This window comes from Chiloscyllium plagiosum, unplaced genomic scaffold (assembly GCF_037043375.1).
Source record: "Chiloscyllium plagiosum isolate Xiang-an unplaced genomic scaffold, Cpla_swu_hap1 HiC_scaffold_14, whole genome shotgun sequence".
Lineage (NCBI taxonomy): Eukaryota > Metazoa > Chordata > Chondrichthyes > Orectolobiformes > Hemiscylliidae > Chiloscyllium > Chiloscyllium plagiosum.
In genome coordinates, this window is record NW_028270152.1 from 27,587,924 (window position 1) to 27,728,099 (window position 140,176).

Below are 140,176 nucleotides of genomic sequence, written 5' to 3' on the forward strand. Positions count from 1 at the left end.
GGGCAGGGGGAATGAAAGGGTGAAAGGTTTATCAGGGGTAGGGGGAATGAAGGGGTGAATAGTTTATCAGGGGCTGGGGGAATGAAGGTATGAATGGGTTATCAGGAGCAGGTGGGAATGGAGGTGTGTATGGGTTATCAATGGCAGGGTGAATGGAGGAGTAAATGGGTTATCAGGAGCAGGTAGGAATGGAGGTGTGTATGGGTTATCAGTGGCAGGGTGAATGGAGGAGTAAATGGGTTATCAGGAGCAGGTAGGAATGAAGGGATGAGTGGGCTATCAGGGGCAGGTAGGAATGAAGGGGTGAGTGGATTGAGAGGGGCAGGAGGAATAAAGGGGTGAATGAGTTATCAGGGCAGGTGAGAATGAAGGGGTGAATGGGTTATCAGGGATGGGGGAATGCAGATTGGAGGTTACCATCAGACCAATTATGATCTTATTGAATGGTGGAGCAGGCTTGAGAGATTGAACTTCAATGACATAATCCTGCCCATTATTTATATGATTCCTGAAGAAGGGTTACACCTGAAATGTAGACATCTTCACCTCCTGAAGCTGCCTGGCTTGCTGTGTTCTTCCAGCCTCCTGATTGTCTACCTTGTTTCTATGAAGCAAAGCTTTGGGTAACTTTAACCTTAGAACATAGAACATAGAACATAGAACATAGAACATAGAAGAATACAGCGCAGTACAGGCCCTTGGGCCCTCGATGTTGCGCCGATCCAAGCCCACCTAAACTACACTAACCCACTATCCTCCATATACCTATCCAATGCCCTCTTAAATGCCCATAAAGAGGGAGAGTCCACCACTGTTACTGGCAGGGCATTCCATGAACTAACGACTCACTGAGTGAAGAACCTACCCCTAACATCAGTCCTATATCTACCCCCCCTTAATTTAAAGCTATGCCCCCTTGTAATACCCGACTCCATACGCGGGAAAAGGTTCATACTGTCTACCCTATCTAACCCCCTAATCATCTTGTACACCTCAATCAAGTCACCCCTAAACCTTCTTTTCTCTAGTGAAAACAGCCCCAAGTGCCTCAGTCTTTCCTCATACGATTTTCCTTCCATACCAGGCAACATCCTGGTAAACCTCCTCTGCACCCGTTCCAATGCCTCCACATCCTTCCTATAGTATGGCGACCAAAACTGCACACAATATTCCAGATGCGGCCGTACCAGAGTCTTATACAACTGCATCATGACCTCAGGACTCCGGAACTCAATTCCTCTACCAATAAAAGCCAGTACGCCATATGCCTTCCTCACCGCACTATTTACCTGGGTGGCAACTTTCAGAGATCTGTGTACATGGACACCAAGATCCCTCTGTTCATCCACACTACCAAGTATCCGACCATTAGCCCAGTACCCCATCTTTTTGTTATTCTTCCCAAAGTGAATCACCTCGCACTTAGCTACATTGAATTCCATCTGCCACCTTTCTGCCCAGCTCTGCAGCTTCTCTATATCCTGCTGTAACCTGCCACATGCTTCCTCACTGTCAACAACTCCTCCGACTTTCGTATCATCCGCAAACTTGCTCACCCAACCTTCTAACCCCTCTTCCAGGTCATTTATAAAAATGACAAACAGCAATGGTCCCAAAACAGATCCTTGCGGAACACCGCTAGTGACGGCACTCCATGAAGAAACTTTGCCATCAACTACTACCCTCTGTCTTCTTCCATCCAGCCAATTCCTAATCCAAACCTCCAATTCACCCTCAATGCCATATCTCCGTATTTTCTGCAGTAGCCTACCATGGGGAACCTTATCAAACGCCTTACTAAAATCCATATATACCACATCTACCGCTTTCCCCTCATCAACCTCCTTCGTCACCTTTTCAAAGAATTCAATAAGGTTTGTGAGGCACGACTTGCCCTTCACAAAACCATGCTGACTATCCTTGATCACATTATTCCTATCCAGATGTGCATAAATCCTATCCCTTACAATTCTCTCTAAGACTTTGCCCACAACAGAAGTGAGACTCACCGGCCTATAGTTACTAGGGCTATCCCTACTCCCCTTTTTGAACAAGGGAACCACATTTGCTATCCTCCAGTCTTCTGGGACTACTCCTGTAGACAAAGAGGACATAAAAATCAAGGCCAATGGCTCTGCAATCTCCTCCCTTGCTTCCCAGAGAATCCTAGGATAAATGCCATCAGGCCCAGGGGACTTATCAATTTTCACCTTTTCCAGGATTTCCAACACCTCTTCTCTACATACCTCAAAGCCATCCATTCTACTTATTTGTGACTCAGTATTCTCATCTACAACAATGCCCTGTTCCTGAGTAAATACTGAAGAAAAGTATTCATTCAGTGTCTCCCCAATCTCTTCCGCCTCCACACGCAACTTCCCACTACTATCCTTGACTGGACCTATTCCTACCCTAGTCATTCTTTTATTCCTAACATACCTATAGAAAGCCTTAGGGTTTTCCCTAATCCTATCGACTAAGGACCTTTCATGTCCCCTCCTTGCTGCTTTTAGCTCTCTCTTCAGGTCCTTCCTGGCTACCCTATAACTCTCAATCGCCCCAATTGAACCTTCACGTCTCATCTTGAGATAGGCCGCCCTCTTCCATTTAACAAGGGATTCCAATTCCTTATTAAACCACGGCTCCCTCGCACGACCCTTACCTTCCTGCCTGACAGGTACATAATTATCAAGGACACTCAATAGTTGCCCCTTGAACAAGTTCCACATATCCTTTACACTCTTGCCTTGGAGTCTACTTTTCCAAGCCACACATCCTAAGTCATGCCTCACCGCATCATAATTTCCCTTACCCCAACTGTAACTCTTGCCCTGTAGTACACACTTATCCCTCTCCATCACGAGTGTAAAAATCACCGAATTATGGTCACTATCCCCAAAGTGCTCACCTACCTTTAATTCTAACACCTGGCCTGGTTCGTTACCCAGAACCAAATCCAGTATGGCCTCACCTCTTGTTGGCCTGTCTACATATTGTGTCAGGAAACTCTCCTGCACACATTGAACAAACACTGACCCATCTAACGAACTTGAGCTATAGCTTTCCCAATCAATATCAGGAAAGTTAAAGTCCCCCATAACAACCACCCTATTACTGTCACTCATCTCCTGAATCACCTTCCCAATCCTTTCTTCAATGATTCTAGGACTATTAGGAGGCCTGTAAAAGACTCCTAACAGGGTGACCTCACCTTTCCTATTCCTAACCTCAGCCCAAACTACCTCAGATGGCAAGTCCTCATCCATCGTCCTTTCCACCGCTGTAATACTATCTTTGACAAGCAATGCCACACCTCCCCCTCTTTTACCCCCACCTCTGACCCTACTAAAACATTTAAATCCCGGAACCTGCAACAGCCAATCCTGTCCCTGTTCTAGCCATGTCTAGTAGTTGTGGGGAAGTGAAAGAATGTTCTCAGGGGTCAGCAAGAAGGGCACCCAAGAACAAGCTCTGGAAAGTATGCCAACCTTTCTCCACCCCACATGCCACTGAGCTTTCCCCATATCACAGACACTGAATGACGTGAAGAATGTTGAATGTTTATACAGCCTTACTGTATAAATTTCCCCTTGTAAGTGGGAAATTTATACAGTAAAGTTTAATAGCATTGCTTGTGTTATTTATTGTCTCAATGTCAACAAAATGCACTTTGAGACAAAAAAGTTAGTCAAATGGTTGCCTCTTCAATTTGATGGTCCAAAACAAACAAACCAAAAATGATGTAAAAGCGATAGGATTGTGAAAATTGCTCGTTGAAAATGGACTGATATCCATTTAGTTCATCTTCTACCATCCTGGCAGTTGCATGATGCAGTAATAATGAAGGAAGTGTGGGAATCAATTTCAATTAATGTATCGACAACAAAACCAGACAGGATGTGAGTAAAAACTCATTGGTGAGAACCATATATCTTATTCTTCCCAAGCACGCTACACTTGCCGCAAGTCCTCTCAAATTACTCACATACATTGTAATGGTGCCATGTAACACTGCTTCAGGATAATAGGATGCAGGCTCTCATTCAACATTCTTCACGTCATTCAGTGTCTGTGATATGGGGAAAGCTCAGTGGCATGTGGGGTGGAGAAAGGTTGGCATACTTTCCAGAGCTTGTTCTTGGGTGCCCTTCTTGCTGACCCCTGAGAACATTCTTTCACTTCCCCACAACTACTAATATCAAAACAACCCGAAAAGTAAGCAAGAAAGAAATCCACAATTTCAAACAATGGGGATTGCTGCCTGAAAGAAAAAAAGAGATCAAAGCAATTTATCAGGGTATTCACTGTGATTTCCTTCTCATCAGTTAAATCATGCTCTGTGTGTTATTTGTTTGTAACAGAAAGGAGTCTGGTATTAAGAATCACCCTCTGATGTTGCTTCTCTCAAGAAAATAGCTGCTGAAGTGAAAGGACAGTACTTGTAATCTCCATTCTTAACTCCACACATTGCTTCACCTGTGCAGAACATATCTTGTGAATGAAGAGTGTGTGCTCATTCACAGCACTCAGACAGAATGCATGAATAATTGATCAACTCATGAAGCAGCCTCTCCTGAATAGCTGTGGAATTTTGCCTGAGCTCTGACTCTATGACTCACTGTAATATGATGCTAAAGCAATGCAAATTGTACAGTCCTTTCCTAAAGACATAGGAGAACACCTGGGTGTCACAGCAACAGTCAAAATCATGTCAAAATAAGTCAAGTCGTCGTGCTCCAAAAATGAATGCTGGCTTGTTTATAAGCACTTATTCCAGTGACAGGAGTGTAATTAGTTGACTCGCAGAATAGGGTAGAATTCTTAATATGTTTTGAAAGGAGAGACATTGCTGAGCTTCTCGTAATGTGTTCTCAAAGGCTTTATGGCCTGAATGTTCCTATATCCTATAGCAAATCTGAGAACGATTTATTTTCCAGCATTGGTTGTAACAATGATATTTTTTGAAAAATATAAAGTGACTCTTCAGCCAAGAAGCAAATTCACCGTGAACAGAGATGAGAAGATCAGAAATCTGACTCTTGGTATGTATGAGACTATGTTACAAGAGGCCTCTCTGTCCCATGAGGACAAGCTTCTTTGTTGCAATGTTATTTCGCATGGTATTTGAACACATTAGCTGGAGCGCGACCCCACTGAGAACAGGTGCCTCCGCATACCTCAAAGAGAAGGCAAACATCATTTCAACCAGAAATAATCTTAATGGTGTGGAATTAAAATTTATTCCTGGTTGGTTTTATCTCCATTGATTTATTTGAAGTGTAAAATGAGAAGGAGGTGATTAAATCCAGCTTTCTGCTTTGTATTATGTTATTTCCATGCATGTGAAAATGGATTTACATGGTGCTCATTGCTATTGCTAGATAGAAATTCTTTAAATAAAACAGGGCAAGAGACTCATAGGCTAATACATAGGCTAATCTTGTGGGAGGAGAAGGTAGCAGCTAATACCATACCGCTGACAGCTTATTTGATCTTTGTGATATAGATACTGGTCACTTCCTTCTAAGTGGTTAGTTCCAGTTCTGTGTCATTACTATTATTGACTAACCATTGAAGATGCCATTTTTAAAACAGCTTGCAATGACTTTATTTAATACCTAACTTAAAACAAAACAAATTAGTTTACATGTGTCCTCAGAAATTCCAGTTGAATTCAGATTATTTATTCAAAAGCACTCATGACATCTCCGCTCTGCAGGGCAACTATTCTGGTCTATGACGGAAGTTAAACATCCAGAATGTAATCATTAAGCTCAGGCTGGGTGTGGTTGATTTGTTGACAGCTGAACATCCGATCTTCACAGACCAATGAAAATGAATGTTGTCTCTTCATATAAATTGAATAATAGATAACGCATTATGTCAATTGACCAATGTTTTTTACATCCACTAAATGTAACAGTGACTACCCCCTAAGTGCTTGCTCTTTACTGTAGTGGAGGAAGCCTGCATCAATAAATTCTAATTGACCTCTATTAAACTGCTTGGTGAATGCTAAAATGAGATAACTAGCTACAGGTAGTTTTACCCCAGCGTTGTGCAAAGGATTGCAAAAGTCTTGAGTACCTTGAGCAAATGTGCAAATGAATGATATAGCCAGTAACAGCAGTCCCAGTTAAGCCCAGAATGCCTACTCATATCTACTATTTTTAAATTTCAAAAATATGCTTTATTCATAAAATAAATTTTTGCATACATACATAGTCACAATATGCAGCTAGGTTCTGTACAGTTGCATATCAAGTAAACAAACAAAACATTGGACTTTGACTCTAATCAAAAATAACCCACAGATCTCTTTTATGCGTACAATACTGATATTTACATATATCTGAGACACAGGGAGAGTCTGATAACTGAACAGACTCCCATTTACCTTCAACAAGTCAGTGCTCTTTCCCCATTGCATTTTGGCAGCAGCTATTCCAAGCTTTAGCTGTGTCCCTCAGTATGTTGTCCTGGACCGTGGAATGTGCCAGTCTGCAACACTCGGCTGGGTTCAACTCCTTGTTCTGGAAGACCAGCAAGTTTTGGGCAGATCAAAGAGTGTTTTCACCAAGTTGATGGTCTTCCAGACGTAGCTGATGCTTTTCTCAGTGTTCCTCCTGGGGAACAGACCGTAGAGCACTGAGCTACTAGGGACAAACCTCAACAAAAACCATTGCCCCAGAATGTCCGTACACATCTGCAATTAAATCAACTTTTCTCTAACTTATTTAAGTTCTAATGTTAGTTTTATAAACAAGGTACATCTGCTATGGAGTTGAGAGTGTGGTGCTGGAAAAGCACAGCAGTATCCAAGGAGAAGGAGAATCGACATTTCGGGCATAACCCATTCATCAAGAATGAAGCTTGTGGACAGGAGAGGTGAGAGATAAATGGGAGGGGGGTGGTGCTATGGTGGAAAGTAGCTGGGAACGTGACAGATAGATGAAGGTGGGGGAGAAGATGTTAGGTTGGACAGAAGGGTGGAGTGGATAGATGGGAAAGGTGAGGGACAGGTCAAGAGGGTGGTGCTCAGTTGGAGGGTTGGAAGTGAGATAAGATGGGGGGAGGGGAAACGAGGAAACTGTTGAAATCCGCATTGATCCCATGTAGTTGCAGAGTGTCAAGGTGGAAGATGAGGCGTTCTTCCTCCAGGTGTCAGGTGGTTAGGGTTCGACGATGGAGGAGCCCAGGACCTGCAGATTGGGAGGGGGAGTTGAAATGTTCAGCCATGGAGCGGTGGGGTTGGTTGGTGCAGGTGTCCCAGAGATGTTCTCTGAAACAATCCACAAGTTGGCGACCTGTCTCCCCGATATAGAGGAGACAGACGGATGAGAGTGTCAATGGAAGGATACTGATGTCCATAGTGAAGATAGGGCATAAAGGACCGGGGAAACAAAAGTCTTGGAAGAAGTGAAAGACGTGGGTGGTGTCCTGAATGTAGGTGGGGAGTTCCTGGACGAAAGGGGTCAGGACGGTGTCAAGTTATGCAGAGATGAGTTCAGTGGGTCAGGAGCAGGCTGAGACAATGGGTCGACTGGGAAAGTCAGTTTGTGAATCTTTGATAGGATCTGTATACAAGTATAATGTTGTGGTCATGTAGCAGATGCTGATACACAAGTATATTCAGTGAAAACAATCCTTACATTCTCACGTAGTGGGGCAAATAATTTACTGCAATGTAATATTCAATAAATACCCTGAAGACAAATGACCTTGCAGCTATTTACAGTACGTCCACTCATTTTACACTTCCTTGTATCAGATGGAATTGTTGGTCGCACCTTTGCCCCTGAGTCATAACTTGTGGTTTGCTGTACAAGTGTGTTATCTAAACTGACAGTGCTGTATTGCAGAATTACTGCATTACGAAAGATGGTGTCTTTTTGGTGAGATTGTTAGACTGAAATCTTCTTTGCATTTTGAGGCTTTAAAAAGCATTGTGGCGTAATTCAGAGAAAAGCAAGCAAGTTCTACCAATGACTTGGCCCACCACAAGAAGAAATTTAGAATAGTTGTTTCTTTCATTTGTTGTTTGTTTAATATTGATGTTGCAAGTCACTGTATGCTTAAAAAACAAAACAATGGCACTTCATACTTCACTGATTCAAAACAATTTGAGCAATTCTCAGATGTGTAATATGCTATATAAATTTAAGCTTTTGCTTATTATTTATGCTTTAAGCATCTGTTGTGATGTTAAATTTGACATCCTAAATTTCTTATTCATTATTACTAATAGGTTACACATTGAGGCAGTTCATTCCTTCTGATGTAACATTGTTTTTGCTAATAATGTAGAGAGGCCAAATGGAGAAATAAACATAGAAAGTACAAAGGAATTTCACATTAGGCTGCTTTTTATTTCATTTTGGTGGATGTATCTTACTGTTCATAGATTTCTGGAACTTAGATTCTTCTGAGTAGTGTCTTAGGCCCAACCATCTTCAGTTGTTTCATCAATGATCTTCCCTCCACCATAAGGTCAGTAATAGGGATGTTTGCAGATGAATGCACAACGTTCAGCACCATTCCCAACCCCTCAGACACTGAAGCATTCAGTGCAACAAAGACCTGGACGATATGTACATTTAGGCTGACAAGTGGCAAGTAACATACATGCCACACAAATGTCAGGCTGTGATCATCACTAATAAGAGACAATCTAACCACCACCCTTTGACATTCAATGTTACCATCACTGAATCCCCCACTACCAACACCATGGGAGTTATCATTGATCAGAAACTCAACTGGACTCCACACATTAAGGCAGTGGCTACAAAAACAGGTTAGGAATACTGCGGCGAGTAACTCACCTCTTGACTCTCGAAAGGCTGTCCACCATCTACAAGGGACAAGTCAGGAATGTGATGGAGTAGTGCCCACTTCCCTGAAGGGGTACAGCCCCAACATCCCTCAAAAAACTTGACACCATCCAGGACAAATCAGCATGATTGATGGGCATTGTATCCACAAACATCCACTTCTGTCACCATCGATGCTCAGTTGCAGCAGTGTGTACTATCTACAAGATGCATGCAGAAATTCACCAAAGATCCTCAGATAGCACCTTCCAAACCCACTTCCATCTGGAAGGACAAGGGCAGCAGATATATGGGAACACCACCATCTTCAAGTTTACCTACAAGCCACTCACCATCCTGATTTGGAAGTATATTGCCATTCCTGCACGTCGCTAGGTCAAAATCCGGGCATTCCATCCCTAATGGCATTGTGGGTCAACACACAGTAAGTGGATTGCAGCATTTAAGAAGATAGCCAACCACCACTTTATCGAGGGCAACTAGTAATGGGCAATAAATCCTGGCACAGCCAGTGAGACCCACATTCCACAAATGAATAAATAAAACAAAGATTAATGAATTTTCATAGACTCATTGTCTATCTGAAATTCCGTTTCAAACTGTCATTAGTTCGCCATTTTCAAATAAGGATAGTACATATTGCTGCAGCTGAGCGTCGGTGGTGGAGGGAGTGGATGCTTGTGGATACAGTGCCAATCAAGCATGCTGATTTGTCTTGGATGGTGTCAAGCTTCTTGAGGAATGTTGGGGCAGCACCCATCCAGGCAAGTGGGCTGTTCTCAATCATATTCCTGACTTATACCTTGTAGATGATGGACAGGCTTTTGGGAGTCAAGAAGTGAGTTACTCGCCGCAGTGTTCCTAACCTCTGACCTGAATTCTGGATTACTTTACTTGAGTGAGATGTTCAATAATAGAACTTGAATTATTTCAGGTTCTTAAACATTGAACATTTAGATATTATGAAATTTACTTTTGGAAAAGACAGAGGGTAAGACTTTGAGCTTTAATGTCAAATCACACCTCCGGTAGATTATAAGCAAGGATTGGAAACAGACTGTAAAACCTAGTGTATCATTATACTTGGAAGTTTCTAGATTTTAACAATAGCAGAAAGACAATGATAAAAGCTATAATGTATGGAGAAAGAATCAAACTGTGATCTGTTGATGGACTGTAGTTATTTTAAAATTGAAAAACTATCTCTGAAAACAGGCAGCCACTGTGTGATCTCCAGGAAGAGATAAATAAACCTACAATTGTCATTGCATGGGTTCTTTGTGGGAATGATGTCTATGAGTTAAAGAGCAATGTCAGTTTGAATCAGGTATAATTAATGCGTTTACTATTAACCAAAGTATAACAATTACATTTTCCTTGGTGCACTTTCACCTTTATCAACACTGTGATTTAAACTGTCTGATTTGTTCAGATCTTTGATACAAATTGTTTTAAGTTTGGGTTTTGAATTTTGAGGTAGTAATATATGAATGTCTGAAGGATATAATTAACTTGTGCAGATTTTTGTAGCCATGATGATGTTTCTTAAAAATGGTTTGTGAGGGCTATTTTGGCAGGCTAATGGATTTGTGTTTACATTAGGATTTTACAAGTTAGCAGAATTAACCATTATCTTTTAAGGTCTGTTAGAAAGTTAGGAGTTTTTGTTTTAAGTTTAAGGAAACATGCATAACTCAGTTGGAAGGAATTTTGTTTCAGTTTTACTACGTTTTGGCCAATTCTATGAAATCCTTGCATGGAGGTGCATGAGTACTGTACTGCTTCTGAGGGGAGAATATCATACATTAGACTATCTAGATTAAAGAGTTCACAATGATTCCAGATGGAAGTGTTGGGATAAAACCCTGAAGATGAATTACGTTGTTGAAAATCAGTGTATGACAGATAAAGCCACTTGAGAAATTAGAGAAATTGATTGTGGTGTTGGTAAAGGAATATTTTTGGATTAAAGACAAATTTGAAGTAAAGGATAAGGCTGAAGCATTTGCAACAATCTTCAGCCAGAAGTGCCTATTGGATGATTCATCGCGGTCTACTCCACTAAGCCCCAGCAATACAGATACCAGTCTTCAGCCGATCTGAAGACTAAGAAATAGTTGGAGGCTCTGGATAGTGCAAAGTCTATGGGCCCTGACAACACTCCAGCAATAGCACTGAAGACTTGTGCTCCAGAATGTGCCATTACCCTAGCCAAGCTCTTCCAGTACAGTTATAACTCTGCCAGCTACATAATAATGTGGAAAATTGGCCAAATATATCCTGTACACAAAAAGCAGAAGAAATCCAACCTGGCCAATCAGCCTACTCTCTATCATCGGTAAAGTGATGGAAGGTGTCATCAACAGTGCTATCAAGCAGCACCTACCCAGAAATAACCTGCTCAGTGACATGCAGTTTGGGTTCCGCCAGAGCTACTCAGCTGCTTCGTTCAAACATGGACAAAAGAACTGAATTTCAGAGGTGAGGTGAGAGTGATAAACCTTGACATCATGCTACATTCAACTGAGTGTGGCATCAAGGAGCCCTAGCAAAACTGGAATCAATGGGTATTGAAGGCAAACTCCCTGCTGGTTGGAATCAAACCTGGTATTTAGGAGAATGGATCTGGCTGTTAGAGGTCAGTTATCTCAGCTCCAGGACATCTCCACAGGAGCTCCTCAGGGTAATGTCCTCAGCCCAATCATCCTCAGCTGCTTCATCAATGACCTTGTCTCCATTTTCACAAAGCTGGTCCATTTTTCTAAAAGCTGTTCCTTTCTCAAGGATGCTGTATCCTTGATTTCTTTTCAGAGGGGTCATAAAACACTATAGGCTCTGATTCGACTGGTTTGGTACAGAGATGAAAAGGGTATTGGGAGGCTTTTTTGTTAATTCATAAACAGATAAGATTTTAGGCCACAGCTTTCTGGTTGGCCTTTGTGTGGAACAGCAGAAAATGGATGAGATACTAAACAAGTATGTTGCATCAGTACTTACTGTGGAAAAGGACATGGAAGTTATAGAATGTAGGGAAATAGATGGTGACATCTTGCAAAATGTCCATATTACAGAGGAGGAAGTGCTGGATGTCTTGAAATGCATAAAAGTAGATAAATCCCCAGGACCTGATCAGGTGTACCCTAGAATTCTGTGGTAAGCTAGGGAAGTGATTGCTGGGCCTCTTGCTGAGATAGTTGTATCATCGATAGTCACAGGTGAGGTGCCGGAAGATTGAAGGTTGGCTAACGTGGTGCTACTGTTTAAGAAAGGTGGTAGGAACAAGCCTGAGAACTATAGACCAGTGAGCCTGATGTCGGTAGTGGGCAAGTTGTTGGAGGGAAACCTAAGGGACAGGATGTACATGTATTTGGAAAGGCAAGGACTGATTAGAGATAGTCAGCATAGCTTTGTGTATGGGAAATCATGTCTCACAAACTTGATTGAGTTTTTTGAAGAAGTAACAAAGAGGATTGATGAGGGCAGAGCGGTAGATGTAATCTATATGGACTTCAGTAAGGCGTTCAACAAGGTTCCCCACGGGACATTGGTTAGCAAAGTTAGATCTCATGGAATACAGGGAGAACTGGCCATTTGGATACAGAACTGGCTGAAAGGTAGAAGACAGAGGGTGGTGGTGGAGGGTTGGTTTTCAGACTGGAGGCCTGTGACTAGTGGAGTGCCACAGGGATCAGTGTTGGGTCCACTACTTTTTGTCATTTATATAAATGATTTGGATATGAGCATAAGAGGTATGGTTAGTAAGTTGTGGATTATACCAAAATTGGAGGTGTGGTGGACAGCGAAGAAGGTTACCTCAGATTACAACAGGATCTTGATCAGATGGGCCAATGTGAAAGCAAGTCTTAGCAGGACCTATACACTTAATGGTAAGGTCCTAAGGAGTGTTGCTGAACAAAGAGACCTTGGAGTGCAGGTTCATAGCTCCATGAAAGTCGAGTCACAGGTCGATAGGATAGTGAAGAAGGCGTTTGGTATGCTTTCCTTTATTGGTCAGGGTATTGAATACAAGAGTTGGCAGGTCACATAGCGGCTGTACAGGACATCGGTTAGACCACTGTTGGAATATTGCATGCAATTCTGGTCTCCTTCCTATTGGAAAGATGTTGTGAAACTTGAAAGGGTTCAGAAAAGATTTACAAGGATGTTGCCAAGGTTGGAGGATTTGACCTATAAGGAGAAGTTGAATAGACTGGGGCTGTTTTCCCTGGAATGTTGGAGGCTGAGGGTTGACCATATAGAGGTTTACAAAATTATGAGGGGCATGGGTAGAATAAATAGACAAAGTCTTTGCCCAGGTGAAGGGGAAGAACTAGAGGGCATAGGTTTAGGGTGAGAGGCCTAAGGGGCAACGTTTTCACGCAGACGGTGGTACGTATATGGAATGAGCTGCCAGAGGAAACAGTGGAGGCTAGTACAATTGCAACATTTAAAAGGCATTTGGAAAGGGATATGAATAGGAAGGGTTTGGATAGATATGGGCCGGGTACTGGCAGGTGGGGCTAGATTGGCTTGGGCTATCTGGTCGGTGTGGACAAGTTGGACTGAAGGATCTGTTTCCGTGCTGTACATCTCTACGACTCTAAGTAACCTGTATAATGAAAGGGAAGTGGTCAGTCCTAAAAGCTGAAATCTTGGTTGAGTAAGTTCAGTAGTAGGCCATGTGGAAACAGATTGCTAGACTCTCTCTCCTTCTGCCCTTCTAGTTTCAACCTGGAAACCTCTGTTTCAGTTTTACTCTATGTTTACGGGGTTCGTTTATTGGGACTGTTGTATATTTTCAGAACAGCATAATTAAGCCTAGTTTGGATAGACTGAGTTCTGTAGGTATTCTATATTCTGTTCTTGTGTTACATTCTGTAATTTTATGAATACATTTTTGTCTTTTTAAAACCTGGTAGTCACCCTTGCTAACTTACTCTGGGTAATTTTCACTGTACAGTTACCTAAACAAAATGTAAAGTTGTGGTCTGGGCTGTTTGCTTAAGAATATTTTGAGTGGTCTGGCCTCATCCATTACAGATTGGGGGCTCTTTGCTGGAATCAAACAGCGAGTGGTAGGTGCTTGACACTTTATTTCGGGTATTAGTTTGGTTGGGTCAGCAAAGCTTGGAATAGCAATGGTTCTTTCAGTTGCCAAGAGCTTTCTGGAGGTGGACGACATAAATTTAGTAGTTCTACAAAAGGTGAATAAGATTAAGCTGCAGGAAGTTGTGGACAAGCTGGGGTTGGATCTGCCTGCTTCTGTGAGGAAAGGAGAGATAATTACAGCAGCAACTCAGCATTTAAACTTGCCGGAAAATCCATCAAAATCTATAGAGATGGCAAGAATTCAATTGCAGATGAAGCAGCTTGAGTTAGAGGTCAAGGATAAGGAAAGGACAGCAGAACTGAAACAGCTTGAGTTACGATTAAAAGCAGAACAGAAGGAAAAAGAGAGAGCAACAGAAGACAAAAAAAGAACAAAGATCTTTTGCAGAAGAGAAAGAAAAGGATAGAGTGTTTGAACTTCAAAATTTGACACTTAAAAAGGAAAGTCAGCTTAAAAGGCTGGAGATGAAGGCTGAAGGCAAGTCTAGTGAGGAATAGAGTGAGGATGAGCAAATCCATGGTGGGTGAAAGCCTGATGAGAAGCTGTTGAAGTATGTTCAAGCATTTCCTAAATTTCATGAGAAGTATGTAGAAGCCTGTTACATCTCATTTGAAAAAGTGGCTTAACAATTGCAGTGGCCAGTGACCATGTGGGTTTTGTTGATTCAAACCAAACATGTAGGTAGAGCTAGTGAGGTCTCTGCATCACTATCAGAGGTGGTATCTAGGGAGTATGAGGAGGTGAAAAAAACTATCTTAAGTGCAGATGAGCTTGTTCCAGAAGCCTATAGACAATGTTTCAGGAATCTAAGAAGGGACCCTGCTCAAACCTACATTGAGTTTGAAAGGAGCAAACAAAGTGATTTTGATAGGTGGATAAGAGCTTCAAACTTAGAGCAGAGACTAGATTAGAGGGGTGCTGGAAAAGCACAGCAGGTCAGGCAGTATCTGCGGAGCAGGAAGAATCAATGTTTCAGGCAACAGCTCTTCATCAGTCCTCACTTTTGCCTCAAAAATAGAGCAAACTTACGATGCCCTTAGAGAGGTGGTTATTTTGGAGGAGTTGAAAAATTCACTGCCTGATGCAGGGCGAACTCATGTGGAAGAGCAGAGAGTTAAAACAGCAAGGTTATCAGCTGAAGGGGCTGATGGTTATGAGCTGCTTCATAAAACATGGTTTGACTTCCAGAATCAATTTCAGTCCATGACGGACAGAAATTGGGGCAAAGAGAAATCCTCACATGGAAAGGGAAAAGTAGATCTCAGTGAAGATCATAAGGACAACTTACCACAGGGTAAAAGGAAACCCTTGAAGGGGACAAAGACAGTAAAAAGCTCCTGTGTTTTCATTGTAATAAAGTGGGCCACTTGAAATCATAGAGTTGGTGGGCTAGGAGAAAGCCAGATGGAGGAAAACAGGACAAGCCTGGAAGTTTAGTTGGCATGGTAACAAAAAGCACAGTCGAAGCTAGAAAGCTGCATCAGAGGTTGATTAAGGAGAAGGTGCCAGATCTGCTTAAAGAATATACCTGCAAAGGTAAAATTTATTCACATTGGCCAGGAGTAGCAGGTAAAGAGGTTACAATATTAAGGGACATAGGATCCTCTCAGTCCATGATGCTGAACGATGAGGAGATATCTACACCTGAGGGACTATTGCCAGAAAAGGTACACCAGGAATTCATGGTGAGACAAAAAGTGCTCAATTATGTAGAGGCTAGAGTATCCAGAGAAGAGTGGAGAATTTGTGGGAGGAGTACTGGACAAACTCTCAGCTCCAGGAATACAATTTGTCCTTGTAAATAATATAGCTGATTCACTGGTAGGTGTGCTGCCAACTCTCGTTGAAAAGCCAGTGAAGACTCAAGCAACTGAAGCACAGCAGGAATCTGATCTAAGAATCTTCCCTGATTGTGTAGTAACAAGATCACAGAGTCACAATTTGAAGGAGGAGAGATCAAAAGGCACAGATAAGGAAGCTGAAATGTTATTATCAGAGACTGTTTTTGATCAGGGAAGTGGGACAGAGCAGGAGCAAATAGGTAAACATGAAAGTACTTTTAGCTCTGCTAAGCTGATTGAATTACAGTAGAAAGATGAAAATGTAAAACGGTTTTATCAAAGAGCATGTACAGAGGAGAGTGAATGCATTCCTGTGTATTATTACTGGAAAAATTATGTCTTTAGGAAGAAGTGGAGACCATGACACATTCAAGCAGATGAAAAATGGATAGAGATTCATCAAATTGTTCTGCCAGTAGGGTATAAAAAGGAGGTGCTGCGAGTGGCTTATAAGCTACCACTTGGAGGTCATTTAGTAGTGAGAAAACACAGGCTAAAATACAAAGACGTTTTTACTGACTTGGACTACACAAGGACGTAGTTGAATTTTGCCTGACATGTCATACATGTCAGCTAATTGCAAAACCATAGGCAGTGATAAACTTTTAATACCTATTCCCACATTTGAGGAACCTTTCATAAGAGTGTTGATTGATTGCGTAGGTCCTGTACGTCAAACAAGAAGTGGGAATAAGAATTTATTAACAATAATGGATATATTGACAAGATTTCCCAAGGCAATCCCATTGCACATTATCACAGCTAAAAGAGCTTTGGAGAATTAATCAAATTTTTCAGTAGAAACGGACTACCAATAGAGATCCAGTCAAGGGTCAAACTTCACATCCAAACTATTCAAGGAGGTTATGGATAGCTTGGGAAAAACTGCGTGCCATCCATAATCGCAGGGAGTGCGAGAGAGGTGGCATCAAACAGTAAAGACCATGTTGAGGGTTTATAGTCAAGACTATCCAGATGATTGGGATAAGGGAGTTCTATTTGTACTTTTTGTGATCAGAGATGCACTAAATGAATTGACCAAATTCAGTCCATTTGAATTAATTTTTGGGAATGAAGAAAGAGGACCATTAAAATTGATTAAGGAGATATTAATAAGTCAGAATTCAGAAACCACACATTTGGACTGTGTGTCAAATTTTAGAGAATGATTAAATAGAGTTGGGGAGTTGGCTAGACAGCATTTAAAAGTATCACAGCATACAATGAAACAAGAAGTGAATAAGAAATCAAAAATTTGCAATTTTTCCATTGGGGAAAAGGTATTAGTGTTACTTCCAGTGATAGTGTGAACCTTTAAAAGCAAGGTTTTTTGGATCTTATCAAATCGAGAGGAAATTGACTGAAGTGAACTACTTGATAGGCACTGCAGACAGGAAGAAATCTCACAGAGTGTGTTGTGTGAATATGCTCAAAAGGTATTTTGATAGGGAAGGAAAGCAAGAGGAGAAAGTGTTAATGATTACAGCACAGAAGGAAGAACCAAGTTCAGAGGATTAATCAACAGAAATATTCAACAGTTGAGAAAGAGACTTTGAGCTTGGTGTTGGCATTACAACATTTCAGTGTTTATATTACCAGCAATACATCTGAGACAATCATATACACTGATCATAACCCATTGACATTTGTGGAGAAATTTAATAAACAATAGTTGATAGACAATAGGTGCAGGAGTAGGCCATTTTGTTCTTCGAGCCAGCACCACCATTCATTATGATCATGGTTGATCATCCTCAATCAGTATTCTGTTCCTGCCTTATCCCCATAACCCTTGATTCCACTATTCTTAAGAGCTCTATCCAACTCTTTCTTGAAAGTATCTAGAGACTTGGCCTCCACAGCCTTCTAGGGCAGAGCATTCCATACACCCACCACTCTCTGGGTGAAGAAGTTTCTCCTCAACTCTGTTCTAAGTGGCCTACCTCTTATTTTTAAACTGTGTCCTCTGGTTTGGGACTCACCCATCAGCAGAAACATGCTTCCTGCCTCCACAGTGTGCAATTCTTTAATAATCTTATACGTCTAAAACCAGATCCCCTTTCAGTCTTCTAAACTCAAGCGTATACAAGCCCTGTCACTCCAACCTTTCAGCGTAAGGTAGCCCCACCATTCCGGAAATTTAAGGACAAAAATGCCAGGCTATTTAGGTGGAGATTGTTGTTGCAGCCATTCAATTTGACAATTGTACATGTGGCAGGTTGCGCAAACATGATTGCCAATGCATTGTTGAGACTCGAATGAGATACGAAGGCGTTTGGTGGTGGGTGTGCCACAGCCTGAATTCGAATGTGGTTGTACATGTTTGCATGTGTACAGTCAGTGTAGTGTATATGTGTGTATTTAGACTCCTAACCAATTTTATTTAAGGGGTTTTAAAAATGAAGCCATCTTTGGATATTGATGGTTCTATTTTTTAAGGGGGGAGGTGTCACAACGCTGGTCCTTTTTAATAAAAACTCCCTTTTCTCAAGGATACTGTGTCCTTAGTTCTTTTCAAAGGGGTCATAAAACACTCCAGGTTCTGAATCGACTAGTTTGGTACAAAAATGAAAAGAGTATTGGGAGGCCTTTTTGTTAGAATGTAAACAGATGAGACTTTAGGCCACAGCTTTCATGCTGTAGAGGTAACCTGTATAATGAAAAGGAAGTGGTCAGTCCTAAAAGCTGAAGTCTGGGTTGAGTCAGTTCAGTAGTGGGCGGTGTGGAAACAGGTTGTTGGACTCTCTGTCCCTCTGTCCTTCTAACTTCAACCTGGAAGACTCTGTTTCAGTTTTACTCTACGTTTAAGGGGTTTGTTTATTGGGACTGTTGTGTATTTTTGGAACAGCATAATTAAGTCTAGTTTGGATAGACTGAGTTCTGTGGGCATTCTATATTTTGTTCTTTGTGTTTCATTCTGTAATTTTGTGAATACATTTTTATCTGTTTTAAAACCTGGTAGTCAACTTTGCTAACTTGCTCTGGGTAATGTTCACTGTAGGGAGGAGAAAGTGAGGTCTGCAGATGCTGGAGATCAGAGCTGAAAATGTGTTGCTGGAAAAGCGCAGCAGGTCAGGCAGCATCCAGGGAACAGGAGAATCGACGTTTCGGGCATAAGCCCTTCTTCAGGAAGAAGGGCTTATGTCCGAAACGTCGATTCTCCTGTTCCCTGGATGCTGCCTGACCTGCTGAGCTTTTCCAGCAACACATTTTCAGCTCAGTAATGTTCACTGTACACTTGTCAAAACAAATTGCGAAATTCTCGTCTGGGCTGCCTGCTTAAAAATGTTTTGAGTGGTCTGGCCTAGTCCATAACACTGTCATAAGATCAGAAGTGGGGATGTTCACTGCTGATTGCACAATGTTTAGCTCAGTTCTTGACTCCTCAGATACCGAAGTAGTCCATGTTCAAATGCAACAAAATCTGGACAATATCAAGGCTTGGACTGAAAAGTGGCATGCAATATTTGACCCAGACAATGATCAACTCCAATAAGAAGCAATCTAACAATGCCATTGACATTCAATGGTGTTATCATTAGTGAATCCCCTACTATCAATATCCTGGGGGTTATCATTGACCATAAATCAGCTGGACTCACCTCCTAAATGCAGTGGCTACAAGAACAGATCAGAGGCTAGGAATACTGTGTTCAGTAACTCACCTCTTGACTCCCAAAGCCTGTCCACAATCTGCAAGGCACAAGTCAGGAGTGTGATGGAATAGTCCCCACATGCCTGGATGGGTACAGCTCCAACAACACTCAAGAAGCTTGACTCCATCCAGGATGATTGGCACCACATGCGCAAGAATCCACTCCCTCCACCACAGACTATCTACAAGATATACTGCAGAAATTCACCAAAGTTCCTCAGACAACACCTTCCAAACTCATGACTACTTCCATCTAGTCGAATTAGTACAGCAGATACATGTAAACCCCACTACCTGCAAATTATCTTCCAAGCCACTCACCCTCCTGACTTGGAAATATATTGTCGTTCCTTCATGGTCACTGGGTCAAAATCAAGTCACTCCCTCCCTCGTGACATTGTGGGTCAACCCACAGTATGGGACTGCAGCAGTTCAAGAAGGCAGCTCACCAACAACTTCTCAAGGGCAACTAGGGATGGGTAATAGATGCTGGTCAACCAGTGAGGCCCATGTCCCACAAATGAAAAAAAAACATATATTTTTATATGTGTTTAAAACTCTTTGAATTTGGAAACAGATTTATTGTTTATTCAAGTTTATCTCCACTTTTTTTGCATAATAAACTTCTGTTTATGATTAAAATAAAATTTGCACCAGTCTCAGTGAGGGCCACCTCATTAAAATGAAAAAATACTGAAATATGATATATCAAGCTAAGTCTGGGACTGACTCTGTCCTGTAATATAATCAACTGGTGTCAAAGCAAATGGTGCATTATCCAGAATTATTGCATTTGCTGGATTTAAGAGGAATCTTTGTCCTTTTTGATAGCATCTCCTTGATAACTTGTTATGAATTCTCTACCATAATTAGCTTGTACAGTTTTGGATTACTTGTTACTTTGGTTAGACCCTCAGCAAATGACTCAAAGATATCATGTTATTCTAGCCATTTGGTTTGTTTCCAGCGCTATCTTATTATTAATTTTTTTGTAATTATCTCTGTGCCTCGGTTAATCAGATTATAAATCATCGTTTCACTGGCTATTCAGCTGTTGACACTTTACTCACACCATCTGACACTTCTGATAACCTGCATAGACTTATTATTCAGCCTGTGGACAATCCTCTCACACCATCTGTACTATCTTTTGATCTCTCTGCCTATAAATTCTGTGCCTATTATTCTCCCTTCACTTCACCTGAAGGAGGAGCAGTGCTCCGAAAGCTTATGATTTCAAATAAACCTGTTGGACTATAACCTGGTGTCATGTGACTTATGACCTTTCTTGTCAAAGTAATAGCTATGTGGTGGTTCTTGACATACACCAGCTAAGTTGTGGTAAGTATATTGCTTTGAGTATTGCTAAGAGTTTTCTGGAAGTGCAATATATAATAGTGGATTATTTGGAACAAAGATAAACTGAGGGGTTTAGCAGATGAATGAAAGGCAGAGGTAAAAGCGGCACCTCCTCTGGATGAGGTAATTCAAGGGTTTGAAACAATATTTACAGCTGGAAGAAAATCAACCTGAGAATAGGATAACACTGTTGGAATTAGCTAAGATACAAATATAAATGAACAAACAAACTAGATTGAGACAGAAAGAAAAATGCAAAGATTAAAAATAGAGGAAAGAGCAAAACAGAGAAAAATCAAGTTAAGAAACCCTGAAATACACAAAAAAAATAGAAATTAAAGTGCTTTCATTGTAATAACCTTGGATATACCAAAGCTTATTGCTAGGTAGTAAACAGGAGACTGATTACAGAGTAGGAAAGTCTAAGGAGTCTTCAGAAAAGGAAGCATTAAGAAAGGAAAACTACAGAAGTGGGACAAAAAAATGTTTCCTTTAAATGTGTTAAAAAGGGAGAGAGGCTCAGGACAGTCATAAACATTCTTTTTCAAAAGGAACATCAAACCACTGGAGATCCTAAGTATTACATAAGAACATAACAATTAGGAGCACAGGCAGGCAATTCGGCCTCTCAAACAATCCTAACTGATCTCATCTTGGCCTTAGCTCCACTTTCCTGACTGTTGCTTAAAACCTTTTAACCTGGTAATTAAAAGTCTATGTACCTCCTTCATAAATTTAATCTGTGTCCTGGGGTCCTCTGTGGTAGTGAGTTATACATATTCATGACTTTATCTTGATTTGGGAAATGTTTCCTGAGGCTTTGAGGTAAGGAGGTAGATTAGTAAAATTATTGGGAGACTCTTGAGCAGGTCAGCCATTGATGCTAGCTCATAATGCAAATTGTCTTCCAGTGGTTTTAATTAAGGGGAGAAAAGATAATTTGAGATTACATGGAGATTACAAACCAGACTGATTGTACACAATTGGATTAAAGGTTGATTTGGTAAACAGAGAAATGATGGTTGGAGTGAAACAAAATCCTATGGAACGAATTGACTATTTTTCAATATGATGTAGTACATTCAACGGTACTGGCTTCAGCAAGGGTGATGGAAAACCAATGAAGGTGAAAGAAACTGAGATGCTCCATAAGGAGTGTTTTCTGAGTGTTTTTGTGACTAAATCCCAGTCCAGTAAAATCAGCCAGGAAGAAAAGGAATCTATGAAACAGGTGGCTGATTTTGGAGTACAGTTACTGGATATAATGTTTAAACATTTAATAAAAAGAATGAAAGCATAAAAAATGAGACTGAGTTGTTTAGCCCACCTTCATTAGTAGAAATACAACAAACAAATTTGGAATTGAAAGAGTTATGTGAAACTGTCTACTCAGAAACAGAATCAAAATGAATACCTGAGCAACATTGTTTGAAAAACAAAATATTAATGAGGATATAGAGACTATAACTACCAGCAATGGTAAAATCAAACTAAAACAAAATATGAGCAATCAAATCAAATTTTAGTTTGGGATCCAATAATATCATCAGCTGGGATGATAATAATGAAGAAGGTTGCAAAACATTTTCCCATAAATTTATTGAATAATCCATTGTCCAGGTCTGATTTTAAATCCATAATCTCTGAAAGAGTGCATCAATTTATCCAATGTCCATCATTGGACTTACACCTTCAGAATTTGTAGTGCTTCTCAAAGCTGTTATTATGTGCCTGGGCATAAATATATCATTTATTTCAAGAAGACTTACCTTTCAAATTAATATGGTTCTAGATTTATATTTTTCATCCAGCTTTAACCAGTTGCTGCTCAACTAGTTAATGAAATTATTAGGAATACGGAACATAGGAGCAGGATTACGTAGTTGGCTGTTCAAATCTGCTCCTGCAGCAAAGGATAATGTATCTGAAGGAGTTAATGTTGGAGACCATGTTAGGCTCTATCGGTTCTGATGGCATCATATGTTCTTGGATGGACAAGAGAGTGCAGCTTTTGGAGCTATTGTTATTATGCAATAATCTACATCTCATTGTTCAGACAAAGTAACTCTTTTTGAGCCTGATGACAGTCATGCTGTCCACTTAGCCAAACAGTCCCTCAGATACATACAAAATGGAGGATTGGAGGCAGCATTTTACCTTCATCACAAGCTGTTAGTCATTGGTTTTGTAGATATATGACAACTCCACCATTCTATTTGTCCCTCAATAACCTTTGACTCCTTTGTCTATCAAAACATCTATCTAATTCTACCTGAAATATATTCAGTGACATAAACTCTATTATTCCCTGGGGAAGAGAATTCCTCACAAACTAGTGACTTTGTGAGTGAAAACAAGTTTTCTCCTAATCTCCATTTTAAAAGAGCAAACTATTTTTATTAAACTGTGTCCCCTGGTTCTAGTCTCCCGCACAAGAGGGAAAATCCTTCCAGTATACCCCAGCTTTCCCCAATGCTGTGTGTTCTATAAAGGAGAAAGAGGAGTAGGAAAATAACAAGCAACCCATGTTAAATTCCTCACAAAATATGGTTGTCAGCTTTAAAATGTCCAATTAATTTCAGCTCAAATTTCAGAACTGCATTACTTTTTTTTTGCAAGGACGTTATCATCAATAAGGTTAAAACTATTAGCAGAGATTGAACAATTTGAATTTTTTTCTCTGGACCAAATAAGGCTGAGGTGTGACCTGATTGAGATTTTTACAATTCTTCAGCTAATTAGTAGGATGGACATTGAAAAACAACATTTCTCTTTGTAGAGCAGTCATAAAGTAGGGAACATAAATATGATAGGCACTAAGAAATGCAACAATATACTTTGGAGAAATCTCAATGCCCAGAGTGATAAGAACGTGGTGCTTGTTATCATCTAGAGTAGTTGTGACGAAAAACATGGATATATTTAAGTCAAGCTAGATACATATATGAGAAGGAGAGAACTAGAATGAATACCTGATAGGGTGAAATGTATTAGATGGTACGAAGTTCATAACAAACATAAACATCATAGAAACCAGTTGAACCAACCAGTCTCTTTCTGTTCTATATATTCTAAGTAATTTATTTTCGACAACGGAACCAGAATGGCTCCATTCTTCATTGTGTCTGCTTTGTTCACTCTTAATTTACCTGTGGCACAATTGACAAACTGGTGAGCTTTTTTATTGTGAATATTCCCTGGTATGTTAAAATGAATGACATTTTGCTTTGTGCATGCATCGTTTTCACAGCTGCTTCTATTCATTAATGGCACATGGTACAATAAAAGATGCCGAGGACTGTTTTTCTCATCACCTCAACTTTACATCCGGTGCAGTACCAAGATTAGAGAGATATAAAGGAGCACTTCTGTTTGGTGACTGCACCTCCCCACATCAATAACAGTGAGTGTTGCTGAGAGCGATGAGAGTTAGGAAAGGATCCTTCCTGCTTTTAATTGCTGCTAATGTACATGCGCTTTGAAACAGATGACTCACATTAATGTACTTCTACACAGGGATTAACAGGACAATGGAAACAATTTAATTCTGTTTGCAACTGAAGCTGGTGGAGAGAGTTCAAATAATATTACTCATCTTGTGTCTAATATGCATGCTTTAGACTTTTACTGGTTTCAGTGGATAAACAAGGTACATTATGCTAGAGATTACAAATCTTTATCTTTTAAATCCCAGTTAATTGCTCTTCTGTTTGTTATGACAACTGTACTTTACCATTCACAGTTGTGTCCATCCCTGCTAAAAGTCATCTACTAAAGGCTTTTTGCTTTCGACCTTTTCCTATTTTAGCCAATGCTTGCCAGTAAAAGCCCCCTCCCACCTATAATAGATTTCGTTGTTAGCCCTACTAAGATATGTGGGGTGCCTTGTTAAGTGAATAATTTCTGTTATCATTTTTCAATCGCCCATTGTTTTCTAAAAGTAGTGGCTGGCCAATTTAATTCAAGTGTACACTTTCTTATATTTACCAATCATTTTCCACGGTGATTTTAATTATAGTGAAGTCTTTTCACGTTGCCAGGTTTAGCACGACTGACTTTCGGTATTGTAACATGTTTCAACAATCGTGCCGTTAATAAATCTAGACTGGAGCCAGGCTATTATATTTACTGTACATTTTCCATGTCGTTTCAGCACGTCGTGACTGAATTCACTAAGCTGTAGTGTTGTGTGGGTGTACAATGAGGAGGAAATAAATGGAAAATTGGCATTTGTTCTAGTGAATGTGTTGGCGGATGGCAGACTGCAAGGGTGATGCTAAAGCAGGATAAATAACATAAAAGGAATCTCTTACTTATCTTCCTGGACATGTTAAAGATGGAATTGCAAAATCTGTAGCTGGCATACATAAGCAGGGAAATCTCATGCTCTCCTTACACAAATATCACCAATCTTGTGATAATTGTGTTAATTTTTCATTGACGTAGAATAACATTTTTAAAAAGTAATCCAATTTTAAAGATAAAAGCATACTCAAAGTCTGTAGTAATTAACATGTATACCATTTTCAATAGGTCCTTGGATACACCATCAATTTGTGACACTGAAAAACTAGATGGTTTCTCTTCTTCTGTAAGTAAAGATATCCTTTTGTATCCATCAGTATAGTCTGTCACAAGCTTTTAGAGACAGGCAGCCTAATATCTTGCTGCTCTTAATTACATAGATACAAATTATTCACGTATTCTGCAGTGCTAATAGCAAAGCATGATTTACAAGTGGAAAAATACAGATTTATTTATTGCTGCTGAGCATGAATTAATGTGGTTAATTCTGGTATGACCTAAAAATGCTTTAAAACAAATCAGTGGAATTGTGACAGTGCCAAGAGCAATGTTACATTATAGATTAAACAATGGAAAGAGTTGGATATTATATCTGCAGAAATATCTTAACAACATCGCTGATCGACGAGAGAGTGCTACATTGTTCCGTTCACATTAACCTTTTCCAGCTCCACATATTAGTACAAAATATGAAACCTGTCGGTGCCACAGTACCAGCTGTTGTGATATTTAATGCCCTGCGCTTTGGATGGCTTATTACTGGAGTTCCTTTGCCAAGGCTTGACTGAGGTCAGGCGCATCTGTGGTCTGCGAAGGCTTTCAGGGCACTTCAGGTCAGCCACAGTGGTTGGTTTGCCTGGCATTACTGACCTGGCTGCGCTAGCTGTACTGCATCTGGCTTCTCTCCAGTGTTGCCTGTTTTAGGTTTGATGACTGGTTTCCCTGCTGTTTGAACAAAGCTGGAGACTATTAATAGGAACATGCTTGTGGGCAGATTGTTCAATCACTACCGTTGTGTTTCCCTTGTTGCTGTGCCCATAGATTTTCTGATCTAATCTTTGGACAGATTTCACTTTTGATCCAGGTCTCAGGGTAAGAGGGTTTTCTTGTGTTAAATGGTCTCCTGCGTGCATTGAGTACTTTTATTCCAGAAAAGATGTAAGCAGTGTGTGATGTCCCAGATAGCTTTTGGGCAGAACTTGAATTTTATGTGATCTGGTTGACAAGGATCATATTGTAATAGTCACCTTTGAGCATGGAATCTTTTTATTTGTAGAATAAAAAGCCAAGTACTGGATTAGAAGCAGGAAATCAAATTAGCTTTGGAAAAGTAGAGCCAACCCAACACATGACTCCACATAGAGAATGTGACAAGACAGAACTTGAACTGAAATCAGAAATCTCTCCCAGGCTTAATGTGGTGCTTTGCCCTGTAGCTGTTTACCCATTTCTTTGATGTCGACATAGTGAAGGGAGCCCTCCTGAAATTTAGCATTCTAATGTTTGATGACCATTGAAGTCAGAATTGCAATTTAGAGTCAGAAAGTTGCACTCACAAAGTGAATCTTTACATTCCAGAATCCTAACTTATAGGTTTGGGCAATTATACCTGTTTTAGTAAGCTGCCAAATTCAACGACCTGCAAAGTTTCCCTATTTTTGAAGATGTCACAAAGCAAGTGCATGAACTCCAGTGTGCCTCTTCACCCATCTGCCTCTTCACCCATTTGCATCTTCACCCATCTGCCTCTCCACCCATCTGTGTCTTCACCCATCTGCATCTTCACCCATCTGCCTCTTTATCGACCTGCGTTTTCACGAATCTGCCTCTTCACCAATCTGCCTCTTCACCCATATAGGTCCGCTGTTCCAGAATCGTCTCCTTCAGCCCTTCCATATGTCTACTATTCTGTACTCCTTTAAGATCTCCATTGAAAACTAGCTCCCAAACATTGGCCACCCTTCTGAATAACTGCATCACTGGTCCAGGGACCTTTGCTTCCCCTTTTGTAAAGCACATTGAGACATGTTATTGAAGATGCAATTGCAAATTTTTCTTTAATCAATTACTTGTGGACTTGTTTCATCTGTCCATTGTTTCAGTGCTATTCATCCAATTAAAAGATGTACCGCTGGAGTTTCCTATTATAGCATGATACTGAAAGATCTGATCAACATTCTAATGCTGTGGCTCAAGTTGTTTTTCCAATCACGTTATCTGCACTATCTTTAGCGAACTGTCTGATGTGTTTTCTTTCCAGTTGGTGAACTGTTTTGATGCTGTGTATGTGCACTGCATCATTCTTTGTTCAGATATCTTGCACTGTAAGACCTGATGGCTTCTAAACAATATGCACTGGGAATTTTGGCAGACAGTCTAACAACAGCAATGGGTATGCTCTGGCAAGTGGAATCCAGTCAAAGGGAAAAGGAAGAGCAGCTCAGACATTGGCTACCATTTATTCTCATTCCAGGAGCTCAGTTTTCAATTCTAGGCATGGCTGTCTATCCCTTGACAAATTCAGCTGTCTAAGAATTGTGACATTTTCTCAAGTGAAGACATAAGTAATAGCCCCGCCTGTGGTATGGTTAACTTCGGAGTCATCACTGATATTTGTCACATTATAAGACATAAGGATTAGGAGCAGGAGCAGGCCTTCTGGTCCGTCGAGCCTGCTCCACCATTAAATAAGATCATGGCTGATCTTTTTATGGACTCAGCTCCACTTACCCGTCCAGTCACCGTAACCCTTAATTCTTTCACTGTTTAATATCTATCTATTGTTGGTCGTCAGTTTTGTGAAAACACTCTCACTGTTTTCTTCATAGAGGTGAGGTGATAGGTGCACCACATTCTCATCCTACACCAGGAAGCCAACTTTCTAAAGATACAGCATCACATTGATGACACAATCCCAGGATATTTTTGAATGGGAAAGGGTTTCACTCCCTAACAATAACTCTGAACCCACTTACAGAGCGCTTCTGCAGTTCAATGCTACAGCTTGGGTTGAACTAGCAACTATCACTGTAACACTGCAGCAAAGACACTTTGCCCTCAATAGGGTCCACCTATTGTATTCTTGGCTACCTTCTCCCCAGCCCCACCCCTCTTTCCCATTTATCTCTCCACCCTGGCCCGAAACATTGATTCTCCTGCACCTTGGATACTATCTGACCTGCTGTGCTTTTCCAGCAACACACTCTCAATTTTTTTCCCTCTTAGCCAATGATACCAAGCAGATAGTGTGGCTGTATTGCTATGCTATTTGGCACAAATACGAAGCCAGGGAGCATGTTACAGTTATTAGCATCCTCAGACAAATCAAGGGAGATCACCTTCACCTTCAATATTATTCCAGGGGCTTGGAAATGGTCAGTCAGCTGCTCAGGAGCCAGGATCTTCTCCACATAATAGTTGAGGAGCCAATTATTGGACAATTCACCATCCATCTGGACTCACCCTGCCCGGTCCTGGGATGTTTACCTCCTGAGATAATTCTGAGGCAGGTATTATGGGAGATGAAAGTGGGTGGCACAGCTGTTGCCGTTGGCGCAAGTGGGGATGGGTCCCAACTGAGTGATTTGGCAGCAGAGATGGCATGTAAGGTTAGTAGTATCATGGGTTCAGGGTCAGCGAGAATGAGTGAGGGATGTGTCTCCACACAATACTGAGGGAGTTGTAGGGCATGAGCCTTGGTGGGACGTTGGCACAGTAGCAGACAAACAGTGAGCGTGGTATTGGTAAGAAAAGTGTGGCACTTACCCTGGCAAAGTGAAGAAGAACATTGACCTTTTCCTCCATTGTTGTGCATTTCCCCAGACAGCATTGACCTGGATAGCAACCTTGGTCCAGGCTGGCACGGCATGGCCTGGTGTCATGGTTATGGGGCATGATTTGATAAGTCACCTTTGCACCAGTACGTCTGCCACGTCTGGAGCAGATGTCAGGGACAATGCATGGCAGCTCCAGACTGACAGTAAAAGCAAAACACTGCGACAGCTGGAAATTTGAACTGAAAATAGTAAATATGGGAGAAATTCAAATTCAAATTTTATTTCTGTTTTCAATGATGTTGATGAGTTTCTCCAGCACTTGCTGTTTTTGTTTCAGACTGACAGTGCTTGGCTGAGTGAGCATAGACTTTTAATGGCTAGGCTGCCAGTCAATATGGGAATATCTACTGTATTGTGAATCGTTCCTGGAATGGTGCAGAGTAAGATGGGGCGAGAGTTGGATGAGAATTAGATCCATTGGGATGAGGTAGGTAGTTCATGAGGCACATTTAATAAAATGCTGTGAAAAATCTTGCTAAGCTTTGCAGTGAAAAACCTTCCAAAAACTCAATGCAACAGCCAAATAATGTAATTTTCAGCCCCCTCATTTCTGTTTCTAATTAACTGTGAAATTCCTATGGTCATCCTGATACCTTTGACCTTGAAATGCTTGATGCTGTGCGGTGCCATTTTTGATGGTCAATATCTAGGAGAATGGAACAGAAAGGGGATTCACATTATGCTATTGTTATACAAAGCCTTGGTTCATGACATTTACACCTTCTGCTTAGGGAGAATACATTAGATTTTGAGGGCAGTTTTGAGGGAATGCATCGTTGATTTATCAGAATGATAATGGGGATGCTTAGGTTAAAACTCAAGGAGTGAGTACATAAATCCAATTGTACTCTGTGAAGTTTGGTCAAAGTTTTCAACATAGTAAAGGATTTGGTGGAACTATACTTGCTCTTTGAAGCACAAGGACTAAAGAACACAAATAATTAAAAAAACATATTTTTTCAGGAGTGAACTCTTCACCAGTGACACAGCAAAAGTGATAGAAGTTTGAAAGTCTGGTCCGCAAATTGATACCAGCTCAATTGCTAATATTATAACTGAAATTGATAGAGTTTGGTTAACCGAAAATACAAGGGATATGGGGCAAAGAGCCCTGTTAGGTATCACACAACACCAGATTATTGTCCAACAGATTTATTTGGAAGCACTAAGTTTTGGAGCACTGCTCCGTCACAACCGCCTAATGAAGGAGGAGTGCTCCAAAAGCTAGTGCTTCCAAATAAACCTAGTTACAAATCACACCACACCAGGTTATAGTCCAACAGGTTTAATTGGAAGCACTAGCTTTCGGAGTGTCGCTTCTTCATCAGGTGGTTGTGGAATGCACCATTGTAAGACACAGAATTTATAGCAAAATTCTATAAATTCTGTGTCTTACAATGGTGCATTCCACAACCACCTGATGAAGAAGCGACACTCCGAAAGCTAGTGCTTCCAATTAAACCTGTTGGACTATAACCTGGTGTGGTGTGATTTGTAACTTTGTACACCCCAGTCCAACACTGGCATCTCCAAATCATGCCAAATAAACCTGTTGGACTATACCTGATGTTGTGTGATTTTTACCCCAGTCCAATTCCACCACATCAGGTTAGGTATGTTAGGTTGCAGATCAACTGAATTCTGTATCAGATTTGGGGGGTTGAATAACCCACTCTTGTTCTGATTTATCTGTGTTCCATTAGCTTTTAAGGTCTTTGGTGTCAAATTGAATGAGAATGGCCAAACTCAGTATGTTTTGATCTGAAACTGGAAAAACAGGTACGACTTGCTGACTAGTTATTAGAGACAGCCAGCAAGGACACAATGAACTGAAAGCCTTTCCTTCTGTAATTCTATGTGCTGACTCCATGGCTTTCACTAAAGAAAATTTATGAATCCTTTTAATGGCATTTAGATGGTGGGCAGTCAAACAAATGGAAATAAATATTTAATGCAATGGGTTCAAGAATTTTACTGCATCACTATGAATTTGGTTTGATGACAGCTGAATAGTCTGTATTTTCAGCTGAATGAAAAAGATAAACTGGTTATGAAGTTGTGTAATAGTTTGACTAAAGACAACAGTGTGTAAATACATTTAAGGTGAAGTGTTCAGGATATTGTTATGCTTGACCTCAGGATAACTGTTTCCTCATTGTGCCAGTTGGCTGATTTTTATTTGTTCAGTAAGCACTGTACCACCCATTTACAACAGAAAAGAAATTTGCCCAAAGATTTTTAGGCAAGAAAGATAAGGATTGTTTGCAGTTTGTTTAACTATCCTTAACTATAAGGCATATGACATGCATTTATTTCGATCAATTTTTCACTTTGTCATGCAAGATATTAATTATAATTTTGCACCAATTTTTCCCTGAGTACTCATTGTATACTCAACCCCTATGAGGGATGTTGCTTAACTGTCCAAAGGGGTAGGACGGGGAAAAGAAAACACTAATACACATAAGACTTACAATTTAAGCATCATAATTATTAATTTTGGTACATGTAATAAAAATTCATACCTTATTTGCTTTCATGGCCCTTAGGGAATTATATTGATTGGATTTCAATGGATTAAATAATAAATATTGAAGCAAGCTCTGTCAATTTCTTTTTATAATTGTGTGTATTAACAAATGAGTGGAATTTATCATTGCTAATTTGAAGTCAAAATGCACGACATCTGTTAATTCTGCACAACACTCTGCATATGGAAAGAATGATGTGAATAAAAGCATAGTGTTACTTTTCATATTAGTGTTGATAACACCCAATCCTATCTTAGCACCACCTCTCTCACAACTGTTACCATATCATCAATCTGTTTATCCAATATCCTGTACGAGGTGAGCAGAAATATCCTCCAATTAAATATTGGGAAAACTAAAGCTATTATTTTAAGGTCCCTTTTCTAAATTCTGTTTCTTAGCTTCTCACGCTATTCCTGGCTCTGTTCATAATCTTGGCATCACAATTGATTCCAAGGTGAACTTGCAACCTCAGAGTTGTAAAAACACCTCTGTGACATTGCCCAACTTCACCCCTGTCTGCGTTCATCTCTCTCATTCAGGCCTGTAGTTACCACTAGACTCGACTGTGCTAACATATTCCTGGCTGTTCTCCCACATCCTTCACTCTATAAACTTGAGGTGTTCCAAAACTTTGCTGGCAGTGTCTTAACCCACAGTAAATCATGTTCCCATATTACTCTTGCACTCATTTAGGTTATAGGTCAAGCAATGCCTATATTTTAAAATTCTCATCCTTCTTTTCAAATCACTCCAAAGCCTTGCCCTTCCTTATAACTGTAACTTCCTTCAGCTTTGTGACTCTCTGAAATATTATTGCTCATCTAACTATAGCATCTTAAGAATCCCTAGTATTTATTCTTCCACCATTAATGGCAGTGCCTTTAATTGCCTTGGCTCAACACTCCAGAGTACCCTGCATGCACCTCCCTGCCTTGCTTTCATGAAAACGGTGACATGAGTACGCAATTTGGCCTCTTGCCCCTGCCCCAGTATGATCATGATCGATCTTGTCTTTGCCTCAACTCCATATTGCTGCATGCTTTCCATTACCCTTCAACCCATTGTTAATTAAAACCCTGTCTGTCTGTTTCCACCAAACTCTGGGTAGTGAATTCCTCAGATTCATGACCTTTTGAGAAAAGTAATTTCTCCTAATCTCTGTTTTAAATCTGTTACTGCTTAGCCTAAAACTATGATCTCTTATTCTAGATTGCTCCACAAGTCGAACATCCTCTCTAAATCTATTTTGTTAATCCTCTTTAACATCTTGCATGTCTTAATTAAGTTTCTTCTCATTCTTCTAAACTGTAGAGAGCATGCGCCGAAACTGCTCAATCGCTTTTCATAAGACAAACTTCTGATCTCTGGAATCAACCTAATGAACCTCCTCTGAACTGCCTCCAAAACAACTACATCCCTTCTCAAGTAAGGAGATCAAAACTGCATGTAATACTTTAGGTGTTGTCTCACTAATGCATTGTATAGTTGCAGAAACAGGTCCCTAATTTTATACTCTTTTCCTTTAGCAATAAGTGCCAAAACTCCATTTACCCTCCTTATTACCTGCTGTATCTGCATACTAATTTTGTGTAATCCATGCATGAGGACACCCAGATCTCTCTGCACTGAAGCATTCCAAAGCTTCTCTTCATCAACATAATATGTTGCCTTTCTATTCGTCTGATCAAAACAGATAACCTAACACCTCGCCACATTAAATTTCATCTGCCAAAATTTGACCATTCACCTAATCTATCCATATCCATTTGTTTTTATTTCATTATTGCAACTTACTTTCCCAGCTATTTTAGTGTTATCTGCAAATTTGTCCATAGTACATTGTATCCCCACACCCAAGTCATGAACGAGATTGTAAATAGTTGGGTCCTGAGGAACGAACCATATGTCATCTATTAGTTACATCATGCCAATCCAGAAAAAGACCAATTTATCCCAAATCTCTATTTTCTGTTGGTTAGCCAATCCTTCGTCTAAGTTAGTAAATTACTCCTAATTCTATATGATCTTACCTTGTGCATTAACCTTTTGTGTAGCACTGTGTCAAATACCTCCTGGAAGTCCAGATATACTACATTTATATGATAAAGTGAGGACTGCAGATGCTGGGGATCAGAGCTTAAAAATGTGTTGCTGGAAAAGCGCAGCAGGTCAGGCAGCATCAAAGGAGTAGGAGAATCGACGTTTCGGGCATAAGCCCTTCTTCAGGAATGAGGAGGGTGTGCCAAGCAGGCTAAGATAAAAGGTAGAGAGGAGGGACTTGGGGGAGGGGCGTTGGGAATACGATAGGTGGAAGGAGGTAAGGAGATGCTGAAGAGGAGAAAGTGAGGACTGCAGATGCTGGAGATCTCAACACATTTTTAAGCTCTGATCTCTAGCATCTGCAGTCCTCACTTTGTCCTACCGCAATTTCCCCTCAGACGTGGTTGACGATGCTCTCCAACGTGGTAAAAACAATGACTGCAGATGCTGGAAACCAGATTCTGGATCAGTGGTGCTGGAAGAGCACAGCAATTCAGGCAGCATCCGATGAGCAGCAACCACTGATCCAGATGCTCTCCACCGAACCTCCTCCACTTCCCGCTCCTCCACCCTTGAACCCCGCCCCTCTAATCGCCACCAGGACAGAACCACACTGGTCCTCACCTACCACCCCACCAACCTCCAGATACATCATTTCATCCTTCGTCATTTCCGCCTCCTCCAAACAGACCCCACCACCAAGGATATATTTCCCTCCCCACCCCTATCAGCTTTCCGGAAAGACCACTCCCTCCACAACTCCCTTGTCAGATCCACACCCCCTGCCAACCCAACCTCCACTCCTGGCACCTTCCCCTGCATCCGCAAGAAATGCAAAACTTTCGCCCACACCTCCCCCCTCACTTCCCTCCAAGGCCCCAAGGGATCCTTCCATATCCGTCAGAAATTCATCTGCATTTCCACACACATCATTTACTACATCCGCTGCACTCAATGTGGCCTCCTATACATTGGGGAGACAGGCCGCCTACTTGCGGAACATTTTAGAGAACACCTCTGGGACACCCGCACCAACCAAACCAACCGCCCCGTGGCTGAACACTTTAACTCCCCTCCCACTCCACCAAGGACATGCAGGTCCTTGGCCTCCTCCATTGCCAGACCATGGCAACATGACGCCTGGAGGAAGAGTGCCTCATCTTCCTCCTAGGAACCCTCCAACCACAAGGGATGAATGCAGATTTCTCCAGCTTCCTCATTTCCCCTCCCCCCATCTTTTCTCAGTCCCAACCCTCAGACTCAGCACCGCTTTCTTGACATGCAATCTTCTTCCCGACTTCTCCGCCCCACCTCCTCTCTGGCCTATCACCCTCACCTTAACCTCCTTTCACCTATTGTATTCCCAATGCCCCTCCCCCAAATCCCTCCTCCCTACATTTTATCTTATCCTGCTTGGCACACCCTCCTCATTCCTGAAGAAGGGCTAATGCCCGAAACGTCAATTCTCCTACTCCTTTGATGCCGCCTGACCTGCTGCGCTTTTCCAGCAACACATTTTTAAGCTACATTTATATGATCCCAATTATTCACTTGTTCCATCTTCAAAGAGTTCTAACAAATTAGTCAAACATGATTTACCCTTCATAAAACTATGCTGATTCTGATGGTTGTGTTCTGACTTTCCAAATGTCCTGTTATTACTTTCTTAATAGTAGGTTCTAACAATATCTCAATGACAGATGTTAAACTAAATGGTCTATAGTTTCCTACCTTCTGTCTCCCTCCTTGTTTGAATAAGTGCATTACATTAGCATTTTTCCAATTCACTGGAACCCTTCCTACTTGAGGAAATTTTGGAATATTGTAACCAATAAATCTAGTATCTGCTGTCACTTCCTTTAAGATCCAAGGATGCTCCTTTGAGGCACTTTACAGAACCTGTCTCTTAGATCAAGATTTTGATCATATGACATAATCTCTCCTCTTGTGGCTAGGTTAGTTATTTGTTTTAAATACTTTGTTTTAAAAGACTCTTCTGAGGTACCTTGGGATGTTTCATTTTGTTAGCAGCATGACACAAATATAAGTTATTATTGTCTTCAAACCTGGACATAGAGTCAGGGCCTATGCTTTTAAAATAAAATGACTTGTAGCATGTTTATTAAGATGCTAGCTTTACACAGACCTATTTGAAGGTAACCATTCTATATGTCATGTTTTAACATTGAACCTGGCATGGTTTCACTTTGCCATAGCTAGAGGTTCACGAATGAGGGACCTCTTGCTTCAGGGAAAAAAAACTCACTCGTCTGTCAAAATTAATAGCTAAAGCATTTCCTTTTTCTGGTGATTCACTTGCATCTCCTCAAGTCAGAGTCAAATGTGAACCATTAAACTTGCTGTTCCCAACAGCAAAGTGAAAACTTGGCTCAGCTCCAAGCTTGATTTAACCATTCATTATTTTCACCATTTTATTCCATGACATCTGTGGAATGTAACTGCATTTATTAATGTTAACGTTGATATCTTGGAGGTGTTTTACTTTGTTGGCGTGGATCACTAAGAACTTCAGCTATCTATATTTGGATTTGATATCTATAGCTAATGATCTTTACTGTGAGATGGACAAATTTGGAAATATCCATTCCCATATCAGTTGTATTTATCTGAGCAGGAATACAGGAATGTAAAGGCCATTGTGCTTCTTCTCGACAATTCAAAATTTCAAAACATATTGCAGCACACACTGAGTATGGGATTGGACATGAGCTGGAATGCAACTGGTAACATATCAACTGCCTGTCCATGACTCTGCCTGACATTTGGTTATTTAGACTTCAATCACACTCAATATTGGGGATGTCGCAAAATTGTCAGCCAATGCAGCTTTGTCTGTTTTATAAATGCAGCCATATCCAATTTCAGCTTCACTGTCTCATACTGCTCTAACTCCTTGCAATGAAAGGCAATTCTGCTTTAAAATTTTCACCAATTAACTCTTTAATTTATCAAGATTCAGACTTTGGTGTTCTCCTCGATTGTTTCACACACCCTTCATCCACTTCAGGCAAAGCTTTCATGATAAAACCTTAGCCTCTTCTTTCTAATGATCTCAATCAGTTAGTTTTCAATCTTGTCCTCAGCAAGTGACTTTAACTTGAGTCAGTCAAGATGACAAATGTTAGATAAACTTTAGATGACAGGTCTTTCGGATTTATTTTTATTGCATAGACACATATGGTTAATTCAAATTGGCTGTAAGGACCTTTTTGCATTCATAAATTATTATTTATCCACATTGACTGCCACCAACTCTGGGGTTAACAAGCAGTTTCAATTAATTTTACTATGTTTGGCTTCAGGTTTGAACTTCATAGGTTCAGGTGACATTATTTATGTAGGGAAACTTGACACTTGCATTGAGGCAAAACTCTTCACGCTCCCTCACTCTCATCTGTAGGATTAAGATGCTCTCAAAAATTGGTTTATAATTGAAAAGAAAATTTGTTGTTCTGTTGATTGCTTCTGTAGGAGTTAGTTGAGTTTTACTTACCAGTAGCTCTTTATGTACTGTTCAATAAATTACACTTTTTTGAAACGGACTGTCTTGTTTTTGATAATTTTTTCATTTAATCTCTTGAAGAGTAATGCTCATATCTATTTATTTGATGCAAAGCTCAACTAATTAAAAATAACAGGTATCTATCAAAAACATTAATGAAACTGATCTAGTAAGATGCAATTTACCAACTTACAATGTTTCAATAAATTCTATTTATAATATCCAAAAATGGTTTTCCAACATATGTTCATTATGAGTTAAATGAGGGACAATTCACCAGTGACAGCAAGTTACAGATGTTCCATGCACGAATGTGCACACCAATTATTTGGCAATCCTTCACAAAATCTGGAGTAAATTTAGAGCTCACCACCATTGGTGACATATTCCATTTGCTCTGCAGGTGTGCAGCTCTGACAGAACCTTAATAATGTATTTAATAAGGAAATGAATACAGTGAATTGTTACAGTTCAGAATATTTCTTAGCCTCTCTGTCATTCCTTATTACTGTGATTCAAAAATCTAGGCTCATTATAACACTTGTCATCATGATTCTCTGCCCCGATCACATTAAAGTTGAGAATAGTTGACTTGGATAGAATCCTTCAATCATTATGTCATGGAGTACTGTGTCATAGAGTCATAGAGATGTACAGCACAGAGACAGACCCTTCAGTCAAACTTGTCCATGCTGATCAGATATCCTAAATTAATCTAGTCCCATTTGCCAGCACTTGGCCCATGTCCTTCGACACCCTTCCTAATCATGTACCCATCCAGATGCCTTTTAAATGTTAAAATTATACCAGCCTCCACCACTTCCTTTGGCAGATCATTCCATACATGCACCACCCTCTGCATGAAAATGTTGTCCCTTTAGGTCCCTTTCCCCTCGCAACTTAAACATATAGCCTCTAGTTTTGGACTCCCCTACTCTGGGGAAAAGATCTTGTCTATTTACCCTATCCGTGCCCCTCATGATTTTATAAAACTCTATAAGGTCACCCCTCAGCCTCCAATGCTCCAGGGAAAATAGCCCCAGCCTATTAAGCCTCTCCCTACAGCTCAAACCCTCCAAACCTGGCAACATCCTTGTAAGTCTTTTCTGAACCCTTTCAGGTTTCACAACATCTTTCCTATAGGAGGGAGACCAGAACTACCCACAGTATTCCAAAAGTGGCCTAACCAATATCCTGTACAGCTACAACATGACTTCCCAACTCCTATACTCAATGACTGACCAATAAAGGAAAGCATACCAAACACCTTCTTCACTATCCTATCAACCTTCGACTCCACTTTAAAGGAGCTATGAGCCTGCACTCTAAGGTCTCTTTGTTCAGCAACACCCCAGGACCTTACCATTAAGTGTATTTAAAAATGCAGCACCTTATGTTTAACTAAATTAAACCCTTTCTGACACTCAAAGCCCATTGGCCCATCTGATCAAGATCCCATTGAACTCTGAGGTAACCTTCTTCGCTGTCCACTACACCTCCAAGTTTGGTGCCATCTGCAAGCTTACTAACCATACCTCCTACGTTCACATCCAAATCATTTATATAAATGACGAAAAGTATTGGGCCCCAGCACCATCCTGTCACCACTGGTCACAGGCCTCCAATTTAAAAAAGCAGCCCTCTGCCACCACCACCCTCTGTCTTCTACCTTCAAGCCAGTTCTACATCCAAATGGCTAGTGCTCCCTGTATTCCATGTGATCTAACCATGCTAATCAGTCTCCCATGGAGAACCTTGTTGAACACCTTACTGAAGTCCATATAGATCATGTCCACCTCTCTGCCTTCTTCAATCCTCTTCATTACTTCTTCAGAAAACTCAATCAATTCAGTGAGACACGATTTCCCGTGTTGACTATCCCAAATCAGTCCTTGCCTTTCCAAATAAAATTCTGCCCCTCAGGATTCCCTCCACCAACTTACTCAGTGTTGATGTCAGGCTCACCAGTCCATTGTTTCCTGGTTTCTTAAAAAGTGGCACCACATTAGCCAACATCCAATCTTCCAACACCTCACCTATCTGGCTATCGATGATACAACTATCTCAGCAAGGGACTCAGCAATCATGTCCCTAGCTTTCGACAGAGTTCTGGGGTACATCTGATTAGGCCCTGGGACTTATCCATCTTTATATGTTTTAAGACATCCAGCACCTTCTCTGTAATGTGGACATTTTTTGAAATGTAGTTATTTATTTCCCCATGTTCTATATCTTCCATATCCTTCCTCACAAAAAACACTGATGCAAATTACTTGTTTGGTATATCCCCATCATTTCCTCACAGGCAGCCTTGCTGATCTTTAAGGGGTCCTATTCTCTCCCTAGTTACCCTTTTGTCCTTAATGTATTTATAAAATTCCCTTTCGAGAAGTTGCAAACAAAATGATTGCTTTTGGTTATCTTCCAAGCAGCAATTGTGATGTGTAATAAAATCCTCTGGTAAATTTAAGATTGTTTTTTTTAAAATGTTTATTGGGGTTTTGCAATGCATAAAACTTACAAAGCATGAAGGGAGGAAATTGCAATAGAATACAAATGAAGTAATAAATACTAGTCATAAAGTTAGCCATCTTCCCACTCTGCTAACAGTTGTGTTAAAAACAGTCCAAAAGAAAATAAAAATAAAATGCTGGACCTGCAATTATTAGGACATTCTTTCTCACTTTAGGCAGCTGTCGTGAGGGATTAGATGTTCCTCAGGAAGTCTATTGCGGATATAACTAATTCCATACCAGTCTGACATGTGCTTCCATTGCATTTGAAATGTTATGAAGATCTCCTTTCCATAAGTACTTGCAGGCAAATTCCACAATAACATGATCCCTTAAAATAAATTCTAAGTGGTAAATGAAGGTCAGCCTATCCATGTGCAGCACAATATTACTGTGGCTAAAAGCATACAATAATGTGCTTAATTTACACTTGAGATAAGGAAACCAATGAGCACATATACCTCTTCTTCAGCTGATTTATTCCCTGCTCACCAAGCCTAATCCCTCCCTAGTTGTCTCAATCACAGAGTCATAGTCATACAGCACGGTAACAGACTCGTTGGTCTAACTCTTTTCACTGACCAGACCTCCCAAACTGACCTTGTTCCATTTGTCAGCATATGACCCTTTCTATTCATATACCTCTCCATATATCTTTTAAACGGTGTAATTGTACTCACCTCCACCACTTCCTCTGGCAGCTCATTCCATACATGCCTTTGTGTTAAAACGTTACCCCTCAGGTCCTTTTAAAATTTTCCACTTTCTCCTTAAACCTTTGCCCACTGTTTTTGGAATTCCCCCATCGTAGGAAAGGGCCTTGGTTATTCACTCTATCCATACCCCCCATGATTTTATAAACCTCCATAAAGTCACCCCTCAGCCTCTGATGCTCCAGGGAAAACTGCCCCAGTCTATTCAGGCTCTCCCAAAACTCAAACCCTTCAGTCCCGGCAACATCCTTGTAACTATTTTATGTACCCTCTCAAATTTAATAACATCCTTCCTGTAGCAGGGAGATCAGAATGGTATGCCGTATTCTAAAAGTGGCCTCACCAATGTCCTGGTAAGCCTCAACATGACATCCCAACTCCTATACTCAAAATTCTAACCAATGAAGGCAAGCATGTCAAATATCTTCTTCACCCCTTTAGGTATGTTGAGATCTATAGGTTTCCATGAACACATTGGGAAAAAAAATGTCTTTGCTCCCTCTTGGGTTGTCAGCAAGCCTGGGGAAATCCCTTGCTTGTTGTCTATGAATGATTTACTCTAACCTTCCATATGATGTTAGTGTTTGCTTTTTCTAGAACTCCACCTAACACCTTCCTCCCAGTCCTGAAAAAAAAATGGTTCTTATTACACCTTGTTCCAAAGGTCTATCCCCAAGGGTGGCACGGTGGCTCAGTGGTTAGCACTGCTGCCTCACAGCACCAGGGTCCCAGGTTTGATTCCAGCCTCGGGCAGACTGTCTGTGTGGAGTTTGCACATTCTCCCTGTGTCTGCGTGGGTGTGCTCCGGTTTCCTCCCACAGTCCAAAGATGTGCAGGTCAGGTGAATTGGCCATGCTAAATTGCCTGTAGTGTTAGGTGCATTCGTCAGAGAGAAATGGGTCTGGGTGGGTTACTCTTCAGAGGGTCGGTGTGGACTTGTTGGGCCTGGAGGGAATCTAATCAAGTAAAGGACAACTTCTGGATGTCAAGTATCAGTTGTTACCGTGCAATGCCTATTATCAAACCATGTCCCTGAACAAAGCCTATACCTTTAAAAATAATTATCTGGATCATATTTCTTAGAAACCCCTGACTATCCATGGAAAAAAAAATACTGAACCTCAAATTGATCTCTGTATTACTAGAAATGATTGTGATCCCTTTTCCCAAACCTTTTCCAAAGTCACAATGCTATTGTTGTGATGGTGAAGGCAGTGGAGACAGTATAGGGAATAAAATTAGACTAGAGCCTTATTTGATTCTATTATTGTTGTCTTCTCATTTTTAATGAATAATCTGGTTAACAGAGAATGATCACTTCAAGAGCTTTCCTACTCTGACAGTTAGCATTACACAACTCCAACAGATACAATGTCCTTATTCTTAGCACCTACATGCATAACTGTGCACTTTCCTAATTGAAAACATCTCTCAGCAAATCAATCACAGATTATTTTTTCACAGCACAGAGGAGGCCATTCAGACTGTTATCTCTGTACCAGTTCTCTGAATAATCAATTCATTTAGTGCCATTAGTATCATTCATCCAACATCTTCTGTAGCCATGAACAGTGTTCTCACAGATAATTATCTGGACTCTGTGAAGAGAGGACCTCTCTTCTCCTGTCCATTTCCAGAACCTCTGTAGCTGAATCAAAAAAACTTGGAAACCTGCTCTCTGCCTCATTGCATCACCTCTATCCTTCTATAGGTCAGACACTCTTCGACAACGTTTTTCAGTGTCTATTCCAGTCAGAGTGCACCTTCCCTTTAAGAGCTGCAGGCTGACATTAGGTAATGCACGCTGTCTTAAAGTGGAGCTAGCTACATCTTTCAAATTAATGGGCAGCACAAAGTGGGCATGCTGCCTGCATTACTTTGAACAAACACACATTAATTGCACGTCACAACCTCTGTGTCCTTTTTTGGTTGTATTTGAAGCTTTTGCCAGACTTGATACATTTTCATGACTGTAACAATGTAATCAAGCCTTTGCTAATAGAAACAGTTTTGCTATTCATTCCTTTATGAAAACCATACTCTCTAAATAATGCAGGAAGTAATCCACTCCATTGTCTTGTGCTCTCAGTTGCTAGAATAAGCAATGATAGCTTTAACGTATATTTTAAGATGTGAAATCATGAGCTAATAAATATGCACAAAGAACACATATACTGTTTTACAATAAAAATCAAATGGTCCTCTGGATGAGTATATGAATAGGAAGAGGGACATGGCCAAGTGCTGGCAAATGGGATTAGATTAATTTAGTATGTCTGGTCAGCATGGATGAGTTGGACTGAAGGATCTGTTTCTGTGCTGTACATCTCTATGATTCTATGACATGAAAGCTTCACCAGCCCACTTCTGCAGTTATAATGGGTTTTGATAATTTTGTTATTTTTAATACTATTAAATGAATTCTGACACATGCTGTCTTCATATTGACCCTGACTATTCAAGTATTTAGTATTAATTAAAGGTCACTTGAATCAAGCAAATAGCACACCTCAAAGTAGAAGAAATATTCAGGATTGTTAAGACTGGAACTTTATAAATCTGATGAGTAGACAATCAGGAGCCAGCGATGACATGTCTAAGCCAATTCTGGATCTCTACCTAAACTCCTCGGCTCGGCACCCAAGATATTATCAGATTGGATGGCACGTATTACCACTCCAACATTAGCCCTTTTAGAGCCATCACTTTACACAACAATTATTAAGAGATTTTAGTCAACAGAAGTATAGAGAAGATCTACTGCTCAATAAAAGACATTTGTTTTTGAACCACGATTGGTATAATGTCTTTGATGCAGTAACACTTTTTAAGGTGCTATACAGGGACCATGCACAGTCAGTCAGAAATTGCCAAAATGTCATTAAACTTGACCAAGAGGCTCCAATGGCACCTGCTAAGAAAGCTTGGCTACATCGATTTACATAAGTTTATTTTGCAATATCTTTAGCTAATCTCCAGAGACATTGCACGAAGTCATGTCATTTTCATGTTTACCTGCAGTAAAAAAAACAATTTTAACAATCCAGCAACACTGTTCCCGTCATCTAAGAACAACTAGTTTCTAACTGTCCCAGGTAGGAAAGTGAAATATTCCTTTTGAGTGCAACCTGAAAGTCAGAGAGAAAAGTTTGGCCATTCTCACACCCATTTTGCTTATATCAAACCATGATCAAATTTCTTGCAACTATTAAGATCATAAACTGTAAGAAAATAAGAGCATGACTAGACCAGGCAAAGCTTGCTCTCCTGTTCAATAAGATCATGGCTGATCTGGTTGTAGCTTAATTTCCACTTTCTCCCATAACCACTCCTTTTGTGAGGGTAACAACCTGCCAAGCTCACCCTTGGTTATATTCAATGACTTAGCCTTCACTGCATTCTATGAAAGAAAATTCCTAAAACCTAAAAAAGCTAAAAAAGAAGAAATTTCTCACCACTTTCATTTTAAACAGGAGACCCATTAAACTGTGCCACCTGGTTCTGAGTGTCATATGAAACACAATTTTATTCAATTTTCATGAGAATATGTCTGATTATAAAATTGATGTAAACAATTTGGTCTCAAGGAAAATGCTAAAAACCCAATAGATATTCCTTTATTTTATGCATGAGAAATAAAGTCTCAATTCATTTGTCTATTAGCTGTTTGGTAGTTCTGAACTTGACTGTTATTGAAAAGGACACATTTTGTGAAAGTTTTTCAGCTTGCACCTTTTACAAGAATACAAATTCAAGACATAAGAATGGATTGTCAGAGTCTTTTTCCCAGGGTAGAAATGCCAGTTACGAGGGATCGTGGGTTTAAGGTGAAAGGGGCTAAGTTTAAATGAGATGAGAGAAGCAGTTTTTTTTACACAGAGGATGGTAAGTGTCTGGAATGTGCTGCCAGAGGAGGTGGTGGAGAGGGATATAATAACATCTTTTAAGAGGGATCTTGACAGATACATGAATAGGCAGGGAATAGAGGGATATGGACTGCATAGAGGCAAAAGAGTTTTAGTTTAGAAAGTCATCATGTGTCAGCACAGTCTTGGTGGGCTGAAGGGCCTGTTCATGTGTTGTACTGTTGTTTGTTCTTTAAATTATCTCAGCACAAAATCCTGTAATATTACTAAATCCAGCCAAGTCAGGAGTAGTATATGATCTTTCATATGATCATACTGTTCTTTCTAGTTTTGTGGGTGTCATTGGATGGGTGAAGGTTTATTGCTCATTCCCAGTTGTTGTTGAGATGTTGGTGGTGAGTCAATTTCTTAGACCACTGCAGTTGATGAGATGTAGATGTTTTGACTGTTTTGCAATGGTTTGATACAATTGCATTATTAGATATTCCATTTAAGAATCAATCACATTACTGTGCTTCTGACGTCCCATGTAGGCCAAGCAAGGTCAAAGTTCCCTCCCTAAAGTGGAACCAGATGATTTATAACAATCAACAATAATTTCACAGTCACCATTACTTAGGCTAACTCTTAATGCCAGAATTTAAATTCTGGTCAGATTTAAATTTGTGTCCTCAGGGAATAAAGCACTGTCTCTGGATTGCAAGTCCCATGATATTGCTATGAAACCACTGCTTCCTTCTTGACACAACCAAATCTGCCCTCCTCGTTTGTAACTTAGATTCTGTGAAGGAGAATTAGTGTGTCTCCATGGTCTTACCAGACCATAGAGAGAGAAGTGACTGGTGGTGATTTAACCTGAAGGCCACCAGACCTCAGGCAAGGGAAGACGTTGAGAAGGAAAGTCCTTCATGGTAACCTCAAACCAGTTGATGGGAATGGAACCCATGCTGTCAGTATCACTCTGCTCTGTAAACCAACAATCCAGCCAACTGAGCGAAACTGATTCCTGATTTTTATGCATAGAGTGGTAGATTCAATAAATATTATCTCTTTTTCTTTGAAAATCTAACACTCCTTGCCCTTATACTGTGGCAAAACAAGCTGTTCTAAGCATTGTTACATGAAACTCATTACAACTATATGAAAATAGAAAATCAGATGATCCTGAAAGGAACACCCAATGGGATTAGTGCCATTTTATTTCAGAACACTATCCCTATGCTGTCACTGGGGAAAAAATAGCCTTTTAAATTATTGAACCTGATCCACACGTCTGCTCTCCAGTACTAAGCTTTAATTTTAACAAATACACCACAGTGTTGAGTTTTTTTGTGCCCTGATTCACAGATTATACTTAGCATCACTATTAGTGCTGAGACAAATTGCATGAATCAAATTTAGTCTGTAGTATGTCCATTGAGTGAAAGCTGAGCACCTTGTATGAGTTCTTATTCATCTACTATGGGCATCGATAACTCATTTCCTTGATCTTGTATTGATGTCACAGTAATCCTCTCCGCTCCTGGTATCAGACCCTCGATTACACTCTGAAAATAGCAACATCATTAAAATTCAAGAAGTCAACAAGCCATTTCCTGCCAGTGAGGCCCTGGTGCTATGTTGCAAAAAGTAATTCTCTGAGAGAAATCAGGCAGCACCATGCACTTCTAAGGGCTGTAAATACCATAATCACTCATTCTTAGTGGGTTATAAAACAATACTTTATTTAATTGTATCAGATGTTAGCTGACATAATACAATAGAGTGGCACAGTGGCTCAGTGATTAGCACTGCTGTCTGATGGCACCAGGAACCTGGGTTTGATTCCAGCTTCGAGCGACTATCAGTATGGAATATGCATATTCTCACTGCGTCTGTGCAGATTAGGTGGATTGACCAAGCTAAATTGCTCATATTGTCCAGGGATGTGCAAGCTAGGTGGATTAACCATGAGAAATGTATAGGGATAGGTCTGGGTGCGATGTTCTTTGAAGGGCTCAGTGTGGACTCAATGGACCGAATGGCCTGTGTCCACACTATAAGGATTCTATGATTTAGTGGCATCCATTAACATCGATTTCTAATCTAAGCTTTTGCACTGATTTCTTTGTGTGGATCAGACATTTGATGGCTTAATGATTAAAATAACACAGAGAGAATGGATGCAGAAATTCCCCAGATTAAAAATTGAATTGATGTTGCAGAATGTTAATTTCTTTCATGAGGTTATCTCATAGAAAAACTATTTTCTGAGTCATCCGGCAGGATTACCAATAAGTGATTATTTCTTAAGTAGTAGATGAGCTCACTTCAATCTCTAAATTAAAATGCAGTAATACTGATAATTTCAAGAAAACACCACCGTCTCTACTCAAACTTGGATTTAGCTAATGAAGTGTTTGGGCAGATCTCCTGTGGAAACTTACAATTCATTTCAATAAAGGAGATGGCTACAGGTTAAACAAATCATCTGGGACCTATGAATTAGAATTAGAATCCCTACAGTGTGGAAATAGACCCTTTGGCCCAACAAATCTACACCAACCCTCCAAAGAGTCACCCACCCAGACCCATTCCCCTACTCTATATTTACTCCTGACTAATGCACCTAGCCTACACATCCCTGAACACTATGGGCAATTTAGCATGGCCAATTCATCTGACCTGCACATCCTTGGAATGTGGGATGAAACCGGAGTACCTGGAGGAAACCCACGCAGACACAGGAAGATTGTGCAAACTCCACACAAATAGTCGCCCAAGGCTGGAATCAAACCAAAGTCTGTGGCGCTGTGAAGCAGCAGTGCTAACCACTGGGCACCAAGCTTTGTTGTCCCATGCTGAGCATATTTCCCGGTGACACTTTCTGTGATCTGAGGGAGAGAGAATTCTCATTAGATAATTTTGTTGTGAAGTTTATTGGTTTCTTGAAGTACAATGGGAAGAGCCTTGATGTTTTGCAAAATTACTTGCACAGATGTATTTGAGTAAATGTTACCACATTAAAGAGGCATCACTTTTATCAAGATGGGTTTGGCAAATCTATTTTTTTGCCAGAAATCTACAAATTGTGCCATGTGAAACCAGACTTTTAAAAAAATGCATTCATGGAATCTGGTGTCATTGGCCTGGCCACTATTTTTGTCCATCGCTGATTACCTTTGAGAATGTAATGAGTTGCTGTCTTGAATTGTTGCTATCAATGTGACGTAGGGTCATCCGTAGCACTTTTAGGGAGGGAGTTCTAGGAATTTGACTGATTGATAGTGAAGGAGCAGCAATGGTTTGCGATTTGAAGGAGAACTTGCAGGTAGTGTTTTCCTGTATCTACTTCCCTTGTCTTTCCAGATGGTAGATGACATGTTACCATATCTCTTGTAAACAGCACATACTTCTGCTACTGTGGTGGAGGAAGTCAATGTTGAATGTGATTCCAAACAAATAGATTGCTTTGCCCTGGATGGTGTTGAGCTCCTTAAGTGTTCTTGGAGTTTTCCTGATCCAGCCAAATGAGGTATATTCCATGCATTCCTGATTTGTGCCTTGGTGGACAGAGTTTCAAGAATCTAGAGGTAAGTTGCTCCTTGCAGAATCTGCAGCCTCTGATTGGTCATGTAATTACAAGAGGTGAAAAGGCCAATCCAGTTCAGTTTCTAGTCAATAGAAAGCCCAGAATATTGACAATAGGGGATTAAGTGATCATAATGCCATTGATTGTCAAGAGTAATAGTTAGACTTTCTTTTGTTGGAGATCATCATTGTCTGATACTTGTATGGCATGACTGGGCACTTCCCACTAATCAGTCCAGGGTTGGACATCGTCCAAGAGTCCACGTCTTGTTGCATATGATACAGACTGCTCTACACACATCTGTGGAGTTTGCAACTGGTGCTGAATATCATGTAATTGTCAGTGAAACCGCCACTTCTGATCTTATGATAGAGGGAAGATCATTGATAAAGCAGCTACGATGGTTGAATCAAGGACATTACTCTGAGAAACACCTGCAGAGATGTCCTGGATCTGAGATGGCTGACATCCAACAACTATAACCATCTTCCTTCATACCAGAGATGACTCCAACCAATGAGGAATTTTCTGTTGATTCCCATTGACTCCAAATTTTGTGCTTTCATGGCTGTTCAAATGCAGCCTTGATGTCCAGGATAGTCATCCTCACTTTCCTCTTTTGTCTATATTTGAACCAAGGCTGCAGTGAAGTTAAGAGTTGAATTCACTTAGGAAACTCAAAGTAACATTGAGCAAGTTATTACTGTGTAAATGCTGCTTGAAAGCGCTGTCAATGATACCATCCAGCACTTTGCTGATGGTCAAAAATAGATTGATCAGCAGTGTTTGTCCAGGTTGGATTGATCCTACTTTTTGGAGACAGGACAAACCTGGGCAAATTTCTAATTGCCAGAAATTGCTGGGACAGTCTGGGACACATTGGTTCTGGAGCACAGGTCTTCAGTAATGCTGCTGGAATTTTGACAGGATCCATAGCCTTTGCAATATCAAGGGCTTTCAGGCATTTTCTCATATTTGGTGAAGTGAATTGAACTGGCATCAATAATGCTGGATCATCTGTTCAGCACTTTGGTTAAAGATGGATGCAATTGCTTTAGTCTTCAGTGTATTTTACACTTGTGTACTAAGCTCCCCTTCCATTATGAGTGGAAATATTTATGCAAATCTCTCCTAAAGTAAATTTTTAAATTGTCCACCTCCATTCACAACTAGATGTGGTGGGATGGCAGAGCTTAGATCTGATTTGTTGGTTGCTGGATTATTTAGCTCTGTCTATCACATACTGATCCTACTGTTGGGCTTGTAAATTGTCATGTGTTGTAGCTCCACCAGGTTGACACCTCATTTCTAGGTATGCCTGGGGTGCTGCCAGCATGCTCTCATGCACTTGTCAATGAGCCAAAGTTGATCCCTGCTCTGATGGTGACAGTAGATCGGGGGAATATGCCAAGCCATGAAATTTCAGGTTGTGATTGAACACAATTTTGTTGTTGCTTATAATTCATTAGCTGATGATTCTTTGATCCATGATTCATTGGCAAGGAGGAGTTGGTTGGTCGGAATCAGCAGGAGTTGTCCTTGTCCATGGTCAACCTGCTGCCATGCCACTTCATGGTTTCCAGAGCTAATTTTGAGGTCAGTCAGTGCAACTCCCTCCAGCATGTATACCATTGTGCCATCACTTCTGCTGGGTCTGTCTGGCTGGTGGGACAGGACATAGCCAGGGATGGTGCTGCTGTATGGAAGCTATGATTTAATGAGAATGACTCTGGGAATAATTTCACTGCTTTCCCTCAGAACAGCGTCATGGGATCTATTATGCTTGCCTGAAAGTGACCTCACTTAATGTCCCTATGGATTTTTAGAAGCAGAGGAAAATAGAGGAATGTGGGGTTATCTGAATTTTGTGACCCTGGAAACTATAGTTCGACCTGGAGAAAGAATGCTGAGTCTGAATTATTCTTCTTGAACTTGTAGTAAGGTAGAAATTAAGTATGTAAATTGACAGTAGGATTGCAGTGCATATTAAAAAAACACAGAATGCAAATTTATTAAATTGTTCACTACTGACTTAAAATATACGGTAATATGCAAATAGAAATACTGTGAGCTATTAAGATTGGCATATCCATGGACACAAGCTGATAGCTATATTGCAAATTATGCTGTATTGAGATTGTCTTTTCAGGTTTGCAATGCATGCTTTGTTTTTCTTTTACAAATCTCTTAAAATAAATCCTGAAATGCAAAGCTACAATTGCCTTAGCAGATGCTCATGCATTTATTGGAGGTAAAATGAAAACTATGGCTGCTAAAAATCTCAAATGAGAGCTGAGAATTATTTAATGACAAAGCACATTAGCAACAGAACCTGAAGAGAACAATTTGGCTTATTTATTTGTAATGCCATAATCTTAAATGCCATGCATTTAAAAAGGCACACCTTTCTCAGTGGAGCCTGTTTTTAGATATTTTACATCAACGTGTTCGGACATGTTATGAGATATTTGGGGCAGCCGATGACTCTTGACCCCAGGTCTGCTGGCCCAGAGGTAGGAATAGCATCAGTATGCCATAACAGCCCTGAGGAGTTAGGGCTCTGTTATACATCTTTAACAGGTGATGGAGTGGTGTGGTAGCATTGTCACTGGATTAGCAATCCTGGAGTAGGGGCTAATGTTCTTGAGAAATGGGTTCAAATCTTAACATGTTAGTTTATGAAATTTAAATTCACTTAATAAATATGGGACTGTGTGATCATGAACCAATTTGTAAAAACTCATTTACGCACTGAGGAAAATTTGTCATCCTCACCTGGTTTGTCTAATATGCAATTCCAGAACCATAGCAGTGTATTTGATAGTTAAATTATCTTGAAATGGTCTCATAAAGCTCAGTTTTATCCTGCCACTATCCAGTCTGATGGAACTGGAAAGACTCCCCCAGCATTAACCAAGGAATTGGAAATGATAGTGGCATGTACAGTACTGTCAACTCAGCAAATGCATCCTTGGTAACCTCTGGGGGTTGCACCAAAATTGGAGAACTGAACTAGACTAGTCATTGTGGTTCCAAGAACAGGCCAGTGGCTTAGAATTTTGTGGTGGATAACTAACTTCCTGCCCCCACCATCTACAAGGCATAAGTCAGGAATGTGATGGATTACTTCCAATGGCCTGGATAAATACAGCTTCAACAATCCTCAAGGAGCTTAACACCTTTCAGGACAAAATAGCCCCATAAGGGATAAGACAACCTGATTCCCAGAGATATTCCCTTGAGGACTATATGGCTATGGTAGTGATGAAAATGTTGACTCACTTTTTTTACTCATTTGGACTACCAATTGAGATATGGTCAGATCTGGGTTCTAACTTTTCCAGGAAATCATTAACAATTTGAGTTTAAAGTAACTTAAATCAACTGTGTATTGTCTGCAAATACAGGGAAATTTGGAGCCGCACCATTAGACTCTCCAAACTGCATTATATAAGATTACATAAAGGAAAGAAGGATGAATGGATAGAAGTGTTGTTGCTTTTGTTGTTACATATTTTGTGATGCAATGCATTTTTAAACTAGTGTTTCATCATATAAAGCCTGTAAAGATCACATTTTTTTATTGAGTCCTGATGAAGGGTCACTGGAACCAAGACATTAACTTTGCTTTCTCTCCACAGATGCTGCCAGACCTTCTGAGTTTCTTCTAAGTGTCTTTTGATTATGGACTGAAATGGAAAAAAGGTGTTACTTTTAAGCAACAAGTTGTTTAAAACAAGCTGTCAGCACTTATAACAAACCCTGTTCACACTGTTATTTATTCAACCAGCGCAGAAAATTTATTTGCAGATGAGCTAGAGCCAGGGAGTGTGTAGAAAATATGATGTGTCTGGCAAAAAAACAAAAAAAAGGTTGGTTCTATAGGTGGAGTGAAAAACAGTTGTTGATAATAAAGGCCTTCTGTCTACTAACAAATATGTGATTGCCTCCAAGGCAACTGAACAGCTTGTGGGCATGATTGAGGTAGCAGAAGACTCTGCACCTTTGGACAGGATGTGCTTTCTTTGTCTCAGCAGTTAAAAATACCTAAAGGCTGAAGAAAGCCAATTTTCTTGCTCTCATTAGTTGCTGTAAGCTGTTTCTTTTATCTAATAAGTCAGAGACTTTATAAGTTAGGAATCTATTGCTTTGTGCCTCTTGCAAGCAATAAAAAGTACCTGGAAATGAGCAGCAGATCCTGGCAAGCCAAAAGAATCATCTCAACAAACCCTGTGGACAAGGACCATTTGAACTGCCTTCACTATTTTTCCCTCCACCCATAGCACCGATTCTTTTTTTGTGTCTGTCAGTGTCTATGCATGTAGGTGAATTTTTATAATGGAGTTAGAATTTTAATCAGTAGATACATATGCTAACATTCATAATCATTTACTGTAGCTAGAATCTATTTATTTGTAAGTAACAGTAATCCTTATTAAGTATAGAAACCTTGTTTATGCTTTCTGTCAACCTGGATCCAAAAGACAGAGAAATTAGGTAATTTTGCGTACTTTTCTGAAATCTTAATTTTTTTATGACTGAGAATAGAGGAGTTTGATTTCCAATGTACTACCATTGATCCACTCCCTTCACTAACAAAGCACAGTTGTAGCAGTGTGTACAATCTGAAAGATATACTTCAGTAACTCATAAAGCCTTCTTCAACAGGTATGTGAAGGACAGGGCAGCAGATGCATAAGAGACGTGGAATGCATTGCCTGGAAATGTGGTGGAGGCAAGTTCAATTGAGACATTCAAGACAATCATAGACTCTCTACAGTGTGGAAATGGACTTTTTGGCCCAACAAGTCCACACACCGACCCTTCGAGGAGTAACCCACCCACCCACATTTCCCTTCTACTCCACATTTATCCCAGACTAATGCACCCAAACTACACATCCCTAAACCAAACCTGGACAATTTAGCATGGCCAATTCACCTAACCTGCACATCTTTGAACTTGGGAGGAAACTGGAGCACGTGGAGGAAACCCACGCAGACACGGGGAGAATATGTAAACTCCACACAGAAGTGGGAATCGAACCCAAATCCCTGGCACTGTGAGGCAACAGTGCTAACCACTGAGCCACCATGCCACCCCTTAAGAAGGCATTAGATTTTTTTTGGATAATAATGGTGTGTAGGAATAAGGGGTAAAGGCAGGAAATAGAGCCTGACTAATAATAGTGCAGTCATGACGGATCAAATGGCTATCTTCTGCAATATAATAATTCTGGGATTGTATACACAGCACCTACACCTTACCTTCCAAGTCATACACCATTCTGACTTGCAACTATACCTTGATTCCTTCACTGTTGCTGAGTCAAAATCTTGCAGCAGTGTTGGTGTATCTACACACCAAGGATTATATTGGCTCAAGAAGGCAGTCCACTGATGGTGTATTTAAACTGCTGGCCTAGCCAGTAACATCCACCTTCCATGAATGAATAAAATAAGTTAGGAAGTTAACTTCAGAAGCATTTAATGTTCTGTGGTCATGAAAGGTATTCAGTAGAAATAACATCATAAAATGTTTACAGTACAGAACAAAACCAATTGGCCAATTTGTGCTGATATTGTCTTTCTGTAAGAGCAACATATCTAGTTCCACTCCCCTGTCTTTTCCCTGTATCTGCAAGTTTTTTTTTCTCTTTAGATATTGACTAATTTTTTTTTGAAAGTCGCAGTTAAATTTGTCTCTACCACACTCTCAGGCCTGAATGCACCACATTCCTGTTCACTGTATAAAACAGATTTTTCTTGTGTTGCCGTCACTTCCTACACCAATCATCTTAAACCAGTGTCTTCCGGGCAAAATTGCTGCTCCATTCTTTATTAGCTGATGAAAGGATATCACCCTATCCAAGAAACCTGTCACAAATCCTACTCATACAATTACAGACTCTCCTCAATTTCCTGGGTGTTTCCCGGAAAAGATAATAATCTTCTGAATGCTGCTGCCTCTAGCCTTGAAAAAAAACTGTATCATTCCATTTTAAAGGCAGTGCATCAAGCATTTGAGAGATGAATTTTAGCATTCCATTTCCAGTCTTTGCATGTTAAATTATGTTTGTTTTTACTGTTTACAGTTAGATGTGCAAAATCCCTGTTCTTGAGCTGTTGGGAAAGGTAATCATTCTATGTTCAGTTCAACTTTATCTTTTATATTTTTCAAGGAGTTTGAAAGAGCCTATTTTCTTAAATAACAAAAGAATAGTCAACAGTTTTTTTTATATTCTTTGTTTTTTTTCCACTAATATTTTCACAGGCTGTTCTAAGGACTAATTTTCTGTTTCATGTCCCCTTTTGAGTAATTGAACAATTATTGTTGCACTGGTAAGAGTTATTAGATGGGTTTTATCACTCATATTTGTATAAGTGTCTGTATTTGCATCATAAATTGTGGGCTGCATCATTAACACATACTACCATTGCAATAATTTGAGCACATTTATTCTCTAGTCTCTTTTCCTTCCTGAAATATAAAAATAATAGGCAGCTGGAAATGTTCACTTTGTCTGGAGGCACTTTTCAGACAGAATTGTCCCTCAATTGTGAAAAATTCAAAGAGGTCTGGTTTACAGATATTTTCTACCGAATTCCTAACTCTGAAAAAATGTTGGTAAACATTTGACTTCAGTGATCACTTTAAAAACACTGTACAGTCATCAGAAAACATGCATTTTTCAGCTATTTGGGTGAAAATTGAAAAAGGTACTTTACGACAAAACTCTATGGGAGACTGAGAATTTAGTTGACAATGAACTAGGTTTATCATAATTTTTCTTTCATTTTTTAATGGTGCCGTGGCCACACAGATACCCACCCTCTTCAATTTCCTGGGTGTCTCCTGGAAATGAACATTGATCTTCTCATGCTGCTGCCTTTCGCCTTGAAGAAAAATACCTTTACCTTCTGTCTGAGTATCTGATGGCCTGAAATTGAACCCTGCATCAAGTATGTATTTTTTGTAACTTTACTTTGAAAGGTAAGGATAATTCATTGGTAAGGATCCACAGTTAAATAGTTGTAGACACTCAAATGGTGCAAGAATAAGTGAAGTACTTGAAGATATTGAGTTTTTTTCTTTTCCATGGCTATAGCAGTCGAAAACATTTTCAATAGCTTCCTCAATGTTTCAGAAACCAAGGGATTCAAAATCTCTGAATGTTCCCCTAAAAAAATCCCTATTATTTACGCATGTAATAGCATAATGACTAATGGTATTACACAATTTTTTTGTGTTTTGTTTTGTACTTTACATGCTAAAGATGAGCTTGTGTTTATACCAACCGTGCCATGATTGATTCGGAGAAGGAGCCTGATGAAGGAGCAGCATTCCGAAAGCTCATGCTTCCAATTAAACCTGTTGGACTATAACCTGGTGCTGTGTGATTTTTAACTTTGTGCCATGATTAGCATTGATGATGATGTAGGGAAGGCCAAAAATAAACCAGTTCCTGTTACCTCCCCATTTCCCACCCTGAATGTATTGTCAAAGGCATTACATACCTAATCTTTGCCACTGGTCATGTTTGGTTATTCACAAGACATTTGAATTAGTATGATCTAATGATCTCAGCTGCAGGCTAGCCAATCACTGGAGATGTACTGTAAACACCATCTGTAGCTGCCTCATCTGCCAAACATGAAGCAAGTAATGATTCAAGGCTGGTTAAATAGATTAGCAGGTTTAAAAATGCCAATAGGAAGTACTGCTACACATGCTCAGTTGATAATATAATTAATGGGACGTGTTTTAGAAATCAGAGTGTTCCAACTTCACTAAACCTCAAATTTATTATTGTAATTGGTTCCTGAATATTTAGTATCATCAGTATGGTTCACAGCTAATAAATACTGTTTCATGTTAGATTTTTAAAAAAACTAGTAACGAAAAGAGTGTAAGAAAGATTAATTGCAAGTATATATTTATGTAGAAAGATTGTGCCTCTGGTCCATTTTTGCTTAAGTTGGTGTTTCCTTACAGCAGTTTAGCAGGATATCTTCCTATTACATTTTACACATATAGCATTCCATTTGGCTTTTTGCTCCTACCTTGTCCAGAAAAAAAATCATTATCACACAGTGAATTGTCATTGCATAATACTTGTTTTTACCAGGTTAATTGACTGAAAATCAGTCAGGAAACTGTGAGAAGATGGATGAATAGCTATATTGGACTTGTCAAACATCTTGGCAAAGTATGATTCTTAAATTTTATTTGTTTAATATGCATTTAATATTTACACAAAATCTGCATTCTTATTGTATATTTCATTGAGAAAAGGGAGTAATGTAATGCTGATGTTAAAATGCCTGGCAATTGCTAAGTTAAATAATTTGAAATGGCCACTTGCTGTAATTGGCATTCTGGAGGAATATCTTTAAATACTATATGTAAAATTGTATAGAAGCCAGGTTTTGTATTCGTATTGCCTATTTTCTTCAGAATTTTTCTTGAGAGTGGTACCTGCATTTACACATGGGCAAGTCAGTAGCTGTGAGCTGCACTGCTGGCTTTGCAAATTCATAATTAAATCCAAATTGACAGAAAGTGCAAGATTTATTCTTGCCTTTTCTGTTAATAGTATCATGGTGCATTGCAGAAAGGAGTAGTCCTTCAGAATTTCTGCAACTATGGAACACTTGTGGAGGTTATCAGATCTCCTCAAGCCAAACATTTTTGACTAGCTATTATGCATAATACAGCACCCATATGGAAGGCCCAAAGTTGGAAGCACTGAATCCATACTTTCCACATCTGACTATCTGCAAGTGAATTTTTCCATTTGTAGGGTGGGGGAGGTGTTTAAAATCATTAAAAAAACTTCGAAACAAATGAGTTATGTGAATGTAATGGACTATTCTGGTGATAACAGCATGAGTACAGTGTTTTGATTCTTGATTTCACCTCAGTTTCAGAAGACATTGTTAATCTTCAAGCCTAGATTAACCTGCACATTAATGGTAATAAAAATTATCTTGTTTTCTGGGGAAATATCATAAAGCGTTTCATTGTGAAGGTTTCAATAAAACCTTTCCCTCTTGTAATGAAATAAATTCCTAAGCAGTCCTGAAAATTATGAACTTTTAAATTGAGAAACAAAAGGTGTCAGAAACTTGAGTCTATGGTGAAAAAATGAATTCATCATTCAGTGTGCAAGTGGTGTTATACCATGTTAAGTCATGGAGCATCATGATTTGGAGGTGCCAATATTGGACTGGGGTGTACAAAGTTAAAAATCACACAACACCAGGTTATAGTCCAACAGGTTTATTTTGAAGGATTAGCCTTCGGAGTGCTGCTCCTTCATCAAGTGCTCCGAAAGCTAGTGCTTCCAAATATACCTATTGGACTATAATGTGGTTGTTGTGTGATTTTTCACACTGGAGCACCATTATGTACCAGAAACAGCAATCAAAAGTGGAGGATATTTTTGGCATTAGACTGGTGATTTGGTTATACAGCACACTATAAGAGGACTTTGACTGTTTGGACACCCAATTCTAAATTCAAATTCACAAGCAGCAGGAATATTCTGGTTTTCTGTAATTCCAGAGCACCGTAAAATCACTGAACAATTGAAACCAGAATAGTGACAATTGCATTAGAGGAAGAATCCCCCAGCAATTAAAAATTGCATGTTCGTGTTGCCTCAAGTCTTCTTAATTCAGTTTTTACTTTCATTTTCACTACATACATTTAGTGTGATGTGCACACCAAGTGAAAAATGGGTTGTGTTAAAATTCACAGTGCTCCTGTGCTGATCAAAGATCAGAGGAAGGGATATGGAACCAGTGAACCTTGTAAACCCATGAGTAATGATAAAGTTCTGCTCTGTGGAACATTATGATGAGAGACTGGGAAATGTTGATATTCAGAGAGAACTGGATGATATGATTAAATGGAATTAACATGGAGGCACAGAGTTCAGTTAGGTAACCAAATGGCATGTTAACCTTTTTTTTTCAAAAAGTTTAGAAGTATGAAGAAGTCTTACCAGAATTGTACTGGGCTAGGGTGAGACTACAGTTTGAGTCCTGTGTACAATCTTAGCCTCCTTATACAGAAAGATGTATTAATATCAGAAGGTGTGTAACAAAGCTCCACTAGACTATACCCCTGCATGAGAGGATTGTCCTATGACGAGTTGTGGAACACATTGGGACTAAATCTCTGGACCTTAGAAGAATGAAACATATATTCATTATGTTTAGGAACATAATTCCTAAAGGAATCAATAGGATAGATGCTCAAAGAACATTTTATTTGTCGGGGAAATCTGAGAGTCTTCATCACAGAATAAGGGGTTGGCCATTTAGAATGGAAACAAGAAAACAGTCCTTCACTTAGAAGGTTGGGATCATTGGAATTCTCTATCCAAAGCGGCTGTGCATGCTCAGCCATTAAATTATTCAAGAAAGGGATTGATTTTATTTGAGAATTAAGACTCATAAGCAAAACAAAATAAGACAACAATTAAAGTTAACAGACATGGTATGATTGGGACTAGTTGAATAACAGACATCTAACGAGAACATTTTGCAGAAGTAAGCACATATTTGGAACTTTTATAAATGATCAATTGTATCAGACAATTAGGACCTGAAAGTGTTGACCAACAAGGCAAGTTCTGCCCACCAGGATGTAAAGATTTGCTAGCGAGGTGCCAACCAGATTACGCTTTCGAGTCTAATAAGTTAAGGTATGCACTGAGGTGAAAGGCTTTGAGGTGGAGGGTGGAGAAGACAGTCTTGCAGTACATCATCTGAGGTGATATTGGGTTCTTCCTCAGAGGTGAAGAAGAAACTGATGTTCAGTGTGGCTGCTCTCTTCAGGATTGAGGAAGTGTGGCAGCAGCTGGTGCCTGTAGAATTGAGGTAGAAATCTGAGCATGCTATGAATATTTTCGGCATGGTGAGAATGGGAGAGCACTGCAGCACAGCACATTGAAGCTTATTTGGCTGATGGAATGTGGAGTTTTTGATTTCCAATCAAATGTGCTCTCTGTCCTCTCCCACTAACTCAAGAAGATTCTCTTTGAAAAGAGTGGCCATATTAACACCCATCTTTGCTCTTCTAGCCATATGTTGAGAATCTTTCTCCTGCAAAGAGACAAAGGTTGGGATTGAGTGAGATGAAAATGGCTGGAATGAGCTGTTGGTGTTAGTGCAGGAGTAGGAAAGGTGATGAGGTGTTCCAAGGGAGTGACTGGGAAGAAAGGAGGAAGGCTTAATACTTTGGGAGGATGAAGTCCATGTGAGTGGTTGAGCGAAGATGCTGCATGCAACAGTGAGAATGGTAGGCTATGACCTTTGGAGGAAAATGTGTACGACGGTAGAGTCAGAGTGAGTGTGAGCTAGCAATGATGAAACTTTATTGCTGGAACAGCACAGCAGGTCAGGCAGCATCCAGGGAACAGGAGATTCGACGTTTCGGGCACAGGCCCTTCTTCAGGCAATGAGAAAATACTGGCATTTTACAGCACAGAAGGTGATTGACTAACTTGCAGCATTTTTGTGTATTTCTCTGCATTATGGTCACCACATTGACAGAGGGATTGCTATCCTTGACCAGGCTGGAAATATTTGATGTTATGCTCTCCTCTCGCAGTCCCAAGGGAAAAATGCAGCCCTCTTTTCCATCAACCCATCCACCAGGACGTCCAATAGTTCCTCGCTTTTAGCATTTGATCTTGTTCATACTTGGGGTTTAGATGTGATGTTAATAACATTCTAACAGCAATGGCAGTTCTGCCTCTGTGAGCACACTATTCAACAAGAGGTTGGGGGAAGCTAGTCATACAATTCATAAGATGCGTGGTGCCGTATAGGTGAGAAAAGTTGACAGGTTCACAAAGGCAAACCCTTCATTAAACTCCTTGAAATTGGCAGGCAATAGATGAAAACATTTAGCTCCATTTTTTTCTGAAGGGCAAAACTTTTTTTTATTGTTTGACTGAAAACATTTATTTAAGGACCATTATCAGTGCAACACTATGCCTTTTCAATGTAAAATAGCACCAAACGCTTAGAGTAAATTCTGAAAGGGTGTGAACTGTCCATTATCTCTTAATAAAAGTGTATGAAAACTCCAAATCATCAGGAAAACATCACCCAGTTCAATGTCCTTCTCTATCTTTGGAGATAGTATTTATTCTTTAAAGTACTTCAATAATATTTGAACAATTAAAACAGCAAAACAAAAATAATTTTGAAATATTTTAAACCTTTTCAATTGTTACAGAAATTAAGAAACATTTCTGAAAAGTAACTTAAGAAAATAGAGGCTGAAAAATCTTCATGAAGACGCCAGAGTTCTTATTGATAAAGTCTTATTGCAAATCGTCTTCTATATCTGGTCATTTTAAAAACAGGACAAGCTGTGGAATTCTTCCTGAAGAAAATGCAAAACACTGAATAATTAAATCAGCTATGTCTTCATAAAAAATTAGAAAATTCCTGCAACAGCTTTCAAGGAAATCATTTAAATAAGTGACGCAATGATGGTTAACTGTAATGACAATGAAGAAAGATATTATAACTCTAAGCAGATTTAAAATCACAAAACCCTCAGATACAGAATTAAATTGGACAATGTGGAAGAAGCAATTCATACAATATAGATCACACTAATGCAGGAAAGGGAAACAATTCCACAGAAAGTACAAAGATAAAAAAAACTGCTGACCCACCAAACAAGTTATTCTCACCTGCACAAAGAGGTTAACATCTTACAGCAAAGATCTTTGGAAGAAAACCCAGTGTAACAAGGACTACCTTTATTAGCACACGTTATTATCCATTCATATATCACCTTTGGAAGATAAAAATCAATAGATCAGTGGGGTAATAGGTGTCTCATCTGAACCAGGTATGACACAGATCACACAGGTTACTGGTCATCAAACTAGTTTCAACCTTGACACTGAGGAGGTCATTATTATATCAGCTGAGAAAATCTCTTGGCTGGTGAAAATGAAGCTACTGATAATGCAGACAGAACATTACTTAAATCAAAAGGAATGCAGCAAGCAGTCTTAAAATTCAGAGACCAATGCTGTTTGGAGATGTTGTACACCATCAGAGACTGGCACTTCTCACTTCTGAAGAGAAACTCATGCTTTGGTTTTAAGATTCTACAGTATGCTGAAATACTTCAATCAGCTGGAAGCTGAATACTAATCAACATTTCTTTACTCAACAAGAGGAAGACTTCATGGGTCTTTGAAATGTTTTGCTGAACCCAAGAGAAAAAAATACACTACTTGAGATGAATTATGTTACTCCTGACACCTGAACGATCAGAAGATATTGTCACAGGCTTGGAGGAATTATTCAACTGTCTTTCAATCGCAGAGAAATCTTCAAAATCTGATCATCAGATATCCTGGACATCACAAACAGCAGGAGTTAGGAATAAACTCTTAATCAATTCAACTATTTAGAAGAATCAGCTCATAGTCTTGTATTGAACTCGATAAAATGATGTTGTTATCCAAAATAATACAACAAGCACTGAAGGATCACATACCTCATTACAACAATAAAAGAACAAGATTAATTCTTTCAAAAACACAACCAGCTTCTCTGACATGATTTGAAGAAATTAGACCCTCCAAGGGAAATAAACCTTCAACAAAGACTTTGATGCCAGACCATTTGAAAATCAAAGATTTACCAAGGTTTCAGTGTGGTGACAAACTATGCCTGATTATCTTGTCTTCAAGCAGCAGACTTTTAACCCAGTTAAGTCACTGGTCATTTATGAGGTCAGAGACTTGGGGAGAGAGGAGGCTGTGGTAAACCTACTAATTTGAAATAATTGCATAAAATATTCAAGGTCATAGAGATGTACAGCATGGAAACAGACCCTTGGGTCCAACCCGTCCATACCAACAAGATATCCCAACCCAATCTAGTCCCACCTGCCAGCACCCGGCCCATATCCCTCCAAACCTTTCTTATTCATATACCCATCCAAATGCCTCTTAAATGTTGCAATTGTACTAGCCTCTACTTTTGTTTTCATAAAACTGAAAAATGCACACCATAGCTATAAGGTACACTGTCATAAAATCATAGAAGCCCTGCAGTGTGGAAGCTGGCCATTCTGCCCATCAAATCCACACCGGCCTCTCCAAAGAGCATCCCAACCAGACCAAACCTCCTACCCTATCCCTGTAACCCTGCATTTCCCACAACTAATTCCTGATGAAGGGCTTTTGCCCGAAATGTTGATTTTCCTGCTCTTCGGATGCTGCCTGACCTGCCGTGCTTTTCCAGCACCACTCCAATCTTGGCTCTGATCTCCAGCATCTGCAGTCTTCACTTTCGCCCATGACTAATGCACTTAACCTGCACATCCCTGGGCAACTTAGCATGCCCAATCCATTTAACCTGCACGCCTTTGGACTCAATTCTCCCAAAATCAGTTCAAAATGATTCTTCACTGCTGAGGGGTTTCTTCTCTTTACTTTGTTAATCTGATAACGTCTAATGGGGATGTGTGGGAGACTGACTGGTTATGCTGCTCTAACCTTGGATGCCAGTACAGGAATAGCCTGGGGAAGGTCTGACTTCACCCCACCCGGTCTCACTTCCACAATTCACCCCCTCCTCCACTTTATGTCCTGCTGCTATTGTGTCCCCATCCAACCCACCCCCAACAACACTCCCCCACCCTCAGCCCTTTGCTGCCCTTGTTTTGGCACCACTGTAAGTTGCATCCACTTACCTTTCATTCAGTTCCCTACTCTTTGGTTTCTGACTGGATTCAGTCAGATTGGTTGGTGATGGGGTTCTCTTTCACCACACTATTTTGCCCCCACACCATCTCACCATCCCCAAACCCCACCCTCCAAATGAGAGAAGCCCCATCACCAGACAATGCCCCCTACAGTGTCAGAGTGGCTGTTCAGAACAGGGAAGACCAGGGCAGGGTTTCCCACAGACTTTGCCTGTGGTAGGACAGAATATCATGCCACGTCCTGCCCAAAGCATTGGCAAGAGAATTGAAACCAATGTTGAACATATCCAGCAGCAAGAAAACATGTGGTTAATGCATACTAAGATCAGTTTGGATGTGTGGGTGTTCCTTAATGTCTGAAATAAACCTGAGGTGTTTGTTTCTGTAATTAGCACCTATAGGTTCAAACTGAATGCTGTTGTTATAAATTCCTCACACTACCATTTTTAGACAAACAGCAAAACAAGTTGCCAGCTGGGCGAAGGGACCAGATAAGGCGAGTCTTTTCGGATTCCTTGCTGCAAAATTCTAGTCATGCCGCTCCTATCATTTGAGTCCCTTTGCTGCCTATCTACTGATCAAGGGGGAGATTGAGACATTTTGTAGGTAACTAGACCTAATCACATCATGATCACTGGTTTAAAAAAAACAGTCAAAAGCACAGTGGGGTAACATGGTGGCTCAGTGGTTAGCACTGCTGCCTCACAGCACCATAGACCTGTGTTCGATTTCACCCTCAGGAGACTGTGCGGAGTTTGCATACTCTCCACATGGGTTTCCTTCGGGGGCTCTGGTTTCTTCCCACAGTCCAAAGATTTGCAAATTAGGTGGATTGGCCATAATAAATTGCCCATAGTGTACAGGAATGTGCAGGCTGGGTGGATTAGCCATTGGAAACATGGGAGTACAGGGACAGAGTCAGGAGTGGGTCTGGGTGGGATGCTCTTTGCAGGGTCAGTGTGGATTCAATAGGCCAAGTGTATGGTTCTATGATTTCAGAAAAACACCTTTACACTAAAGGAATCAGTTCTTCAGATCCATCAATATTCTTCTCAGACATCTCCTGCTTTCAAAGATGGAAATTGGACCACTCGACAATGTTAGAATATCGTGTTCATTGGGCCAGCAAAGTTAATCTTGAAATGTTTAAATTCTTCAAACCAAAGGGAAACTGCAGACCAATTATTGATATAAACCTTGATTTTATTTGAAAAAAACAAGCTCAGTGATGTCAATGATACTTCACAATATTAGATACTACTTCTCAAAACTTGCCAAAGTCCCTCTTAGAACAACAGTTGCCAAAACATACTGCACCAGGGTAGCCAATGATTCAATACTTGATTGCATCTAAAACATAGACTCTTCATTGTGTGCAATGACCTGCTGATTGATGCTGATCTGAGGCTTGTGCAATACTTTGCTTTGCTCCGCAGTTTCTCTGCCTTGAGGATGTGATTATCTCAGCACTGTGTTGCATGCTTTGAACTCAATGTTTCATTAGAAGAGAAGCTCAAGCAATAGTCAGTACAAATCTTCATTTCATGGTCTCGAAGGGATTATGTGCAAAATAGACCTTCAGATCATTTCCAGTTTCAAATTGCCATGTCACTTTATAACTTTTCCTCATCCCTGGGAGCAATGACTCATGCCTTCACATTATTCCAGCCTTCTGGTATCTCATTTAAGTGATCGTGTGTGAAGTTAGGCAACACGGTTACAAAACGCGCTGAATGTTAACATTTTATGACTAAGTGTGAGTTTCGTCCAGTTTCACAGTGAGTTTCCCACCACAGGGCTGGAAAGGAGCAGTTACCGACGGAAGATATATAATTGGGGAAAAGGAAATTATGATTCTATCAGACAGGGGTTGAGAAATACAGACTGGGAGCAATTGTTCCACAGAGAGGGCACAGTAGACATGTGGAGACTGTTTAAGGAGTAGTTGTTGCGAGTGATGCACAAATTTGCACAAATTTGTTTCTCTGAGAAAGGTAAGAAGGGGTAAGATTAAGGAACCTTGGCTGACAAGATCAGAGGAGCTTCCGGATTAGTGGTGCTGGAAGAGCACAGCAGTTCAGACAGCATCCGAGGAGCAGTAAAATCGACGTGTTGGGCAAAAGCCCTTCATCAGGAATAAAGGCAGAGAGCCTGAAGGGTGGAGACATAAGCTAGAGGAGGGTGGGGGGTGGGGAGAAAGTAGCATAGAGTACAATAGGTGAGTGGGGGAGGGGATGAAGGTGATAGGTCAGGGAGGAGGGTGGAGTGAATAGGTGGAAAAGAAGATAGGCAGGTAGGACAAGTCATGGGGACAGTGCTGAGCTGGAAGTTTGGAACTGGGGTGAGGTGGGGGAAGGGGAAATGAAGAAACTGTTGAAGTCCAAATTGATGCCCTGGGGTTGAAGTGTTCCGAGGCAGAAGATGAGGCGTTCTTCCTCCAGGCGTCTGGTGGTGAGGGAGCAGTTAGAGGATTATAGGCTTGCTAGAAAGGAGCTCAGAAATGGACTGAGGAGAGCCAGGAGGAGGCACAAAAAAGGCTTGGCAAAAAGGATTAGGGAGAACCCAAAGGCATTTTACTTATACATGAGGAATAAAAGAATGATCAGGGAGAAGATAGGGCTGGTCAGGGATAGCGTTGAGTCTGAGCAGATAGGGGAAGCCCTAAATGGGTTTTCTGCTTCAGTTTTCATTAAGGAAAGGGACCTTGTGAATAAGAACTTTGAGGAGCTGGGATACAAGCTTAAACAGATCAAGATTGATGAAGTTGATGTGCTAGAAATTTTGGCGAACATTAAGATTGATAAGTCTCCAGGGCCAGACCAGATTTATCCGAGGCTGCTCCGGAAAGTGAGAAAGGAGGTTGCTAAGCCGCTGACGAAGATCTTTGCCTCCTCACTCTCCATAGGAGTCATACTGGAGGATTGTAAGGAGGCGAATGTTGTTCCTCTTTTCAAGAAGGGTAATAGGAAAATCCCTGGCAATTACAGACCAGTCAGTCTTCCGTCTGTGGTCAGCAAGGTTTTGGAAAGAATTCTGAGGGATAGGATCTATGACTATTTGGCAAAGCATAGCGTGATTAAAGGCAGTCAGCATGGCTTTGTGAGGGGCAGGTCATGCCTCACAAATCTTATTGAGTCCTTTGAGGAGGTGACAAGACAGGTCAATGAAGGTAAAGCAGTGAATGTGGTGCATATGGACTTCAGCAAGGCATTCGATAAGGTTCCCCATGGTAGGCTCATCCATAACGTCAGGAAATATGGGGTACAGGGAGACTTGGCTACATGGATTCAAATTGGTTGGCTGACAGAAGGCAGAGAATAGTTGTAGATGGAAAGTATTCTGCCTGGACGTCAGTGTTGAGTGGTATCCCACAGGGCTCTGTTCTTCAGCCTCTGCTCTTTGTATTTTTTATAAATGACTTGGATGAAGAGATTGAGGGGTCAGTGAGTAAATTTGCAGATGGCACAAAGGTTGGAGGTGTCATTGATAGTATCGAGGGCTACTGTAGGCTGCAGCACAACATAGACAGGATGCAGAGCTGGGCTGAGAAATGGCAGATGGAATTCAACCTGGATAAATGCAAAGTGATGCATTTTTGAAGGTCGAACTCGAATGCTGAATATAGGATTAAAAATAAGATTCTTGGCAGTGTGGAGGAACAGAGGGATCTGGGTGTGCAAGTATATAGATCCCTCAAAGTTGCCATCCAAGTGGATAGGGTTGTTAAGAAAGGTGTTTTGACTTTCATTAACAGGGGGAATCGGGTTTAAGAGCCACAAGGTTTTGCTGCAGCTCTACAAGTCCTGGTGAGACCACACTTTGAATATTGTGTCCAGTTCTGGTTACCCTACTATAGGAAAGGTACAGAGGCTTTGGAAAGGGTGTAAAGAAGGTTTACCAGGATGCTGCCTGGACTGGAGGACTTGTCTTATGAAGAAAGGTTGACTAAGATTGGACTTTTCTTTCTGGAGAGAAGGAAGAAGAGAGGTGACCTGATTGAGGTATATAAGATGATGAGAGGAATGGATAGTGTCAATAGCCAGATACTTTTCCCCAGGGCAGGATTGACTGGCATGATATTAGGAGAAATATATTAGGAGAAAAGTATAGAGGGGATGTCAGAGGAGGGTACTTTATGCAGAGTTGTGAATGCATGGAATGCTTTGCCAGCGGTGGTGGTGGAAGCAGAGTCATTGGGGACAATTAAGCGACTGCTGGACATGCACATGGATTGCAGTGAATTGAGGGGTGCATAGGTTAAGTTATTTAATTTTACATTCGGATTAATCCTCTGCACAACACCATGGGCCAAAGGGCCTGTTCTGTGCTGTACTTTTCTATATTCTATGTTCTTGTTCATGTCTCTCCATATCTCACAAACCTCATTGTGTTAATTTCCTTCCCTGCACCATGGCATCCCTCACACCCAATTCTAGCCTCATTCTACCATTCATTCCACAAGGAACAACTCTCTGTTGTCAGGTTATCTTGCAATGAGCCAGCATTCCTGGTGCTGGGACCAGCTTTAAAAGGCCGCTATGCACCCAATTGAGTGCAGTGAGTCTGTAGTGGCCCACATGGTTCCTGGGATTTGGCTCAGACCTGGTGGTCAAGGCCACCCCACTGTGTGTGAGGTTCTTATGGGTGGGGTGCTGCAGATTGTGAACGTCTTCTTATTCCAGGCCTGGCAGTTGTAGGCCACAACAATAGATAGCTTGGTAAGCGCAGTGTCACCTGTCTGAGGGAATGCCCTGCAATGTAGCAAGAAGGTCATTGGCATTCTCTACTCCGCCAGTGCAAGTGCCACCACCTATGCTCTGATACCTTACATTCATGCTCTCTGTACTACTTCATCCACATCACCAAGGCTCATGCTCTTAGTGTTGCCTCCAGCATCTTCCCTTAGTCACTGTCACCCACTTCAACCCTTGTAACTAGCTCGTATAACTGTGGAAAGTGTGTACATGTTCAGCTTCTGACAGAGCATATTGCAGCACTGAAGAAAGAACTAGATGACCTCAGGCTCTTCCGAGAGAACGAGATCTTTCTGGACAGGACCTTCAGCGAGATTATTACACCGAGCATACCAGAAGAGAGTAGAAGGGAGAAGGCGATGAGGAAGGCAGAGATGAGACAAGTGCAAGAGACCCCGGGGGAAGTACCTGTCAGGAACAGGTTGAATCCCTTGGAAACCTTAGAGAGAGACGTCACTGCCAGTCCGAGAGGCGGTCAGGTCTGCCAATCAGAAATTGGCATGGAGGCAGAACCAAGGAGTCAGACATCACACAGAGCCGTGGTAATAGGGGACTCCATAGTGAGAGGGACTGAAAGGGGTTTCTGCGGCATAAGGCGGGATTTGAGGATGGTGTGTTGCCTTCCTGGTGCCAGGATTAAGGACATCACAGACAGAGTGCAGGAAATCCTTAAGGGCGAAGGTGAAGAGCCAGACGTGGTGGTGCATGTCAGCACAAATGACGTCGGGAAGAAGAGGAGGGACATTCTACAGCGGGACTTCGGAGAATTCGGAAGAAGGCTGAAAAGCAGGACATCCAGAGTGGTTATCTCCGGTTTGCTTCCAGTTCCTCGGACTGGAGAGGCCAGGAACAGGGAGATAATGGACTTGAACATGTGGCTGGGGAACTTGGTGCAGGAAGCAAGGATTTAAATTCTTGGATCACTGGGGTATGTTTAGCGGTAAGGATAAATTATACAAGAGGGACGGGTTGCACCTTAATAGGTGGGGGATCAGCATTCTGGCAGGCAGGTTTGCCACTGCAACACAGCTGCGTTTACACGAAATAGCCGGGGGGGGGGACAAACTGGAAGTTTAAGAAGGAAGTTAAAGGGAAAGTTAGAACAAGAGAAGTCAAGAAAGACAATGGAATCAATGGAGCAGAAAACTCAAAAAAGGATCATGCCGTAAGGTCAAGTGAAATAGGGATTGATAGGAAGGGTGAGGGGAGTAACAAATTAACAATATTATATATAAATGCATGAAGCATTAGAAATAAGATGGAAGAGCTTGAAGCTCATTTGGAAATTGGCAGTTACGATGTTGTGGGGATAATGGAGACGTGGCTTCAAGTGGACAGGGCCTGGGAAATGAATATTCAAGGCTATATGTGCTATCGTAAGGACAGACTGACGGGCAAAGGGGGTGGGGTGGCTCTGTTGGTAAGGAATGATATTCAGTCCCTTGCATGGGGGGACCTAGAATCAGGGGATGCAGAGTCAGTATGGATAGAGCTGAGCAACTCTAAGGGGAAAAAGACCCTAATGGGAGTTATCTACAGGCCCCCAAACAGTAGCCTGGATGTAGTGTGTAAGTTGAATAAGGAGCTGAAATTAGCCTGTCGCAAAGATATTACTACAGTTGTTATGGGGGATTTCAACATGCAGGTAGAGTCAGGATGGTACTGAACCCCAAGAAAGAGAGTTTGTGGAGTGCCTCCGAGATGGATTCTTAGTTCAGCTTGTGCTGGAGCCTACCAGGGAGAAAGCAATTCTGGATCGGGTGTTGTGCAACAAACTGGATTTGATCAGGGACCTCGAGGTAAAGGAGCCATTAGGAGGTAGTGACCACAATACAATAAGCTTTAATCTGCAGTTTGAAAGGGAGAGCGTAGAATTGGAAGTGACAATATTTCAGTTGAATAAGGGGAACTATGGAGCTATGAAGAAGTAGCTGGCCAAAGTTCAATGGTGCAATACCCAGCAGGGATGGCAGTGGAACAACAATGGCAGGTATTTCTGGGTGTAATGCAGAAGATTCAGGATCAGTTCATTCCAAAAAGGAAGAAAGATCCTTAGGGGAGGCAGGGGTGGCTGTGGCTGACGAGGGAAGTTAAGGACCATATAAAGACAAAAGGGAAAAAGCATAACATAGCAAAGATAAGTGGGAAATCGGAGGACTAGGAAGCTTTTAAAGAACAACAGAGGATAGCTAAAAAGGAAATATGCAAAGAAAAAATAAGGTACGAAGGTAAACTGGCCAAAAATATAAAGGAGGATAGTAAAGGCTTTTTTAGGTATGTGAAAAGAAAAAAAAATGGTTAAGACCAAAATTGGGCCCTTGAAGACAGAAACGGGTGAATTTATTATGGGGACCAAAGAAATGGCAGAAGAGTTGAATTGGTACTTTAGATCTGTCTTCACTGGGGAAGACATGAGCAATCTCCCAGATGTAATAGTGGCTAAAGGACCTGAACTGAAGGGAATTTATATTAGGCAGGAAATGGTGTTGGAGAGACTGTTAGGTCTGAAGACTGATGAGTTCCCGGGACCTGATGGTCTGCATCCCAGGGTACTGAAGGAATTGGCTCTAGAAATCGTGGATGCATTGGTGATCATTTTTCAATGTTCTATAGATTCAGAATCAGTTCCTGCAGATTGGAGGGTGGCTAATGTTGTCCCACGTTTTAAGAAAGGAGCGAGAGAGAAAGCAGGGAATTATAGACTAGTTAGTCTGACCTCAGTGGTGGGAAAAATGCTGGAGTCAATTATAAAGGACGAAATTACGACACATCTGGATAGCAGTAACAGGATAGGTCAGAGTCAGCATGGATTTATGAAAGGGAAATCATGCTTGACTAATCTCCTGGAATTTTTTGAGGATGTAACTCTGAAGATGGACAAGGGAGATCCAGTGGATGTAGTATACCTGGACTTTCAGAAAACCTTTGACAAAGTCCCACATAGGAGGTTAGTGAGCAAAGTTAGGGCACATGGTATTAGGGACAAAATACTGACATGGATTGAAAATTGGTTGGCTGACAGGAAACAAAGAGTAGTGATAAACGGCTCCCTTTCGGAATGGCAGGCAGTGACCAGTGGTGTGCCGCAGGGATCAGTGCTGGGACCGCAGCTTTTTACAATGTACATTAATGATATAGATGAAGGTATTAAAAGGAATATTAGCAAATTTGCTGATGACACAAAGCTGGGTGGCAGGGTGAAATGTGAGGAGGATATTAGGAGAATACAGGGTGACCTGGACAGGCTAGGTGAGTGGACGGATGCATGGCAGATGTAGTTTAATGTGGATAAATATGTGGTTATCCACTTTGATGGCAAGAACAGGAAGGCAGATTACTACCTAAATGGAGTCAAGTTAGGTAAAGGGGCAGTACAGTGAGATCTAGGTGTTCTTGTACATCAGTCAATGAAGATAAGCATGCAGGTACAGCAGGCAGTGAAGAAAGCTAATAGCATGCTGGCCTTCATAACAAGAGGAATTGAGTATAGAAGCAAAGAGATTCTTCTGCAGCTGTACAGGGCCCTGGTGAGACTGCACCTGGAATATTGTGCGCAGTTTTGGTCTCCAAATTTGAGGAAAGACATTCTGGCTATTGAGGAGTGCAGCGTAGGTTCACAAGGTCAGTTCCCGGAATGGTGGGACTATCTTACGCTGAAAGATTGGAGCGAGTGGGCTTGTTTGCACTTGAGTTTAGAAGGCTGAGAGGGGATCTGATTGAGACGTATAAGACTATTAAAGGATGGGACACTCTGGAGGCAGGAAGCATGTTTCCGCTGGTGGGCGATTCCCAAACCAGAGGACACAGTTTAAAAATAAGGGGTAGGCCACTTAGAACAGAGTTGAGGAGAAACCTCTTCACCCAGAGAGTGGTGGGTGTGTGGAATGCTCTGCCCCAGAAGGCTGTGGGGGCCAGGTCTCTGGATACTTTCAAGAAAGCATTGGATAGAGCTCTTAAGGATAGTGGAATCAAGGGTTATGGGGATAAGGCAGAAACAGGATACTGATTGAGGATGATCAGCCATGATCATAATGAATGATGGTGCTGGCTCGAAGGGCAGAATGGCCTAGTCCTGCACCTATTGTCTATTGTCTATTGTCTATTGACATCACTAACCCTGCCTGCTCTCTGTGCTGAGGAGAAAGTGAGGACTGCAGATGCTGGAGGTCAGAGCTGAAAATGTGTTGCTGGAAAAGTGCAGCAGGTCAGGCAGCATCCAGGGAACAGGAGAATCGACGTTTCGGGCATAAGCCCTTCTTCAGGAATGCTCTCTGTGCTGCCTACTGACATGTTTGGGTTACTTCCTTTCTGAACTAAAAATAACAGACATGCCACCCACTACCAGCTCCTTTACCTCCTGCTTCTTTCTCAATCCAGGAGGAAAACAGGCTCCAATAGGCATAAAGAGTCAAGGTGGATGGTGTGCTGCCCAATATTCAGCTCCTTACCCCTTATTCAGACCTTCCTGATGGGTTGTCTGACCATGTCAGGTCCCTGGAATGGAATTGGAGGCTGCCCTTGATTTACTGTGCTCAAACCCCTCAGAGTGAAGGTGATCTCTCCTGTCTTGACCGAGGCTTGCCGACAAGCTTCTTGCTTCTGTGTCTGCACTAAGCAGCAAGGCAATACACCAACACTGTGAGCCTGATAGTACTGACCAAGAGGCAAGGAGCAAAAAGGCAAAACAAGGCAATACAGTGATGCTGTGAGCATCCAGGCAGGCTCAAAGTAAGTGAGTGCTAAGAGAACAAATGAACACCCAGCTAGATCCAGACCAAGAACTGGATGCATGGCTTGAGAGAGAAGTGTCCTTGCCACAGCATTGCAATGGTAGTTGCCATTTTTCCCAAGGTGCGGCTTTGAAGGGAAGGACATACTGTGAGTAGATCACAGGGGTGCCATGGGTATTCTTAGAGGCCATCAATTTCCATCGACGTAGGATGCATATGGCTTTGGCTAGATGGATATGAATGGAATAAAATAAAGAACAATGGATACTGAAGATCTGAAACAGACACAAACAGAAACTCCTGGAGAAACTCAGCAGGGCTGGCAGCATCTGTGGGGAGAAAGCAGAGTTAACGTTTCGAATCTGGTGACCCTTCTTCAGAATGTTCTGAGGAAGGCTCATTGGATCTGAAACATTAACTTTAATTTATTTCCATACTTGCTGCCAGACCTGCTGAGTTTCTCCAGCAGTTTCTGTTTGCGTCTGTTTTACAAATAAATGGAAGTCCGGCCAGGGTAGACTTACTGAGCTGGGATATAGAAGAGAAGCCACAGAGGAGAAAAGTGTTAGTATGCTATCACAGCTCCATTGCTTTTTATTCATTCATGGGATGAGAACATCACTGGCTGGCCAGTATTTATTGATCATTCCTAATTTCCCAGAGGGCAGTTACAAGCCGACTACATTGCTGTGGGTCTGGAGTCACATGTAGGCCAGACCAAGTAAGGATGGCAGTTTCCTTCCCTGAAGGACATTAGTGAACCAGGTGGATTTTTCTGACAATCAACAATGGATTCATGATCATCGTTAGACTCTTAATTCCAGATTTTTGTTGAATTCAAACTCCACCATCTGTCGTAGAAGGATTCAAACCTGGGTCCCCACAACATGTCCTGGGTCTCTGGATTAACAGCATTAATACCACTAGGCTGTCATTTCCCCCTAGGAAGGGTAACTATTTGCTTTCTCAGAGTCATAGAATCACAGAAGGAGAAAGAGACCATTTGGTCCATTATGTACGTACCAGCTTTTCAAACAACATTATGACTTACTACCATTCTCCTGCCTTTTCCATATTTCCGTGTACATTGTTTCTGTTCAAATAGTCATCCAATGCCAGCGTGAATACCTCAGTTGAAGTTGCTTCCACCACATCTCCTGTACCACTAGCTGCATGAAAAGGTTTTCAAACTTTACATTTGCTAATCTGTGTCCATTTGATTTCAACACTTCTATGAACAGGGACTTTCCCTCTATCTATTCTGTACAGACTCTTGTGGTTTTGAAAACATCTATCAGATCTTGTCTTAATCTTCTTCCTAGCCTTCCAGGGAGAACAGTCTCAGCTTCTCCAGCCTATCCTCATAACTGATGTTTCTCTTGGCTGGAACCATTCTTGTAAACCTTTTCCACTCCCTCTCCAATGCATTCACTTTTTTTTTTGGTGTGGCAGCCAGAACTGTACACAATACTCCATCTGAGAACTCACATGTATCTTGTATAAATTCAGCATAATCTTGTTGCTCTTATACTGTTGCGCCTCCCCCCATTAATAAAGCTTTGGATACTGTGTGTAAAAAGTAACAAGAGAAAGATTTAGAATTACATAACAAGCTTACAATGTGTTTCATGAGATTCAATGAGACATGGCATGCTATGTGTTTTTAGGGAAAAAAATTATTAAAATATAAATACAGAATGTGCTGGAGAAACTCAACAGGTCTGGCAGCATCTGAGGAGAGAGAAACAGAGCTAATGTCTGGACTCCAAACACTTCTTCAATGAACACATTGTTAGAATTATATTGAAAAAAAGATTAACTATTGGTTACATGAAAATGTGGTCCTGGAGTCATTTGCAAGTGGTGCTTTGGAGATATTTTGTTATTCATTTTCCTGAGGTTATGTATGACTTGGCAGGAGAGTGAGACAACCAAAGAGACAGAGAGTTAGAATCAGCTCACAAAAACACAATGCTAATTAAATGGAAAAAAATATATTGCAACTCAATAGAAATTTAGTCCATCTGATCATATTTTGATATTTGCATCTCTTTTCTTGCATCAATAATCAATTACAAAACCATCTATGAACATATTATCCCTTGAAACATAGTGCAAATGACTAATGTTGTTCTGAAAAGTTACGAACAAAACTATCAGGTCTCAGCATGAACAACCTATTTTTTTGTCTGGGCAGAGGTAGTGTGGAAGAATTTAGCTTCTATTTCAGTTCCTGAAATTTGAGCTTTTGAAATACCAGAACTTGTGCTCCAGTTCTGCTGGGTGCAATGGAAAACTCCATTGGCTACTCTCCTCTACTCATTCCAATATGTTGAGCTTGCAATTGCTGTGGAACTCAATGCAGAGCCTCATTAACAGCACAATGAAGGGCTACATCTCTGCTACCTTCAATCTTTCAAAGCCTCCATGTCAAAATGTTTACAACCATAACCTGCACATATAGCCTCCAATAGACTAATTATAAATGAGTGTATATGAACCATTAAACAGATGAGAATCAGATATTTTGCAAATATCTAGGGAAACTAATGCTCTAATATCAGGCACTGGATGCTCCACTGAACTCACCCCACCCTGTGTGATAGTCTGATTGGAAATGAAATGTTTTTTGACAGAGAAAAATCACACTGTTTCTGTTGCTCTCCCACCATAGAGGTCTGTACCTGATGGAAAAACAAAATGACTGTTTGCACATGTGGAAATTGAGGCAATTTCAGATTTTTGTTGCAGAGACATGAAAATAGCCCAATTGGAGTCTGTCACTTTAGAATTCAGAAGGTGTTCATGTTTCAACTGTGTGGCAAATACATCCATTTCTACATTAAAAGGCTTGTGTAGGGTTTATGATTTGGAGATGCTGGTGTTGGACTGGGGTGTACAAAGTTAAAAATCACCAGGTTATAGTCCAACAGATTTAATTGGAAGCACTAGCTTTTGGAGCGCTGCTCCTTCATCAGGTGGTTGTGACCTGGTGTTGTGTGATTTTTAACTTTGCACTGCTTATAATACACTATTATTAATCATCAGTCCATATTAAAAGATAGTCAATTCTATCTTTTCATTTGAAGGCAAATATGTGCTCCAAACCATGCAAAACAAAGAATGATTGGGCACACCACGAGATATCACAATGTTCCCATCGTTTTTGGGTTGCTGCTGGCAAGGAAATGCAAATTATAACTTAGAATATGGAAGAGGAACAGGTTTAGTCCCTCAAGCTCATTGCACCACTCAATGAGATCAATACTGATCTGCAACCTAAGTCCATGTACCTGCTATTACTCCGTATCCAGTAGCACCTTTGGATGACAAAAATCTAACTGACTCAAGTGGTGAAGTTCCAGGCTTCAACATTCCACAACAAAATCTGGAAAAATCCTCAAGCACTTGAAGATGGGCCAAGAAAGATGTGGCCACTTCCTCCACAAAAGGAACATGACATGAGGAACAGCTCAATTTGTGACTGTGGCTGTCCAAGTCAGACCCATTGCCCACACATACTGAACTCCTGCCTTGAGAAATTCATCCAAAACACTGTGCTGTCTAAAGCCATTGCATTAATTCTTAACCTTGATATTGAACTGTAACTACTTCCCCAGCAAATAAGTAAATGTGTAAAATTCACAATTAGTATAGCATTCCATGCTGTTTGCAGAAGTGAGTTCCAAACTTGAACTACCCGTTGTGTACAAATATTTCACAATTTCTCTCCTGAGAAGTTTAGATGTAACCTCTGGACTATGCTCTCTAGTCCCAGACTCTCCAGTCAGCAAAAATACTTTCTGCCTTTACTTCGGTAAAATCAAAATCACCACTAACATTCAAAATTCCAGATGATGCAACCTAATTTATGTAAAATTATCTCTGGATTTAACTCTTGGAATATAGATCTCGCTCTATTAAATCTAGACCGTACTCCCTCTGAGGTTATGGATATTTTGATCAGCTTGTTCAGACATGTTATGATGCACCTCTAGAGCAGGAGGAACTTGAACATAGGGCTTCTGAACTAGAGGTAGGGACACTACATCTGCAACACCAAAGCTCTTCTTCTGAAGCCTTATTCCTTATAAAATGTGGTTTCCAGAACTGCTCACAGTACACCAGATTGGTCCAATCAAGACTTTGTGCAGCTAGAACATATTTTGACCACCCTCCCCACTCCTGTACACCCAATTCTCCTGGATATAAAACGTAAGTAAAAGATCAATAATGAGGAATTTAATAGAATTAAAGAACAGACCAGTTAGGCTAACATCTGTCATGAGGAAATTGTGAGAGTCTATAATCAAGGACGAGGTAACTGAACACCTTGAGAATTTCAATTAATCAGGAAGAATGGATTAATGTCAAGAAGGAAATGCCTCACAATTGTCATTGAATATTTTTGAAGAGGTGATTGAGGTAGTGGACAGGGGAATGTCTGTGATTGTTGTGTATACAGACTTCCAGATGGTGTTTAATAAAATTCCCATATAAAAGATAGTTAACTCAGGTAGAAGCCCACAGAAGTGAGAACAAATTACTGTAATGGCTGGGAGATTGGTCGAGTAGCAGTTACAAAAGATCTGGATAATGGGTAGGTATTCGATTGGGCAAGATGTGACCAGTGGTATTCCATGAGGATCTATGTTCAACTTCATTTTTCATGCTGTTTATTAACAACTTGAGTAATGGTATAGAAAGTCATATACCCAAATTTACTGATGATACAAAGTTAGATGGCAATGTCAACATTGTAGACGATAACATAAAATCACAAATGGATATTAATAGACTATGTGAATGGGCAAAACCATGGCAGATGGAGTTCAATGTCAATAAGTATGAAGATATCCATTTTGAACTGAAGAAAGGATAATTCAGGGTACTTTTTAGATGATGTTTTGTTAAATCAGTAGAGTAGAGAGGAGAGTAGCTTTTATTTGTCATTTCTATCATGTACAACTGATACGGTAAAAACGAGACAGTGTTCCTCCAGGACTGAGGCTGCTAAATGGACAGCACAAACTACACATTCGTACATGGCATAAAATGAAAAACGTGCAAGTGATGTGTACTAGTAGAATAATAAATAATAGACATTTTTCTAGCAGCAATTCAAAGTTGTGCAAAGAATTTCAGATGGGAAAGAGACCGATCATACAGTCTCAAGGAGCCTGATGGCATGGGGGAAGAAACTGTTGCACAGTCTGGCCATGACAGACCAAATGCTCCAGTCTGTTCTACCAGATGGCAGAAGGGAGAATAGTTTGAGTGAGGGGTGGGTGGGGTCTTCCACAATGCTCTTAGCCTTTTGGATGTAGCATGTGGAGTAAATGTTTGTAATGGAGGGAAGAGAGACCCCAATGATCTTCTCAGCAGAAGTCCAAAGAGACTTGAGGGTTCAGGTACATAGATCTTCAAAATGCTATGGACATGTGCCGAAAATGTTCAAGAAAGCTAAAGAAATGCTGGCCTTTATATTCAGAGGACTGGAGTATAAGGATGCAGATGTTATGCTGCAGCTATTAAAAAACCTGATTAGGCCTGACTTGGAGTACTATGTGCAGATCTGGGCAGCACATCCTCGGAAGGATATACTGGCCTTCAAGGAAGTAGATCACAGGTTTACAATAATGCTACCTGGACTTAAGGGGTCATGTTATAAGGACAGATTGTACAAATTAGGCCTGTTTTCTCTGGAATTTAGAAGGTTAAGGAGTGATCTGATCAAAGTCTTCAAGATATTAACAGGAAAACACAGGATAGATAAACTATCTCCATTTGTTGGGGATTCTAGAACTAGGGAGCATAGGCTGCGGATTAGGGTCAGACCATTCCGAAATGATGATAGGAAGCACTTCTAAACAAAAATGTATGGTAAAGATTTGGACGTCTCTTCCACAAATGGTAGTTGATGCCAGATCTGTTGTTAACTTTAAATCTGAGATGGATAGATATTTGTTAAAACAAAGGTATTAAAGGATAAGAGCAAAAGCAGCTAGAAGTTAGGCCACAGATCAGCCATGAGCTAATTGAATGGTGGAACAGACTCGAAGGGCTGACTGGCCTACTCCTGTTCCTATGTTCCTAAAACTAGCATTCTATTAACTGTTTTGTTTTAAGCCTGTTCATTGTTGAAATCAGATCCAAGCTAGTCAGTGAGACAGCAATGAAAACACCTTCATTTGTGGTCATGCTTATTAATGACTCAATCAGACCGAGCCTCCCATTCACTCCTTTTTTTCCTTGGAGTTGCACTGTTTCCAATTTTTCACCATAAAGTTACCTGTTCACGTCTATGGTTGGCTTTCTGTTTACTTACATTGAAACTCATTTAGCAAAGTTTTGCCCATTCATTTCACCCATCACTATGCCATTGTACTTTTGTGTTTCCAGCTACTTGCTTACAATACCACCTAACATTGCAGCAAAGAAAATTCTGGAAATTAATCTTTCTATTCCACCACTGAAATAAATATACTGGAAAGTTAAGACCCTAAAACAGATCCTTGTAACATTGCAATAAGCACATCCTGCCAATTAGAAGACATTGCACAGCTTGCGTAACATATTTCTGAATCATCTTCATTTATTTGCAGGACCGGGTTAGACTTTTAAAAGCAATTGTTTTCAACACATTTTGTAAATATTCATAATCTAGTACTTTATTTTGAATTGCACTATTTTCAGAATTATGAAAAGCAACAGGAAAAGACAATATAGGTAAATATTTTAATTTACTTCAGTTCTCAATGGAGACAATGGGGACAAGGAAAAGGGAATACAATGTTTATATTGTTTGATTAATGACTGGAAGCAGGTTCCTTTCATGTATATGTTCCTGTTTTTATTTTCTAAGTGGTAAGTGGAACAGAATCGGATTAGTATTTCACAAAGGGGTTGTCTCCCTTTTTAGATAACTCACATCTGCTTGTGGGAGGAAATGATTCATTGTGTGAAAGAGAATTGCTCAGATTAATTGTGTTTCTTTGCACCACCTTTGTGTTATGAAAGGCATTCCTAGACCTTTTAACTAGAACAGACTTGATTCTAAACACCTGGGCCCAAAGCCCTGCACCTTCTAAAGGACATATTGTTCTAGCTAGGAGGGTAGTTGCCAAATTTGATTCACATCGTCTTTTGCTGTTATGTTTGTCAGTGTCTATTTGAGCTGATGAACTATATTTTATGATTCCTGCAGTAGGACTGAGTAACCGCAAGTTTAATCTTGCCTAGAATATCAATGGCTAACCCTAACATATCTTTTAGGGAAAGCTTTAGTTAGGTGAGCAAATGTGTTGCTGGACTCTTTTATGCGTTCTGCAAGGTGGATACAAAATCTGGTACAGCTGCATATCTGGTTAAGATGTGAAGGATGTAGTTCCTGGAAGGCAAGTGACTACATTGAGGATCAAAATATTTTTGCAGTTCTTAAAAAGACTGTGAGGGTTCAAAAAATATTTTAAAGCCTGTTCAAAGGCTTTAGGGGCTGAAATAATTTATTATTAAAAATGTGTGTCTTGTAAAACACCTGTGAAGGTAAAATTTGGAGTCTACTGGCAAGAAATATCAAACTTTCCTCATTGGTAGGGGCATTGCTGCATTAAGCTTGCATGAGCAATTTTGCTGTCAAGAAGGCAGTAATACAGCCTACCAACTGATAAAAGAATGGAACCAGAACCAATACTTAAGGGGCATGCTGCAAAATATCATCTGCCCTCACCTAATGTTCTAAGTCTTTAATTGCTTACACGGTGTATCTGTCCTGGGACAGGGTATACATTCAAATATTAACTTGCAACTGATATCATTGGAACCTTAATATAATTTTAAAAACTCGACTCAGCAAATCTCTACAGCACAACTTACCTGCATCCTGAACGGTCAGATATGGGATTGGTTCATGGTTGGACACTCCAAATATTCTGTCAAGTCACATTTCTGGACCTCTTCCTTGCTTGATCAACAAGATTGCACCAAGTAAACAGGAACAGATCTAAACTAGAGAAGGAGCTTTGTGGGGGACTTTTAGATATCTGATTCCTGAGGAGACCTGAAAACCCAAATAACCAATATTTACCAAATTACTGCCAAATTAAGAAATTACTTGATAAGATTTCCCTTCTTGTAATACAAGCAAAGTAACATGGATGTAAACTAAAAACAGAAAGTGTGAGCGAAACTCAAAAGGTCTGCCTGCATCTTTTCAGAAGGAAAGTGAGTCAATGTTTTAAATGTAATATTTTGGACTCGAAAGATTAACTCTGTTTTATCTCTCTATAGACACTACCAGGTCTGTGGAGTTTAGCCAGCACTTTCTGGGTTTTTTTGTAACTTTAACATGAATCAAAACCAACAAAAGGAACAGGCAAGTCATTGTTGGTCAGGACTTTAAATTACACTTGAAATAGCAACATATCAGAGATTATCTCATGGAGTTAGCAGGCACTCCCCACAATTTTTCCAATCAGAATTTCAGTTCCTTTCCTTGAAGTACTTACCAATTCTCCATAGGCTGCAGCTTCCGTATAAATAGAGTTCAGTCAGTACCCTTGCAGTGTACAGAGCCTTTTCAACCCTCAATTCCCATCAGTAATGAGTGGCATGAATCTACCAGAACCCTTCTCTCTAGTTTTCCCCTGTCTTCTCTGTGTCCTTGTGCTACTTGATCTACATATATTAACCTCTTTCTTATTGATAATGTCTTCAGGTTAAGGGTTGTCAGCTCACACATTTATTATTATACAAAAATTATAATTAATCTAAAAAAAAGTGACATTTAAAACTCTTTAAAGCTCATTGTATTTTTAACAATGATTACTGACACTGCAAACATTTCAAATTAATTATAGATTTTTCTTATTATTACTGGGTCAAAAGACATCACAATGTTGCCTTTTAAGAATATTAAGGGAGTGGGGAATGTAACTCTGGGCCTTTCTCCAAATATAATGCTTCTGCGATCACTTCTCATAATGCTCTTACCCCGTTTCATTCTTTCACACACTCTCACTCAGACATCACATTCAAATTCTGCAAAGCAAATAATTTGATTAGATTCCCTACTGTATAGAAATAGGCCATTTGGCCCAACAGGTCCACACTGACCCTCCAAAAAGTAACCCAAACAGACCCATTCCCCTACCCTATATTTCCCCCTGACTAATGCACCTAACACACTGGACAATTTAGCATAACCGATTCACCAAACTTGCACATCTTTGGATTGTGGGAGGAAACCGGAACACCCAGAGGAAACTCACGCAGGCATGGGGAGAATGTGCAAACTCCACACAGACAGTTGCCCAAAGTGGGAATCAAACCCAGAGCCCTGGTGTTGTGAGGCAGCAGTGCTAACTACTGAGCCGCCGTGCTGCTCTATTAGATGTTCAGTCCTCAGAGAATGTGGGTTTTGGAAGAACCAGGAAACACAGCTGTTGTCCAAGTATTTTTGTCTTCATTTTTATTCCTAGAAGAATAGAATTAGGAAGTTGTGGTAAACTTGCATAGAAACCTGTGAGACCACAATTAGAGTACTGTGCTCAGATCTGACCTATGTATTATAGGTCAGCCATAGAGACACTGGTAAGTGCAAAAGAGGTGAACAAAAAGATGCTGTTAGAACTGTGAAGGTATATTTATCAGGAAAAGTTGAATATTGGGCTCCTTCTTGAGAAAAACAATGCTGAGGCATGATGTTTAAAATAATGAGAGGTTGCAACAGGGTAAGCATCAGGTTTTTTTTTACTGATGGTTTAGGCCAAAAATAATCACTGTATAAAATAAAATTGTCACCAAATATCTAATAGGAAATGCAGGAACAATTCTTCGCCTAAAGAGTGGTAAGAATACGGAGTCTGCTTCTGCAAAGAACAATTGAGGGGAATGGTATAGATACATTTCTGGAGAATATAGATGAACAAATGAAGCAGAAATTAATAGAAGGATATGTTGAAATATGAGATGAAGCAAAATGGGAGAAGAGTCAGGTGAAGCATAAATAGCAGCAACAATCTGTAATATACTGGAGCCTTTTTTTATGTAGTTCCATGTAATTCTATGTAAGGAAAATTACTTGTGCTGTAAAACTGACACAAACACACCAGGAACAGTTTAGAAACTTCCTACATATGTTGTCGCATTAAAGTTACACATTATAACTCAAAGATAGTGCAGTTTATTGACTTGACATGGATCCATTGGGAAAATTGCTGTTAACCCTTGCATTACATACATAGGTTCCACACTGGGGGAATGAGCCAGGTGCCAGAAAATCTGCCTTGACTCTTCAGTAAATTAATTGGCAAAACTTTATAGCTTTGAGTAAAAATAATCCTTGATCATAGAACAATGAATAATTGAAGATAAAAATCCAGAGAAAATGAACTTAGCTCTGATGATTGATTGAAAGTGACTTATCAATATTGAAAATGTTTTTTCCAATGGGGTAATGCCTTTGGTTACATAAAATGAGAAGTGTCATTAATTTTCAGAAAAGTTTTAATTTGAAGCTCTAAAGGTATGCATTAACTATGAAAATCAAGAGATTCGTTATGTTCAAAGATGGTTATTAAATTTTAGCATCATGGGTGTAAAATTCAGCCTTGGCATGGGTAATTTTGGTGTTTTAATTTTGTTTAGCTTGTAACAAAATGGTATTTGCACTAGTCCAACACATTCCCAGGCAACCTGCATTTGACATCATTATTAAGGGAATTAGCTTCTACAATACATACATGAACTGAAGACATGCAGATCATAATTGCAGTCAGTATCTATAAGATGGATATTTCGTATTTCACTCCTCCAGTTAATGCAGTATCACTTTTTAAATTTTGTTCACACGATGTAGGTGTTGTTGGCAAAGCCATACAAATTATTACTTTTCCCGAGCTGCCCTTGAGAAAGTAGTGGTGAACTGTCTTCTTGAACTGCAGCAGTTCATATGGTACAGATATACCCACAGAGCTATTCAGAAGAACGTCCCTGGATTTTGACTTTGTGACATTGATGGAATGTAATATACATCAAAGTCAGGATTCTGTGTGGCTTGAATGGGCACTTGCAGGTCGTAATTGTTATATTAATGATAACAGTCTAATTCCTGAAGAAGGGCTTATGCCCGAAACGTCGATTCTCCTGTTCCCTGGATGCTGCCTGCCCTGCTGCGCTTTTCCAGCAACACATTTTCAGCTCATAACAGTCTAATAACCAATCACTCATCAGGAACTCATTAATTCTGTGGGTTAATTTATTCAAAACAGTTAAAACATATTACATGTTAGGAAGCAGACATTGTAGCTACCAACTGATTTGTCTGTCTCGAGCTTGTAAACCCAAAGCAGACTTAGCAATAAGGCAGAGTTGCTGGATCAAAACAGCTGGATTTGCCATTGTCCTTTCCAGGACTTGGTTAATGCCAGGCTGCCTGTCTAATTTCATTCCTTCTTCTTGGACTTTGAAAAAATGGTCACAACTGAGTAGCTTGCTAAGCCAGTTCAGAGGGCATCTGAGATTTAACCATATTGCCATGAGTCTGGAAAAAAACATTCTCAATGTGGTCTCCCAACACTTACAACTGGAGCAAAACTAATTCTCAGCTAAATGTAGAGACATTGTCAATAATGTTCAGGTTGCTTGATAATGATCTAGACTGGTATATGTTGGGCCAATGTCAAAGACTGCAGATGGCACCAAACTTGGAAGTATTGTGAACTGTTGCAGAATAGTGATAGATGAGACATGCTAATGGTAATGGCCAGAAATGTAATTCGTTGCCTGAGTTGGTGGTGGAGGCAGAGAGATGTGCAGGAAGATGGGATTAGAAAGGGCATTTGGATGTCTTTGGGTCAGCATGAACAAGATAGACCTTCTGTGTTAGATCATTTCTGTAAGTCTATGGGCACAGATTGGATTGCAGATAAGGCATACACATGACAAATACATTTTAAAGTGCGTATGTGTGAAATGATTGCCTTTATTCTTCCTTCCTTCAAAGCAATGAAAAAGGAGGAATAAAACATTAAAAGAAGAGTGCTGAACTAGAAAGTTTTGGAAATATATGTTATTAATCATTGACAGTTTGAGAAAGCAAATAATAAAGTGCCCAGAATGCGGGCTCCATAACTAGAGGTAGAGAGTATTAAAACAAAAAATATTATGGTGAACATTTATGGAACACCAGTTCTCCTAACAGAAGTATTATTGTGCCATGGTGAGACTCTGAGCCTGCATCAACCAAATAGGTTGCATGGCAATGAAGTTGAGCTTTCAGTCTGTACTTTCATTACGATTTTCAGACTTTGTTTTAGAAAATGAAGTTCATTCAGGGGTTTTGCGGACTGGGTGGTTTCTGCTTTTGCTGCAATGGTAGCTGAAACGTATGCTATCGGATGCTGGCTGAAGGTTGGATCCACAAGAGATCTCAAAGTTGGCCATCTCTACGAATCTAGAAAGGATGGGTCCCATGTTCCGAGTAAAACCTGATGCAAAGCGGTGAAAACGCAACACCAATTTTTAACTTATATCACCTGGTGTTTCATGGACTAAAATGGTTTCAAAAAAGGAAAATATTGACAGAAAGATATGGAGTCGTCACCTGACCAAGTTATGTCAAATTCATGAAACCGTCAGCAAATAAGATTCAAACTGAACTGAAATTAGCATGTCATCAAAATGATTGAAACCTGTCACCTGCCTTTGATTTACATGTTTCTGAGAAGAAAGACTCAGCTGAAAGTCATCCAGTTTGGACAAAAAAATGAAGCTGGACACAGGAATACACATGGTAAAAACAAGGGCTGCAGATGCTGGAAACCAAAGTCTAGATTAGAGTGGTACTGGAAAAGCACAGCAGTTCAGGCACCATCCAAAGAGCAGGAAAATGGGCATTTTGGGCAGGAGCCCTTCATCAGGAATACACATTCCAAGCAATGACTTTTGAGCAGAGCAGAAGGAAAATGATGGATTTGTAATTGAAAAACTGGAAGGCTTGCTATCTGTCTCTGTTTCCCTCAATCTCTGCAAAGTGACAGCATCCAGTGACAAAGCAGATTAGAGAAATACTCATTAATCAAGAGCTCAAAGATATCCATAAATTTCATTTCGGCTGAGGATACAAGATCTCAATTTAACACCCAAGATTAAGAGACATTAAATACACTAAAGATTTTTTTCTAAAAACTTCTTAACCTTTTTTATATGAGACTCTCTACCCTTTTTAAACCTCATACTTGTGAGTTTGATGTTGCATTTTTATTAATTTTTCTCAAGGTTAGTAAATAATTAAATTGCTATTTGTTTCGCTCAAGAAAACCTTGTGTTCAACATCCCACTTAATTCGCAGAAACAGCATTTTTATTGCTGCATGCTCAACCGTACTAAAAACTTTTGTTGCGACCACTCAAGGAGATTAAAAAGAAGGGAACTGAATCAACCCTCCCTACTTGGTCTTAACAAGCTTTATTCCAAGTTGGTGCCAGATATCTCCTTATCCCCATACAGTGACAGCAGGCTTTCTGAGAGCCCAACGAGTGCATCAAACATTTCTGTGTGCCTGCCTGTCAGTCTTTTTCTATAGGCCTCCCCTTCATATTCCTCTTCTGCATCCTCTACAGCAGAACTCCTGTGTGGCCTTGCATTTTTGGGACTGGCACACAAGTAATGTTGGAATTTGTGACAACCACAGGATAAGCTCTCTCACCCATTGTGCTTGTTTGGAGGCTCTTCAAGTTTTGTTTGAGCAGTTTTAGCAATTGCTGCAGCCAATGGCCTTCTTGTGGTGCAATTGACTTGAAGTATTCCAGACTGCCTTTAACTGGTTCTAGGTTTGTGAAATAACTGCACAGATCCTGATATCCTGTCACCGCGTCACCTTTAATTACATGTGCACTGTACATGGGTTCTGACCAGTTCAAAGCGAGTCCCTTGGCTGAGGAGACCCCCTAAATCTCCTGTATCTGTCAGCCAGGGCTCCCTGATTGACCCCAGTTAACAACACCAGTCAATGAGATCCATCTGAACCTGCTTTCAATTACTACAGTGTGCATGAATAGGAGAAAGTGAGGACTGAAGAACAGTGTTGAAAAGTGTGGTGCTGGTAAAGCACAGCCGGTCAGGCAGCATCTGAGGAGCAGGAGAGTTGATGTTCTGAGCGTAATCTCTTCATCATGCTCGAAGAGCCCATGCTCAAAGTGTTGACTCTCCTGCTCCTCAGATGCTACCTGACCGGCTGTGCTTTTCCAACATCACACTTTTCGATTTTGCCTGAATAGGGCCAACTATTCAATAATGTGTTCAGCACTGGTCCTTATGGCACAGTCTTTATCATAAACAGCCTGGTGTTTGCATGTTGTCTGCATCAATTAAGATAGGTTAGGCTCATCGAGCATTGTCATCCTCATGTCCAATTTTACTCTGGCATTTCCCACATTATCTCAACTAATTATGAAATTGATGGAAAGAAACAAAATTTTTGATTTGCCCATATATTAATTTGCTGCAAATGTTTGCAACAGAGACAAAAAAGCAGATCAATGGTTAATTCAGAAACCAAAACAGAAATTGTTGGTAAAAACTCAACAGGTTTGGCAGCATCAGTGGAGAGAAAACAGAATTAATGTTTCAGGTCCAGTGACCCTTCTTCAGAATTGATTGTAGCTGGGAAAAGGTTGGTATAAATGCTGAAGATGGAGACAAGGGAGGAGTAAACAATTGGTGGAGATGGAGTCCAGGGTGAAATATAGTTGGGCAGACAATGGAATGGGTAAAGGCCAATCTGGGAGAATCAATAGCTGCTGAAATACAATGCTCCAGCATACTAAGGCTTGTTTGCTTGTATTTATGCTTGACCTGCATCTTCTCCCATTCTGCTTCATCTAAACTTTTAGCATATCGTTCTATTACTTTCATATGTTCATCTATATTCCCCAAAAATGTATCTATGCCATTTCTCTCACTTATTCTTTGTGGAAACAGACTCCATATTCTCACCACTCTTTAGGTAAACACTTACTCCTGCATTTCCTATTAAATTTGTTGGTGACTATCTTGTTTTTGGCCTAACCCATGAGTGAAAAAAATTCTCAATGTTTACCCTATCACAATCTTTCATAACATTAAATGGTTGTACTAGGTCATCTCTCAGCCTTGTATTTTCTATAGCAAGGAGCCCAATGTTCAACTTTTCCATTTGGTCAGCATGGACGGGTTAGACCGAAGGGTCTGTTTCCATGCTGTACATCTCTTTGACTCTATGACTCTGTTCTGACAGCCTCTTTGTTCATCTTTTTTGCACATACTCTAGAGACTCTATCGCCTTTCCGTGATGCATTGGTCAGATCTGTGCACAGTACTCTAAGTGTGGTTTTATAGGTTTCTATGCAAGTTTATCACAACTTCCTAATTCTATTCTTCTAGGAATAAAAATGAAGAAGAAAATACTTGGACAGCAGCTGTATATCCTATTTCTACCAAAACCCACGTATGGTAATTATGTTAAAGCACTTTCCTTGTGTAAGCCTTGCCCCATTTCTAACATTCATTGTACCCAGAACAGGTTGGCATTGCCAGGATATCCTGAATGGACTAGCAGTTCCTGACACCATCTTTAAGAGCTAATTATGCTGCCAATCAAGGATTGTTAGTCCAGAAGTAGTTCCTGTTTTTGTTGCAGACATGGCAGAGAAGGGAACATGGTGCCCCACTTTGCAGAGAGGGGATATCCTGGATATCCTGATGGATGGGATGGTGCAGATGGCATACATCATCTTCCCCAAAGACTGACAGAGGAGACCACATCACCCGACCATGATCTAAGGATGCCACCTGACTCAGTGCTGTCTCAGCCATTTGGAAGAGTGCACAGCGACATAGGAAGAAGGTCAATTTCTTTCTGCACTTTGCCATTGTAAGTGGCACCTCTTCTCTCGGTTACCTCACACCCACTCTATCTCTGCTGCTCTATCCACCACCTGCCAAGGCTGATGTTCTACTGTTCCCATTATTGCCTGTAACATCTTCCCTCACTTACTTTCACCCACTCTAGGTCCATGTAGATCCTCTGTGCAGCCTATTCACAGAGGATGCATCATCATATGCACCAAAAGTAACAGCTATGCCACTTTCAACAACCTAACGTCTTCCTGTCTCTCATTCCAGGAGTAAACAGCCCAGAACAGGGCAGAAAGAATCAAGACAGGAATGGTTCTGTGACATTCAATCCTAACCACTCAGGAGGAGAGGATGCTGACTCTGACCCAGCTTGATGAGCTGACTGACTGTGTCTATGTCCTCAGACTGCTATTGGAGGTTGCCCTTGACTTACTGCACTGGGACCCTTCAGCAATGGCTGTCTTCCTGGACTGGGCTGAGCATTTCTGACAACCATGCTAAGCTCCCTGGTTTTATGTCTGCATTATGTACTGTCAGCCTGTACCTCTGGTTGAGATGCAAAGCACAAAAAGGCAAGGCAAGGCAGGTTACTATGACATCCTGATGGATGGGATGGTGCAGAGGCATACATCCTCTTCCCCAAAGACTGGCAGAGGAGGCCACATCGCCTGATCAAAAACTAAGCACTAAGAGAGGAAGTGAGCAGGCCAGAGACACAGCCTGGTCCAGTCCATGAACTAGGTATCTGTCCCTGAAAAGCTAATTGCTTGCTGCAATATTATAATGACAGTTTCCATTGTAGCATTGAAAGGCAGTTATCTACTGTAAATAGGTAAGAGATGTGCCATGGGATTCATAGAAGCTGGCACATGTCACATGCCAATGTGCAATATGTGTGGTTTGTGCCTATGGTGCATATTCTGAGATGTTGGTTCATGGTGTCAACACATGTAGGTCCTTTGGAACAAATAGTGAGTTGAAGTCACCAGGTACCCGCTCTGATTTCTACATTGAGAAATTTCAATGTCCCACTTGTTCATGGCAGCTCCATGTTAGTGAGGTGAGATTTGCAGTTAATATGTTCAACAAACAATGGCCCCCCTCAATGTCCAGAACACAGTTAAATAATGCAACAGGTTGGTTTTCAATGTCAAGAAAAGCATTGCTAGACTTCTCCCACAAATTAACCAGATTTTCCAACATAGCCCACGTTGTTCAGGCCCCTACAAAATCTCACTGCCAATGTTTGGCTTTCAGTAGACAAGCAGACAGCTGGAAGAACACTGCAACCAGGCAGCATCAGGAGGTGGAGAAGTCAATGTTTTGTGTGTAACCCTTCTTTAGGACTGGAGGTGAGGGTAGGTGGAGTTGCAGATAAAGGGGGGGGGGTGGGAATTTGAGTGGGGAGGAGACCAATCTGTCCCTCTCCCACCAAAACCCTCCACCACTCTCTTTATCTGCAACGTCCCCTATCCCTACCTCCATTTATGAAGTAGGATTATATCCAAAACGTTGACTTCTCCACCTCCTGATGCTGCTTGACCTGCTATGTTTTTCCAGCCTCTTGCTTGTCTACTTTGGATTCCAGCATCTGCACTTTTTGTTTTGTCTCTAACTAATGTTTAGCATTAAGGCAGAGTTAAGAAACAAAAGGTATTGAGAAATTCATCAAAGGTTCTGAGACAGCACCTAAATCACTTCCACTTAGAGGGACAAGGGCAGCAGGTACATGGGAACACCACCACCTATAAGATCCCCTCCAAGCCACTCACCATCCTGACTTGGAAATATATCGCCGTTCCTGCACTGTTGTTGGGTCAAAATCATGGAATTCCCTCCCCAATGTATATGAACTGCAGCAGTTCAAGAAGACAGCTCACCACCACCTTCTCAAGGGGCAACTCGGGATAGGCAATAAATGCTGAGCAGCCAGTGACACCCACATTGTGAATATTTAAAAAAGCCTCAGGCAAGCAAAAATATCTCTGCAAGGAAGGATAACTGTTTCCTGGGATGTACAAGCATTCTGATTGGCATTGTATTCAGTTGAGATACAATGTGTCAGTTTTAACTTGCATTGAGGACATTCTAAAAATTACAATGTATTTTTGTCCAAAGGAAAAAATTCTAATTCTATGCCACAATTCCAATGTAATTTTTAACCTTTAGTGTATGTACTCTGAAGTGTTCCAGTTGTTAGAGATATCACTTACACTGCAATCTGTCCAAGGTGTGCAAGGTCTCAGGGGCATATTCACATATGGGATTTCCTGTTGACTTCAACCTCCTTTAATGATTGGTTTATCGGTAACCAATATGTGACCATGCTATACAGTGATGAAAATATAAGTGTACATAGGGTTAACTGCTGCAAACTCTTTTCTTAAACCAGATCTAAAGTTGACGAGCAGCCAGAAATGTAAACATTTTTAGCGTACGTTCATGTCTAATGAGCCACTGAGAAAGTCAATATACTGTGATACAGGGACTGTGTAGCTGCTGTGAATTAACAAGCAAACAGGTTACAACAGTCTGCTGGCATAAGCCCACCTGAACTCTCCACATTCCTGCGTTGCTGAGTCAGGAATCACAACAGAAAGAAGCTTGAATGATTTATGTCATCTCTTTCTTTCCTTCTCAGAATTACATTTTAGCTCCTGCCTAGAGAGTGAATGCAACTGTTTCCAGTCTTCAGTTTACTACATGGGCAACACAAGGGCTTGGTTACACACAGCGTCCTACTGAATGGAATAGTGCCAGGATTCATGCAACAATTCACAGTTCAGTGGCACAGAAAAGCAGGGCAAGAGTGTCAGATAGCTAACAAAGGAGTCTGTAGAAATTGAGCACGAGAACGTGAATGGAACATTCAGTAACCTCTGCATTCTTACATATTTAACACCAACTATGTCCGGGGGTTGCCAGTTTTAATGAATATTATAACTTTGTCATTGTTTAAATTTTTAAACAATATTATGGCCTGTAACAAGCACTATAGCTCATCCCACTGCAGGGCAGCCTAGAATGTACCCAGAATAATAGATAGGCAAAGAGGTTTTGCAAGGTAGAACTACATCTGACTGATTCAAGTGCTGTCCTAAGCTACAAGAACAATGTGTTGCACTAATATTCTTCTTCCTATCAATTATCCTGTGTCCATTATAAATGCTGCAAATAACAAAAGTCAGATGCTATTTAGGCTTCTGTGTGTACATTTGTCAAAATGTAAAATTTGATTTACATTGTTACACTTGTGAAACAATGGCAATAAAATACTGACTTGTTCAAATTACTTCCATAATAGATTCATCTGTTCTCTATGGAGGCAATCTTCCTGAAAAGAAGATGGCTATTAGTTTCAAGTTTGTGTCTTCATTCATTCCACTTGGAAAGTAAAAGTGACACAGAATGTTCTTGTTCTTTTGACAGGAACTGTAGTGAAGTAGAGGGTACAATGCATCACTGCAATATAGAACAGTATACTTATAGTGACTGAGAGAATTAGAAGGTTGGAACTGCGTCAGCCACTCAGGGGAGTGTACTATCAGGATAAGTCATATATCATTTTGATATTAAATCTTCAAATAAGCCTGTTGGACTTTCCATTTCCTTGGCACTTCACTGAATGTGAATCATTTGTCATGACTTAACCCTCCATTTGCTGTGGGCCCTTGGTTTGTAAACATTGTGTGAAGTCTTACATGAATACCGAGCTTTGGCAATAACCTAGAGGGAGCTCACAACTACCAGAGTTTCGTACATTTTAACCACAGATAGTTGGAATATCTCCAAAGAACAAGTAGGAGCAGGCATAAGTACCTCTTATAAGAATTGCTGATTTTGAAGGTTTCAAGCTTTTACAGCAAGCCACTTTGTTTCTTTTTTTTTGTGTAAGTGAGGAGGAGATTGCAAAGAACCAACAGTTGTTTGGTACACTACAAGGCAGGTCAACCAGCAGTTCAAGCTGCTAAGCATGTTGTTCATTACCAGAAAGCTCCATAAAATTCCTAGCAGAGTCATTCTGTTGGCCAAAACAGCATATTCAGTACCTAGGGATGCAGCCAGCTAAGTCAGGTAAAGAGTGATGATGCCAAACTTTATAAAATGGAATGAAAATGAAATGCTAAATGTGCTTTATGTATATGTGAAGAAATATCAGCATTTTAATTTTTGAAGTCTTCCTTTTTTTCTTTAATGATCTCCCAAGACAATGTACATCAAGCCTGGGATGTTCACATTGCCTGGGTTGCAGCTTCTTAGCTGTGAAGTGAGGCTGGCTAAACTCAGGTCGTTTTCTTTGGAGTAGACAAGGTTGAGAGGGGATCTAACAGAGGTGTAATAGTTTATGTGGGGGGGTGGAGAATGGATAGAAAGCAGCTGTCCCCCTTTGTTGAAGAGTCAATAACAAGGGGTTATAATTTTAAAGTGAAAGACAGAAGGTTTATAGGGGATTTCATGAAAAATGTTTCTGCCCAGAGGATGGTGGGAGTCTGGAAGGCACTGCCTGGGAGCATCGTTGAGGCAGATAACCTGATAAGCTTTGAAGAGTACTTGGATGAGCATTTGAAATGCCATAACTTTCAAGACTATGCCCTAGTGCTAGAAAGTGGAACTAGTGTGAATTTAGCATATTTTTGTTTCACACAGACACAATGGGCCAAAGCATCCCTTCTACATTGTATAATTCTATGAACTGATTATGAGTTAATTTACTTTGGCTGTTCTAAAGCTTCTCCTGGTTTTATTTTGCCAGATTACAAAAGCAATGTGCAAAGGGCTTGTTTCCTCACGGAATCACAGTTGAGATCAGGAATTCAGTAGATGAGGAACACAAGACCTTTCTGTAAATTGAATCAGTGTGGATCAAACATGTTATTACACCACATTGTTCAAATTTTGATTCTCTCCAGATTGCTCCATGCTCTCCTGTCTCATTCATTTATGTATAATTCTACTGCATCAAAGTGTGGAAGAAGGCCATTTAGCCCATTGAGTCCACACTGATCCTCCATGGAGCATATCAGCCAGGCCCACCTCTCTACCCTATTCCCTGTAACCTTGCATTTCCCATGGCTAATCCACCTAGCCTGCACATCTCTGGTGACTATGGGCAATTTAGCAAGGCTAACCCACCTAACCTGCACACCTTTGGACTGTGGGAGGAAACCGGAGCACCCAGAGGAAACCCACGCAGACACGGTGAGAATGTACAAACTCCACACAGGCTGGCGCCTGAGGGTGGAATCAAATCCAGTTTCCTGGCACCATGAGGTGCTTACCATTGTGCCCCTGTGCTGCACAAAATTTGCCATTTCAAGTTTTGATAGGTAGGGTTGCATAATGGTGTTTAGCAGAATCCTGAGATGTGAGTGCACAACAACACCCTGGGATGTTAATTTTCACCAGCACTCTGAGAAGCTTATTCCTGTACTGCTGCCAAAAATAGGAGTGGCAATTAATATCTGAGTGTGACAGCAGATTAGATTCACATACCTGACATGTTGAGGTGGTGTAAACTAATGTTCACTTTGTGAGCTGTGTTTTTCACAAGTCAAGTCTCACCTTGACCTTCCTTTTAGAAACCTAAGTAGTGACACAGTTGCATTTTATTTCCCAGAATATTACAGCCCTCAGATTCTTCTTTCATTATTTACACTGAAAGCCATACCGCACAACTGTGCCCATCAATGGCCCTGATTTTCATTCCCAGGTCAAGTGCATAGCTTCAGGAGAATTCCTGGCTTCCACAAAACTGGTCTTTAAAACATGGCTGCCTTCACCTCGATTTTTAGTTTGCTGGAAAACAGCCGGGTTGGGAGTTGACCCAAGAAACTCAGGAACAGTCTTCTGGTTCCAGGGATAAGCTGGGTGTAATGTTTGCCTCAGGGCTCCAGCACTGTAGTGAAAGTTTAACAATAAAGTTTAAAACAGAACACATCCCTCATGCTCACACCTCCCCACTCACCTCACTCTCCATGATGCATCTATGTCAACCTATGCTCCTGTCCCACTTGCCCATGGCCTCTCAGATTATTATTACTACCCGATGACCATCTAACCAACCCCACAACCCTTTGTGCCCTTTATGACCCTTTATAGCATCTATGTCAACTCAACATGTGCCACATCTCCCTTTGCCCTTCCAATTCCATGTGAACTCTTCTCTTACCCACAGGAGCATTAATCAGGAAACATCCCGACAGAAAATAAAGCTACCAGTCTACTGATGATATTACAATTGCAAAAAGAATATCTCATTGATATAAAGCCCTAATCCACCACATCGAGGTGTTTCAAACAGTCTCTCATGAAAAGAAACATTTCACTTAAGTGCTCAATGTCTTAAGTAGACAAATATCTTACTGAAATGTCTAATCACTTATTCCACTCACAAAACTGTTCGATCTGAAAACTGATAAGCATAGTTTTGGAGAATCAGTCATGCAGCCCATATCCTATATAAAATACAGAAAACCCGAGAGAACTTTAGTAGGTCTGGCTGCATCTATGGAGCCCATGGTGTATATTAGCATGGGTAGGAGTTAGGCTAACTAGTAGAAGACAGAGGATTGGGATAAAGGGGGGTATTTTCAGGACTGCAACCAGTAACTAGTGGTGTACTATAGGGATCAGTCTGGGGCCACCCTCTCACAGACTTATACCCCTTTACACTCACACTCACACATATACACATACTCTCTCACAGACACACACACACACACATGCACATATAAGTTTGTGAATTTGTACATGCAGAAATACATTTTACTTTGCTCAAAAGCTGCATGAATCCATGTAAGAGTCTGTAAATCCAGTTTTTAGATAAGAATCAGTCTGACCATTGGGGCACAGACAGTCTCACACAGGGCAGCTCACTTCTTCAATGCATTATCTGGGCCGACATGACACCAATTGTTAAAGTTCACTTGAGAATATAACTTTTAAAAGTTCTGTGATTTACATATGAAAGAACTGAAACCAATAAGTTCATTCTAAAAGATGAGAGACATAACAAACAATCCAGGTCTTTTTCAACAGATAATTTCAGTTGCATCACACCATAAACTTTTGCTATAAATTCTGTGAGTTATGATCTTATACTCCACAACCACCTGATGAAGAAGCAGCGCTCCAAAAGTTAGTGCTTTCAAATAAACCTGTTGGACTATAACCTGGTGTTGTGTGATTTTTTAACTACCTATGGAAGAATACACTACCAATGGAGCCACTCCAGAGAAGATTCACTAGACAGGTACTAGGTTTGAAGGGACTGTCTTATGTGGGGAAATTGAGTAGATTGAGCCTATACTTGTTAGGATATAGAAGAATGAGAGATGACCTTTCTAAATGTTCTTATAGAGCACTTGATAGGATCGATGTGGAAAGGTTAAATCCTTTTGTGGGAGAGTCTAGAGCCAGATGGTCTAATTTCAGAATAAGAGTTGCATATTTATGACAGAGTTGAGGAGGAAATGCTTCTCTCAGACTTTTGTGAATCTGTGGAATTCTTTGCTAAACAGTTCTATTGAGGCTGGCTCATTAAGTATATTCACGGCTAAGATAATCAGATGGTTAGTCAATAAGGGAATCAAGGGTTATGGGGAAAAGACAGAAGGTAAGGCTGATCAGATCAACCATGATGTTATTGAATGGCAGAGCAGACTCAATGGGCTGAATGGTCTATTTCTACTCCTATATCTCCTTTATCGTTTAAACATCATCCCATGGAAATAGATTGCAATGTTTCAATTTGATCAGTTGAGTAACAGAACGAAATTCAATGAAATCTTCAGTCAATTATTATCTAACAACTTCAAGATGTGGAAATTGAGATTTTTGTCTGTTTATGAAATTATATTTCAGCCAGTCATCTAGTCTCTTGATAAATGACATAATTAAACAAAGTAATTTGTTGTTTTTGGACCTTTGACATATTTTAGTTACTTCCTCAAACTCCTCTAGTTCCACAGATTATGTTTGTTGCCAAAACTTATTTCAAAATTAATCTTTGATTACTGTGTGGGTGGATTTGAGTTCCTTTTTTTCTCATACTACTTTTTTTAATGCAATGGCAAGTGATGTTATATAATTTGGCCCCAACTCAACTATTAGCCTGTGTGTAGAAGAGTGCACATCGCTTTAGTCACCAGAGCACTGAATGTAATGTGAGCAATACTGACTCTTTTATTTTATTTCTATTTCTCGCATCAGTGAATTTACATATTTTGACTTCCATTATTATTGTCTTGCCTCAAATTTTAGCCTTGCATCTCAAATTGTAAATTAGATATAATATGTTGGTCCACAAACAGCTGCTGAAATCAACACTTCATTTTTGTGACCCAAGGCAATAACATTGAGGTCTGAACTATTAAAAGGGTTTGCTGAAATTTAGCATGAACTTGGAGCTTGTCTTTAATGTCCGTACATGCAAACCTCTAACTTGTTCTGATGGGTAAATAGCTACAGGTAAAACACTAAAGACAAAGATAGATTAGCATTTATTTATTTACCTTTTCTTGGTAACCAATCTTTTCCCTGGATGCCAATTAAATCAAGTTGATCAATATCTAATTCTTGGTAAGCCTGAAAACAAAATACTGTGATTCCCTGGTAGCAAGAGTGAGAGAGTTGTGGACTAAAGAGTTAGGCTGAAATCTTCTTGTGACATTGTTTCCATTCACAGATCTCCTCTGAGGCTATGCTTTTAACATTAAAGTAAATCTGTCAAGCCTTTCTGTTATTTTGCTTTGTAAGTTAGTATCATGTTGGACACACACAGATACAGATATGTATTGACAATGGTCTTCCTTAAAAATAATGTATCAAATTTGTTTCCATTATTCCCAATGAGCCAGATACCGAAGTAAAGCTTTACTGGTGACCATTCTGATGATTTTACAAGGTTTAGCTTTAACCTCATTGCCTCTTCTCTCTGATGTTCTCTCCAGGTGTTTGTCAGAAATTAGAAGATGGAGGGTAATTACCAGTGACAGTGTGGCTTTTGAGATCTGGTTGTATTGGTCTTGGGAATACAGTCCAGGGTAAAATAATCCAGAGATAAATTAAAGTCAGAGAAAGAGATGTTCACTGCCTGAAGGCTTCTGAACAAAAAAATCCTTTATGTAACATTCATGTATCATCTAATGATACTGACAGTCAGAGCAGTTCCCATAGTTCTGTGAAACATACATTCTTTAATACCGATGTGGTGTTCATTAATATAGTGCATTCATTTGTGTCTCATAACTTCAAATTCAGTTTCTTTATATAAGTGTTCAAAATTGAATAGGTGGGTGGTTATATCCAAGGTGGGAAATGAATACAGGAAAGCAGAATAAAATGCAGGGCTAACAATGGCTGCGCAGCAGAACATTGAACTTTTTGCACACTTTACCGCTGATTTTACTCTGGATGAATCAGTTTTAGTTATTGTACACAAATCATTGCAGTAGAGTGTTATTCACAAAACATCCAACTGAAAGGCTTCTTAAACACACCATGCTTTTGTATTTTTTGAATTTGTATTTAAATTGTGCAGTATTGTAACAATTACACAATGTTCATTGCAGACATTATACACAAAATAATACACAAGTGAATTTTGACAGGAGAACAGCTATTATAGTTCCAGTGAATGAGTTCAAGAAAGAGCTTTTCCTGGAACCTCCAAAACAAAATGCACTACTTTAAAGGTGTAATCTTCCCTTATCACTGACAAGATGTGACTATATTACTGATAACCTTTAATGATGTGACTTTTGGCTGCTTACAAATACTCACTATTATCTGAGTACAATATCATCTCGATTATATTATGGGATAGGAATCCAGAAATCTGGACTAGCGATTCAGAAACAAGAGTTCAGCTACCGCCACTGACATCTGGGGAATACAATTTAATTAAATAAATCTGCAAAAAAAAACAGTAACTGTTACTCAGAAACTACCGGATTGTCATTTTTAAAAAGCAAAGCAACTGATTTGCTAATACATTTAGGAAAGAAATCTTGTCATAGTCATCTGATCTGTTAATATTTCAGACCCTCATTATAATTGACTCCTAACTGTCCTTTGAAATGGGTTGAGTTGCAACAAGCCACTTTGCCAAAGCCCAATAAGAGCCATCCTCCTACACATGATATATGGCAAAGATATATCCAGGTGGCTTTGCTAGATGTTTCACATTAATGTCCAGGACTTGTGACAAAATTGTTCCACAGACTGCTCATACTCATAAACTCATGTCATCTAGCCAATGTCCCATTAACATCCTTGGGTATTCTCTGTCTGACTGCCATTGCTGACCCACCTGAGATAGGAGCAAATTATAGTCATAGAGATGTACAGCATGGAAACAGACCCTTCGGTCCAACCCGTTCATGCCGACCAGATATCCCATCCCAATCTAATCCCACCTGCCAGCACCTGGCCCATATCCCTCCAAACCCTTCCTATTCATATACCCATCCAAATGCCTCTTAAATGTTGCAATTGCGTGAAAACGTTGCCCCATAGGTCTCTTTCATACCATTACCCTCTCACCCTAAACCTATGCCCTCTAGTTCTGGACTCCCCAACCCCAGGGAAAAGACTTTGCGGATTTACGCCATCCATACCCCTCATAATTTTGTAAACCTCTATAAGGTCACCCCTCAGCCTCCGACGCTCCAGGGAAAACAGCCCCGGCCTGTTCAGCCTCTCCCTATAGCTCAAATTCTCCAACCCTGCCAACATCCTTGTAAATCTTTTCTGAACACTTTCAAGTTTCACAACATCTTTCCGATAAAAAGGAGACCAGAATTGCACACAATATTCCATCAGTGGCCTGACCAATGTCCTGTACAGCCGCAATATGACCTCCCAGCTCCTGTACTCAATACTCTGACCAATAAAGGAAAGCATACCAAACGCCTTCTCCACTATCCTATCTACCTGCGACTCCACTTTCAAGGAGCTTTGAACCTGCACTCCAAGGTCTCTTTGTTCAGCAACACGCCCTAGGACCTTACCATTAACATTTTCTTGCTAAGATTTGCATTCCCAAAATGCAGCACCTTGCATTTATCTGAATTCAACTCCACCTGCCACTTCTCGGCCCATTGGCTCATCTGGTCCAGATCCTGTTGTAATCTGAGGTAACCCTCTTCGCTGTCCACTACACCTCCAATTTTGGTGTCATCTACAAACTTACTGACTGTACCTCCTAAGCGCGCATCCAAATCATTTATGTAAATGACAAAAAGTAGAGGACCCAGCCTCGATTCTTGTGGCACTCCAATGGTCACAGGCCTCCAGTCTGAAAAACAACCCTCCACCACCACCCTCAGTCTTCGACCTTTGAGCCAGTTCTGTATCCAAATGGCTAGTTCTCCCTGTATTCCATGAAATCTAACTTTGCTAATCAATCTCCCATGGGGAACCTTGTCGAAATCCTTCCTGAAATCCATATAGATCATATCTACCACTCTGCCCTCATCAATCCTTTTTGTTACTTCTTCAAAAAACTCAATCAAGTTTGTGAGACATGATTTCCCACGCACAAAGCCATGTTGACTATCCCGAATCAGTCCTTGCCTTTCCAAATACATGTACATCCTGTCCCTCAGGATTCCCTCCAACCACTTGCCCACCACCGACGTCAGGCTCACTGGTCTCTTGTTCCCTGGCTTGTCCTTACCACCCTTCTTAAACAGTGGCATCATGTTTGCCAACCTCCAGTCTTCCGGCACCTGTGACTATCGATGACATGTAGTGGAGAGTCCCCAGCATGGACTTTAAACTCTGGACTGCATGAAATCTCATGGCATCTGGTTAAACGTGGACAAGGCAACCTTCTGTTGAGAGCCACTAATGGCACTCTATCAGCTGATGAATGAATGTGAAACACCAACTGGGTAAAGCACTGAGTGTTGAAAGGGCATCAAATGTAATCTGGCTGGGGATCTTTAATGTCCATCATCAATAGTGGGTCATGAATTCAAGATTAGGGACACTACTGTTTAATTTGAATAAATTCTGAAGGATATACCTTTAAGAATGGGCCTGTAGTAGGTGGTGACAGAACTAAACAGAGGGAAGGTTGTACTTCTTCCCAACAGTCTTCCCAACAATCTATGCATTACAGTATGAATAAAAGGTCACCACCACACAGTCCTTGTGGAGATGAATCTATCTTTATACCTCGGAGACCTTTCACCATATTGTGTAGCACTATTATCACACTAAATGGAACAGACAAACCAAAGGACTGTAGGTGCTGAAATCTAAAACAAAAGTAGAAATTCTTTGAGAAATTCAGTAGGTCTGGCAGCATCTGTGGAAAGAAAGCAGAGTTTATGTTTCGGGTTCAGAACTGATAGCAGCTCGGATAAAATTGATAAGTATATGCTAAAGATCGGATGGGGGATGGGCGAGGAGTAAACAATAGATGGAGATGGAGCCCAGAGAAAGACAACAGCGGTGTTGGGTAGCCAAACTGTTCCAGTGTAAAACTAGCATTTCACAACATTGTGTAAAATGACCCAGGTATGTTTTGTTTTCCCACACAAAGCAGGATAAATTAAATCTGGCCACTTACTGCCCCATCGATGAATTTTCAATTATCAGCAAAATTATGGAAGGATTTATCAACAGGCAGTTACCTGGCAACAACCTGCCAATGGATGTTCAGTTGGGTTCACCCAGGTTTATCAGACCTCATTACAGCCTTGGTCCAAACATGGACAAAAGAGTTGGAGAGATAAGGTGAAAGTGAATGCACTTGATATCAAGGCAGAGAGTGGCATTAAGGAGCCTGAATAAAATGGAAGACAATGGGCATCAGGATGAAAACCTTCCACTGGCTGCAGTTTTGGCCAGCATGAAAAGAATATAGCAGTGGTTGGTGGAAGCTAATCACCTCAGGCCCATGACATGGCTGCAGCTGCTCCTCAGAGCAGTGTCCTAGGTTCAACCATTTGAATCTAACATCAGATCAGAAGCTTCACACCGTGGCTGTAGTTAGATGATACATGACAGCAAGTTCACTTCAGCTGTATCTTTCAAATCCATGGTGTCTACCACATAACAGAAACACATCAAGTACATGGGAGCACTGCCGCATGCAAGTTGCTCTCCAAGTTAAATACCATACTTATTTGTAGGTGTAACAGTATTTCTTCACTGTGACAGACGCAGATTCCTGGAATTCCCTTTCTAACAGAACTCTGAGAGTATCTACTACACCATACAAACTGCAAAGGTTCAAGAAGACAAGCAGGAGGCTGGAAGAACTCCTTGGATTCCAGCATTCGCAGATTTTTTCTCTCTCACTGAGGTTCAAGAAGACGGCTTACTATCACTTTCTCAAGAGCAATTACGGAAGGGTAACAAATGTTGACTATGCCTTTGACATCCACATTTCGTGGATGAAAGAAATACATCCTAAAAATTTGCTCAACAGTAACAGTGGGTCCTGTTTAATGGGAAATGATGAGACAGATTTTTGTACATCAAAATGTTTAAGTATGTTGCTGTAAATAAAACTGTGACATTGCCTTTGAAGCTCTGTACTTCACAACTGATTATTTGTCATGTTTTTTTTTGTAGTGACAGTTTCTGTCCTGTGGAAGCACACACTGTTGATTGATTAAGAATGTACCTGGGCCATTTGTTCCCAAACCTCTGTCAATGACTCTCTTTAGCTGAATGGAAGATGCACAAAACTGTACGTGTCCTGTGATACCCCAAACTTTTCTTCTCATTCCTTGCACTACTCAGCAGATGTGTTAATAACCTGAACTTGAAAGTTCCAAGTTTAGAGAACACAGAACATAAAACATTACAGTGCAGTTCAGGCACTTTGGGCTTTGTTGTTGCGCTGACCTGTGAAACCAATCTGAAGCCCATCTAACCTACACTGGAGAGGATTCTGGGTAATCCAAGATGGAGGATGGGAAAAATTTCTGGCTGTAACAGCTGCTCCTTTTTTGAGGTATTTTAGGTGCTGGAGGTTCTTTCCCCAAATTCCAGGAGCATCAATTATTGTTTCATATGCTGTTGCATTGTTTTGGAACTTTGGAAAAAAAAGTCAAAACAACAGCAGTTTTAAAAGTGAGAAGCACAGACAAAGGAAGCATATGGTGAGGACAGTGCAGGAGAGAGAAAGAGAGAACGTACACAGTTACTGCCTTTGCTGTTTGAATTCATGTATCACTGGACATCGGAGTGCGTCTGGGAAAATTAACAAACAGCCATTACTATTAATTTAACCTGGGGCAGTGTTTTGTAGAGGAATAAGATGGTGCTATTTTCTGGGTCTGTAGATTGTGAAGGGGCAAAAATGGCCTTTGCAGTGATATGTACTTCTTGTCAGATGTGGGAGTTTAAAGAGAGTTTAAGGGTTACTGCGGATTATATCTGCCATGAATGCTGTTGGATGTGAATCTTATCAGATCGAATGGATCGGTTGGAGAGACAGTTAGAAGCGATGAGGAATTTGTAACAGCAACAGTATGTGATGGATGGCAGTTATAGGAAGGGGGGAATGTCTCAGATACAGTCACATAGATGGGTTAACTCCAGGAAAGGTAAGAGAGGTAGGCACCTAGTGCAGGAATCTTTTGTGGATATACCCATTTCAAACAGGTATGCTGTTTTGGAAAATGTAGGGGGTGATGGATTCCTAGGGCACAAACAGCCAAGTTTCTGGTATTGAGAATGGCTCTAATGCAACGAGGGGTACGTTCCAGGAGATCAATTGTGTTAGGCGATTCTGTAGTCCCAGGTACAGACAGACGTTTCTGTGGCCAGCAGCGATAAAGCAAAATTGTGTGTTGCTTCCCTGGTGCCAGGATCAAGGATGTCTCAGAGAGGGTGCAGAATGTTCTCACAGGGGAGAGGGGCCAGCAAGAGGTCATTGTCCACATTGGAACCAACGACATAGGAAGGGAAAAGGTTGAGATTCTGAAGAGAGGTTACAGAGAGTTGGGCAGAAATTTAAAAAGGAGGTCCTCGAGAGTAGTAATATCTGGATTATTCCGAGTGCTATGAGCTAGTGAGGGCAGGAATAGGATGATAGAGCAGATGAATGCATGGCTGAGGAGCTGGTGTATGGGAGAAGGATTCACATTTTTGGATCATTGGAATCTCTTTTGGGCTAGAAGTGACCTGTACAAGAAGGACAGATTGCACCTAAATTGGAAGGGGACTAATGTAGTGGCAGAGAAATTTGCTAGCGCTGCTCAGGAGGATTTAAATTAGTAAAATGGGGGGTTTGGGGTGGGACCCAGGGAGATAGTGAGGGGGTTGGAACCCAGGGAGATAGTGAGGAAAGAGATCAATCTGACACTGGTACAGTTGAGAACAGAAGCGAGTCAAACAGTCAGGGCAAGCAGGGAAAAGGTAGGGCTAATAAATTAAACTGCATTTATTTCAATGCAAGGGGACTAACAGGGAATAGACAATAGACAATAGGTGCAGTTCTGGTCTCCAAATTTGAGGAAAGACATTCTGGCTATTGAGGGAGTGCAGTGTAGCTTCACGAGGTCAATTCCTGGAATGGCGGGATTACCTTACACTAAAGACTGGAGCGACGGGCTTGTATACCCTTGAGTTTAGAAGACTGAGAGGGGATTCTGCCCTTGGAGTCTGCACCACCATTCAATATGATCATGGCTGATCATCCTTAATCAGTATCCTGTTCCTGCCATATCTCCATAACCCTTGATTCCACTATCCTTGAGAGCTCTATCCAACTCTTTCTTAAATGAATCCAGAGACTGGGCCTCCACTGCCCTCTGGGGCAGAGCATTCCACACAGCCACCACTCTCTGGGTGAAGAAGTTTCTCCTCATCTCTGTCCTAAATGGCCTTCCCCATATTTTTAAGCTGTGTCCTCTGGTTCGGCACTCACCCATCAGCGGAAACATGTTTCCTGCCTCCAGAGTGTCCAATCCTTTAATAATCTTATATGTCTCAATCATATCCCCTCTCAGTCTTCTAAACTCAAGGGTATACAAGCCCGTCGCTCCAGTCTTTAGTGTAAGGTAATCCCGCCTTTCCAGGAATTGACCTCGTGAGGCTACACTGCACTCCCTCAATAGCCAGAATGTCTTTCCTCAAATTTGGAGACCAGAACTGCACACAGTACTCAAGGTGTGGTCTCACCAGGGCCCTGTACAGCTGCAGAAGAACCTCTTTGCTTCTATACTCAATCACTCTTGTTATGAAGGCCAGCATGCTATTAGCCTTCTTCACTACCTGCTGTACCTGCATGCTTACCTTCATTAATTGGTGTTCAAGAACACCCAGATCTCTCTGTACTGCCCCTTTATGTAAATTGATTCCATTTAGGTAGTAATCTGCCTTCCTGTTCTTGCCACCAAAGTGGATAACCATATATTTATCCACATTAAACTGCCATGCACCTGACCACTCACCTAACTTGTCCAGGTCACCCTGTAATCTTCTAACATCCTCATCACATTTCACCCTGCCACCCAGCTTAGTATCATCAGCAAATTTGCTAATGTGATTAGGCAGATGAACTCAGGGCATGGTTAGGAATGTGGGACTGGGATCTCATAGCAATTACAGAAACATGGCTCAGGGATGGGCAGGACTGCCAGCTTAATGTTCCAGGATACAAATGCTACAGGAAGGATAGAAAGAGAGGCAAAAGAGGAGGGGGAGTGGCATTTTTGGTAAGGGATAGCATTACAGCTGTGCTGAGGGAGGATATTCCCGGAAATACATCCAGGGAAGTTATTTGGGTAGAACTGAGAAATAAGAAAGGGATGATCACCTTATTGGGATTGTATTTATAGACCCCCTAATAGTCAGAGGGAAATTGAGAAACAAACTTGTAAGGAGATCTCAGCTATCTGTAAGAATAATAGGGTAGTTATGGTAGGGGATTTTAACTTTCCAAACATAGACTGGGACTGCCATAGTGTTAAAGGTTTAGATGGAGAGAAATTTGTTAAGTGTTTACAAGACAATTTTCTGATTCAGTATATGAATGTACCTACTAGAGAAACTGCAAAACTTGACCTACTCTTGGGAAATAAGGCAGGACAGGTGACTGAGGTGTCAGTGGGGGAGCACTTTGGGGCCAGCAACCATAATTCTATTAGATTTAAAATAGTGATGGAAAAGGATAGATCAGATCTAAAAGTTGAAGTTCTAAACTGGAGAAAGGCCAATTTTGACAGTATTAGGCAAGAACTTTCGAAAGCTGATTGGGGCAGATGTTTGCAGGTAAAGGGACGGCTGGAAAATGGGAAGCTTTCAGAAATGAGATAACGAGAATTCAGAGAAAGTATATTCCTGTCAGGGTGAAAGGAAACGCTGGTAGGTATAGGGAATGCTGGATGACTAAAGAAATTGAGGATTTGTTTAAGAAAAAGAAGGAAGCATATGTCAGGTATAGACAGGATAGATCGAATGAATCCTTAGAAGAGTATAAAGGAAATAGGAGTATACTTAAGAGGGAGATAAAGAGGGCAAAAAGGGGACAAAAGTGTAACTAGGGAGAGAATAGGGCCCTTCAAAGATCAGCAAGGAGGCCTTTGTGTGGAGTTGCAGAAAATGGGGGAGATACTAAATGAGTATTTTGCATCAGTATTTACTGTGGAAAAGGATATGGAAGATATAGACTCTAGGGAAATAGATGGTGACATCTTGCAAAATGTCCATATTACAGAGGAGGATGTGTTGGGTGTCTTGACACGGGTAAAGGTGGATAAATCCCCAGGACCTGATCAGGTGTACCCTAGAGCTCTGTGGGCCTCTTGCTGAGATATTTGTATCATTGATAGTCACAGGTGAGGTGCCGGAAGACTGGAGGTTAGCAAACGTGTTGTCGCAGTTTAAGAAAGGTGGTAAGGATAAACCAGGGAACAAGAGACCCGTGAGCCTGACATCAGTGGTGGGCAAGTTGTTGGAGGGAATGCTAAGGGACAGGATGTACATGTATGTGGAAAGGCAAGGACTGATTATGGATAGTCAACATGGCTTTGTGCATGGGAAATCATGTCTCACAAACTTGATTGAGTTTTTTGAAGAAGTAACAAAGAGGATTGATGAGGGCAGAGCAGTAGATGTGATCTGTATGGACTTCAGTAAGGCGTTCAACTGATTAGCAAGGTTAGATCTCATGGAATACAGGGAGAACTAGCTATTTGGATACAAAATTCGCTCAAAGGTAGAAGACAGAGGGTGGTGGTGGTGGAGGGTTGTTTTTCAAACTGGAGGCCTGTGACCAGTGGAGTGCCACAAGGATCAGTGTTGGGTCCTCTACTTTTTGTCATTTACATAATTAATTTGGATGCGAGCATAAGCGGTACATTTAGTAAGTTTGCAGATGACACCAAAATTGGAGGTGTATTGGACAGCAAAGAGGATTACCTCAGATTACAACAGGATCTTGACCAGATGGGCCTACGGACTGAGATGGAGTGTAATTCAGATAAATGTGAAGTGCTGCATTTTGTGAAAGCAAATCTTAGCAGGACGTATACACTTAATGGTAAGGTCCTAGGGCATGTTGCTGAACAAAGAGACCTTGGGTGCAGGTTCATAGCTTCTTGAAATTCAAGTCACAGGTAGATAGGATAGTGGAGAAGGCGTTTGGTATGCTTTCTTTTATTGGTCAGAGTATTGAGTACAGGAGTTGGGAGGTCATGTTGTGGCTGTGCAGGACATTGGTTAGGCCATTGTTGGAATATTGTTTGCAATTCTGATCTCCTTCCTATCAGAAAGATGTTGTGAAACTTGAAAGGGTTCAGAAAAGATTTACAAGAATGTTGCCAGGGTTGGAGGATTTGAGCTATAGGGAGAGGCTGAACAGGCTGAAAAGGCTGGGGCTGTTTTTCCTGGAGCATCGGAGGCTGAGAGGTGACCTTATAGAGGTTTACAAAATTATGTGGGGCATGGATGGCGTAAATCCGCAAAGTCTTTTCCCTGGGATTGGGGAGTCCAGAACTAGAGGGCATAGGTTTGGAGTGAGAGGGGAAAGATATAAAAGAGACCTAAGGGGCAACTTTTTCACACAGACGGTGGTACGGGTATGGAATGAGTTGCCAGAGGAAGTGGTGGAGGCTAGTACAATTGCAACATTTAAGAGGCATTTGGATGGGTATATGAATAGGAAGGGTTTGGAGGGATATGGGCCAGGTGCTGGCAGGTGGGACTAGATTGGGTTGAGATATCTGGTTGGCATGGATGGGTTGGACTGAGGGGTCTGTTTCCATGCTGTACATCTCTATGACTCTATGAGTCTATTCCATTTTCATCCATATATCTATCCCATGGTCATTTAAATGCCCTTAAAGTTGATTAGTCTACTTTTGTTACAGGCAAATTACACACCCCTACTACTTTCTGAGAATGAACCTACCTTTGACATCTGTCCTATATTTATCATCCCTCAATTTAAAGCCATGCTCCCTCGTGCTAGCCATCACCATCCAAGGAAAAAAGGCTCTCACTGCCCATCCTCTGATTATCTTATATGTCTCAATTAAGTCACTTCTCAACCTTCTTCTCTCTAATGAAAACAACCTTAAGTCTCTCAGCCTTTCCTCCTAAGACCTTCCCACCATACCAGGCAACATCCTAGTAAATCTCCTCTGAACCCTTTCCAAAGCTTCCACATCCTTCCTGTAATGTGGTGACCAATGCTCCAAGTGAAGCTGCACTCGAGCTGCAGCATGACGTCATGACTCCGAAACCCAAACCCTCCACTGAGGAGCATTTTACAATCACAAATGTTTGGAGGAATAGGAACGAAATGTATCATCTAAATGGAGAGAAGCATCAGTGTACTTTGGTGCAGAGGGATCTGCGTGATTTTATGCAGGAATTTCAGAAAATCAGTATGTAGGTACAAATATCAGTAAATAAGGAAGGCTATTGGAATTTAAGCACTTATTGCTGAAGAAATAGAGTATAAGAGGGAAGTGTTGCTGCAACTGTACAAGGCATTAGTGAGATCACACCTGGAGTACTGCGTAGAGTTTTTGTCCCCCACTTGAGGAGGGATGTGGTTACATTGGAGGGTCTTCAGAGGAGGTTCACCTGGTTGATTCCAAAGATGGACAATAGGAGGTTGAGGAGTGACCTTATAGAGGTTTATAAAATGACGATATATATAGATAGGATTTGGAGATGCCGGTGTTGGACTGGGGTGTACAAAGTTAAAAATCACACAACATCAGATTATTGTTCAACAAGTGTAATTGGAAGCACTAGCTTTTGGAGCGCTGCTCCTTCATCAGGTGGTTGTGGTGTACACAATTGTAAGACACAGAATTTATAGCAAAAGTTTACAATGTGATGTAACTGAAATTATACATTGAAAAATACCTTGATTGTTTGTTAAGTTTCTCATCTGTGAGAATGACCATGTTGGTTTCACTTCTTTCATATGTAAATCACAAAACTTTTTTAAAAGTTACAGTCTCAGGTTTACTTTAACAATTGGTGTCAGCCCAGATAATGGTGGTGAATCTGTGGAAGTCATTATCCCAGAGTATGGTGCATGCAGGAATATTAAGTAAATTTAAGGAGGAGACAGGCAGATTTTTAACTAGTAATGGTTTGAAAGGTTATGGAGAATAGGCAGGAGAGTGGAGTTGAACCTGAGATGAGATCAGACATGATTGTATTGAATGGTGGAGCAGGCTCAAGGGACTGAATGGCCTCCTCCTGCTCCTAGTTCTTATTAGAATGTGTTGCTGGTTCTTCAGGCTGGCCAACATACCACCTGTAATTTGGAATCATACTCAAAGAGTTTTATGGTATGAAATTATTTTCTTTCGCTTAAATAGATTCAACCTCAAATAGCGTTGTCACTTTCTGTAATATCATCTAGTGCAATGTTGCAAAGTCTGCGATTGCATGCTGTTTGAGAAATCAGCCTGAAATTTTCTATCAGTCGGTGAAACATTTAGACTCATGGGAATAAAAGCATACATTGAATGTGACAAGGAAAAGCTGACAACAAAATTATATTCTTGGATCAAAAAAATATACTTACAGAATAAAGAACAGGAATATTTTTTAAAAGTATACCATCTTGATTGACACACATCTGCATTACAGAAAGAGCACTGCACTGTCACTTTTTGAAAGCGGTGTTAAACAAGGCTAAGCAGTGTTAAACCTCACATGGCCTCTGAAGGGATTGTAATGCCCATAGCACTATTTTTTTAGATCAAATTCCCTCCAGTGTGGAAACAGGCCCTTCGGCCCAGCCAGTCCAACCGACCCTCCGAAGAGCAACCCACCCAGACCCATTTCCCTCTGACTGATGCAGTTAACACTATGGGCAATTTAGTATGGCCAATTCACCTGGCCTGCACAAGGAAACCAGAGCACCCGGAGGAAACCCACGCAGATACAGGGAGAATGTGCAAACTCCACACAGACAGTCGTTCGAGGCTGGAATCGAACCTGGGACCTTGGCATGTGAGGCAGCAGTGCTAACCACTGAGCCACTGTGCTGCCCTTTGAAGAAGAGTGAGGGGGGAATCTAGTACTTACCTTCCCAACAACACTATTAAAGTAGTTTAAGTGGTCTGTTTTCTTATCACTGTTTGTGGGATCGTAGTGAACCTTAGATCTCCTTGCATTCTAACAATGGCCACGTAAGCAACATAAGCCACTGGCTGTGAACTGCCTTGGGATGCCCTAAGGTTGTGAAGGAGTGAAATAAATGCAACACCTTTCTTTCTGTGTTAGATGAGGTAGGGTTAATGAATATCCCTACAGCAGACAGATGGGAATCAATTATATCTGAGCAAACAATAACGTTAATTCAGTATTCATAAGCTGTCATAAAGCACACCTTGAAGTAGTAGCTGTGGAGGAATTTAATCCCTTGATCGTGGTAGTGTCTTTAATGTTTTGATAGTGAAGGTTCTGTTTCTCTGTGTCAGAATCAGCATTGATGCAGTCATCGCTATGTAATGAGAGGAACTATTAGAATTGGCAATATACCATGTGTGAGTATGTATCTTTGTAAATTTAACAGGCTTTGTCAGTTGACAACTTAAAAACATACTGACGTCAGGATACCTTAGACAAGAAGGAAATGGAGAACAGTACTGAACAATGGTATGCCTGAGGAAATGCATTTGGCTGCTAATGCACCTTATGTAAGATAAGTAATGCAGTAAGGGATTGCTAGCAGTTCCAGGAATTTTTTAATTATCATTTTTACTGCAACCTGGCAGCATGGCCACTGTTTCACTGGTCAGGAGGGCTGCCACTTTGCTCCTGCCAACAAAACAGTTAATCGGGCCAATGATGGAAAGCGTTCCTGAAGCACTCACTGTTTGACTAATTAAGCATGTCAATTAGTGCTGGATCCAAAAGGTGGAATATGGGCCTTCCCATTCACGACTAAATTTGTGAGGTGGTGGGAAGTGGGATGGTAATTCCTCAGGGCAAACCTGCCTGATCTTTTGCTCTTCCTAGCATAAGTCATAGAAGTTTACAGCACATAGCAAGGCTCTTCAGCCCATCAAGTTTGTGCTGGTTGAAAGCGGACACGTAACTATTTCAATCCCAGTATAGTCATAGGCATAGATAACCACAGCCCAGAAAAAGGCCCTCTTTCCATCGGGTCTACACCAGTCAAAACCAATCGTCTGATTATTCAAATCCCATTTTCCAGCCCTTGGCCCAGAGCCTTGCATACCTTAACATTACGAGTGCAGCTCAAAATCCTTCTTAAGTGCTGTGAGGATTTATGTCTCTACCACATTTACAGGCAATGAGATTTCCAGATTCCCACCACTCTGAGTGAAAAAGATTTTCCTTACATTGTCTTTAATCCTCCTGACCCTCATCTTAATCTATGCCTCCGATCAGTGATCCCTCCATCAAGGGAAAATGATCCTCCTTGTCTACCCTATCTGTGCTCCTCATAATTTTATCCAATTTAATCACATCGCCCCTCAGTATCCTCTACTCCAAAGAGAACAAGCCCAGTTTATCCAATTCTGCTGAAGAGTCACCAGACTCAAAACATTAACTCTGCTTTCTCCCCCCAAATGCAATTTCTGTTTCACCAACAATTTCTTTTTGGTTTTCAGATCTCCTACACTTTGATACTTTATTATCTCAGTCTATCTTATCTCCCATCAACTCTACCAATTTTCAGGAGGGAAAAATCGTGGCCATCAAGTACAAAAATAACCGCTGTCTAAAACACTTTTAAAATTCTCTTTGTGGCTTTGCAGATGTTGGAATTCAGATCACCATTAGCCCTCCGAGTGCTGTGGATTAACTTAATTGTCCAGGAGACCTCAGAGTAGTGTCCTAAGCCCAACATCTTTAGCTGATTTGTGAATTGTTGGCCTTATTGTTCAGCCCTTTGAGTATAGGAGTTGGGAAGTCATGCTGAGGTTGTACAGGACATTGGTGAGGCCTCTTCGGGAATATTGTGTCCAGTTCTGGTTGCCCAGTTATAGAAAGAATACAATTAAGCTGGAGAGGGTTTGGAAGAGATTTACCCAGATGTTACCGGGTAAGGAAAGTTTGAATTATGAAGAAAGGCTTGATAGGCTAGGACTATTTTCACTGGAGCACAGGAGGTTGAGAGGTGACCTGATTGAAGTTTATAAAATAATGAGGGGTAAAGGTGGTGTTAATGGTAGTTGCTTTTTCCCTAGGATGGGGGATTTCAGACTAGGGGGCACATTTTCAAGATGAGAGGAAAAAGATTTAAAAAAGGCATTAGGAGCAAATATTTTACACAGTGGTTTCTTCATGTGTGGAATGAACTTCCAGAAGAAGTGATGGATGTGGGTGCAATTACAATGTTTAAAAGACATTTGGATAAGGACATGAATAGGAAAGAGTTGGAGGGATACGAGCCAGGAGTAGGCAGGTGGGACTAGTTAGACTAAAATGTCTGTTTCTGTGCTGTATGACTATATGACTCCATAACCTTTCTTCCATGATAGATTCTGCAGAGGAAATGGTTGCTGAGATTTGCAAATGTTCCAAACTCTACCACTCCTCAGATTCTGAAACCATCTGTGCCAGTTGTTTTGATCCCAGCTGATGGTAACATTGGTCAGATAATACAACAAAACCTGACTTGATAGATTATATATTTGATTTTTGCAGTTGATTAACTTAACGATCTGTAACTGAAATGAAGTCACACAATGGTCCAGATTCCTTAGCAAAAGAGCATAAGCTTGTTACAAAAAGATGAAAAAAAAATTACATATATAAGACTGTTAGAAAGATCTTAACACAAGCATCAAAACAGAGTTCCAACCTGTTTCTCACAACCATCTGTTAAACAGATTCAATTCAATATCAACTTTTCAAATCTTTACTTAATTAACACTTTCCAGTTTTTTTTACTCTCAAAATAAGGATTTACCCATTTAAGACAGAGACGTAGAGGAATTTCTTCTCTCAGAGGCTGGTGAATCTGTGGAATGTTTTACCACGGACGGCTGTGGGGTTTGGGTCTTTAAGTTCTTTCGAGGCTGAAATAAGCAGAATTTTAAACAATAAGGGATGAAAGAGTTATGGGGAAAAGGCAAAGAAGTGAAGTTGACAATTCCAAGGGGTCAGTGATTCACTCATTGAATGGTGGAACAGACTTGATGGGCTGAATGGCCTACATCTTTTGATCTTGAAGGGTATAGACAATTTTATAGTCCAATGACATGAACCTTTCATAACTCTGATACCATAAACTTTCTCAGTTCTTATAAGTTGAAAATTTCTATCCAAACTCTCCAGACTTGGGAGCTTCACAGACTAGAATGCATTTCCACAAATGTGACTGCTTCCTTTGAACTAACCTGGAAATAAATCGGTTCTTCTCTCAGCTGAACTCTAAGTTTTTCTGAACTAAACCTTTGAATCTTTTGTTCTGAATTCAAGACTAAACTAATTACCTCAAAGTGTTTATTCTGCCGGCCATAAACCTAACAGTATAAGCATTTGATCCATTAATCCCCATGGGTTCTCCTTGGCACTGTACTACAGCCATACACTTTATTGTAACCAATGTATTTTGGTGACTGTTGCAAATCTGTTGATTTCAGAACTTGCAATAAAAACCTTCACAAAGCTAACCAATTGCCTTTTTTTTAAGCAGTATAAACTTCAAATGTCCAATATATATGCATTTTACACCTTTCATTACAACAGATGTAGCAAAGCCTGGACAACGTTCAGTTTTGGGCTGAAAAATCACAAATACCATCCATGCTACACAATTGCCAGGCAATGGCCATCTCCAACAAAGGAGAATTAAACAGTTTTTTTCTTGACACTCAATGACATTACCTTTGCTGAATTTCCAACCATTAACATTCTACAGTCTGCTACTGACCAGAATGCTTGCTGAACAAGTCATATAAATTCTGTGGCTACATGAACGCACCCGTGGGCTGAGAATTTGATGGTGGAAGATGCATCTCCTGAATCCATAGTGCCTGTCAACTATCTATAGGATTTAGGTCATGGGTGTGATGGAATACTCTCCACTTACTTAGATTTATGCAACTCTAATAAAACTCAAAAGAGGATCCACACATTCCAAGACTAAGCAACTTGCTTGATTTTCACCCCATCCAGCATTTACACATTGACTCTCTCCACTGCCAACAGTTTCAGAAGTATGTACATCTACAAGACTGCAGCAACTCACATATGCTCCTTTGGCAGCACCTGTCAAACCACTGTCCTTTACCAACAGTAGGACACAAAATGTAGATACAGGCACATGGAAACAGAGCAAGTTATCCAAATCACACAACATCTTAATTTGGCACTCTATCTGTATCCCTGCTGGGTCAAAATCCAGGGAATCACAGAATCATAGAGTACAGAAGGCGTTCTTTGGCCCATCTAGTCTGCACCAATGAGAAAACTACAGTAAACTTACACTAGAAATCTTTCTCTAAAAGAACTGTAGATGTACCTACACCAGATGGATTACAACATTTAAAAAAGGTAGCTCTCCACTGCTTTCTGAAAGAAAAGGCAGTAGATGGTAGTCTTGGGAGCAATGCTCAAATACCAAAATTGAACTTTAAAAGATGCTGTCACGGTGTGGATTCAGTTACTCCTGAATATATTTTGAAAATGGTGGGGGTCACTGGCTGGGCCAGCATTTTTGCCCAATCCCAATTGCCCTTAAAAAAAAGGTGTAGGTGAGCCACTTTCTCAAGTAGTCACAGACCATTTAATATAGGTACACCCACAGTCTTTTAAGGAGAATATTCCTGCATGTTGATGCAACAGAAGTGAAGAGGTGGTAATATAGTTCCAAATTAGGATGTTTTGTGACTTGTGTGAATAATCTCTAAGGATTTGAAAGGTAAATCTGGTATTATTTATTTATTAACCAAACCAGTGATGAAGCTATGCTCAAATGAACTGCTAATATGACAAATATGAAAACTACACTTCTTAAAATTGTTTATCAAGTAGCTCTTTTTTAAATAAATGATCTGCAATCTCCAACATGGATGATAGAAGCACTTAAGAAGAAGGGAAATATATTAAAGGATTTCATTAAGGAAAATCAGTTTCAAAAGTATATCCTACAGTTTGGCAACAAGCCATATGGCCCATCAAGTCCACACCAACCCTCCATAGAACATCCCATCCTACATCTGCAACCCTGCATTACCCATGGATAATATTCCTAGCCTTCATGATCCTGAACACTATGTGCACTTTAGCAAGGCCAAATCACCTAACCTGCACATCTTTCAACTGTGGGAGAAATATGGAGCATCCAGGAGAAATCCACACAGACACTGGGAGAATGTGCAAATTTCACACAGACAGTTGTCCTGGGTTGGAATCAAACCCAGATTCCTGGTGCTGTGAAGCAGTGCTAACCACTGAATTCAGACCAATTAATAAAACCTTCATGAAGCTAACCAAAATCTAACTGCCTTTGAATTAGAATAGGTTGGATTAGAAAAGTAAACAATAAGTGAATAAATTAAAAAATAAAACATTGAGAATGGAAAACAAAGTGCTGATGGTGATTATGTTTTTCATTTAAAAAAATCGTGAAGTGTTTTAATATCATAGTGTAAAAACACAGTAATTACTACACCACTAAAATTAGAGCCATCTTAAAACTGAAATGTTACATTTTATGTCAGTATTTTGTATCAGTTTCAGTAACTCTTAATTTGGAATTATAAAGCATTAAAGAAGATAACATCAAGTTAAAAATGTCAGTTTGTGGCTGTATGGAGATAGATGGTATCATATTAAATTAAAACAAAGTAATTTTGCATCAAGTGTCACTATTAAAAAGATGGTCCAAACCAACAGTCAAGGAGGAGCTTATTATTATTTGAAATATTTGTTGCCTTGCTGTGAATGTGCCTGACTGGGAGCAATTACATCCAGCATTGAAAATGTTATTTAATTTGTCATCACTTTACATCTTTTCAAATTTTTGTAAGGTGTTAATTGATGAAATAGTCACATTGGTCATTTAATTATTACTTGCTGATTATGTTAAGTGTGGCACAGCTGCACTCATCGTGTTTAGTTAACACGAGTTAGCATAACATTGTTTCTGAAATAACAATTTGTAATGCAAATAATTACAGCTCTCGTCATATCACTTATTGTGATACTCACTTAATTTTCCAATGATTGTGTCTAGTTTAAATTTGTCAATCCCAAATATGTAGCATTAGCCATGCAGTATTTTTGACTAACCAAACATTTCAGTAGGAACATACAATACTCAGTTGCAATAGAGTATCAACATGAGCAGTCTACAGAGCTGCCATTTTTAACTTGCAATTAACTCTTTCATGCCCAGGAATGCCAAGTCATATCTAAGCTTCAAAATAATGATATATTTCAAAAAACTGGCTAAGAATTTGGTGGCCACCATTATTTTATTCACTCATGGGACATGGTTCGTTGGTTGGGTCAGCATTTATTGCTTGTCTCTAGTTGCCCTTGAGAAAGTGATGATGAGCCACCTTCTTGAACCATTGCAGTCCATTGTAACAACCAAGTTTAAGAGTCAACCACATTTTTGTACGTCTGGAGTCACAGCAGTTTCTTTTCCTAAAGGACATTAGTGAATTAGATAGGTTTTTCCAACAATTGACAATAGTTTTATGGTCATTATTAGACTCTTAATCTTTTGTATAAACTTCAAATTGCACCATCTGTCAAGGCAAGATTGAAATCTGCGTTCCTAGATGATTACCAGGGTCTAATAATATTAATAATAATAATTGCACTCGGCCATCGCCTCTCTAGGTCACCTGACTTTTCTTTGGTTTAGAAACAATCTTTTGTATCAAGAGGGAGTAAAAAAAATTCCAGGTTGATAGGAGTCAATGCCCTTCCCTTGAACCAACTTTTAAAAAAGTATCATCTGATTTGAATGAGGGGTTAAACAATAACATAGACTGTTGGAATCAATATGAACTCTGCCTCCTATTTGGAAAAATGACTTATGGAAATTCACATGAAGGCAGCCATGCTTTCTTTATCTGTTTGACATAAACTGTTTTCAGACCAAAGCCACTGAACCAGCAGACCAGCCAGCTTTTGAATGAAAGTTGAAAAAAATACCCTGCAAGATTTAAAGCAGCCAGAATGTGCAACATATTCCCATTAAGGTTTGCCTGAAAACCAACTCCTATCTAATCAATTGCAAGGAACTTCACAATCTTTTTCCTTTACAACACTTTCACTTCAATTTTAAAGCATCAAAATTTTTCTCATACACTATAGGTCTTTTACATGAGACAGCAAAGATCATAAATCAGATAATGAAATAAATGAAATTTGAAAATCTGTATTACCTTTATCTATGTCCTGTCTTTATATGTTTGAGTGTGAGACTGAGTTGACATTCTGTTTAATGTGGGTAAGCCATGAAAATAAATAACCTATAGTTATTTATAAAAGATTTCTTCTGAATTATCTAATTTGGATAGATATCAAACATGAAGGAATATGTTTGGCCATTCCACATAAATCATACTGATTGCAGACATGTTCTACACAACAGTATGCCAAGACCCCTTTAAGAAACAGAAGTTAGTGCAAGCAATTATGACAGCTAAATTGCTTAGTCTCAGAAAACAATACACAGTTAACTAGTGCCTAGGCAATATAATCTTACTGGATGCCATTGTATGGTTTTAGGGGTGTTTATAAAGCCTGAAAGATAGATTCTCGAGCCCAAGGTTTTGCCTACTGTGATTAAACCTATCCCTTAAGTGATGAATTTTGTAGCTTTCAAAATATGTGGGAGATATCAGACAAAAAACAAATGCATGTGTCAACCATTAATGCATATGATTAGAATTTAAAGCAATTATTATAAATGTCTGAGAATTATGTTCTGTTTTCCATTGGGACCAAACTGTCCTTTGGAGGGCTAATACTATCTTGTAAATTAGTAAATCAGTGTTTTGTTGCCCTGAATGTTTGCTGATTCAGAAACATTATTGCATGTGATAGCACTTAGCTGAAGATTGCTCTCTGTAAATCAGATGCTTTTATAATTGACAAAATGAACATTCTTGCAATGTAATGTCTTTCAGTGCAATAATGCTATTTAATACAAAAGCCCTTACTATAGACACTCTGTTTATGGCCCAAGCTTATGGCCCAAGCTAGACCATTTTTGTTCGAAATACAAAAAACTGAGGGACATGATTAACGATCTGCTTGAGCTCACTCCAATTAAAGCAGATAAAATTCAGACCAAATGCTGCAACAATGATTTCAATGTGTAACCCAGTACACCCTGACAGAACAGTGCACTAACAACTTGCAAGGGTTTGCATGTGTTCTACCTCCTAGTGGTTATTTGCATCTCGGGAAAGAGAGCTGTACTGAATTGTTGTTGCCACAACTAGAGAAAATGGAAATGGAGCATCAGGAGAGAGAGGATCCCTCAGTATTCATCAATGTGTTGCTGGAGATCCTAGCCAAGGCGATCAATAGAAGGAAAGATGCAAAGTTTCTATAAGGTAGTAGGACGCTCTCAAAGAATGTTGTCTGAATAGAATGGGAGTTTAAAGATAGTTTACACAGCTGTGAGGCAGCATCTGGTGGCCAATGTCTATGCCCTTCAGAAACACAAAATGGAAACCACCCAATGTTACAGTGCTGCACTGCAATGCTGGACTACCGTACAGGCTCAGACAATTACCATTGTGTTACAGACGTGTCTGCGCGAGTTTCCTCCGGGTGCTCTGGTTTCCTCCCACAGTCCAAAGATGTGCCGGCCAGGTGAATTGGCCATGCTAAATTGCCCATAGTGTTAGGTGCATTAGTCAGAGGGAAATGGATCTGGGTGGGTTACTCTTCGGAGGGTCGGTGTGGACTGGTTGGGCCGAAGGGCCTGTTTCCACACTGTAAAGAATCTAATCTAAATCTAATCTCAGTGCTCAAGGAAAGATGCATGCTCTCTGACAGTCCAGCAATTTATTTTCCAAGAAGTTTCTCAGATTGACAAGGGATTGATGAAGGACTGGCAATGACAGACCTGTTGTCCTTTCTCAGGGCAACAATATTCTTAGCCCCCCCCCCCCAACATCTGCCTCGCTTTTGCCTCTGCCCTCACCCATCCACCCATCCGATGTAGTGCCCTCCTAAGTCAGAGCCTTTTAGAACTGGATCTGTTCAGGTTTGTCTTGCAATCTCTTCCACAATGTACAATAGCACCTTTCCACTAGCCATGGGGCAGCCATTGGGGTGACAATGCTTCAGAACACCAAGTCAGGCAATGGCACCATGACAACTGGCACTAAAAGAATGCCCAGGGGGAATAGTTGACCTCTGTGTGTAAAATTGGATGTATATCAGATCAAAACATGAAAGTTTTTTTATGGGAGACCTTTCTAAGGAGCTGACCAATGTAATGCTGTTTTAGGGTGTCTCAGATAATGGGGGAATCGTGGACACTTCGTGAAAAAAAGAAATAGTTTCAGGGAAACTGGAATCTGACAAAATGCTCTCAAGCAGCCAACCTGGAGAGAAATACTCTAGGATGCACCATGCCTCATTTTCTCTTTTCCCTCTTCTAACCCCATCTTCCCCTTCCTTCTAAGATGGCCTCCAGATTTCAATGAGAATTGTTTGCAGCCTCATAGTGGCACTGTTATGGAGGATGCAATAAAGTCTGGTGAACATAGACAGCCACTCTGGCAAATACTGGAGTGATCCCCCATGAAGTTCAAGTGTTGGAAACATTGCTGGAGCATGCCAATGATCTGGTCCATAGTGGTGGCTTTTGCCATAAGCTTGTTGTGCTTGGTGTGATCAGGTGGTATAGAGGGGTCATGAACCTTGAATAGTGAGCAACCCTTGTGCCCAGAAGATTCTCTGTGAAGGAGAAAAAAGTGATCTCTGAAGGAAAGCTGATGCCATGAATGGGGGCATTCACCAATGCAGTGTTGTACTGGATTATACACTCATTATATGTTGAATGGTGCTTGCAGTATGTATGTCCCTTTTCATTAGCTTGGGAGACTTACAGTGGAAATCAACAGTTCCTGTGCCATTAAGAATCTGGATCCCCCAGAAAAACACCCTACCCTCTAATTCTGCTTCACCTGCTGAGGAAGCAAGTAATATTTTCTGCTTTTCCAGCACAGATGATCTCCATCACCTCCTGGATATATTTAAAGACAACATGAAGCTTTAGAAATGTCATCCACTCTCATCAGGAAAGATCTGTTATGAAGGGTGCTGTATAGGAACTATATAAAAGTTCAAAGTCTTTGTAACATTTGTAGCTGCTTGATTTACAGTAAGGGTACAGGTTGTGTTAAAGGACATGATATAGCTTTATGATCACATGCAATATTATAAAGATTAATATATGGCCAGCAGCAATTCAATTACAGACACTATTGGTTGTTTAAAGAACATGAACTGGTGTTCTCTCAGTATACATGACCATAAACAATGGGTGCTTACTAGTTACATGGCAGTAATTCAATCAGAAGATGCTGATTGCATATCTTGAATGTGTAATGTGGAGGTAGGTGAAGTACTCTTGAATAACATCGTTGTTATTGGGACCTCCTCTTCGCCTTCAATAAGCTTACCAATTTGCAACTTTCACTTTACATTTGTTAGTAATGCCAAACAGCCACAGACATTGAAGCCATGGTTCCAATATTCTATGAATCATTAAATCGTGCTGCCTCCCAGTAGGTATGCAGCCAACTGCCAAACACAAGCCACAGTACTTCCACAAAAGTTACCAAATCAGCAGTGAGTCAAAAGTATCTCAACTGTAAATTAGTGGTTGCCTTTCTAAATAATGCTGGTGGTGTTGATGAATGGAGGAGCTCATGCTGATCTTCAGTGATTTAATGATAAATACAAGCGTTGAGTGGATATGTGTAGACCAAGTTAGTGAAATGAGTGTCCAATCGGCCAGGATGGCTGAATCATAAAATCTCTACAGTGTGGAAGCTGGCCACTCAGCCTATTGAGTCGACACCAACCCTCTGAAGAGCATCCCATCCAGATCTTATTTCCCCCCCCCCCGCCCCACACACACACACATATACACACACACACACATACACTACCCCTGTAATCCTGATTTCCCATGGCTAATCCACCTAGCCTGCACATCCCTGGATACTATGGACAATTTATCATGGCCAATCCATCTAACCTGCTCATCTTTGGACTATGGGAGAAATCCGGAGTACTCTGAAGATACCCACACTGCCTGACATCACATTAGAACCTCTTCTGATATTTACCTGTACATACTAGCCACATCCATAATTAGAGTACTTCACAGTGTGAGGCACTGCGTAAGTTGTGTCAGGTGGAACCAATAGTGCGGCAAGTCCCATTTTCGTCCATCAAGGAGCATTGTCACCAATGGGCAGCATGGAGTACACTTGTATTGTCAGAATGTTTGGATAGGAGTGTTTGTGCTTCTCTGAATCAAAGATTAGAAATTGTGTGGAGAAAGATTAGATATCTTGCTGCATTTTCAGAAAATCGATTTTGGATGGATACAAATATCCAAATTTCATGGTGTTTGGCCAAATCAGTGTTCACCCTGATTGGAACCACAAAAATTGTTGTAAGTTTCTGGCAACCTTAAAGCTATTCATATGGTTAGGAAGCTTGGAGCACGTGCAATTGATTCCTACTTAGGTAAGGGTTTCCTTTTGGATTGGAGAAGTGGAGTTAGCCAAACAAAAGAAAATTAAAATTCCGATTGCACTTATATAAAACAGAAAAAATGAATAAATTTGTCTTTTTTTTGTCCAAGTAGATTCTACATTGAAAGTTGTAATGATTGAACTGGCTGACGAGAAAAGAAAACATGAATCAAATCCTGAAACATGGAATTAATTATTTTATCTCTTAAAGCAAAATGTAAAGCATTTCTTACCTGATGACTCAATGTTTCTGTTGACCTTTTATATATCCAATACTGTTCTTTAATTTGCGTGTTAATCCCTTATGGTCCATTGGGTACAGTTATTCAATTTTGGATACTCGCATGATGAGTCAATGCCCAGATTCCTTGGCAGTATAATGAAGCATAAACATCCACATTTCCTAGTTAGTAATCACAGTCCTGAGGCATGCCAGTAAATATCAATCAGAGGTTTAATTATCTGGCAGGGTCTCCCTTTTCATTCTCTAGCATATTTGTTCCGGTCCTACGCAGTTCAGAGAAAAGGAACATTACTCTGTCCTCTGGCTAGCTGGGGAAGTTCATGTAATTACTTGCCTATCTTGCTTGGGTTTTAGCTTTGTCTTTCCAAATGTATTAATCTTAAAGTTTCTGAAGATGAATGTGAAGTTTAGTGAAATCAAATTCTCATTTTTACTTGCTATAGCGCTTTAACCATTTTCTGTGGTGGATTCAGACCTGGTGCACAATGGATTGCAATTTCTCTCCTTTTTATCCCTAAGTGTTCTATGCAGAGTTTGAAATCAGTACCATCTGTCTCAGTTCAATTAAACCTCATGTCTTGTGTATGAAAAGGCACTGTTACATAACCTCTTTTAAAACTTGGTCTCCTAAATTTTAATTTTGATCCTGAAAGTCATCAAATAGAAAGTCATTAAAGCCAATGAAGGAATCTAGCCAAAACCATTGGAAGGTTTTGCAAGGATTAAGACATCAGCAGTTGTTATCCCTGGAGGTTAAGTTTATACTCAGTGTAACTGGATTATAAAAAAAAGCAAGTTGCCAAGTTTACAATATAATCCGAGACTGGAAGAAATTAGTTGAACGCATTGGATGGAATTAGATGTAATAGAATTGATAAAAATTATTTGATACATCTTGGAACTAGGATTTACAACATATGTAGAAAGCATTCATGGGCAATAATGCTGCACAATTCTGACTTCCATCAACTATTCTCAGAAAACAATTAGATCAGAAATAATCTATGGCTCACGTCAGAGTGAGAAAAATATTGAACACATTCATAACCATTTTATTTTAGAAATGGATTAATATTCTCCTGAAATAGCAAAGGGAAGAGTTTCAGATAACTACAGTTGTTACTCCTTCCCATAATTTCAGGGCCATATAGATTTTTAAATTTAATTTCCATTTATGGATTTTAGGCTAATAATGACAGACACAATTGCAAGCATTTCAGCAACAACTAACGAACTTGCATTTGTGCCTTATGTGTCCAAATACATAACAATGGAGATGACAGATAATCAGGTCTAGGGTGCTGAATAGATTGGGCACAGAAGGAACAGGAGAGAAATAATTAACAGACAATTTAATAGGTTTGCCTATTCTTTTTCAAAGCTCTATTTCAATCTTAATGGATAATGTGAGATAATGTGTGGTATAGCAGAATTCTCCAACATCAATGGGGACTCAGATTTTGTACACATTTCATGTTGGCTCATGCAGTCAGAGAGAAATTGATGAGTTACGGAAGGAATGTAGTCCAATCCTGTCAATTCAATATTTATTTTGTTCGAATGATTTGATAATTCAGTTTTTGCATCAAAATGATTTTGATCTGTCTGGAATAGATTTAAACTCCATGTTGAATGATTAGGCTCAATCAGTTTTCCTCCTAACCTGGCCATCTGGACATTGAAAGATAAACCAGAGTTGAATCTATTATCATTTGTGGGTAGGGTATAAGCCTAATAGTGATGTGTCTCATACTGATGGCCTGATAGGGCTATGGTTTTAGAGGGAAATCAGCCACACAGGTTAAGGCTCTTGGCTTTGTCAAAAACAAGCATCCATACTGTCTTGCATTTCAATCCTGTACTAGACAAGGTTCAAGTTTTTAAAAATATTTCTGTAAGGCTTATTCTGCTCACAAATATCTGAAAATTTTCTCCAATATTTGTTCAGCAATATATACATGCTTCCTGTTTATAAGAATAGAAGAAATAGGAGCAGGAATAGGCCATTCAGCCCATCAAGTCTGCCCTGCCATTTTATAAGATCATAGCTGATCTACTCTAGGCCTCAACTCCTTTCCCATGTCAGCTTCTCACAGCCTTTAATTTGGGGTGGCATGGTGGCTTAGCAGCTTAGCACTGCTGCCAAAATGCGCAAGGAGCCAGGTTCAATTCCAGCCTCAGGCAACTGTCTGTGTGGGATTTACACATTCTCCCAGTGACTGTGTAGGTTTCCTCTGGATGCTCTGGTTTCCTGGCACAGTCCAAAGATGTGAAAGTCAGGTGGATTAACTGTGAGGTTATTGGGATAGAGTAAGGGGGGTGGCGAGTCTGGGTGGGATGCTCTTTGAAGGGTCGTTGTGGAGTATTGGTCCAAATGGCCTGTTCCACACTGTGGGGATTCTATAAATCCTCAATATTTCAAAATCTACCAGTTTCCTTTTTAAATATTTTTAATGATCTAACCTTCTCAACTCTCTGGGGTAAAGAATTCCAGATATTGACTACCCTTTGGGAGAAGAAATTCCTTTGCATCTCAGATTGAAATGAATGTCTCCTTATTCTGTAATTATAACCCCATTTTGAGAATTTCCCACTAGTGGAGACATCTTCTGAATATCTATCATGCCAAGCCATCTCAAAGTCCTGCAAGTTTCAATAGGTTGACCCCTCATTCTTCTAAACTCTAATGAATAAAGGTCTAACCTGTTTCCTGAAGAAGGGCTCAAGCCTGAAACGTCGATTCTCCTGTTCCCTGGATGCTGCCTGACCTGCTGCGCTTTTCCAGCAACACATTTTCAGCTCTGATCTCCAGCATCTGCAGTCCTCACTTTCTCCTCTAACCTGTTTAGCCCTTTTTAATGTGTCAACTCTTCATTCCAGGAATCAGCCTGATGAATCCCTTTTGAATTACCTCCAAAGTCTGTTCTTTCTTTAATACAGGAGCCAAATTTGTATGTCACACTCTAGGTTTGCTCTCATTAACACCCTGTACAATTGAAACAAGACTTGCTTAATTTTAACTCCACCACCTGAGCAATGAGGTTTGCCTTATTATTTACATGGCATGCTTGCATGGTAACTTTGTGTTTCACCCACAAGAACATGAACTCAGAACACTCTGATCTGCATGCGTTTGGAGTCTCTCTTTCCATTTAAATAACAATCTGCTTTTGGTTCTTCAGACTAAGGTATGTGACTTCACATTTTTTTACCTTTTCTGACACATTTTTGCTCATTCACTCAACCTATCAACACCCGTTTGCAGATTCCTGATGTCTTCATCACATTATGCGTTCCATATATTTTTGTATAAATTTAGATAAATGACACTTTCCCTCCTCTTCCAAGTATTAACAGGAAAAAACTGAAACCACAGGATCCTTGTGGCAGTTCACTATTTTCAACTTGAAGAAGACCCATTGATCCCAACTCTCTGTCTTCTGTTGTTAACCAGCCATCAATCTAATACATTAGCACCAGTTGCTTCTATCATGTGTGATAACCGTTTATATGGCACCTTGCTGAATGCCTCCTGGAAATCCAGTGACACTAATCTGGTGGTGCCCCTTTATCAATTCTGTTTGTATATCTGTGAAGGACTCGCGCAAATTTGTCAAAATATGACATCCCCTTCACAAACCATGTTGACTCTGTTTGAATAATTGTCAAATAAGCTTTTCTAATAGTTATGCTATTTCTTCCTTAGTAGTGGACTCTAACTTTTTCCCAAAGACAGATGTTAGGCTAATTAGTCAATAGCTTTCTGCTTTCTAGCTCCCATCTTTTTTCAAAAGCAACATCACGCAAGTGGTTCACAATCTGGTTGAACACCTCCTGGAATCCAGTGAGTGCTGAAATATTTCACCAAATGCCTCTACTAAACATGTGGAGAATCATTGACACTGATCCAGCTGCCTCAGAGCCAGCTGTCAGAGTGAACAGAATGCTTGACATTCCTGTACTTATCTGACAGCCAGGGCTCCCTGATTATAACTATTAATCTAGTCTATGACTGGGCACTCTGGTCACCTGGCTGACCTCATTACAATCACCACATCCCTCCCCCTCTGAGTCTGAGGATATAGGCTAGGTTTTTTTTGTGCGTAGCTTCGCCTGAGGCTTATAGCACTGGGTCTGGTTCTTCCAACTCCACCTGTAATACGGGTGATGTGTAATACACAGTAGCTCGCCTCTTGCACCCAGAGCATCTCAAAAGAAACTTACTCGCTTCTTCAGGCAACAAAGGCATTGAGACTGTAACATCTACCATGTCCAATTCAGATTCTGAGGTATCTTCAACACTTGATGGAGAGGGAGAGTCTACAGGTTCCAGAAGAGTCGGAAAGGCAGTTGAGGAGCTGGGCATGTTTTGCTTCTGGGCCGTTTGCAAGTTTGCAGCTTCCATATGACTCACGTGCGTATACAGGACTGTCAGACCTATCCGAACTTTCTACCTCATTGGGCCTGACCTTATGTTGACCATGCCTCTTACCTGTGCAGAGCCATTCCCATGATTCCTATTCCAAATTTTGTCCCCATGACTGGATTTGTATCCTGAAAATTTAAAACCATTGCAGACTTTTCCAGTGCTAGTACCACTGGTGTATATCTGCCAGTGAGAGAAGGCTCCATGCATCCGCTTGGCCTCCCGGACAGTGTTCCAACTTGTAATTATACACAATTAGTATTAGTGCTCAACACTGCATTTGGCCTGAAGCTAAGGGCAGCACTTTCTTGTCCATGTTAAGTAGACCTAGCAGAGGTTTGGTGTCATTATTATTACAAATTTCCATCCTTAAAGGCATTGATGGAACCTCTGACTCCAAATATGACAGCCAAACCTTCCTCCTCTGATTAGGCATATTTACACTTTGCATTAGCCAAGTCCTGAATACATAAGTTATTGGGCATTCTCTTCCATTCAGCCACCTGTGAGCTAATATTACTCTGATGCCATACACATATCAATATCTCACTTAGGATCATAGTATGTCAACACCTTAGAGGGTGATAGCTGTTTCTTCACTTTTCTGAAAGCTGTGGCTGGTCTACACGATCGTTTCCAATTCTGACCCTTTTTTTAAGAATGGATGTAAAGGTGCTAGGATGAAGGTCAGGCTATGTGTGAATTTTCTGTAATTATTCACCAGCCCAAGGGAAAACCTAAGCTCCGGTACAGACGTGGGAGCCAGGACACTTTCGATTGCCCTCGTGTTTTATTCCAACTGGTGTAATCCAGTCTTGTCACCTCTGTAGCTCTCGTAGGTCATGTGGGGCGCCTGGAACACACATTTTTCCTTTCTAAGGCATATGCCTGCCAGGGAGAAATATCTAAGGACTGTGTCCAAGTTCTGTACGTGCTTGTTGAGAGTAACTGATTAACAGCTCCAATCAAGGAACTTATATTCTATGAGGTCCACCTGGATGATCTCTTTACAATTGCTACAACAGTCTAATTAAATAGACCTAAGGATTGATTGGATGACTTTGGCTTCTAAGTTTCTCAGTTCCTAACTTGTTTTTCCAATATTTTGTGACCGAGGTTTGAATTGAAATTAATATTTTTATTATTTTTTAAAATAGGAATTTAAAATCTGGTGAGGTATTCCATAGCTGATGCTGTTCAGAGCATTCTGCATCGAGATAATGCCCCACTGATACATTTTCTGATTATTAATGATTTGTGCCTTGTATCTGTTCAACATTGTGAAGAATTAATTGAAGCACTTTGTGGAAGTTTCAGAGCCATTGACACTCAGCTCTCTTGTATAAGCGTCTTTGGTTAATCTTGATTAACCAAAGAAAGAGAGGATATCTATTAAGAAGGGCTGTTACAGTGATTGTATGTAAGCTTCGAAATCCTTTGGATTAACAAATGGCAGAGGTTTAAGAAGTAACAGGCAAGAATGGAGTGAATCAGTAGAGACAAGGGTCTGACTGGCAGAGCAGCCTGATGCCTTGGTAGATTGTTACTGAAAGGTGAGGTCATTCTTCATGATGATGCAGCAAGGAAATTTGTCTTCCCCTTTGGGTTTTGCCTGCACAGATATGCAGTCAAGCCTCAAGCCATTATCACTGTTCTTGCTCACTCTCTGTGTGAGCCCTAGTCATGGGTGACTGTGCAGTATCAAGATTGGTCAGGCCGTCACATACTTGATGATGCCACCGAGACTCTGCTGTCTGTATTTCATTGAGGAGGTACAGCCTTCACAGGTACATTGATGTGTTAACCTGGCAGAGCAGTTGCCAGTAAGCAGATACAAGACTCTGCACAGTTAGCCTGTGGTTCCCTGGTAGGTAGTTTGCAGGAAATTCTCTTCTCTTCAACTCTGCCTGCTAGATGTTAGCAGGACAAGACATAACCTCAGAATGATTCGGAGATGCCGGTGTTGGACTGGGGTGTACAAAGTTAAAAATTGCACAACACCAGGTTATAGTCCAACAGGTTTAATTGGAAGCACACTAGCTTTCGGAACGACGAAGGAGCGTCGCTCTGAAAGCTAGTGTGCTTCCAATTAAACCTGTTGGACTATAACCTGGTGTTGTGTGATTTTTAACTTCTAACCTCAGAATGTTTATCATTCTAACCTTTCCTCCTAAGTAACCTGTCAGTTTTTACTGAGTTACAAAACTTTTGGTTCCAATTATCCTTCTCCTCTACCACACCTCTCCCCCATCTTCCCACCCAGGGTCAGCTGGTAAGGAGGGGTGTAAAATTGTGTGGCATTGTGGGGGGGTTCCCATTCCTGTCACCTACTCACCTCCGCTGATAGATTACCAGCAGCAATACTATGTCTAATGGCCCACTCATTCTTGGCCTAATTAAGATTAGATTAGATTCCCTACAGTGTGGAAATAGGCCCTTTGGCCCAACAAGTGCACACTGACCCTCCGAAGAGCAGCCCACCCAGACCCATTCCCCTACGTTTACCCCTGACTAATGCACCTAACACTACGGGCAATTAGCATGGCCAATTAACCTAACCTGCACATCTTTGGACTGTGGGAGCACCCGGGGGAGACCCATGCAGACACGGGGAGAACGTGCAAACTCCACACAGACTGTTGCCCGAGATCGGTATCGAATCCGAGTCCCTGACGCTGTGAGGCAGCAATGCTAACCACTGAGCCACCGTGCCACCCGTTAGGCCCTGAATTGTCCAAATAATGGCTACTTCAGGACTTCACCCCCATTGTCACAAGTAATTTGTCAGCAGTCAGAGTGCCCATGCCACGCAACTGTGAACTTGAGGGTGAGGTGTCCCTCCAGTTCCTATGCAAACGGTAAGAGCTGCCCACACTTGCTCTTTCCACAGGAATACCCTGAGGTTGTTGGTATTGGGAGATATTTATCAGCCTGTGCAAGAGAACATGTGTTGAAGTATGACAACATCTGCTGACTATATTTTTACATTATATCTGCTGTAAGCCAAACATAGAAAAGATTTCTAGGAATACAGCAGAAGTCAACCATTTACCATTTGAAATTTTCTATCATTCAACGAGGTCAGGGATGATATATCAATTTTAAACTTAAAATTGATTTAGCATCAATTGCCATTTAAGAGAAAGATTTTCAAATTTCAACCACCATTATGTGGAGAAATATTTCTTAATTTCAATCTCAAAAGGTTTTCTTTTAATATTTAGTCTTCCACTCCCCAGCCAGTGCCAATAATTTCTCTGTATGTACCATATTCATTTCCCTGTTTTGCTTCAAATACACTTCAATATCCTGCCCACCACTGATTCAATAATAAATTAAAATACATGACTTTCCATGCCGTCACTTGAGTCATTCATAAATATCATGAATAATTGAGGACCCAAAATAGATTCCTGTAGGACACCACCAGTCATATCTGTCACCACTCACTATCCATATCTCTGTCTCCTGTCCCTTAGTTAATTTTCAAACCTGGTCTATGATATGCCTTCAATTCTGTGGATTTTAACTTAGATGGTAGCTTTGGATGAGGGTCTTCAACAAATGTCCCATAGTCATTCCAAATACATGCTTTAGTTACCTCTTCAAAAATCTCATTCAGCTTTTTAGATGCAACATACCAAGATGGCTGACTGGTCAGTTGAAATATTTCAAGGAGTTTATTTCTGTCTTTATTTATAGATTCTAATAATTTCCTAACCACTAATGTTAGGCTAACTAGTTTATAGTTTGCTAGTTTTCCTTTCCCATGTTTCTTAAATAGCATTGAGATACCTTACCTCAATGAATATAAACTATCACCAAAACTTAATAGAGCACAACAAAATTAGAAATAATTACTTTTAACAAATGGAATCACCTGGTCTCCAATCCAAAGGTGCTATTTAGGAAATTAGGAGCATAACATAATTCTATTGCTACTATCACCAAGGCCTGCACCGGCAGTGGCTCCACATGGGACCACATCCTAGGCTTCCGTGCTCACCGCAGCGTCCCTACTTCTCATTGCGGCATAGTAAATTTCCTGATCTTCTCTGGCTAAAGGTGAGGTGCCAGAGGACTAGAGGACTGCGAACATTGCCCAAGTATTATTTAAGAAGGAAGGAAGGGACAGGAATTTCCAGGCCGATTAGCTTAACCTTAGTGTCATAGTGCTCAGCAGTTAGTACTGCTACCTCACAGCAGTAGGGACCTGAGGTTTGCACGTTCTCCCCAGTTCTGCTGGGTGCTCTGAATTCCTTCCTCAGCCCAAAAATGTGCAGGTTAGGTAGATTGGCCATGCTAGATTTCCCATAGTGTCCAGGAATGTGCAGACGAGATGGATTAGACACGGGAAATGCAGGGTTGTAAAGTAAGGGCCGGAAGCTCTTTGGAGGGTTTGTGTGGACTCAATAGGCTGATTGTCCTGCTTCCACCCTGTAGGGATTCTACTTGAATAGTCTCCACAGGGAATACTAATGTTGGATTTCCCTGACTGCTTATTTTGATCTATATTCACTTTTGACACTTCTAGGCTAGGGATTGGTAACTACACTAATTAAGCAACTTCATTAAAGGAATGTAAACTTCATTAAGTATCAACTCATCAATCCATTTGAAGTTGTCAGAAGAAATACATAATAAAAGTGATTTCCGCATCCATTATGGTAGTTCAAAATTAATCACATTTCTAAAAGGCATAAAAAAAGGAACTTGTCTCTCCCTTCCTGAAGAAGGGCTTATGCCCAAAACGTCAATTCTCCTGTTCCCTGGATGCTGCCTGACCTGCTGCGCTTTTCCAGCAACACATTTTCAGCTCTCCCTGGTGTAGTACGGACAATGGTGAGAAGGGTGGGAAAATACAGACAGAATGAAAACATTAAAATCCTGACATCAAGAAAAGGTTTTGTGACTTTTCAAGCCTTAAATGGCAACTTCAGAATCTTGCCATTGAGTCACCACTACCTTACTGACAAAGCATTTTAAAAACGCCATCTTGCCTTATTTATAAATCACTTCTAATTCTCCTCTCCTTCCCCGAGAAATTACATGGCACCAATTCCAGACAAATAAATCAGAGCAGGAACCTGGTGGCTGCAGCTCACCCAATGCTTGTCCCAGTCATTATTCAACTAGTTTTCAAACCAATGTCCCCTTAATCTTTTGTACCACTCAGGGTCTCACACATCATTAACACTCCCCAAATGCATCACCTCACATTTTTCCAGGTGGAATTCCATTTGCCAATGCTCTACCTGTCTGACATGTCCATTGATATCCTCCTCACCAGTTACTATCCGCCTCACTATTTACATCTCTAACAATTTCCATATCATTCATGAACTTATTGATAATAATTCCTCAATTTAAATCATTAAACATACATCACAATCAGCAAGGGCCCCTGCACCGATCCCGATGAAACACTGCTGGAAGTAGACTTCTCATCACAAAAACATTCCTCTTCCATCCTCTGCTTCCTGTCTCTCAGTTAACTTTGGACCCAACGTGCTACTTTGCCTTGGATCCCATAGGTTCCTACTTTCTTGACCAGTCGGACATGAGGAATCTTAGCAAAAGCCTTGCTAAAGTTCATGTGGGCAATATCAAATGTAAAATCCTCATCGATATTCCAGATTATCTCCTTAAGTTGATCAAATTTTTCAAACACAACTTTCACTTAACAAATTTATGCTGACTATCCCTGATTAATCCATGTTTGTCCAAGTACAGATATATTCTGTCCCTCAGAACTTTTTCTAATAAATTCAATGAAACTAAGGTTAAGCTAACTGATCTGTAACTTCGTGGTATGTCCCTTTCTTCCTTTTTAAATAATACTTGGGCAAAGTTTGAAGTCCTCCAGTCCTCTGGCACCTCACCTTTGGCCAGAGAGGATTAGGAAATGACAGTCAGATCCCTCATCTCTCCTCCTTTGCTTCCTCTAACAGTCTGGGATACATCTCATCCAGCTCTGCGGTTTTATCAACTTTTAAAGCTGCTAAACTTTATATCTAATGTTTTACACAATCCTCCACCCCTGGTATCTGTACCTTTTAATCATGAAGACTGATGCAAGATATTCAGTGAGAAATGTGCCCAAGTCTTCCTGGTCCACACACAGATTACCTCTATGGTCTCTAATGGGTCTTACTCTCTCCTTAGTTACACTCTTGCATTTGTCATGTTTAAGATCCTCCTTTGGGTGTTCCTTTATTCTCTCTTCCATTGCTTTCTCACACTGCCTCTTAACTTTTCTAATTTTAATTTTACGTTTGCCCTGTAGCTACTTTATTCCTCACTCTGCTCTATTGAGTTCTCAGTATTTCCCATAAGCTGCTGTATTTTTTTAAAAATTGCAACCTTTATGCTTCTTGACATCCAGAATTCTCTGGTCTTAATCCCACCCTTTGTCCGTTCAGGAACATTTTTGTCTTGTACTCTCGCTGTTTCTTTCTTGAATGCTTCCCACTGCTCTCACATAGAATTAGAAAGCAGAGGTCCCTAGTTGCTTCCTATTTGCACCAAGGCTGTGTTTTAGAAAAATTAGCTTTTCCCCCATTTAAAATGTTTATTCCTGGCCTATCCTTATCTTTTTCCATAGCTATCCCTAAATCTGACTGAGCTGGTGGTTGAGCCTGATGAAGGAGCGGCACTCTGAAAGCTAGTGCTTCCAATTAAACCTGTTGGACTATAACCTGGTGTTGTGGGATTTTTAACTTTGTACATCCCAGTCCAACACTGGCATCTCCAAATCATGACTGAGCTGTGACCACTATCTCCAAAATGCTCCCTGATTGATACACCTTCTAACTTCCTAGGATAAGTTATGAATATTAGCTCCAGAGAAGGCATTTGGTATGCTTGCCTTTATTGGTCAGTGCATTGAGTGTAGAGTTGGGAGGTCATGTTGCAGCTGTACAGAACATTGATTAGGCCACTTTTGGAATACTGCATGTAATTCTGGTCTCCCTGCTATAGGAAGGACGTTGTGAAACTTGAAAGGGTTCAGAAAGGATTTACAAGATGTGGTCAGGGTGGGGAGGCTGAACAAGCTGGGCTTATTTTCCCCGGAGTGATGGCACTGAGAGCTGACCTTACAGAGCTTTATAAAATCATGAGGGAAATAGATAGAGTAAATAGCCAAGGTCTTTTCCCCAAAACTAGAGGGCATAGGTTTAAGATGAGAGGGGAAAGGTTCAAAAGGAGCCTAAGGGGCAATATTTTCACACAGAGGGTGGTACGTGTATAGAATGAGCAGCCAGAGGAAGTGATGGAGGCTGGTACAATTACAACATTTAATTGCATCTGGATGGGTACATGAATAGGAAGGGTTTAGAGGGATATGTTCAAATGTTGGCAAATAGCACTGGACTAATTCAGGCTATGTGTGAAATGTTGGCATATGGGACCAGATCAACTTAGGATATCTGGTCAGCATGGACAAGTTGGACCAAAGGGTTTGTTTCTGTACTTACAACTCTATGACTCTTCAGACTCCCTCCTTTGTTGGGCTTTCTATGTACTATGTCAGAGAAGTTCTCCAATTTAAGAATATTGCTCCCACCATGTATTCAAAAAGTATGATGCTGGAAAAGTACAGCAGGTCAGGCAGCTTTCAAGGAGCAGATGAATCGACATTTCAAGCATGAACCCTTCATCCTGGTGAAGGGCTTATGCCCAAAACCTCAACTCTCCTGCTCCTCAGATGCTACCTGACCTGCTGTGCTTTTCCAGTACCACACTTTTCGACTCTGATCTCCAGCCATCCTCACTTTCTCCCTCCACACATTGTACACTAAAAGTCTCCTAGCTAATATTTGGGTCGTTAAAATCCTTTTATATTGCTGCCTTATTATTTCTTATATTTCTCTGAAATTTGATCATCCTCTATCACTCCTTTAATACTCAAAACACTTTCCACCCACAAGTGAAATGATTTACTAAAGAAGGAATGTTATATTCGAGTGAGCAGAGGTGAATCAGCTCCCCTTTTTACAATCTTCTCTGGCTGTAACAAAAGATTTTTGATCCTTTTAATGCGAGGTCGTATCTCTATCCAACTAAAATATAGTTATTGAATTTCCACTATCGCAATGTGGAGTAACAAAGATTTATTGAGTGGGTGAAAGGACAATTTTAAGAGACAGGAACCAACTTGCGAATGCTTCAGAGAACATCTCTGGGACACACACAAAAAAAACCACCACCCCGTGGCCGAACCCTTTAACTCCCCCTCCCACTCCGCCAAACCCTAACCACTTGACGCCTGGAGGAAGAATGCCTCATATTCCACCTTGGGACCCTCTAACAACGAGAGATCAATGTGGATTTCATCAGTTTCCTCATTTCCCCTCCCCCACCCCACTTTATTCCAGATCCAACCTTCCAACTTGGCACCACCCTCTTGACCTGTCCTAACCGTCCATCTTCCTTCATACCTATCCGCTCTACCATCCTCTCCAACTTATCACCTTCACCCCTGACCTTATCTATTTATCGCACTCTCAGCTACCTTCCCCCCAGCCCCACACCCCTCACATTTATCTCTCAGCCCCCTTGGGCCACCCCCTCATTCCTGATGAAGAGCTTAGGCTCAAAATGTTGATTCTCATGTTCCTTGGATGCTGCCTGACCGGCTGTGCTTTCCCAGCACCACACTCTTCGACTCTGACCTCCAGCATCTGCAGTCCTCACTTTCTCCCAATTTTAATATATGCTCATTCTGAGAAAAGATGTGATGTTGGACATACACACTGATGTACAATATTATAAAGGGATAGTGTCTGGTGCAAAAAGGTGAAGGAATATACAATGTAAAGTCATCAGAGTGTTCTTGAGGTGTGAGATTTTAACTGATGTTTAGTTGGTTTCTTCAATCATCAGAGGTAGCATGGGGCAGCACAGTGGCTCAGTGGTTAGCACTGCTGCCTCACAGTGCCAGGGACTTGGGTTTGATTCTATCCCCAGGTGGCTGTCTGTGTGGAGTTTGCACATTCCCCCTGTGTATGCATGGATTTTCTCCAAGTGCTCTTGCTTCCTCCCAAACTCCAAAGATATGCATGTTAGGTGGATTGGTTGTAATAAATTGCCAATGTTGTCCAGGTATGTGCAGGCTGTGTGGATTAATGTGGGAAATGTAGGGATACAGAGATAGAGTAGTGGGGTTTGCCTGACCAGGATGCTGTTTAAACAATAGATGCATACATCATGGACCAGTTGGCCTACTTCCACACTGTAGGGATTCTATGAAATTTTGCAGATATCCTTTTTAAATTCATGCTGTCCAGATGTTTCTCTCCAATCAATTCTGTTACTAGATACTTTTCTTTCTCGAGAAGCAAAGAGAGCACTTCCTCCAGCTAGTTCTGGTTGCAGTCATAAATCCGTCTCTCCTTCTCCGCCAGTGCAGTATTACAACATGGAGATTGGCATACGTATTTCCCTGTACGGGTTAATTGATTTCAAGCTTTATAATCGCAAGTCATGCCCACCATCTCCAATATGTGAAACCTATCATTCAGATGTAAATCAAAATAGGAGCTGAGGGCCTTTTCATGCTTGACCAAGTGGACTAATTTCCATGACTGTTGATAAAATGTTCATACCTGTTCAGACAGTTTAATTTACTCCATGAAGTTTGCCTAACCTGTGTGGTCAGGTAGTTATTGTGGCCATTTTAAGACAGTGATTAGTCCATGAAAGTCAGATGATGGAATTTGAAAATCAGCAGTCCATATTTCATATTTTCATAACTGTGTATACACAGAATGAAACTGTGTAGTCTTTCTGGTTAAAGTGGCTTTCCATTTACACCAAAATGTAATATGTGCGACTGTTCAGTACTTAGTTGAGACAGATCAGGGGAAACCATGTGTGAAAAACAATCAGACTGGAAAGCTATAAACGTTCAGTTTTCTGTCACAAGGATTCTGAATGAGTTTCATCAGACTTTCGAGGCAAAGCAAAACAAAATCTGAGTAACCTGATGTGAAAATTTTAATGCTTTCTGTAATTTGCTCATTGTGCGTGTAATAGTGTTTCTGATTATTACTCATATTCCCAAGGGCCAGCATGACGCATAAACCAAGAAGCCCTAAACCAGACCTATATTCATTGTGGAAATGGAAGAAATTGCCTTCTTTACTGAAAGCCTGCAGGACTTCAGCTATGACTTTTAGACACATTTATCTTGAGATGCTAATACATTCCAGACAAATACTATTTCTGAAACTTAAGTTATTTTTGCTGTGTTAGTGAGGCTCAATATTACTAGCATAATGTAAAATGATGAATTTCTGAAATCAAGATTTGTAGATTATTAAATTGCAGCTATAAATGATGCTTCATATTAAATGTCTTTATGCCATTATAATTTTCCTCTTGTATAGACCTGATATCTTTAGTAAAACTAGACCTTCAAATAATTCAAATTGCTTCTTCAGTTTAAAGATGAATTAATATCATACTCATCCACAAAATAGTTGAAAATTTAATATCTTTTTGGTGATTTATGAACTTCTGTAAAACATGAAATGAAAACAGCAATAATCATTTTAATGTACTGCCTTTCAATTTCAAGCCACGCACATAAATTCATATTCCACAATTTGATATACTAAAGGCGTGTAAGAGAACATGGCCCTAAGGAGGTAATAAATAGGATTCCAATAAAACACAGTCATTTAAAAATGAAATTAAACCAATTGATTGAGTACTATTTGTAGTTATATAAAATAGCGCTAAGTTATATAAAATAGCACTAAGTTATAGCGCATGTGGAAGTTAACAAGGAATGAATTGTACCAGAAACTAAAATGATTACATATCTGCACCAGTCCTGAGGTAAATGTGTCACATCCTAGAATTCTTTGAGGAATAGATGGTTTGACTGATTTGCTTTTTGAACTTTTGAGTGGCAATTAGGAATGTGCAAAATATTGCTGACCTGGCCACATCCCATGAAGGAAGTAAAACAAAACACACAAAAACAACTGGACAAATATTCAAGAGCTAGAAGGTAGCAAATAATTAGCATCTTAAAGACAGGAATTTGACAATTGACATCCTTCCATCTATACAGGTGATGGACATGCAAGAAATCAGATGCTTTAGGTTACTTACTGTGTGGAAATAGGCTCTTCAGCCCAACACCGACCTGCAACCCACCCCCCTATATTTACCCCTGCCCCTAACACTACAGGTAATTTAGCATGGCCAATTCACCTAACCTGTACATTTTTGGACTGTGGGAGGAAACCCATGCAGACACAGGGAGAATGTACAAACTCCACGCAGTCAGTCGCCTGAGGCGAGAATTGAACCTGGGTCTCTGGCGCTGTGAGGCAGCAGTGCTAACCACTGTACCACCCTGCTGCTTCACGTAATGTAATTTCACAGATTGCCAAAGGGACAAATTCATGAGAATCTGATTCAGCCACAAGTGTCACAAATGAAGTGGTTTTGAGGTGTAGTTGTGGATTGTTGTTTTCAATGTTGGCACCTGTTGTCAAACATTTCTAGCAGCTGATCATTGTGGTGACACACACTAGCCAACAGATGATGTAATTAGTTTCTTCTGTCATCAGCTCGTATCTACCAAGTGCATTAATTGATGTTTCCAGCCTTCACAATACACTTACAAACATCCTTGAAGTAGAGCTCCTATATCCCACTGGTTGTTTGGTTCTAGCTACCTCACCCTTCCGGACATAGCTTAGATGTGAGACTGCCTTTCATCCTGAATATATACTCATACCAACAAAATTACTTCTGCTTGCCAAAATACTTGGAGATTTACCTTTGGAAGGACTGATGCATTCATGATTTCATCCTTCCATGAGAAGGACAAGAACTAGAGATAGCAAAAGTAATTCCAATACTTTAAATTAGAATAGGACATGCAATTCTAGGCCATGCAACATGTAGAGTGGTGACATTTGTTCACATAGCGCTTTTTCTAATGGCATTATGCAGACTTATATCAATTCACAGAGATAGGTAATGATATATGCCAGTATCTTTACCATTCTTAAAGATAATAATTGAGAATATGGGTAGATGGAGGACTGCAGTACTACGTGTACAGGACATTGGTTAGGCCACTGTTGGAATATTGCGTGCAATTCTGGTCTCCTTCCTATCGGATATTTGAAAGGGTTCAGAAAAGATTTACAAGGATGTTGCCAGGGTTGGAGGATCTGAACTACAGGGAAAGGCTGAATAGGCTGGAGCTGTTTTCCCTGGAGTGATGGAGGCTGAGGGTGACCTTATAGAGGTTTACAAAATTATGAGGGGCATGGATAGGACAAATAGGCAAAGTCTTTTCCCTGGGGTCAGGGAGTCCAGAACTAGAGGGCATAGGTTTAGGGTGAGAGGGGAAAGGTATAAAAGAGACCTACAGGGCAACTTTTTCACGCAGAGGGTGGTACATGTATGGAATGAGCTGCCAGAGGATGTGGTGGAGGCTGGTACAATTGCAACATTTAAGTGGCAGTTGGATGGGTATATGAATATGGGCTGGGTGCTGGCAGGTGGGACTAGATTGGGTTGGGATATCTGGTCGGCATGGACGGGTTGGACCGAAGGGTCTGATTCCATGCTGTACATCTCTAAGACTCTATGACTCTAAGTCTGTAACACCGTAACAGTGGTAGGTTACCATTAAATTTCTTCTGCTTCAAAGTTTTCCCTCAAATCTTCAAACTTAAAAAGATTAGACATTTGGCTAATGCATTGGTTCTGTAGACTGTTAGAGTTAATGCATTATGATACCACCTGAGCTGATTATCAAATTAGTCAAACACTGTTATCTGGTTACACAAGACAGAATTTCTTGCTTGTGAACAAACAGGCCAACTCAGTAAACCCAAAATGGTGCAAGAGTGGGAGACTACAATGATATTGACATTTCCCATTAGTTTGAAGATTTTCAAAGGATAGCTTTTCATATGTAAGAATGTGAGGAAATCAGATGTAACCTTGTCAAAGATCTGTTCAGGGTATGGATTTGCTTTTACTGCTCCTTTTTCCAGGTTTAAGCTTCCTGCTTTGAACCTTGCTTAGAATTATCAAACGGTGATACATATTTATAATCTGACAGTATCTGAATTGGTGGTTTACTAATGGACACTTATGGATCCAGTATCTCCAGCTTTAAGAAACTGTCTGAAAAATACATTATAAACTTAACTACCTTTCCCAATCCGATTTGGTTTAAAATATCCATAATTATTTCCATAGCTTTTCTGAAGTCTCTATTATTTCTTCGTGTATATCCATCCTACAGTATAGTAACTGTTAGGGGGACCACTTACTACTCCCACAAGTGACTTCCTATCTTTACTACTTGTTCCTTCTACCCAAATTGATTGTACAGTGGAAACTTACATGGGTCTGAGTGGCATGGTTGGTGGTGCTGTTGGTAGCAGAACTGGAAGAGATATCTGATAAGGTCAGTCTTAACTTCGATCTTACCTTGTTCCATCTTTTATGCATTTCTCAGAAAACATGGTGGACTTTTCACTAGGCAGCAGCTAGATGCCAGTTGGTGGAGAATAACATTTCTAAACATACCTTACCTCATTCAGACTCCCATATTACCATATTTGCTTGGCAAACTGACAGCACTAGATTGGGCTTTTAAAGATAGAGGAGAAAGTGAGGACTGCAGATGCTGGAGATCAGAGCTGAAAATGTGTTGCTGGAAAAGCGCAGCAGGTCAGGCAGCATCCAAGGAGCAGGAGAATCAACGTTTCGGACATGAGCCCTTCTTCAGGAATCCCCATTCTTGAAGAAGGGCTCATGCCCGAAACGTCGATTCTCCTGCTCCTTGGATGCTGCCTGACCTGCTGCGATTTTCCAGCAACACATTTTCAGCTCTTTTAAAGATAGACACAAGGAATGCTGGTGTTTTGCTAGATTTTGGCCAAGTGGTGAGTTGTTCCAGGAATGGCTCATGGTAAGATGGGGCAGAAGTAGGACATGACAGATGCCATAATAGGTAATTATTGAGTTGATTTTGGTAAGCTTGGCAAGAAATCTCTCAGGACCTCCTGGCAAAAAGAATTATCAAAACACTTGTCACAACTTAGACCTGGCTAAATAAAAACTGTGAGAGTCAGTCCTCGGTCTTGATCCTTAAAACCAATGTCATCTCTCTATTATACTCATGTCATCCTCAATTAACTGAGATATTCTTCCATATTTACTTAGCTTTATGTCTTTCCAAAATATCATTTAATCTTGAATATTAGTATCTCAGTCTTTTCTATCGTGCATGCTTCTGAAATGGTTATCAGATCTATTTGAGCTGTCAGTTCATCCATTTCATGATGAATGTTATGCACATTCAGATATAAAGACTTTTTACTATATTAGCAACTCCTGACCTATCTGCTGGTAAACACTTAAGTTTGTATATTTTGACCTTCCTGCCATGCTCTGATTCCATTTTCCTTATTGTTACTTTCCTCACTTGACTTATCCTCTCT

General features: G+C 40.5%; 2 long non-coding RNA genes across 5 annotated transcripts; one reads left to right on the forward strand and one right to left on the reverse strand.

Annotated features, from left to right (window-relative positions):
• Window positions 1–4,693: 4,693 nt before the first annotated feature.
• LOC122558940 (uncharacterized) lies at window positions 4,694–89,152 on the forward strand. Of its 4 annotated transcripts, XR_015759378.1 has the most exons (7): window positions 4,694–5,042; window positions 25,333–25,390; window positions 54,524–54,662; window positions 55,829–55,909; window positions 87,365–87,433; window positions 87,621–87,854; window positions 88,106–89,152. It is a non-coding gene; the product is annotated as an uncharacterized LOC122558940 (long non-coding RNA). The 4 variants fall into 4 exon arrangements; XR_015759377.1 differs by having other exon boundaries at window positions 54,524–55,909; XR_015759380.1 differs by lacking the exon at window positions 87,365–87,433.
• On the reverse strand, window positions 59,836–121,442 carry LOC122558943 (uncharacterized). The gene is made up of 3 exons (XR_015759381.1): window positions 121,248–121,442; window positions 112,227–112,335; window positions 59,836–60,525 (listed from the first exon to the last, which is right to left on the reverse strand). It is a non-coding gene; the product is annotated as an uncharacterized LOC122558943 (long non-coding RNA).
• Window positions 121,443–140,176: the final 18,734 nt, after the last annotated feature.